This window comes from Aythya fuligula, chromosome 2 (assembly GCF_009819795.1).
Source record: "Aythya fuligula isolate bAytFul2 chromosome 2, bAytFul2.pri, whole genome shotgun sequence".
Classification (NCBI taxonomy): Eukaryota; Metazoa; Chordata; class Aves; order Anseriformes; family Anatidae; genus Aythya; species Aythya fuligula.
In genome coordinates, this window is record NC_045560.1 from 820,184 (window position 1) to 942,079 (window position 121,896).

Consider the following 121,896-nt stretch of genomic DNA (forward strand, 5'->3'; position numbering starts at 1 on the left):
AGCGGTGACGGCCGGTGTCAGCCTGGAGACTGTGCTCATGCCACAAGGGCAGCACCGGCTCCTCCCGCACCAGCCCCCAGCTTGGTTTCGATTCTGTGCAGCCCTGGAGGTTCAGACAGCTCTAACGCTACCTCCTGTACTTCCTCCAGAAACAGTCCGGCCTCAGAGTTATTTAACTCCCGCGATGATCTGTGCTTAGTTTTCAAGCAGTTCCTGCTGCTGGTGGGACTGGAGGCAGAGCCCTGACAGAAGAAGGGGCAGGAGACGAGGCAGCTGCAGCCTGCACCGCGGTCAGGTGCTGGGACGGACCCTGCACGCCTCTTAAGTGTTGCAAAGGTTGCAAGTGGCAAATTTCCCTGCCAGTACCTTGTACTTCTTTCTCCCCACACTCATGGTGCTCCCTGGCTCCGCAGGCACCTGCAGAGCTGGCAGTGAGAGCTCCGACCCCTGCTCCCACCCCCCCGGGGGCTCCCCGCCACGGGTCAGCGATCACAGCAAAGCATGAAACTGCAGAGAAGCGCAGAGCAGCCCGTGTTCCTGAAGGCAGGGAGGTGCGCATGAGAAATGGAGCCTGTGCCTGTGTGCAGCTCCACAGCACGTGAGCCTGGGGTCAGGGCACCTGCAGTGGGACGGCATCTCATCCTGTGTCACGGCACTTCCCTGTCAAAGCTCCTGGTGGTTTCAGATGCTCAGAACTGCTGCCACCAGGGCTATTTCTGCTGTCACGAACGTGTGACCGACCTGTCCCACCTGTCCCTAGGATGCTCTTTGCCCTGGGTCCTACCTCAGTGACGTGGATCCCCGAGAACCTGCGCATGTGGCTTCGATCCCCTGAGAAACAGCAGCAGCACCTGAGGGGCAGCAGGAAGAAGGGCTGGGTCCCTGCCAGTGTCCCTCGGTGTCCCTACTGGCCCATCACCCTGTGCCCCTTGTCCTTCACCCCTCCACCCCCGTGCCAGGCCAAGGTGGCTCCCCAAATCCCATGCCAGCCTGCGGGGACATGAGGTGATCTCAGCCCATGGCAGTGAGGGGAATGTGACCAGTTCTGTCCTCAACCTGCTGCCACCAGAGCTGCTCAGGGATGGGTCCCCTCTGCTGGGTGCTGTTCCCCTCTGCCCGGATGCTCTGCGCTCTCCTGGCAGCACCCAGGACTGCCCCACGGCTCGATGCAGGGGACGAGGGCATTTCCTGGGAGCCACCGCCTGGCTCTGGCCCTGCGTGTCCCCAGGTCCGCAGCCGTCCCTGCAATGCCCTGGGCACATCCCTGGCATCGAGCTGGAGACAAAGCAGAAACCGCTCAGCAGCCGCAAGCTTTGTGCTGCAGTTTTGTGCCGAGAGGCACAGCCCATATGGGGACTGCGGTGCTGTTAGAGGGGGAATCGGCTGCTTGCCATGTTGTTAAGCAACACAATGCAATTACTTGAGAGAAGTAGTACAGCACAGTGTATTCTAGTTCTACTCTTGCTTCTAGCGCAAGAAGCGGTTGTACAGACGGACAACTGCCCCCCAACCACGGAGGAATGCCTGCCGCAGAAAGCGCACAATGCGCGGGTTTGCTGCCACAATGAAGCAGCAGCAGCAGCACAGACACCGCATGTATCGCATGCACCACAGCCCCTGCACACACCGTCTGATCAGCCCCAGGATGCCGTCTCCCTGCAGCTGCTGCTCCACTTGCTTCGCGAGGCACTTGCACTTCTCTTCGAAATCCACGTCGCTGCGGCTGAGGAGCTGCGTGGCCTGGGAGTAGAGCTTGCTCGTGTAATGGGTGCTCTGGTTCTCCTCCAGCACCTGCTGCACCAGCACCATCAGCTCCTCGACCTGGGCTTCGCGCTCGGCGCCGGCCGCCCAGTTGCTGAAGGCGCAGCACCGTCCCCCACAGGCCTGCAGCAGCGCCCGCAGGGAGGCACTGCTGGCGTGCGCCACATAGCGCTGCAGGGAGCCGTCCCCCAGGTCCTCCTTGCGGGTGAAGAGGACGATGGTGTGCCTTGCAGCCTCGCGCCCCAGCACCCGCCACACTTGCCGGGCGGCCTCCTCGTCCTCCTGCGTGAAGCGGCCCAGCTGGGTCACCAGCACCAGCACGTGCGGCCCCGGCGCCGACAGCAGCAGGCAGCGGGCAAGCTCGTAGCAGGACCGGGCGCTGTGCTCCGGTGAGTCAAACATGTTGGGGGTGTCGGTGACCACCACCCTGCAGCCCTGCCAGAGCCGGCTCTCCTGGGCACACGTCCGTGTTATCGCCTGTGGCGCCAGGCACGACTCGAAGGCCGCCCGCCCCAGGATGGTGTTCCCCGTTGCGCTTTTCCCTGCACCGGTCTTCCCGACGAGTACCAGGCGCAGCTCCATGTGCTCCTGGGTCCCCTGGCCTGCTGGCATCAGTGAGGGGAAAGGCTCAGTGAGAGAGCAGCAGTGTGTAAAGCACTGCCTGGGGTGGGTCATGCATGGAAACAGCCCGGCACAGGGGCACAGAGCTGCTTATGCCACCCCGGGGATGCTCTTACCTCCCCAGGGATACCCGTGACACCCCAGGGATACCCGCACCATCCCAGGGATGCCTGTCCCCTCTCCACGTGCACGGCACTGCTTGGCACATGCCTGCTCTGTCCCCAAACCCACCCCCTCCCAGCAGGGAGATTGCCAGGAGAGCCCGGTCCCTGCGGTGCCTGCGGTGGCACGAGGACACCGATCCCCCCTGCGAGGGGGCTCTGGGGCAGGGCAGTGCCCGGCCCTTGCACCCTTACCATGATCCTCCCAGGAGCCGCTCGCCATCGTGCTCTGCCGCAGTGTCAGTGCAGGAAGGGTGATGCCAGAGCTGGGTCACAGGCTGCAGGGGGACAGAGAGCAAACACACGTGCAGGGTGAAGGCTTTCCCGCCGGGCCTGGGGGATAAGGGCGCTGGCAGGCTGTGACAAAGCCCTTGAGAAGGCCGAGCCTGCAGCGCCAGCCCAGCCAGCAGCAGGCTTAGCCATGCACCGTTCGCCTGTAGGAGAGCAACGCCGGCTGCTCCCGATCCCTGCGTTCAGAAGCAGCCCCCCAGGGACCTGCTGCACGGTTTCTGCGCTGCTGAGCTGTGACTCTGGAGCCACGCAGCGCACTGGGGAGCAAACCCGGTGAGCACCAAGCCCCTGCAACCTACCCACGGCTCCGGGTGCAGCAGTGTCCCTGGGCAGGAGGTGCCCGTGCTCGGCTCCAGCTCTTAGTTTTTGGCTGCGGGGGCGGGAGCTGAGTGCAGCAGGGCCAGGCACAAGGTTCACGGGGCGGGGGCTCTGCAAGGACAGCCCAGAAACACTGGTGGGAGGCACGGAGCTGTGGGGGGCGGTTTGCTGCATGCTCTGAGGGGCACACCCAGCCCCAGCTGCAAACACCGAGGGTCCGGCTCTGCTCCTGGGCTGCCTCCCCTCAGCCCCACGGTGACCTCTCCAAAAGCACTGGGAAAGCTCGGTCTGTGCAAATGAGGGAACGCATGGCCTGGAAATAAACCTCAGCGGTCATGAGGTTGACGAGACGATGAGGTGCAGCCTCCTACCAGAGTTTTGGTCTGATGCTCTTGCAAATACAGCCGGAGGCTCCCTTTTCCACCCAGGCTGTGGTGTGTGAGGCCGCACTCTCCTGAGTTGGGGACGTTTTGTGGCACAGCTCAAACCGGTGTTCAACCCCTGCCCGGCCCCTCTGCTAAGCCCAGGTCCCTCGCAGGAGGCAGGGAGCCCCCTCCTCCAGCCCCTGCGTACCACAGCCCCAGCACGCTGCTCGTGCTTTGGACCGAGACACTCGAGCGCCACTTTGTGCTCGGGGCCCTCCATACAGGGCGGCAAGTCCGGACCCCTGTGGGTGCCCGGGCACCCACCGCCCATGGCTCTGCGGTTCCCTGTGGCTGTGCAGTCCCCGTGGCACCGCGGTGTGCCTGTCTGCTCACCATCACCCGTGGGCACGCTGCCCCTCAGCTCCCCTGGATCTGCTGCTGGCGTTGGGCTGCGCGCCTCCTTCACGTCCCCTTCCTGCTCCCCAGCCCCCTCCTGGGACGCTTTTACTTTCGCTCTGTCCGCGAACCTCCCGTGCTCCTGCTTCAGGCACCTCCTCGCCCCCCTCCTCATCCCCGCAGGGGGCTTGGGCACTCTTCCACTCTTCCTCCCCATCCTCTTCCTCTCGGCCTCACGTCTCCAGCCCGGCCAGCTCGGGATGCCCGCGGGGCTGCCCCTGGCTGCTGGGGGGTCAACACGGTGTCTGCTGGGTGAGGCTGGGTTTGCGTCCTCGACAAGGCAGAGCTGGCTCAGGCACACAGCGAGGTTTTGGGGCAGGACTTTGCACCCTGTGCTGTGCCTCAGGCTGTAACCAACGGCTGCTGCCCTGTCTGCCCTGGGCCTGGCACAGCACAGCCTAAGGAGTGGGAAGAGGAGAGGCAGCTTCGGGAAATCCTCGAGCCTGTGGCCTCCTCAGAGGGCCCACGCACCGCGTGCACAAGCGTGCGTGAGGCTGCACGAGGACGCAAACCCAGCCTCACCCTCAGCAGCACTGCACCCAGCTGACTGAATGAGGAGGCTGCTAAAGGAGAAGGCTGTGGGGAGACCTCACAGCTGACTCATGGAAATCTGACTCCACAGTCACTAAGATTGTACAGTAGGTATGTTTATTCAGCGCTGGGCAGCACGGGGGGTAGTCCCAAAAAAGTCGTGCACCCCTAACATGGCAATTTGCCATGGTTATATGCAGTAAAGAGTTACATATGCATGAAGTTTCCCAATACGCCTATACATATGCATAACCTGTCCCCACTTAGTATTATAATTAGCTACAAGAAGTCATTTCCATACATTCCTCTTGTCTGTGCTTGCTCAGTGCCTTGTGGTGGTGGGCGTTGAGGGTCGTGGGGATGAAGTAAGATGTCTTCATCAGGGTTGAACTTTTCACCTCATCTCTTTGCGCGTGCTCTCTGAGGCCTTGGTCACAATCTGGGCCATAAGGTTGTTTTGATCTGCTTCTTGGGGTCCAAAGGGCTCCTGTTATCTGGAGGCCTAAGCGCAGCACAGGCGCAGTACATCGCAAATATAGCACCTATTCATTCTTAATCGATCACTCTCTAATTTCTAATCCCAATGATTCAGTCCTCCCTTTTCCGGAAAATCTAGTAAATTCTTTTAGTTAATACAAAAATTCTTCTTCTCAGTCTCTATGTTATGTACCCCTCAATGCCTTGCCATGCACTTTTGTCAAGGAAGCTAATACAGACATTCGTTGTAACGATTTCCAATTCCAAACAAATATTACAAAGACAATATCAAACTTATACCAACTAATATCTATAAACCAATAATTGGGTGACACAATGTGTTCAAAATCCCAGTTGCAGTTGGCGACCATCCAAAGAGTGTATCCCACCAGCTGTGATTTGTGTCCTGTTTTGCTCTTTGCCTTTGTATCATGATGGACAGTGATTAGAGTGTACATTGTGTTGTTAGACTTGATCAACTGGTGGGATACCACTGGTGCCAAATATAGAAAATGACACCCGACGATTCTAACAAAGTTACAAATACAAATGTTAGAATGATTTTTCTAGGGAGAGTTATGTTCTCCTTATCTACTTCTACAAAATCACAAGCAGTTCTTAAACACACACAGCCTTGACTGATATATACAAGCACAGTCTTTTGACTAGTATTTGGATGAATTTCAAAGTGGCAGACACCTTGCTCCGTGTCAAGACATACATCCTGAGCATCAATTGTATTGCTTTCACAAATAAATCCTTGCTGTTCCCGGGTAACACATGATTCTAGATTTACAGACTGCCATCTCCCATTCTCCATCCGTGCCCATGTTCTGTGCTCTGAAGGACAGAGCACTGTCTCCTCATGGTTTAATCCTAGTGCAATGATGGGGTGGATAACATAAACTGTGCCATTACGTATAGTAAGCACAAAGGCAGTAGCCATGTTAACAATGGGGTCATAGGTAAAATTTACCAGAGTCCACCAAGATTGGAACTTCTTCTCAAAATCATTGGCATTGTCCCAAACAGTCTTTTAGACTTCATCCGGAAAAATGCCTTCACTTCCTTCCCTAATGATCAAGGCAGCCGTTGCCTGAATCCATAACTGTGCTTGTAAACAACTAAGAGCTAAAGATGCATTATCTTGAACCATACTAAGTGCATCTATTATTAGTTTGTGGTCTTGGTTTTCAGCCTTTTCCCATCTCGGTAACACCTTTGAAACTTGCCATTGGCTAGTTCCCAATGCCATAAGGATGATTGTAGGGGCTGTTTTAGTTTTGTCTCACTGTTGTAGGAAGTACAGCCAAAAACAAACAGCTAATTACTACAGTCTGTGTTAATATAAAATTATACCAGCAATCTGATTTACCTGGGCAGATGCAACCTTCTCGTTGGTCACTTTTGGAAATCGGTTTTACTAAAATCCCCGTTACTTTCTCGTGGGTCGTTCCATGAATCATTCAGCACCCTATTTTAATTTTGTCCCCTACGGTTCTTTGGTGTGTCCATTCTTTCCCTATTTTTTGCCATTCTTATAATGTATATAAAAGGTCACCATTTGTTCGTCAAATAACCACAACTGCTAACTTTCCATTAATGCTCTATCCTCTGTTGTTACAGCTTTGGACCAAGGCCGCTAACCATTCTCTATTATCCTAGAGGCACCTTCTTGAATCACAATTACAATTTATAACCCATAGAAATAAAACAATTCTGTTAACTAGACTCCTGCTGACTATATTACTAAATATTCCTGACCATAATGTCCTCATTTTACTCGACTGAGCTTTACTTTCAGTTCACCGTTACCTGGCGTTACTGTCCAGGGGGTTCTGGAGCTTTCTTCACTTGAGAATGGTGAATCCAGGCACTCCGTTCCTTGGTTTAATTGTGGTGAAGGCTGTAAGGAGCACCTGGTATAGTCCTTGCCACTGTGGCTTCAAAGTTTTCTCTACAAGAGACTTAGTTACCTCTCAGGCTTTGGCAGTCCTAGTGGGGAAAGCCTCTGGCCATCCTGAAAAGGTATCTGTTATCACCAGTAAATATCGACACCCCCCTTTTGTTGGAAGTTCAGAGAGGTCAATTTGTCACTGTTGCCCGGGCCCATGGCCTTTTCCAATTTGACACAGTTTTGGTTTGGGGGCATTTTGGGGGTTAGTCTGGAGACAAAGTTCACATTGTTAAGTTATTTTAGTGACGGTAGCATATAAGGTTCTGGCAATATTTTTTTTGTCAATTAGATAGTTATACAAAGCATCTATTCGTCAATGTGTTTTCCGGTGTTCTTTCTTTACCAGTGACCACAATAAATTGGAGGGGATGACTAGCTTCCCCTTCCCTTCTTTGGTAATAACCCATCCCTCTTGGTTATATTTTCCCTTCTGACTTTCAATTAATTTTCTATCCTTTTTGTTATATACAATTTTACCCTCGAGGAGAATTTGCCTGTCTGGAATCAGGGTCCCTCAGTTGCCACCTCACCTTCTGCTGCTTCTTTTGCCTCTCTGTCCTCCAGATTATTTCCTTCCTCCAATTCTGAGCTCACCTTCTGGTGTGCCTCAGTGTGCATGATTGCTACCTTTTCAGGCAGCTGAACTGCTTCCAATAATCTCATTATTTAGTCCCTATAGATGTTTATTTTCCAAATTCTATTACGTCTTTGCAAGTGGTAACTACATACCCAGCATGTCGTTTTCCACTGATGACGTAGCTACTCCCATATTCCCACATCATCAAAAGGAGTGTCCATCAGATCTGGACGGCTGGAGTAGGCAGCTTCAATGGTCTCCAGTCACTCACGGTGTACTGGTTCCCCTTGGTTTCTGCTGATTTCAGGAACCTTTGTGGGGAAAGCCAGTGACCGCCTTCCACTTCCAGCACTGTGGACACTGTGTGAGACACCAGCACAGTTATCTTCTGTCCCAAGGTGAACTTGCGTGCTTCCTGGATATTTAGCACCACTGCTGCAACAGCTCTGAGGCATCCCAGCCATCCCTTGGCGGTAGCATCCAGCTGCTTAGAAAAATAAGCAACTGCCCTTCGATATGGGCCCAAGTCCTGTGCTAGTGTTCCCAGGGCAATCCCCTGTTTCTCATGGGAGAAAAGGAAGAATGGTTTATTTACATCTGGGAGTCACAGAGCTAGAGCTGACATGAGGGCCTTCTTTAGTTGGTCCTAAGCTTGTGTGGCCTCCTTTGTCCATTGGAGTTCCCTGTTCCCATTTGCAATGAGCACATTCAGCGGTTTTACAAGCGATCTGTAATTATAGATCCACAATCTGCACCACCCTGTCATTCCCAAAAAGGTTCGCAGTTCTTTTATTGTCTCAGGTTTTGGGGTTTAACATATCGCTTCTTTACAATCTTGCCTCAAGGTCTGTTGTCTGGCACTAACCTCATAACCCACGTGGATCAACTTAACCAGCTGAGCCTTCTGCTTCGATACCCTGTACCCCTGTAGTCCCAGAAAGTTTAGGAGGCTTACCGTCCAGGCCACACATGCTTCTGTCTGGGTGGCTATTAGGAAGTCATCTACGTACTGCAACAGCTTTCCTTCTCCTGATGGGGCTTCCCAGGTCTCCAAGTCCTTTGCAAGTCCGTCTCCGAACAAGGTGGGAGAGTTCTTAAAGCCCTGAGGCAACCTTGTCCATGTGAGCTGTGTTTTGTGCCCACTCCTAGGGCCTTTCCAATCAAATGCAAAGATTTTCTGACTGGCTTCATGGAGAGGGAGGCAAAAGAAGGCATCCTTCAGGTCTAAAATGGTAAACCAAGTTAGCTCTGGTGTTAAGTTTGTTAATCAATTATCGGGCTAATTCCTTCTCTATCTTCCTTTTTCAAGGGGTACTGTTGAAGTGCATTTTTTGCCTTCCCTGGTACATTAGATCGTACTCTGGAAAACATTTGACTTAGGATTTCCTCACTAATTTCCTCTTTGGTCTCAATAGCTGTCAGTATCAAACTCAACACTTCCACGTATCTTTGATCATTTACCTCCAGAATAATCTCCCCATTTTTAAATGAAATGATCGCTCGCAATCTTTCCAATAAAACTCTCCCTAGGCGTGACTCCATAGAGTTGAGCATGTATAGGAACTTGTGAATGCCCCACTGTTTCCCATACTTATATTTCAATGGTTTGCAGAAATATGCTATTCCAGATTGGCCAGTTGCCCCCTTCACTACAATGTAATCATTCCCCGCTGATACTAATGCTTTATTTAAAACAGTATGTTGCTCGTGCATCTACCATAAGTTCCATCTCTTTTCCCTCCTTCTCCGGCTCCATTTTTATAACCAGTGGATCTGCTGGGGTAGATTTCCCAGTCCTCTTCGGTTGTCTTTTGCATGTGCAACCTTCGGGTCGCTAACGGGCAAGCGCTTAGTCGGGTCACTAACACACCCGGTGTGTGCGTGCTGCCTGCTGTGTGTGCATGCAGGAAGTGGTTGTATAGCCGAGGGTAAACACAAGCACGCACCCTCAAGATGACTGCGCACCCCGTGAGGCAGGGAGCAGCGTTTGGCAGCCCCGCACCCCGTGCCAGGGTCAGGGCACGTTTCTGCCAGCCCCACACAGCCCAGGAGCAGGGGCCACAGGGGCAGGGGAGCGTGGCTGGGCCTCGCTGCACCGTGGTGGCAGATGGGGGCAGCCCAGGCAAGGGCTGCTCCTCCTCAGCTTGGGAGGGGGTCCCGACGCCTTGGGGAACGAGGAGCTGGCAGGGAAACTCAGCTCGGTCACTGGCAACCCTTGCAGTGCTTTGGGAAACCTGCCAAGCCCGCAGAGGACGTGCACGGCCCCCAGCTGGAGCAGGAGCCTCTCCCCAGAATTGCCATCAGTTCAGTGCCCTCGTCCGGCACCTGAACCTCCAGCCCTGAGCCTGAGCAGTGTGCGGGGTCCGTCCCAACCCCAAGCGGTGTGTGGGGTCTGTCCCAGCCCCTGACTGCGATGCAGGCTGCAGCTGCCTCGTCTCCTGCCCCTTCTTCTGTCAGGGCTCTGCCTCCAGTCCCACCAGCAGCAGGAACTGCTTGAAAACTAAACACGTATCATCGTGGGAGTTAAAAAACTCTGAGGCCGGACTGTTTCTGGAGGAATTACAGGAATTACAGGAGGTAGTGTTAGAGTTGCCCGCACCTCCAGGGCTGCACGGAATCGTAACCAAGCTGGGGGCTGGTGCGGGAGGACCCGGTGCAGCCCTTGTGGCATGAGCACAGTTCTCCAGGCTGACACCGGCCATCTCCGCTGTCACTTCCTGGTGGCTGTGAGCGTCCCACGGGGACAAGGCGAACGCCAGCGCAGGACGTGCAGGAAGGTACGGGAGGGAGGCCAGGGGTTGCGAGGCTCCGTGCCGGCGGGGAGGGCTCCGAGGGGGCCTGGGGACCTGGCACAGGGCAGCGGGGCAGGGAAGTGGCTCTTCCCGCTGTCCCCTCCTGTCTCTTTCCCTTCTCCCCACTCCTCGCTCCCCATGCTTGGCACAGCCCCAGCACCAGCCCAGGGGAGCCCCTGGACTCTGTGCTCAGCCCCACGCGGGGCCGCAGCTGCATGGGTGTCACTGCCCCGAGGGTTCCTGCCAACACAGTGCCTTCCCCCCCCATGATCCTGCGCACACTGAGGCTGCCTTGCTGCTCTGTTTCCCCGCAGCACCTCGCAGTTCTGGCTTTTATTTTGTTTTTTACTGTTTTCCGCTGCTGTCCAACCCCATCTGTCCTGGTGCCACCGCAGCCTGACCCAGCTCCAGCCCCCGACCCCTTCCCACAGCTGGGGCACACAGAGCCCCGCAACCTCCAGCATCTGGGTGCCTGCTGACGGAGCCCTGGGTGTCTGCTTTTGTCTCTGCAGCGTGACCGTGGCCATCCGGTGTGTCCACGTGCTGCCCGGGTTCGGCGGGGGCTAGGAGATGAGGCTGATCCTGGCCGGGAAGGCTGGGGAGGGGAAAAGCGCCACAGGGAACACCCTCCTAGGGAAGCGTGTCTTTGAGTCCAAGCTGTCCACCCAGCCAGTGACCGTGAGCTGTGCGAAAGCACAGGGGCACTGGGATGGCGAGGACTTCACGGTGGTTGACACGGCCGACATTTTCAACCCCGGAGGTGCCAGCAGTGAGGCAAGCCAAGAAATTTTCCACTGCCTCAGCCTGCCCTCCCTGATCCCACACGCGCTGCTGCTGGTGACCCAGCTGGGCCGATTCACCCAGGAGGACGAGGAGGCCGCAGAGAGACTGCAGGACATCTTTGGAGCTGATGTTTTCAGGCACACGATTGTCATATTCACCCGCGCGGAAGAGCTGGGGGAGAGATCTCTGCACGACTACGTGTCCTGTACTGACAACAAAGCTCTCCGTGAGCTGATCGAGAGGTGTGGGAACAGGTACTGTGGCTTCAACAACTGGGCAGTTGGAGCCGAACGGGACCACCAGGTCATGGAGCTGATGGGGATGGTCCGCTGCATGGTGCAGGTGGATGGGGACAGGTACTACAGCAATGAGATGTACCTGGAGCCCAATTTAACAGAAGAGAAGGTGGAGTATGACATGCAGAGGTACAGAGCAGGCAGGGTGAAGAAGGAGTGATCCAGCTAAAGGATAGCTGTCCTGGCTTGTGCGCTGATTGTCCTCATCATTATTGTGATTACCCTTGGTTTCCTTATTGCACGGCTGTGATGAATCCCAGCACCACAGAGCCACTGAACGCCTGGGGCTGGAGGCACCTCTGGACACCGCTCCAGCTGCCCAGGACCGTGTCCACTGGGTGTTGGACATCTCCAGGGATGGAGACCCCAGCACTGCTTTGGGCAGCCTGTGCCAGCGCTCAGACACCCGCACAGCAAAAAAAGACTTTCCTGATGTCTCACCAGGCGTCCTTGTGCCTCCAACCCCCCTGAAACAGACAAGGCTGCCTCTCACCGGATTAGGTTGGCCAAGCCCCATTCAGCCCGGCCTTGAACACCTCCAGGGATGGGGCATCCACAGCTTCTCTGGGCAGCCTGTGCCATTGCTTCAGTACACTGACAGTGAAGCGTTTCCTCCTAATGTCTAGCCTAAAGCTATTTTCTTTTAGTTCAAGACCACTCCCCCTTGTCCTCCACCACCACCCCAGGTCCTTCTCCTCAGGGCTGCTCTCAATCCACTCCCCACCCAACCTGTATTTGTGCTTGGTATTTCCTCAGCCCAGATTAAGGACCTTGCACTTTGCCTCGTTGAACCTCATGAGGTCCGTACAGGCTTTTCCTGTAAATGTGCTGAGCTCCGGGCAGTGCAGAGAGTGAAACTCAGAGAAAGGGGAAGCAAAGGTAACCTGAGCTCGGCTCCCCGCTTCCTCTGCCCTGCAGCAGCACTAGGGCTGATTTCCTGAAAAGGGCTGGAGCTGTGCACACATCACACCTCTGTGCACCTGCACAGGCTTTGGGCAGCCCCTCTTCAGGCCGGTTTTGCTGATTACAAAGCTCTTTCTCGCCATCCCTGCCCACCCCGTCCTCACCAGGCTGAATGTCCCTGCCTTCCCCCTGCTCCCAGTTCAAGGTTCCCCTCACCAGCGTTGAGGCTCGTGTGCTACGATGAGGAAGAGGAGCACTTGCAAACGCTTCTTGAGCGCTGGCGGAGCAGGGTCCCCTCCTGCAGGCACAAAGGGGTGCGAGGGTGGGAGTCCCGTGCAATCCCACAGCAAGGGCCGTCTTTGTGGCCCTCCGCTGGACTCTTTCCAGGAGATTCCTGTCTTTCTTCTACCGCGGAGCCCAGAACTGGACACAGTACTCCAGGTGAGGCCTGACCAGGGCAGAATAGAGGGGGAGGATCACCTCCCTTGACCTGCTGGCCACACTCCTTTTAGTACACGCCAGGATCCCGTTGGCCTTCTTAGCCACAAGGGCACACTGCTGGCTCATGGTCAACCTGTCGTCCACTAAGACCCCCAGGTCCTTCTCCTCAGAGCTCCTCTCCAGCAGGTTGTCCCCCAGCCTGTACTGATACATGCAGTTGTTCCTTCCCAGGTGCAGGACTCTACACTTGCTCTTGTTAAACCTCATTTGGTTTCTCCCTGCCCATCTCTCCAGCCTGTCCAGGTCTCGCTGAATGGCAGCACAGCCTTCTGGCATGTCAGCCACTCCTTTCAGCTTTGTGTCATTGGCGTACTTGCTGAGGGCAGACACTATTCCCTCATCAAGGTCGGCGATGAAGATGTTGAACAAGACTGGACCCAGCACCGACCCAGGGGAACACAAAAAGCTTCTTATTATCCATTATCTCTTTTTCAAGCTTCATCTCTAGGTGGGCTTTGGCCTTCCTTGTCGCATCCCTGCAGGCCCTGACAACACTTCTATACTCCTCCCAAGAGGACAGGCCCTTTTTCCACATTTCATAGACCTTCCTCTTCCTTTGGATCTTGTCAACGAGCTCCTTGCTCATCCACGTAGGTTTCCTGCCCCTCTTTCCCAATTTCCTACTCTTAGGGATGCACCGATCCTGAGCCTGGAAGAAGTGATCGCTGGGTTAGAAACTGGCTGGATAGCCGGGCCCAAAGAGTCATGGTAAATGGAGCCAAGTCCAGTTGGAGGCCAGTCACTAGTGGCGTTCCCCAGGGCTCGGTGCTGGGGCCGGTCCTCTTTCATATCTTCATCAATGATCTGGACGAGGGAATCGAGTGCACCCTCTGTAATTTCGCAGATGACACCAAGCTAGGTGCGTGTGTCGATCTGCTCGAGGGTAGGAAGGCTCTGCAGGAGTATCTGGATAGGCTGCACAGATGGGCTGAGGTCAACTGCATGAAGTTCAACAAGGCCAAGTGCCGGGTCCTGCACCTGGGGCGCAATAACCCCAAGCAGAGCTACAGGCTGGGAGATGAGTGCTTGGAAAGCTGCCTGGCGGAGAAGGACCTGGGAGTGATGGTGGATAGTCGGCTGAATATGAGCCAGCAGTGTGCTCAGGTGGCCAAGAAGGCCAACGGCATCCTGGCTTGTATCAGGAACAGTGTGACCAGCAGGGCTAGGGAGGTGATCGTCCCCCTGTACTCAGCTCTGGTGAGGCCGCACCTCGAGTACTGTGTTCAGTTTTGGGCCCCTCGCTACAAGAAGGACATGGAGGTGCTCGAGCGGGTGCAGAGAAGGGCGACGAAGCTGATGAGGGGCCTGGAGAACAAGTCCTACGAGGAGCGGCTGAGGGAGCTGGGCTTGTCCAGCCTGGAGAAAAGGAGGCTCCGGGGTGACCTTATCGCTCTTTATAGGTACCTCAAAGGAGGCTGTAGTGAGGTGGGTGTTGGTCTGTTCTCCCACGTGCCTGGTGACAGGACGAGGGGGAATGGGCTTAAGTTGCGCCAGGGGAGTTTTATGTTAGATGTTAGGAAGAACTTCTTTACTGAAAAGGTTGTGAGACATTGGAACAGGCTGCCCAGGGAAGTGGGGGAGTCACCATCCCTGGAAGTCTTCAAAAGACGTTTAGATGTAGAGCTTAGGGATATGGTTTAGTGGGGACTGTTAGCGTTAGGTCAGAGGTTGGACTTGATGATCTCGAGGTCTCTTCCAACCTAGAAATTCTGTGATTCTGTGATTCTGTGAAATGTTGCCCAGCTTTCACAAGTACCCTTGCCTTCTAGTATTCTAGAAGAACTGCACACACTTCCCTCAACTGGTGAACAATGCCGTGCTTGATGCACCCCAGGGTGCAGTTGGCCCTCCTGGCTGCCAGGGCACACTCTTAACTCACGTTCAACTTGCAGTGCACCAGAACCCCCAGGTCCCTTTCTGTGGGGATGCTCTCCAGCCTCTTGTCCCCCCGTCAGTAAGCATAGCCACATGCTATTTCTTTCTCAGGTCTATTTCTTTCTCAACTAAAGCTTTCCATAGTCAGAATCATTTACTCCATTCTGTGCTGCTAAACTAATAATAAATTAAATGGTCTTTCTAGGTTGCACACATTGCTCTTGATCCTTTTGTCTATTCACACTGTTTATTTCACTAATTCAATGTTTATGTCACTATTCACAAGTTAGACCTGCAGCTGCGGTTCCTGCTGCTGTTCCTGCTTCCCGCACCCTTTTAAGGGGAGTTCCTCTAATTAGACTGGGGTTGGGGTGATGTTCAAACACAACTTGGCAGGGGCCATCCCTTTAAAAGATCGAAACCTGAAATCTTTTTCATGATGATTTGTAATTGCGAAGTGAGTAACTGGTACATGATTCACATCCGTGAGTTGTACATTAACTTGGCCATTTGGTTTCATGCTCAGTACATAACCAGTATGCGTGCATTGTTTACTGATAAGCTTTTGCTCAGCCAGGTCCAACGCCTCCCGGGCACACCTTGTTCTGACTTCAGGACTTGCAATTCCTCCCTGAGGGGGAGGAAGGGGCTGCTTTCCTATCTGCACCTGGCAGACTTTGTTATTTACCATCTTAATACTAGCCTACATTGCAGCTACAGTGAAGTTGTCTGAAATCAATACCATGGCAGCCTGTACCAGGGCTTCGGCACCCACCCAGCACAGACGTGAGACCAGGGAGCTGCCCTTTGAGCGAGAGCTCAGGAGCAGCCCCACAACCACAGAGCATGGCCCTGGGCTCCGGCAGGGTGATGCTGCTGGATGTCCTGTGTTATAAGTTGCCCCCTTAATTAATTTTCAGAGAGCATTGCATTAATAATAGAAAGGAATTTACTGAGTAAGCAACAGCAAGCAAAACAGCGCTGGGCGGCCGGGGAGTCTCGGCTCCGCCAACGGCGCGCACCTCACCCCCGCCAGGGTCCCTTTTTATATCTTGGTAATTCCGGGATTATGCAGCACATCCTGGTATATTCTGCGACTGCGCGCACTGTTGCTAGGGGGTCGTCTCTGTCCCTCTGGTGGTCGTGAAGATGAAGGCCGTAGTCTTCCTCAGCGTTGTGGTTCAACTTCTTTTTTTATTTGGTCATGTTGGCCCAGCGTGAGACAGGAAGGCAGGATGTTGATACACTAGTTTAACAATTTACCAAGAGATGGTTACATGAACTTTGCAGCAGTGGTTTTTTAACAAAAGAGGCTACTGAGATGCAGAAGGAGAGAAGGGGAGGGGGTTCTCTATTTTGTTACATTAAGCAAAAGAATTTTCATAGTGTCTAGCAAAGCATTATACAGCTCCTTACTTCAGCAGGGAGTTTTCACAACTCCCGTTCCTCAAACAGAACTCCTTGTTTTTATAATACAAAAGACAATGAACAAACATGTATTGTGTATTACAAGCATGAGCCTCGCAGTGCTGCTCTGCTTCTAACCCAGCGTGCTTCCCCGGGCCCCCTTGCCTGTGCTCCAGCGTTTGAATGCAAAAATTGGCTGGAAATGAGAAGTGTGGCAGAGGAGGGGAGCAGGCGCAGCCTTGGCTTGTTCTTGTGGCGACCCCCCCTACCCACAGCACTGCTGCTGCTCTTAACACAGCAACGGACACGCCCCGGGTGGAGGTGCTCACAGGGCCTGCATTTTGCCTTAATCCTAAGGTTAAATGCTCATTTTCTTGCCATTCTAAGCAAGCGGTGCAGAATTATTACAGGGCTGCTTGCATTTCAAGCCTTCTTCCAGGTCAGCAGAAGTATTCTGTACACCTAGGAAATGTGTTGGGGCCCTCAGAGTCTCCAGCAGTTTGTGGCACACAGCCCCCAACCCCTCCAACACACTTCTTCTGCCCCTTCCCTTTGAGGAGCGGCTGAGGGAGCTGGGGTTGCTCAGCCTGGAGAAGAGGAGGCTCAGGGGTGACCTTATCGTGCTCTACAGGTACCTTAAAGGAGGCTGTAGCGAGGTGAGGGTTGGTCTGTTCTCCCACGTGCCTGGTGACAGGACGAGGGGGAACGGGCTAAAGTTGTGCCAGGCGAGGTTTAGGTTGGCTATTAGGAAGAATTTCATTACTGAGAGGGTTGTGTGGCATTGGGATGGGCTGCCCAGAGAAGTGGTGGAGTCACCATCCCTGGAGGTCTTTAGCAGACGTTTAGATGTAGAGCTCAGTGATATGGTTTAGTGGAGGACTGGTTAGTGGTAGATCAGAGGATGGACTGGGTGATCCTGGAGGGCTCTTCCAGTCTAGATGGTTCTGGGATTCTGTGATTCCTCTCATCATGCAGAGGGATGGGGGCAGCCAGGAGTCAGCACTGGATGCCTTCAGGACACGCTGGGATGGTTTTAGGATAGCAATGATACTGCTTATGCCACTGGAGGTCACTGGTACATTTACACACACGGATACCCATACAGCGCTACCTACAATGCAGCTATTACACTAACTCTGGTATTTCCTCCAGTTACAATTCAACCTCAGAGTTATTTAATTGCAGAGATGCAGGGTCTGTGTTTAGCTCTGAAGCAGTTTCTCTCGCTGTGATCACTTGAGGAAGAGGTCAGCCTGGCGTTCTGGGATTCCCCCCCCCCCCCAGGCTGCTTTCCGCAGCCTTTCTGGGTGGGAGAAGTGTTGGGAATTGGCATACAGGACATGTGCCCGTGGAACATGCTGTAGCTGAGCAAACCAAGCTGCCAGAGTAACTGTGAGAAGCTCCCACGGCAATGACTCCTACATCGCACAATTAAGGAACTCAGAAAATATTGTTACCAGCAGCTGGCCTCAAGGACTAGGTCTACGTGACCGCTAATCACAAAGGGGGTTGTTTTCCTGACTGCTAATCAAAAAGGGGGTTCTTTTCTTGCAGGTGGGGTTGTTTTCTTATAGTTGTTTGTCTGAGTGCTCTTGACCAATAATCTTGTGTGAAACACTGTCCGCCCCTGTAAAGTTCACTATAAAAGTTGGGCTATTCGGGCAATAAAATGGAGCAGCATGATCTGACTCAACTGGTGTCTGTTGTGCTTTCGGCCATGCTTCGCAACAGAGAAGAACCTGGGGTGAGTCAGGCAGCCCCCCCGAGCACTCCCCCAGCCCCACGCAAAGGACTGGCCACAGAGCTTCCCCTTCCTGCTGCACTCGCCTGGCAAGCAGTGAGACCTCGCGCCCTTGCACAGCTCATGGCCACCACCAAACACCAGCCTGGGGGGAGCTGCAGCTTGGGCCTGATCCTGAATGCACCTGGACCATTCTCCACCCTCCCAAACGGCTGTTTCAGCACTGCGGGTCACAGTGCACTGAAGGGCGCCTCTCCACACAGCAAGGCTCAGTTTTTATGGGCATTTATTGGCATTTATTAGATGAGCTTCTGTAGACCCAGCGATCACATACAATTACTCGCATTGCCCAGCGAAGGCAGGGGCAGCACAGCCAGCGACACCAGCAGCATCCCACTGCAGACGGACCAAGGCTGGCACCACGAACCCTCCCAAAGCCCAGAGAAGTTCCTAGAGCCCTGGCTGCCACAGGGAGGACAAGTGGCTTTGATCTCGGAAGCAGTGCTCCAGGCTGACCTGTGCTCTGAGGGGGCACATCTCACAGCCCTGATGTTCCAGTTGCTTTCAGCTTGCCGTGTCTTCAGACCAGGGAGGAGAGAGTCAGCGCAGTGGTGCTGCAGCAGGGCAGTGCAGCTCTGTGCCACCCAGCCAAGGTCTCCGGCTTCCCAGCACAACGGGTGGTGACAGAGCAATGCATAGACAGAGCAGCAGAAGAGAATTGGAGTCAAGTCCAGTTGGAGGCCAGTCACTAGTGGCGTTCCCCAGGGCTCGGTGCTGGGGCTGGTCCTCTTTAATATCTTCATCGATGATCTGGACGAGGGCATCGAGTGCACCCTCAGTAATTTCGCAGATGACACCAAGCTAGGTGCGTGTGTCGATCTGCTCGAGGGTAGGAAGGCTCTGCAGGAGTATCTGGATAGGCTGCACAGATGGGCTGAGGTCAACTGCATGAAGTTCAACAAGGCCAAGTGCCGGGTCCTGCACCTGGGGCGCAATAACCCCAAGCAGAGCTACAGGCTGGGAGAGGAATGGTTGGAGAGCTGCCAGGCAGAGAAGGACCTGGGAGTGATGGTGGATAGTCGGCTGAATATGAGCCAGCAGTGTGCTCAGGTGGCCAAGAAGGCCAACGGCATCCTGGCTTGTATCAGGAACAGTGTGACCAGCAGGGCTAGGGAGGTGATCGTCCCCCTGTACTCAGCTCTGGTGAGGCCACACCTCGAGTACTGTGTTCAGTTTTGGGCCCCTCGCTACAAGAAGGACATGGAGGTGCTCGAGCGGGTGCAGAGAAGGGCGACGAAGCTGGTGAGGGGTCTGGAGAACAAGTCCTACGAGGAGCGGCTGAGGGAGCTGGGCTTGTTCAGCCTGGAGAAGAGGAGGCTCAGGGGCAACCTTATCGCTCTCTACAGGTACCTTAAAGGAGGCTGTAGCGAGGTGGGGGTTGGTCTGTCCTCCCACGTGCCTGGTGACAGGACGAGGGGGAATGGGCTAAAGTTGCGCGAGGGGAGGTTTAGGTTGGATGTTAGGAAGAACTTCTTTACCGAAAGGGTTGTTAGACATTGGAACAGGCTGCCCAGGGAAGTGGTGGAGTCACCATCCCTGGAAGTCTTTCAAAGACGTTTAGACGTAGAGCTTAGGGATATGGTTTAGTGGGGACTGTTAGCGTTAGGTCAGAGGTTGGACTTCATGATCTTGAGGTCTCTTCCAACCTAGAAATTCTGGGATTCTGTAATTACATGTCGCCAAATACCCATTGCACTCTCACAGCTTGTCAGGAGAGCAATGGCATGGGCCAGGGGAAAAGGTACGTCACTGATGGGACAGGAGGAAACATCAGGAGAGGAAGGAGAGAGTGATCTTCAGAGCGCGGCAGGAAAGGCACAAGAGAGGAAACATCGCCCGTCTGACCAAAGCCTTGTTGGCTAGAGTATAGTACAATACTTTTCAAAAACTGTCCGTGTGTCTTTCTCCAGCATTTCTCGTGTGTAACACGGAGCATCTTTGTTCTTCTTTACCATCTCATCAATCATTTTAATGAGGTCTGCAATCTGCTGTTCCTTTTTCTGTCCTGTTACCTTGTTGCTGAAAGCAATGTACCTATTTCCACATTTTTCTGCAATCCCACTGAGGTCTGTGCTACGTTTCACGAAACTGTGGATCTCATCTGGACTCTTAAGACCTTCTGCTCGGGTGAATAACAGGATCGTGTACTTCTGTGCTTCAGAATGGAAAATCTTTGTCACCCACTCAGCCACTTCCACCTCTTCTTTACTGACGTAGGCCAGTTGCATCACCAGGATGATAGCATGCACCCCTCCATAGAAACGACGAAGAGCATTTTCAATCAGTTCAGCTGTTTCCTTATTGGCTCTCTGGGTGTCAAAAAGGCCAGGAGTGTCGATAACAACAATTTCTCTTCCACGGAATGAGGCAGTGTCTGAACTGTAGCTTTGGGTCACTGAATCTGCTGACAACATAGATTCAAATGCTTTCTTCCCAAGGATGGTGTTCCCTGTCGCACTCTTCCCACTTCCAGTTTTGCCCACGAGCAGGATGTTCAGCTTGGGTCCTGGGGGAACAACCAGAGACATGTGTCTGAATGCCACGGCCTTGTGGTGCCAGAACACCCCCTGCATGCCACGCTCCCAGGGGTGAGAAGGAAAGGGTTTTTACTGCAAAAACATGGGAATTAGGGTTAGTGGCCCCAGCAGCGGTCCACAGGGACCATCAGGAGCAACACGAGGGAACCCAGGGGAGTATGGATAAGGCTGCCTCAGAGGGCCAGCACCCAGACCTCTTCCAAAGGCAGAAAAAGAAAGCAGAAGTGCATGCCGCAGCTCTCCAGCAGCCCAGGAATGCACAGAGTGCTCAAACGGCCGGGCTGAAGCACTCCCTTTACAAGAAGTCATGTGCTGAGCAAAAAATACCCACTGGATTCTGTGGTGGATCACCCCAGGCCCTCGGCCTGCCCTGCACGGCCCCAACAGGGCCAGAGCTGGCTCAGGCACACAGATAGCGAGGTTTTGGGGCAGGACTTTGCACCCTGCGCTGTGCCTCCAGCTGTAACCAACGGCTGCTGCCCCATCTGCCCTGAGCCTGGCACAGCACAGCCTAAGGAGTGGGAAGAGGAGAGGCAGCCTCGGGAAATCCTCGAGCCCGTGGCCTCCCGAGAGGGCCCGTGCACTGCGTGCACAAGCGTGCGTGAGGCTGCACAAGGACGCAAACCCAGCCTCACCCTCAGCAGCACTGCACCCAGCTGACTGAATGAGGAGGCTGCTAAAGGAGAAGGCTGTTTGCACCAGGGCAGTTTTAGGTTGGATGTTAGGAAGAACTTCTTTACTGAAAGGGTTCTTCAACATTGGAACAGGCTGCCCAGGGAAGTGATGGAGTCACCATCCCCATCTTTCAAAGACGTTTAGATGTAGAGCTTAGGGATATGGTTTAGTGGGGACCGTTCGTGTTAGGTCAGAGGTTGGACTTGATGATCTTGAGGTCTCTTCCAAGCTAGAAATTCTGCGAAATTCTGCTGTGGGGAGACCTCACAGCGGCCCTCAGTGCCTGCAAGGGCTGCAGTAGGGCTGCAGGAGGGACTCTTGGGCAGGGGGTGTAGGGATAGGACACGGGGTGATGGCTCCAAGGTAGAAGAGGGTGGGTTTGGGTTAGATCCGAGGCAGAAATTCTTTACTATGAGGGTGGTGAGGCCTGGTGCAGGCTGCCCCCAGGAGCTGTGGGTGCCCCATCCCTGGCAGTGCCCAAGGCCAGCCTGGATGGGGCTGGGGGCTGCCACTCTGTGGCTCTGTGACCATGGGACTCTAAGCTCGGCCAGGCTCTGGCTGCCTGCACGCAGTGGGTAAGGCGCTCACCTTCCATCTTAGCGTCTGCCATTTTGAGCCCACTCCAAGGGAAAGCCTGAAACAAGAATAAGGGATATTGAGCGAGGTTTGCCAAAGTCTCCCGTGCTCCCCCCACGACAGTAACAAGGCCGATGATGGTCACCAGGCCGTCGGGTCGCTAACACACCCGGTGTGTGCGTGCTGCCTGCTGTGTGTGCATGCAGGAAGTGGTTGTATAGCCGAGGGTAAACGCACACACGCATGCACCCACAAGATGGCTGCGCACCCCGTGAGGCAGGGAGCAGCGTTTGGCAGCCCCGCACCCCATGCCAAGGGCAGGGCACGTTTCTGCCAGCCCCGCACAGCCCAGGAGCAGGGGCCGCAGGGGCAGGGGAGCGTGGTTGGGCCTCGCTGCACCGTGGTGGCAGATCGGGACAGCCCGGGCAAGGGCTGCTCCTCCTCAGCTTGGGAGGGGATCCCGATGCTTTGGGGAACGAGGAGCTGGCAGGGGAACTCAGCTCGGTCACTGGCAACCCTTGCAGTGCTTTGGGAAACCTGCCGAGCTCACAGAGGATGTGCACAGCTACCAACTGGAGCAGGGGCCTCCCCCCAGAATCGCCGTCAGTTCAGTGCCCTCATCTGCCCCTGTTTCAGCTCTGGACTCTGCCTCGAGTGATTTCAGCAAGATAAACTGCTCCAAAACTAAGCACAGACTATACACTACTCAAAGTAAACGCAAATCACGTCACTAAATAATTCAGTCATTACTGGAGGAATTACTCCATCCACAGCAAAGCCACACCAATTCTCAGCTGTCTTTTCTCTGCCTCCCTGCCAGCTAGCTCAGGCTTAGCAGTTCCTAAAGTACCCCCAAATGCCGAGACCCTTCAGAGCCACCCCGTGCACAGACCGCTCACTTCGCATGGCTCCAGCAGCGGCTGCTGTGCTTGCCTCTTACCTCCTCAGGTCGCAGTGCTTGGGCCAGGTGCAATACAGTTCACGTCTTGCCCCTGACCGTGTCCTCAGCTCTCTGCTTTCTGTTTCTTGCCAGCACGAGAACGATGCTTTATCACCTAACCACACGTGGCAGCCCCAGCCCAGGCAGACAATCCACCCAGACCCATGGGTACCCACGCCCTTCATTTGAGCTGAGAGATGCTCGTGCCCTGACGAGCCCTGGGTTGCACCAACCAGCCTCCGTTTGAGCCTCCAGGGCTCGGCATCACGGTAAGAAACAGATGTGCAATGAAACAACTAGAACCCGTGTCAGCTGGGAAATCCCACAACAGAACCAGCATGAAGAACAAACCACAGCTAAAACAAAAAGCTGGGACAGGTACTACATTTTAACACCCCCAAGAAGACTGTTCTGTCCACAAAACAAGCAAAAAATTAAGAATGGCTTCAGTAATCAGAAGGTATGTGAAAAGTTCATATGGCACGCTTAGGGGGAAATATATTTAAAAGCTTGATTGTAACTTAAATGAGTCAATTTCTTCCTAGAAACTTTAAGGCAGGTCAGAGAACTTTTTCACCCTTTTGATATTCCTATGGTGCAGACACCCTTGTGAAGTCAACGCTCCTGTGAGGACCCAGCGAGTGCTACCAGAACAGACACTCCTGAAGACAAGGAGTTTGTTAAATCACCCTTACAGAAATGCAATCAGGATTTCCATTCTCCAGGGACTTTCTGTTCTCACTTGGAAACAAATACTGGCTGAACTTTACTTAAGGAAGTAATAACCCCCTCCCTGAAAGCAGGCATTACAATCTTTTTTTATTTTTTTCTCCCTGGAATGACAGTAGCAGCATTTCAGACAACTCACCAGAGGCACCTGTGCGCTTTTGTCCCCAAGTCTGAACTTTGCAGCTTCTGACGGTGACAGGTCTTCTTCTGTAGGTGCAGTGGCTGAAGTGTGGCAGCTGCCTGTGAAGTTTGGCAGCATTTAGCGGGAGCGGGAGTAGGAGGGGATTTCGGTGACGTGCAAACCAGCTCTGTTGAACAAATGACCGTGTACGAGCCGGTTAGGAGCTAGATCATGTGCAAAGTCATTGGTCGCCAAGAACAGAAACAGAAAGTTTCTGAACTGAGCAAGTAAGGCAAAAAAAGCTCCTCCCAATGAAGGGCGTTTTAGTTTGTATACTTCTTGCCACTGCTTCTTTCTCACAAACAAACCGTCTGCGCTGTCTTCCTCCCCCAGACAAGAGCAGGGCTCATCAGGCTCAGGAGGCTTTTCCTGGAGCCAGGCTGGGTGTTATAAATGAAGTCTCAACTCTGAATTTAGTAACGTAAAAGAATATTTATAAAAGGCAAGTAAACAGCGCTGGGTGCGCGGGGAGTCTATGCTCTACCAACACGCACACACGAACATCAAACATTCTAAATACATGTATACAGAACATTGCTTTACATAATAACCCGAGTATGCCTATACATACATACAATCAGGATAGGTAACCAAGTAAACGATCCTTTAAGTTCAATAACTTAACAGTCTCCATTTTCCGTTCCTTCTGAACAATGTCTTGCTTTAAGTTGTCTCCTTTTCAAGGCAATAGGCCTGGGTCAAAAGGCACATCCAGGTCAACAGGGGGTGTAACAGCAAAGGCCTTCGATGGCTGTAGCAGCAGAGGGGCCCATGGTAATGGCGTAGCAGTCAGATCACTAAAGGAGCCCGCAGCTCCCTCAGTATCTGGCAAGCCACATGCTTCTGACTGTGGTCCCACAGGGCTCTTTAAGGCCTCAGAGATTGCTCGCCAGGTGCCGAGCAATCCCACTGCAACCTTGTCGTTTTTAGTTGCAGAGTCCCACACCTTCACCTCAGTTTGGTCCCATATTTCAGGCTCATAAACTGTCCGATTGTTAATAAGGAGAATAAGCTGTAAGGTTACCAGGAGAGTCTTTGTTCCTAAGGACAGATTCTCCATAATGCACAACTGCTGACCAGCAAGAGGCAGTTGTGTGCACAGGTCCGCTTCTCTCAGCTCGAGCTTCTCTCCAGCTCCAGTGTGCCTGTTTCCAGCAACTTTCTGTACGAGCTTCTCTGAGCGGTTCGCTGAGTCTGGCTGAACCTATCTTCATGAGGCAATCAATGTGCCTGCTCCCATCCTGGTCTCCATTCTGCCAGTTTTTAAATGTATGGGGTGGCTGCGCCTCCAGCACCAAGGGTGCTGGAAAACGCTCCTGTTGCCCACGAGAGCACATGGTGAATCCCGAGGTCCATCTAGTGGCTGCTCCTCGGAGGCAGAGCTGTGGCAATCACGATGTTGGGGACCCCTGGAAGGTGGGCATGGGGCAAGATGGGAAGAAGAACGAGCACCCATTAAACGCCTTCCCCCCTGGGGCCGGGGCTGGAGCTCTGCACTGCTGGGACGCTCCCGTCCCCTGCCACCCCCACGCAGTCGCAGTCCCGCTGCAGCAGGAACAACGAGCAGCCACACAGCAGGGACTGCAGGCAGACGGGGCTAGAGGTGTAAGCAGGAAACCTCTGGCCCAATTCCTGCAGCTGACGGAGGGGGAGGATGACCGGAACATTTCCACCACCTCCATCGTAACCGGACGATGCTGCAAAAACATCCCCAGGTGGGGAGATCACCACAATCCGTGTAAGCCCTACCAGAAAAGAAGTAACCAGAAAACTTGGTGGAGGAGGTAGAGGGCTCTGTGTTCATGTATGTACCGCCATCCTGACCCAAAACAGAACACCAGTGTCCAGGCATGAGACACAGAATGCACCTGGCAGCATGGCACTTCTGGCCAGATGAATCACGGAATGAATCCTACAATGGTTTGGGTTGGAAGGGACCTCAAAATTTAGGTTTCAGTGTTTAATTTTGAACCAGTTTCTCTTGGTGCAATTGCTCCAGGGAGCGCCCAGAGCTGGAGCAGGGGCAGGAGATGAGGCAGCTGCCACTTGCCTGTAGGGTCCTATTCCTACACCCCCTGCCCAAGAGTCCCTCCCCAGCTGGTTTCTGGCCCACCAGCATCCCAAGTCCTTCCCTCAGGGCTGCTCTCAATCCACTCCCCACCCAACCTGTATTTGTGCTTGGGATTGCCCCAGCCCAGCTGCAGGACATTGCCCTTGGCCTTGTTGAACCCCCTGAGGCTGGCACAGACCCACCTCTCAGCCTGCCCAGGTCCCTCTGGACGGCATCCCATCCCTGCAGGGTGGCAGCTGCACCACCCAGCTCAGTGTCGTCAGCAAACTTGCCGGGGGTGCCTCAATTTCACTGTCCGTGTCACTGATAAAGATGTTTAAATAGTACCGGTCCCACTACTGACCCACTCGTTACCAGTATCCACCAGGACATTGGGCCGTTGAGCACAACTCTCTGAGTACCACCACCCAGCCAATTCCTCACCCACGCAGTGCTGCACCCATCACATCCGTGTCTCTCCAGTTTAGAGACAAGGATCCCAAGGGGGACAGGGCCAAATGCTTTGCACAAGCCCAGGTGGAAGCTGTCAGTTGCTCTTCCTCTACCCACCAGTGCTGTAACCCTGCTGTAGAAGGCCACCAGATTTGTCAGGCATGATTTCCCCCTGGTGAAGCCATGCTGGCTGTCACCAGTCACCTCCTTGTTTGCCATGTGCCTTAGCAGAGTTTCCAGGAGGATTTGCTCCATGATCTCACCGGGCACAGTGTTGAGACTGACTGGCTTGAGCCTCCAATGTACCCTCACTTTGTAGCCTTGCTTCAGACTGCTGTGTGAATGAGCTTGGAGCTGAAGAAAGAAAAAAATTAGACAACGCAGCAGCACTGCTGAGATGGGATCTTTGAGAAAGCAAGGACTCAGGAAAGGAAGTACCACCGTGTGAATATACAAAATCCTACAGAAAGACAAGCAGGCAAGGAAGGTGGCCATGCGGATAAGGAGGTAGTCAGGAACCTCTGGGCCAAGATGTCGGCAGTGCTGACAGCCGGGGCAGGCAGCAGCTCAGCAGCTCCGAGAGTTTAATCCAGGGAGATGCAGACACCAATTTAGGAGAATTTAGGGCAGAGCAAACACCAACAACCACCTTGTGGCGAGACCTAAAGGGTCACCCAGCCTGCAGGTATGTGGAGTTTGCAGGAGTGAGTTCATAGGATTCCATAATACACAAGCACAGAGACTTTATTTTCTACAACTTCTGTTTATTACGGATAACCACAAACCACCACTAGCAAGCAGTGATTAATCAGAGTGAACCACTGTGGCTGAAAAGGCAAGTAGATATAGACGGATGGATAATAAACATTACAGATCTTACAGGAAAGCAATGGTATATGCAGCATTGAGGAATCACACCACTTAATAATGGGGGTCAGACCGACCTCAAAAAGGGTCCAATTTTAAAAAGCAGCCTCAGCAGAGACAAGCCCCCAGGAACGGGGCCCATAAAAGGGCCAGCGTTAGGTAACAGTCACTATAGTAGTCGCTGATTCCCACTGTCTCTGGCTGTCTCCTTTTTTCAGACTGTTCTTTTCTGTCTCAGATGGGAAGCTCTTCCCCGTTCTCCTGTTTTCGATGACATCTCAGCATGTTTCCAGTGCTCAGGATGCCAGAGGTGATGCACCCCTCAAGGCTACCTCTGGTAGTCAGATTACCTCTGTAACTGTCCCTGTCACCTTCACAAAAAACTGGTGCAGTGAGGAAGGGACAGAGGGGACAAATCAGGTGGCAGTGTTTGCTCTCACAGGACCACAGAATCATTTAGGTTCGAGCACCACAATGTCCTTCTTGTAGCGAGGGGCCCAAAACTGAACACAGTACTCGAGGTGCGGCCTCACCAGAGCTGAGTACAGGGGGACGATCACCTCCCTAGCCCTGCTGGTCACACTGTTCCTGATACAAGCCAGGATGCCGTTGGCCTTCTTGGCCACCTGAGCACACTGCTGGCTCATATTCAGCCGACTATCCACCATCACTCCCAGGTCCTTCTCTGCCTGGCAGCTCTCCAACCACTCCTCTCCCAGCCTGTAGCTCTGCTTGGGGTTATTGCGCCCCAGGTGCAGGACCCGGCACTTGGCCTTGTTGAACTTCATGCAGTTAATAAAGAAGTTAAAGCTTTATTGTGTTATGGCAAGTAATGGTGTTAAGGTAACAAAGCTTTGTTTTTGGGTTAGATCCGAGGCAGAAATTCTTTACTATGAGGGCGGTGAGGCCTGGCGCAGGCTGCCCCCAGGAGCTGTGGGTGCCCCACCCCTGGCAGTGCCCAAGGCCAGGCTGGATGGGGCTGGGTGGGGCTGGGGGCAGGGGGCAGCCATGGGGGGGCTTTAGGGCCCGTTCCCCCCCTGCCCCGGCCGTGAGCCAATGGCAGGCTCCCCTGCGGTCACGTGGGCCGCGGCAGGGCTCAAAATGGCGGCACCGGCCCCGCCTCCATGTCCCCGGGGTTCCACGTGACGTCCCAGCCACACTTCCGCTGGGGGGCGGGGCTCCGGCCGGAAGCACGCGAAGGAGGGGAAGAGAGGAGGTGCCGGCGGGACAGGATGTGGGTGCGCACGGCCTACTTCCGGCGCGGAGCCCAACTTCCGGCGAGCGCACCGGAAGTGGCCGGAACACCGGAAGCGGCGCACCGGGACCCCGCGTGGCGCCCCGCAGGGCCATGGCCGGGCGGCCGCAGGTAGGAACCGGGCCCAGCCCCCGCCCCTCGACGCCCCGGGCCCACCCCAACGCCCCTGTGGGGCCGGGGACCCCGGGCTGAGCCCCGCGCGCTGCTTCCCGCAGGAGCTGCCGGCGTTCGAGGACGTGGCCGTGTTCCTGAGCCGCGCCGAGTGGGAGCTGGCGGCGGAGGAGCAGCGGGAGCTGTACCGCGCCGTCATGTTGGACAACTTCGCGCTCCTCGCCTCGTTGGGTGAGGCGGGACGCGCGGCACCGGGGCTGGGTGCCTCCCGGGGGGGCTGTCACAAGGCACCGGGGGTGCTCCGGGGTGGGGAGGCTGGGGTAGATTCACCCCGGTGGCTCCGCTGCCTCTTCCCGTGTTCTGGTCTGGTTCTGCCTGGGTTTGTTTGACAAAAAAAGGACAAAAGGCGTTGAGTTTGCCACGCTAACCCTTTATTCTTGCAGCCAGTGTTTTGTAACAGAACGCCGCTCTTGTCTCTGCCCTGCAGGGTACGCAGGGCCCAAACCCGACCTCTTGTATCGGCTGGAGCACGGGGAAGAGCCGTGGGTCTGCACGCCGCAGGGCTCGGAGACGTGGGACGGACCCGACAGCCCCTCCCTGGGTGAGAGCCGCAGCCCAGCCCTCGGTGCCGTGCACCAGGCCCTTCCTCCTGCCCAGCATTGGGCAGCACGACCCCGTGCTCCCTCTTGTCCCCTGTCCTGCTCCTTCCCCTGCTTGCTGCCTGCACCCAGAGCGTCCCCCAAGACCCTCCGTGAAGGGCACAGCTCAGCCCAAGGGGAATCTCCCCCAGCTGGTGCCTGTGTGCGGGGCGATCGCTGCCCCATGGAGTGCCCTCATGGTACATCTCCTGTACACAGCAACTTTACGGGCTAAAGTTGTACCAGGGGTGGTTTAGGTTGGATGTTAGGAAGAACTTCTTTACTGAAAGGGTTGTGAGGCATTGGAACAGGCTGCCCAGGGAAGTGGTGGAGTCACCATCCCTGGAGGTCTTTAAAAGACGTTTAGATGTAGAGCTTAGGGATATGGGTTAGTGGGGACTGCTAGCGTTAGGTCAGAGGTTGGACTCGATGATCTTGAGGTCTCTTCCAACCTAGAAATTCTGTGATTCTGTGATTATTTCCAGCAGCCGCTGGGCACCAGCTCTGGAGCAGGGCTGGGGCTCTGTGGGGCCTCCTCCTCCTCCTCTGGGGGGCTGCAGAGTGCAGGGGATCCCCTCCCGGGAAGGTGACGTCCCTCCGGTGTCCCCGCAGGATGCAACGGGGACAGGAGGTGCCCAGAGGAGCCCGGCTTCACCTGGTGGCCGAGCCCTGGCAGGCAGCAGGCGCTGGAGGAGAGCACGGAGCCCCCTGACCACGCTGAGCGCTGCAACAGCCCCAGCCCTGGGCTCTGCGGCGCGGGGCCCGAGGGACAGGGGCGGGCTGGCCCTGCCATGCTGTCGGCAGGAGGACGGAGCGAGCCGTGGCAGCTGCGCTGCAGCAGGCTGCTGAAGAAATTCAGCGATCCCGGGGGCGAGGAGCACACAGAGGCGGCCAGCGGCCAAACCCCACCTGCAGGAAGCCCCGAGCGGGCAGAGGCCGGCTCCCAGAGCGGGAAAGACGAAGTGGAGGATGAAGAAGGGGCGAGGCCGGGCCTCGACGGAGGCACGGAGCTCCCGCTTGACCCAGAGCCACAGCCACAGCCCCGATCAGAGGATCCCTGCGAGCCCCTGGGGGCTGAGAGCCAGGAGACACCCCAGGGCAGCGTGCAGGAATTGCAGCACACCGAGGAGGACGGGAGCCTTCCTCCGGCAGCGGGGGACGTGGACTTTACCCCACTGGGAGACCACTGCTACTACACGAGGCAGGGGGCGGCGCTGCAGCCTGCCCTGAGGGAACACGACTATTGCGGGGACAGCGGGAGCGGGGCCCTGGTACTGAGGGAACACGACTACTGCCAGGAGCAAACATCGCCCCGGCAGGGCTGCGGCCACAAAGGTTCCTGCCCCGTGTGCCGGGCTCACGCTGCGCTGCGCAAGAGGAAGCTGCGGAAGGGGGGAGCCAACGGGAAGGGCACGCGGGTGAAGCAGCGTCTGGGGCCTTTCTTCAAGAGCTTGCGGATCTCCCGGGGGTATTTCTGTGCAGACTGCCTCTTCGCGCCCACCGTGCCAGCGGTTGTCCAGCCCGCTGAGGCAGAGCACACCACGAAGGACAATTCTGGGGTATTTAATTTGCCTGCGGAGTGGCAGACTGTGATCCTGCAGCCTCAAGAGGAGGGGAACTCCCTGGGGGGGACGCCGGAGGCGCCCCGTGGCCCTGCAGCCCCTCCCGAGCCGTCAGCAGGGGAGGCGTGGGGCAGAACGGCACAACCCAAGGTGTGGGTGCGCTACAGGGCGCGGGGCTGGCGGCCCCCCAGGCTTTGGTGGGACCTCGCCAGACAGGAACTCGTTGCCCCAAGCCAGGCATCGCTGTGCAACGCCTGCGACGGGGCCCTGCGCACCAGGAACTGGGCGCTGTGCACCGCCTGTCTGTGCTCGGTCGTGTGTGGGGTGCAGAGGCACCACCCCCACGTGTCCCAACCAGCGCCTGAACACCGCAGCCCCGTCAGCTCTGCCCCGAGGGGGCTGCACAGGAGGTTCTCGGAGAGTTGCAGCGAGGGAAGCGGTGCCTGAGGGGGGGCAGGCGGTGGAGGGGAGGTGGAGTGGGCAGGGAAGGGCCGGAGGGGTGCAGAGCAGAGGAAGAGGAAGGGGAGAACAGAAATGGGAGAGCGAGGGCGGCTGCGTGTCGCCGGGTTCGCTCTGTGCTCCTGGGCATTGTGGTGTTCCCGTGGAACGGCTGCCACTGCTGTGCTGAGCACCCCGTGAGCAGCTTCCCCCTCGGCTCGTTTAGGCAGTACAAACGGGGAGATGTTTTGGGGGGGGTTGATAATCTCATTTCTTATAACGAGCCCCTGTGTTTAGCACTTTTAAAGGTGCTGGGGGCTGTGCAGAGCCCTGCAGCACCGCTGGAGGAGGGGGGTGGAGCAGCACCACTGCCGGGTGGGCTGCGGGGGCACCCTGAGGAGAGGCTGGGGCACAACAACCCGGGGGTGGGGGGCACCTCAGGGAGACGTTTCAGCAGAAATACAGAACTGCAGAGACCGCAGAGAGCAGGGGGAGGAGAAAACAAGGCAGGGGGAGAGGCAGCACCGGGGTTAGAGGCGCGGAGGAGGTGCTGTGGGGGCGGGGTCCCCCAGGACCATCCGGAGCTCACCCTGGGGCAGGGGGGGCAGCGAGAGGAGCCCCGGGGGGGTGCCCGCGACCCCCGTGCGGCACCGGGAGGGGTTCAGAGGGGGGCGGAAAGGGGCTGTGGGGAGGGGCCGGGTGCACGTCCCCCCCCCCCCCCCCCGTGTATTTTACCTGCCAATAAAGCCGTTTTCCCTTCAGCCCGAGTCCGTTTTGCCTTGGGAACGGGGCCGGGGGGGGGTGGCGGAACCCCCGGGAGCCCCGCGGCCTCCCCTCCCCCCCTGCAGCCCGTCCCGTGAAGGGAGGCCCCGGGGGGGCTCCCGGTGCGGCCCGGCCCGGCCCCGGCTGCCACTGACCTGCCTGAGGCGGCCCCGGGAGCGCGGCCGCGGCCTCGGGGGGGCCCCGAGGGGGCTCTGAGGGCTCCAGGCCCGGCCCCGCGCTCCCCCCGTTCCCCTCCCGTCGTCCCCGGTAATGGCGGCGGCGGCGGGGCCAATGGCTGAGCGGCTCCGCGGTCACGTGGGGCGCCGCGGGCCAATGGCGGCAGCCTCCGGTCGGCCGCGCCGCGAGCGGCCGCCGCAAAATGGCGCCGCCGGGCGGAGCAGCCAATCGCGCGGCCGGTAGCCCGTCACGTGGCCGGGCGGTGCTCACCATCTTGCCGGCGCGTGGGGTTGTGGGTTGTAGCGTCACTTCCGGGTTGCGGGGCGGGGCTTGCGGCGAGGAGCGGGAGGCGGGGTTGAAGCCGGAAGTGTACGAACGGAAGTGACGCTCCGCGTGCCTGTTGCCATGGCAACGCGGGAGGGTGGGGCCTAGCGCTCCAGGAACGGCGCTGAAGCCGGGGATGGGGGAACGGGGGATGCGTAATCGCGTTAATTATGTCGAAATAAAGCAATTGTAATTATTAAAGCCAAGAATGGAAGCTCCCTTATTCACAGTAAAACTGATATTGCTGAGTGTCTTTGCTTACTGCTCTGCAAATTAACCCAAAAAAAGGGGTCTCAGGGTCTCTCACGGAGGGTATTTCCTTACAAAATCGGGGATCCTTCCCCAAAAACCAGCTGAGAGCGACCAAGGGTTGGGCATGTTATAAGTGAATTCTCAACTCCCTCTGAATTTAGTAACATAAAAGAATATTTATAAAAGGCGCTGGGTGCGCGGGGAGTTTATGCTCTACCACCACACACACCCAACCGTTGAATTTCCCAAATACATATAGGACATTGCTGTTACATATTTACATGTTACATATTTACAAGAAACCCAAGTACGCCTATACATACGGATATCCTATCCCTGCTTCATGTTATAATTCTCTTTGTGGTGGTCGCTGTGGGTGAAAGGCTCACGGTTTCCCCATCACCATTAGCAACCTTTTGTTCCAGACTGCAGGAGGCTTCAGCTGTCTCCCTCTTCTTCTGCGCATGCTCTGCCCACCGCAAGGTTCCCGAAAGCAACAAAATGTGATTGTTTTTCCCGCGTTTCATTCACCCTTGAAACCACACTAATGATATTATTATCACATAACATTAAACAATAAATGTTAACAGTTCTAACCAGCAACCCCCCCAGCAACTTCGGTGCCTTAACAGAGGGGAAAACAAGCAATCCCAGATGGCAGGGCATCGCCTCAATCCCCCTTCTTTATTTCCTCTAAACTTTTTACATTCCTGATGACCTCATCGTTAAGAGTCTGATGTTATCACCAACCAGGAGGCTTTCTGACCCCCATTGCCACATTTCCAAATCTCCCCCTTCTTTATTAATATCAACCATTTTTCTGACACGAATTACCACTCCATATATAACAGGCAAGAGCCAACTGGTCAGGAGCTGCCTCAGCAAGAGGCAACCAGCCGTGATGAAGAGGAGTCCCTGGCCTTCATCCCCACAGCCCCCAGCAACCACCAGCGGGAGGAGTTTGTGGAAACGGCTTCTGGGGCTAATTTTAATACAAAGCGGGGACAGGTTCTGTGTATGTGCAGGCGTATTGGGGAACTTCATGCATATATAACATTTTACTGCACATAACCAGGGCCAGTTGCCACATTGGGGCACGCATGCCTCTGGGAGCTATCCCACATGCACCCAGCGCCGAAATAAACCACATTTATAAACCTACCTTATAACTCGTTTGATTTGAGTTGCAGAGTTCTTCACAAATCATAGAGGGAAGGAATGTCATATTGGGATATGCTTGCTGTGATAACAACACCTAACAGATGCCTTGTAAAATGCAGACAACCAGAATCCTGGGAGCAATGAGGTGGAATTCATGGTGTAAGAAACATTACCACCTCAAAGAGTCAAAAAGTCAAAAGAAATTTGATTTATAACAGGTTGGCAACTGAAAGCCGTGCTTTGTCTGTGAAGCACCGGATAGATTGTGAACCTGGATTACCCAGTCATGGGGAAACAGTCAAGAAAATCTCAGTCAAGAAAAAAAAAAAAAAAAGTATATATATATAAAAAAAAAAGTATATAAATTTTTATATATACTTTTATATATACTTTTATATATACTTTTTATATATACTTTTTTAAAAAAGTATATAAACTGTGTTTTGCACCGCAAGGTGGATTGTGGTGTGAATCTTCTCACCTCCCGCTGAAATAAACCACATCCCTATTTTATAACTCATTTGCTTTGAGTTGTAGAGTCCTTCCATGAATCACCATGTCCAGCAGTGACTGCGCAGCACAGCACCGGGGAGGGCATTAGGCAGGTACGGGGAAGGCCCCAAAATAAGGAGGATAGCTCAGAAAAACAGGATGAGTGGTGCAAAATCAGTAATTATGTTTAACTTTTAACCCAGGCTCCCTTTGATCAGGGACAAAATGCTCCTTCTGGGAGAAACAAAGGAAAGTTACCAATAGCAAGTAGCCTTAGGTTGTGGCCATTTTGAGAAACAAAGTTGTATTTTAGGAATAGAAGTTGTTTTTGCAGTGGAATATCCATTAACCTTGCATCATGTAGGCATGACAGCAGCATAGCACTAGTTAAGCAGATAAGGGGAAGGTCCCACTGTCCCAACATAAGGAGAATAGCTAAAAAAAAAAACAAACCAAACCAAAAACAAACAAACAAACAAAAAAAAAAAAAAAAAAAAAAAAAAAAAAACAGAATGAGCAACATGAAATCAGTAAAAACAAGAACCATGGGCCCTCTAGTCACACAAGAAGGAAAAAAAAAAAAAAAAAAAAAAAAAAAAAGGAGAAATCAATGGCTGGTCAAATAAAATTGTACCTATATGGTATAGAAGTGCGTTGAGTAGGCTGTGAAGCTGTAGTACTCAGCCAGTGAGGAAACACGGAGAAATCAGGTGTTGGGTAATAGGGGATTCAGGGTTATGGTGAACTTGTACCATGTGCTCCTGCTTGCAGGACGCCCGCCTTTGCTATTGCGAATAAAATAGCTTCACAGAAGACCTTGTTTGAGCAAATTATTGATTTTTTTCTCACAACAGGATGGCTGGAAGAGGAGGTGGGGATGTGAACAACCCTGTAGCATCTCCTTCCTAAACCCGCTGCACGAAGCTGCGCCACGCAGCACATCCCAGCACCAGGGGCCTGGCACTGCACAGGGCTGGGGGGCGATGCTGCCGTGGAACCACCAGAGGTGCCACGAGGAGAGGAAAGGGGGAAGAAAAAAAAGGGGGGAGAGGAAAGGGGGGAAAGGGGGAGAAAATTGTATGGAAAGGGCTCAGGGGTTGGGATAGGGACAGGGAGATCACTCAATAATTATTGTCACAGGCAAAACAGAGTCAGCATAAGGAGATTAATAATTTTTTTCGCCTATTACTAACAAACTAGAGCAGTGAGAAACTAAAAGCAAATTACAAACACCTTCCTCCCAACACCTGCTCCAGCACGGGTCCCCCACGGGTCCCTAGACCCCCTGCTCCTGCGGGGGCTCTCCATGGGCCGCAGCCTCCTCCAGGCCACATCCACCTGCTCCACCGGGGGCTCCTCCACCCATGGGGGGGCTGCAGCGTGGAGATCTGCTCCGTGTGGCACCCATGGGTGTAGGGGGACAGCCTGCTCCACCAGGAGCCTCTCCACAGCCCGCAGGGGAATTGCAGACCCGGGAGGTGGAGGGGCCAGCAGACCCCCGTTTTGGGGAGCCAGCACCCCCTGCGCATCCAGCCTCTTCCTGGGGGGCTGGCTCAGAGAGGAACGTCCCCCCCAGCCCCCCCAGCCCCTCAGCCCCTCGCTGGTGCCCTCCTGGCAGTGGGTGGCCGCTCCTGAGCTGGCCAGCAGCAGGGGCCAAGGTCCAGGAGGGGAGCAGCGGGCAGCCGAGCCGTGCCCCGCTCAGCGCCATGAGGCTGCGGCTGCTCTGTGCCCTCGCCGTGGCCCTCCTGGCCGTGGCCGGGGCCAACCCACGGGACTCCAAGAAGGGGAAAACGCTCACACGGGACCGGGAGGTTGGTGGGGGGCAGAGGGAGGAGGCCAGAGCTGGGCAGCAGCAGCCAGGAGGGGAGGGAGGCTGCAGGGAAGCGCTGTGGGGAGGGGGAAGGCGCACGGCACAGCGCGGTGGCTTTGGCACCGTGGGGGGAGCGATTCCCCAAAATATTGTCCCCCCAGGGACACCGGTGCTGTCACCAACACCGTGCTCCGGGCAGGGCAGAGCCCCGGAGAGGTCCTGGTCGGGGGCTGCCCTGGGCAGGGGTGGCCCCAAGGATGGGCTGGGGGCAGTGGGATCTGCCTGAGCCCCTCATCCCGGGGGGGCTGCACTGTGGGGGCAGCGCTGGGGCGTCCCCGGAGCCTTCGCTGTGCCAAAACGCTGCTGCTGCTTGCACAACCAGCAAACATTTCATCAGGGCTGGCGAGGGGCTGAGCGGGGGCAGGAGGAGCACGGCCTTGGTGCCAGCGAATCCTCGTCCCCTTTTGCCTTCCTCCTCGTCCTCCTCCACCGTCCCCCCCACATCCCCCGGCTCTATCCCTGCTCTCGGCCCCGTCCCGCTGCGGGGGGAGCCAGGACTCAGCAGCACTGACTGATGCCTTCCCCCCACAGGCGGGGACGCGTGGCGGGGGCCGGCGCCAGCCGTGCTCGGGGTGCTTCTCTGTGCTGAGCGAGGTGAGGGGGGACCAGGGGTGCTGGGGGGACGGGATGGGATGGGACGGGATGGGATGGGGATGGGGATGGGGATGGGGATGGGATGGGATGGGATGGGATGGGATGGGGATGGGATGGGGATGGGATGGGATGGGGCACCCAGGATACGCACCCCTCGCACTGCTCCGTACCCCCCACCTGCAGGAATCCATGTCCTGGAGCACCGGGGATGTGGATGAAGACCCCGCAGGCCGGCGGGTGAGTGCAGGGCGGCACTGCCCACCCGTAGACCTCCCCCGCTACGGCTCCAGCAGGGCCGGGGACCACAGCCCCCCTTCCCCATCACCCCGTGCCTGGCTCTGACATCCCACTTGTTCCCACAGGGCGGCCAGGAGCGCACCAGGAGGGAAAGCGAGAGACCTGCCCAGGTCCTGCCCCTCAGCCAGGTACCGGCCCCGTGGGACGGGCACCACGGGCGGCCACGGAGACCCCCGAGGTGACCCCGCTGTGTCCTGCAGGAGGCACCGGGCGGCCCCATGGCGTGGACAGGAGAGGCACGGGTGACCCTGCGCAAACCAAAGCGAGGACGGAGCCGGGCATCCCGCCGCCCCCTGACAGCACCATGGGACCCCGCCGCCCCCCACCAGCCCTGAGGGGAGCTGGGGGGGGGGACTCTGCTGTGCCCCCCGCTCAGTGGGGCCGCCCCACACGCTGCTGTCCCTGCACCCCGAAGCGCTCTGCAGGGGTGTCCCCACGCGCTGTGCGGAGCCACAGAATAAAGGCACTGAGACAGCCGGAGTGGGTGCTTCTGGGGGTCCCACACCCACACCCCCAGCGCAGCCGGGTGGTCCCCAGCGTCCCTCACACCCCCCACACCCCCCACGCCCCCCATCCCACCACCGCTCTTCCCCAGCCCCCCACCACATTCCCAGTGCCCCCCTGCCCCCCGAGTGCCCCGCAGCACCCGGAGCACCCGCACTGCACGGGGCCACCTGCACCCACACCCCCCCCCTCCAAAACACCCCCTGGGGGGGTCCCCACAGCGGGGGGCTGCGTGGATCGGCGCCCCCACCCCAGCCCCAACCCCGGGGTGGCCCCGGTGGGAGGGCACGGAGCGGCCACCGGAGCCGGTGCCGGTGCCTGGGGGTCGGCCCGGGACAGGAGGGGCCGGGAGGGGCCGGGAAGGGCCGGTTCCGGGGCTCGGGGTGGGGTCGGAGCACGGCGGGACCCGGCGCGGATCGGGGACCCCGGGGCCAGCACGGGGGCTCCGCGTTCCCGCCACGAGTTCCCGCCACGGCGCGGCCACGCCCCCTCGGAGCCACGCCACGCCCCCTCCAGGGCTAAGCCACACCCCCACACCCAGCGCACCGCACCGAGACACGCCCCCGTTTGGCAAAGCCACGCCCTTAGCAACAAGCCGCGCCCTTGGTAACAAGCCACGCCCCTTAGCAACAAGCCCCGCCCCTTCCGCAGCGCCCCCTGCAGGCCCGGTGGCGGCGGCGGGCGCAGGCCGCGCGGTGCCGGTGGCGGCGGCCATGTCCCGCCGGGGCCCCGCTGAGGTGAGGGCCGGGACCGGCACCGGCACCGGCACCGGGACCGGGAGCGGCACCGGGAGCTCCGGGGACAGCCGGGGGTGCGGGGCTGAGAGGAACGGGGGGGCTGCGGGGGTCCCGGGGGGGCGGTGGGGGCCTCCTGGGGGGCTGGGCCCGGGGGGGGGGGCCCGGGGGAACGGGCCCGGGGGTACCGGGACCGGGGGTGCAGGGCCCGGGGGTGCCAGGACCGGGGGTGTGGGGACCGAAGGGATCTCCCCGGAGCACCCGGGGTCCCAGCAGCCCCCCCCGGCCGCCCCTCACCTCTTGCCCCCTCCTCCAGGCCTCGCCGTGGGGCCCGGGCACCGGCCGGTTGAGGCGCTTGCAGGCGGCGGGGCCGGAGCAGGCGCAGGCCCAGCAGCTGCAGGAGCTGCGGAGCAGGACGGAGAAGGCGGAGCGGAGGCTGCTGGCCTGCGAGAACCTGGTGGGCGAGCTGGGCAGCAACCTGGCGGCGCTGGGCAGCCTGCTGCAGGACTACGGGCAGCTGCAGCAGCGCCTGGACAACGTGGAGAACCTGCTGAGGAACAGGAACTTCTGGATCCTGCGCCTGCCCCCCGGCAGGAAGGGGGAAATCCCCAAGGTAACGGGTGCCCGGGAGCCCCTAACCCAGGTGGCAAAGCCCCAGCTCCGTTGTGGTTTGGGTGAGGAGCCCTGGGGTTGGGCTGGTTCAAGCCCTGAGCCCCAGAAACACACCAGCCAGCCCCGCAGAGCTCCTCAGGTAGCAGTGTCACCGTGCTGCTATTGTGGTGGCTTCCCCGTGCCCATTCCCACCCCTGAGCCCTGGAGGGGCAGCAGCCCGCAGGAGCATTTCAGCGAGTGCCCCCTCAGCAGCTGTGGAGGGGCGTGGGAAGTGCCGCAGCCTTCTCAGCAACGGGCTGGCATCGCTCAGTGCCTGTGAACCCAGGGCTTGCAAGCCCCGATGTGTCCAGGCACCCCGTGCTCTGTCCAGGCACACCCTCTGCCTGGAGGTCCCGAGCGCTCCCTGCCCCTGTGCAGTTCCCTTTAGCTGTGAAAAACATCACCAAGTGTGCAGTGTTTGTGATTCCAGGTGCCGCTCACGTTCGATGACATTTCCGTGTACTTCAACGAGCAGGAATGGGAGACGCTGGACAGCTGGCAGAAGGATCTCTACAAAGCTGTGATGAGGGGGAACTACGAGACTCTGATCTCCCTGGGTAAGGCACGGGGCCCGTTCCTCCGGGTGAATTTCTCTTCTAGGCAGGCTGGGCGGGCTCCCTCCAGTCCCACCAGCGGTCTGGTGTGCTGGGGCTGGACACCCGTAGCTCGCAGAACCTCTCCTGGGCAGCCAGACCCAGTCCTTTTCCTTCCTTCCTGCTTGTAAGAGCTTTCTGTAGGAAATACCAGTAACAGAAATAACACAAACAGTGTCTATTATACCCTATATCCAGATGAGATGCTATTCATAAGGACTGTGCAAGGGGATTCGAGGGCCAGGGAACCATCACGACCTTCCAGCACAGTTCAGGAGTTACCTGGGTGAAGTTTGATAATTGCATCTTGAACCAATTCTTGTCTTCTGGCTATTTAGCCGTGATTTGAAGTGACAGGGGCATTTCCACGTGCCTTCGTAAAGAACCAATTTAATCTCGTTCAGTTCTGAGCACATCTGACACGTTCTTGGATGATTTTGGGCGATAAGATTGCCCATCAAAAACTCCTTCTGTGGGCACGACTGGTAACGTGCTGGTTGGTGCAGTCCCTGAAGCTGCAGCTTCACTTTTCTAGATAATTCTCTGTGGAAGGCACAAACCTGGTCCTCACGTGGTCCATCTGATGTGGGCATTTTTACACGGCAGGAATCCTTCTGTCCCTACTCCAGAACTAAAGCAATCTGCTAACAGCAGCTCAGAAGATTTACTCTTCAAATCACCGCTAACGTGGAGATGGGAGGGAAAGGTTAAAGACAAAGCTTCTCAAATCTTTTGAGATTTTATTTCCCTTTCTATTAATTAAATCTTCTCTGTGCTTGAGCCACGGCCGTGCTTATGGGTGAATCCCAACACGGGGCTAAGAAATCAACACCACCATCTTCCCTTGTTTCAGCGCGGGTAGTTTTTGAGGTGTTTGAGAGTTTAACAGAGCAATGGTGTAGCCAGTTCTAACAAAATGTGATGACATGTGGTGACAGGACGAGGGGGAATGGGTTTAAGTTGAGCCAGGGGAATTTTAGGCTAGATGTTAGGAAGAACTTCTTCACTGAAAGGGTTGTGAGGCATTGGAACAGGCTGCCCAGGGAAGTGGTGGAGTCACCATCCTTGGAAGTCTTCAAAAGACGTTTAGATGTAGAGCTTAGGGATATGGTTTAGTGGAGGGCTGTTAGCGTTAGGTTGGAGGTTGGACTCGATGACCTTGAGGTCTCTTCCAACCTAGAAAATTCTGTGAAATTCTGTGAAATTCTGTGAAAATATCCTCTGCTGCCCTGTCCCTGAGCAGACTATGCCGTGGCCAAGCCTGACATCCTGTCCCGGCTCGAGAGGGATGAAGAGCTCTGCACCAGAGGCTGTCGCGAGGCCCCGCAGACGGACACCCAGGATGGGCAGGAGCCCCCACAAATGCATCTCAGAGATGGGCAGGAGTCCCTGGAGACCGAGACGTGCATCCAGGACAGTCAGGAGCCCCCGGAGAGGTGTAGCAGAGAGAGTCAGGAGCCCCCACAGCCATGCATCCAGGACATTCAGGAGCCCCCACAGAAGTGTGTCAGAGACAGTCAGGAGCCCCCCCAGCCGTGCACCCAGGAGAGTCAGGAGCCCCCACAGACATCCATCACAGATATCCAGGAACCCCCGCAGGCACCAGCAGGTGTGGAGCAGGTGGAAGAGGACTTGGGAGACGACGTAGAAGTGGAAGATGCGGAAGATGACATGGGTAAGTTAAAGGGTGCCAGCAGGACGTGGCCGTTCCTGGCCCTTGCTTTCTCCCGTCGCTGTCTGTGTTAGAAAGGAGCTGCGCTGAGGTTCTGCTGGCTGCATTGGCTAACTGTCCATGGGATGCCTTGAGTCTTATCTCTGAGAGGAACATTTATGCTTGGCCACATGAATCGTGGGGAGACAACAGACAAAACCTGCCAGAAGGGGCTGGGATGGAGCCGGGAGCGGTGGGACAGACCCCTTGGGATCTCTTCCAGCTCCTGAGTATGAAGGCCAAGCAAAAAAAAAAAACAGGAGACACTGGAAAGGTGCAGGCAGGCCCAGAGAGAGCCGAAGGCAGAGCTGTGTTTGAGAGCTCTGTCCTGCTGGAATTAGGAGCTGGGGGGCTGCAGGAGCTTCGTGAGGGGCTGAGTGAGCACTGGCAGGGGTCAGGGGCCGGCTCTGTCCTTTGAGGAGGGTTACCCAGAAACAGTGCAGGCCCCAAATGTGTCTTTGGGGGTTGTTTTGTCAAGTGCTCCTGGGAAGAGAGGAAAAAGGTGTTACACGGACACAGCCTCTCCCTCTCCTTTGAGATTTTAAGTCACCTTCTGTTAGGTTTTCGCTGTGCTTGAGTTAGAGCATGGGCAACGTGTCCGTGCCCGTCCTTACTGCCTGCCAGCCCTGGGGCTAAGGGAGAAGGGTCACTCTGAAGGGTCTGAGAGGTCAGCAGAGGAATTCTGTAGCCAGTTCCTACCAAAACTGAAAAAACTGTCCTCTGCTGCCCTGTCCCTGAGCAGACTGCGCTGCGTCCGATCCTGATGTCCTGTCCCGGATCGAGAGGGATGAAGAGCTCTGCACCAGAGGCTGCCAGGAGAGCCCACAGCCCTGCGTCCGAGCTGGGCAGGAGCCCCCACACACACCAGAAGAGACGGGCAGGAAGGAAGAGGCTTTGGGAGAACAGAAAGTCCCCTCGGAAGCTGGCACAGGTGAGTTACCCGAGAGACACCGAGCTTGGAGGAGCATCGCCAGGGCAAGCAGAAGTCCTGGGGTGCGCTGTCAGAGTGCTGCAAGGGCAAATGGAAGAGGTTTGAGGACCTGAACATTAGGCACAGTGGGAATGCCACCCGTGGCGTTAATGGGGAGAGCTTGGGATGGATGAGGCTGCTCTGTGGAGGTTCCTTGTGGCTCCTTGGGGTCTCTTCCCGGACCTCTCTCTGCTTTTGGTCCCTGTGTGCTTCTTGAGCTGGCCCTGGCTCCTCTGCACAGTCCCAACACATCTCCAGTTAGCATCTGAAGGTGTCTGCAGTTAGCCAGAAGATGTGAGCTGTCTGCCGGTGCTGAAAGCTGCTTTCCTCTTCCCTGCCAGCAGGGCTGCCCATCCTGGTGATGAATGTCACGTCCCTGAGTGCGCGGGGAGAGGGGCTGAGCAGGGACGTGAAGCAGGAGACAGAGGAGGAAGAGGACCCGGCCAAGCACGGCTCCGGTGAGTTACCCCATGCATGGCAGGCACGGCGCTCTGCGGGCAAGAAGCAGCTCCCAGCTCACTCACCGGCTTGAAATAGGAAGGTTTAGAACATTCCAGATCCTTTTGTCACACAGCAAGGGAGGGATCTGGTGCCGGGTGGGGTGTGCAGCCCTGTCATCTGCAGAGAGAATGAGCCCAGATGGGGATCCTGCTAGCAGTGAGGGGAGGCGTGCTGGGTTGCCTGCAGCATTTGGCATTCGGCAACAGTTCCCAGCTTGCCAAAAGCCAAGAGCCTGAGGTACTGCTCATTACAGCTTGCTAAGGATTTTTTTTTTTTCCTGCTGCATCTTGTGGCCATCGCTGGTGTGGTGGTTTTAGAGGCGGAGCCCTCTGCCCTGTGGCACTGCAGCAGATCTGCCCCCGAGGGCACGCCGAGCTGCTGAGTTGCTCAGGCCAGGACCCTGCAGTGGCACCGGCGCCTCCCCACGCTGCGTTCTCAGATTTTTTGGGAGCTCCTTGCTCGCAGAAAGCCTGCTGGGTGCTTTGGGACTGAAACCACACCGTGGAATTGTCCCCGCAGTGTGAGTGGTGAACGCCTGTGTTGTTTCATTTCAGAGGAAGGCTCTTTGGCAGAGGAGAAGGCCTGTGAAGGGACCTCTCCCCCTGACAGCCTGGAGGTGAAGGAGGTGAGGCCCAACGCCTTGCCAAAAGTTTCTGCACCTTCTCCTGACGCAGCGATCCAGAACGGCCCGGGAGAGCAGGCCAAGCCCAGGAGCAAGAAGAAACCCAGCAGGTGCTCGAGCAGCAGCCTGCTGATGGGCGACTGCCGGCGCGGCTACGTGCGCGAGTGGTCGCACCCCTGCACCGAGTGCGGGAAGCGCTTCCGCCTGAAGATCAACCTCATCATCCACCAGCGGAGCCACGCCAAAGAAGGGCCCTACGAGTGCACGGTGTGCGAGATCAGCTTCGCAGACAAAAACCGCCTGGTCCTGCACCAGGCCATCCACACCCAAGACAGGGCTTTCGCGGCCAAGGTCTGGGGGAACACGCACCCGGAACTGAGGATAGGGCCGAGGAAGAAGCTGTGCAGGGCTCCCGGCAGCTCTGCCCACAGCCCGGGTAACAGGACGTACGCGGGGGGAGCCTGGCTGGGCCCGACCAAGGAGGAGCAGGACACGGGCAGCCTGTCGGGGTGTTTCTCCCCGCAGCCGACGCTTCGCAATTACGCGAGACGCCCCCTGAAGTGCGATCTTTGCGGCAAGTTTCTGTCTTGCTCCTCCACCCTCCAGCGGCACCTGCAGACCCACGCGGAGAAGAGGCCGTTCCGCTGCGCCACCTGCAAGAAGGGCTTCACCCGCCACACTCACCTGGTGCGCCACGAGCAGATTCACGAGCGGCAGAAGGCCCTGGAGGGCCGGCAGCACAAGGCAGCCTAGGGCTCGACCGCGGCCAGGAGGCCCCAGCCGAAAGCAGCCCCCAGGGGTGCCTGGCGAGGCGCCATCCTCGCTGCTGCCAAAGCTGCTCCGCTGAAAACCTCCTGCTGGCTGCTGTGGAGCTCAGGCTTGCAGTTACCAGACTGATAAAACAGCCCGGGTTGGGAGAGGCCCACAAAGATCCTCGAGGCCAACTCGAGAACTGCTGCTGTGACGGTGGAGAGTAGGAAGTAGGGAAGCAGCCTGGGGGCAAGTGGCAACAGGAGGGATCCAAACCGCTCGTGTCCCTGGGCAGGAACTGTGAGCGTTCAGATTCTGTCCGTGGTGGGGCACCAGGGCTGTGAACCATCATCCATCAACTGGATTTTGGGAGCTTTCCCAAGTCACAGAATAAATCAAAGCTTGGACACCGTTACATGGAACAAATTCCAGAAGCCTCCGGCGATTAAAAATCTCCTCGGGAACCTCCTCGGGAACAGCTCTGGGAGATAAGGAGAGTGAAACAAACGCCACCTTAGAGTGAAACAAACCCCACCTTCTGTCCGTGTGATGCTGCGGCTGCTCCTGAGGTCCCAGCACCATTCCACTGACAAGGCCAGCCTCCAAAACCCTGCGTGAGAGGGCTGGTGCCCCAAAACCAGCCTGCACCCATGGTCACTTTCACAAATACTCGCTGGGTAGGATTCCTGCTGCACCACGGCCTGTGCGAGGACCCTTCCTCGGGCTCGGACGCGTTGTTCTGACACCACCCCAGCTGCTCTGTGCGGGACCATCCCCTCTGCTCAGCCCCACTGCGCCGTGCTCGCTCCCTCTGTCTCTAATCACATGGAAGCCTACCTCAACGCGCCGTGGAGAGGCACCCCGGTGGGTGATGCCAGCCGAGGCTCTGGTGGCCCCAGGCATCACTGGAAGCTCGTGGCCCCATCCCGGCCCCGTGTGCAGCGGGCACGCCGCTGGGAAGCACGAGGCACGTGTACAGAGCGAAGGAATCGGTCCAGGCCAAGCGGAGGGGCTGATAGGACTCCCGAGCTGTTTTATTTTTTATTTTTTTGCTTTTGTGTCCATTGAATTATTTGATGTTCTAGTTTGAAATCACTACGTCTCTGCCCCTCCCCGGGCAGGGAGTGTTGGGAACCAGTTTCCTTAGGAGATTTTTCATTCCTGGCCGCCTGCAGGGTCCGAGGGGCTGCGAAGCCCTGCGGGACGTGGGTGGTTGGTGCCAGGAGGTGACAGGACCGGCAGCCAGCCCCTTACCCCTGCCCGGTTTGCCATCCCAGTGCACCCAATTGATCCCAGTTGACCCCAGTACCACAGGGTACGAGTCGAGCCAGCGCAGCAGGCAGCCGGGAGGTGGCTTCAAGCTGTGACTGGGACCAACTTTTTTTTGTAGGAACGCTCCGATCCCTTTCTCAGGCCGTGGAATCCATAAAGTATTTGTCTGTACGGCCTGGTGGTGTTTGTTTTATACGCGGCGCCACGCAACGAAGGCGGGCACGGGGTGCGAGGGGCTGTGCCAGGCTGGGGCCACCAGCCCTGGGGGAGCCTGGGTGGCACCAGGGGAGCTGTGGGGTGCCAAGGGGATGGGGACGGCGCCGCCGTGGTCATGGCCGCCCGTGGGTGTCATGGCCGCCCGTGGGTGTCATGGCCGCCCTCCCCTGTCATGGCCGCCCCGCCATCTTGGTGGCCATCTTGTGTGTGGGCAGAGCTGCCCAGTGGGCGGGGCCATGTGGAGGGGGTGTGGCCAAGGGAGGGGGTGTGGTCACTGGTGGGTGGGGTTATTTGGGGTGGGTGGGGCTTGTAGTAGAGGCCACGCCCACAGCATCACCATGGCTACCTCCTGGCCTGGGCGATGTCCCCAGGGTGTCCTCGGGGTGTCCCTGGCGTGTCAGTGTCCCCTCCATCCCCAAGGTGTCCCTAGGGTGTCCCCAGGAAGCCATGGCCCCCTCCTTCATCCTCAGGGTGCCCCCAGGGTGTCCCCAGGGTGTCCGCGTCCCCTTCTTCATCCCCGAGGTGTCCCTAGGGTGTCCCCAGTAAACCATGGTCCCCTTCTTCACACCTGGGGTGTCCCCAATTTGTCAGTGTCCCCTCCTTCATCCCCGAGGTGTCCCCTGAATGTCCCCAGCACGCCGTGGCCCCCTCCCTCATCCCTGGGAAGGAGCCTTCATCTCCTGCACCCCCTGAAGGCCGCTGTGAGGTCTCCCCGGGGCCTTCTCCTCTCCAGGCTGAGCAACCCCAACCCCTCGGCCTCTCCTCCCAGCAGAGCTGCTCCAGCCTCCGAGCATCCCCGTGGCCTCCCCTGGACTCCAGCAGCTCCACGTCCCGGTGCTGGGGGCCCCACAGCGAAGGCAGTGCCCGGGGGGGTCTCACGAGAGCAGGGCCCAGGGGGACGATCCCCTCCCTCGCCCTGCTGCTGCAGCCCAGGGCACGGCTGGTTTTTGGCCCACATGGTGCTGGGACAGGACTGAAATCACAAAACCTGGGCCAGGGGAGGAGGAGGAGGAGGAGGAGAAGAGGCTGGGCAGGCCTGGGGGGCAGAGCAGGAGGGCAGATAAGGCTTTGTGGTGCTAATCCCCTCCCAGAGCCACAATTCCTGGCTGAATGGGGCTGTGAGTGGGGGCTCTGCATGGCCACGGGGCAGCTCCTGCATTTCCCTGGCGCAGCTCCTGCATTCTCCGGGGCTGGGCGAGAGCACCCGTGCAGGGTGGGCACGCCAAGTGCCGGGGGTGTCGCTGCACCTTGAGGTGCTGCTGCTGGCGAGAAGGCGCCCGGGGGCTGCCCTGCTGCTGGCACGAGGACTCATGCTCATCCCTCAGCTCGCAGGAGGCACGTGGGGAGCAGGAGGTGTCCTGGCGAAGCCACCAGCGAGGACCCGGTCACAATTCACGTGGCATCACCCCCACAACTCGCTCAGCAGGAGCTGTTGAAGGCGGCGTGGCACCAGCTGACACACGAAGCCCATCATCAGACCACATCATCTTTTATCCACAGCTCTCCCCGGCCGTGCGGTGACCCCGGCTGTCCCAGCAGCCTCTCCCCGGGCCACCCAACTCCCCCCAAAACTGGGCAGGATTTAAGGAACCCTGAGTTCAAGCGCTCCGCTCCCCGTCCCACGGCGCCAGACACGCAGCAGCCACTTCTCAGCCGAGCCCCCTTCCACGGCACAGCCCCTGCTGCCGGACCTCCTCCGCTTGCTCTCGGCCCCGCAGCGTGTCAGCCGGCCCCGTCCTCGTCCCCGGGGACGTGGTGGGGGGCTGCGGGGAGCCCCACAGTGCCGCGATGCCCCCTGCCCACCGTGTGCCACCCTCACGGGCCGCTGCACCTCTCCGCCTGCAGAAACGCTGCCCCTTCCTGGCTGCAGCCCTCATATTATGGATTGTCCTGCGTCGACGGCTTGCAGGGCACAGTCCCCGGCTCCTGGCCGCGGCCGGGCAAGCCGGCAGCAGGAGGGCTGGCGGCGGCGTGGACCTTCTGGTGGTGGTTCAGAGACTGCCGGTGGCGGAAGCTCTTGCTGCAGCCGCTGCACTGGAAGGGCCGCTGCTGGGTGTGCCGGCGCTGGTGCTCCTCCAGCGACGCTTGCAGGGGGAAGCTCTCGGCGCACTCGATGCAGCGGTACAGCCGCTCCCCGGCCCCGCCGCCCCGCGCCGGCCGGCCCGCCCAGCCCGCCCGCAGCTGCACCCCGTGGATGCGCTGGTGCTTCTGCAGGTGGTGCTTCTGGATGAAGCCCTTGCCGCAGGCCGGGCAGCTGTAGGGCCGCTCGCCGGTGTGGATGCGGTAGTGCTTGTTGAGGTTGGACTTCTCGTTGAAGCTCTTGCCGCAGGCCGGGCACTGGAAGGGGCGCTCGCCCGTGTGCAGGCGCTGGTGCCGCAGCAGCGCGGCGTGGTGGGCCAGGCTCTTCCCGCAGGCGGTGCAGATGAAGGAGCCGTTGCTCTTCCTCGCCTGGCTCTGCTGCCGCGCCAGGAGGCTGCGCTTCAGCCGCACGCTCTTCCAGCCCAAGGGCAGGCCGTGGGGCTCGTCCCCGGCGCCACACGGGCCGTGCTCCTCGGCGCCGGGCTGTGCCGAGGCAGCCTCCGCGGCAGTGTCCTCTCCCAGCGGCAGCCCCTGGGGCAGGGTGAAGGGCTGCTCGGTCCCCGCGCCGTGCCCGTGTTCTGCCGGGAAAGTCAAAGCCCCCGGGGCAGGGCGAGCTTCCAGCGGGACGACCACGGGCTTGAATTCAGGCTGGGCGGCCCCGTGCTTGCAGAGCTCCCCCAAGCCCTCTCCAGCTCCCTTCTGTTCGTCCAAGCTGCTGTGGCTCTCCCAGGGCACCGGCAGCTCCTGGCTCAGGGGAACCTCCTCTTCCAGCCTCATCGAGGGAGCCTGCGGCAGGGCCAGGCTTTCTGGTCCTTCCTCCTGCGGCTGCTGCTCTTCTGTCTTGATCACGATCTTCTCACCTGCTGGGAGACAGCAATTATTCACCTCCAGCCAAGGAAAGCTCTCCCGTGCCTCTGGCCCCAGCGTAGGAGCAGGAGCTGAGCTGCCCCTGCAGCACGTTGGTGAGACCAAGCAGCAAACGTGCCACTAGAGAGGGAGCAGGAGGGTTTTACCATGAGCAAAGGGGAGAAGAACAAGAGGTGGAAGGATGCTGGCGTCTGCTGGGGGTTATCTGGTCACCTTGGGGGGCATTCAAGGGCCTGACAATGCAATAGTCGTAAAGAAGCCAAAGGAGAGGAAAACACGAGGGCTTTTGTAATTGTTCCACAAAAAGTTGTGGCTGCGGAGTCCTCTGTCCTGGAAGGAACTTTGTCAGGAATTTACAGCAGGGTTTCACTGGGTAAATCCGGGGCAAAGGACCAAAGCTACCTTCCAGGAGCAGGACCGAGCTTGTCTGCAGGCAAGCAGGCGCAGAGCCACGCTCACGCTAAGCCCTGCCCGGGCTTTTTCCACTCTCTCGCTATTTGGCTCTTCTGGGCTTGGACATTTGGCGTGGCTCCTTTCGGATTTCTTTCCCCCCTGCGGCACTGCTTTTCCTCCTCAGCCCTCAATTCCCATCCCCTCGCCCAGCCAAGCTACGTGCAGCCCTTCCCCACCCCCAGGCCCTCTCCGTGGTGGTGTTCACGCCATCGTGGCTGCCGCAACTCACCGCCACCGACGTGCCCTGACACCGCTCCCTTCTCCAGCAGCCCGTGGGTCCTGGTCCCCAAATCCTCCCCGTCCTCGGCCGGCAACAGCAGAGAGGGTTTGGAGCTGGCGTCCCCGGGCCCTAGGGGAGGAAGCGGCCGTGCCAACGGCTGATGCTGGGCGCTGGCACCACAGCCCCTGGGCAAAAGCTGCTCCAGCACAGCCGGGGCGTCCTGGGCTGCTGGAACAGAGGTTTGTTTTTTCCCAGGACAGTCAGAGCAAGCTGGTGTCAGCCCCACTGGACGACTGATTGTAGTTATCTCAGCAAGAAGTACGCATCGGGCACTTGTCCTTTATGATAACTCATTATTCTCAGCCAAAAATAATTAGTGCTAGAACTTAGGGCTGCCTGCAACCAACTCCTCCAGGGTGGTGCACGTACAGCCACGTCCTGGGGCACACTTCCAGGGAAGCAGGACACGGCAGGAGCAGTGCCACGTGCTGCCGGGGGGCTCTGCGCCCTGCCCAGCGGGCACGGTGTGGTGGATGGAAGGTGACAAAGAGTCTGAGACGTGCACAGGGACTGATCCTTACCAAGAGAGACCACGGCCTCGTAGCTCCCCTTCACCGCCATCCTGTACAGCTCCTGCTGCCGGCTGTCCAAGCCGCCCCACTCCTGCTCTGGCAAACAGGCGGCATCATCCTCACCCGCCGTGGGCACCTGAAACGGCAGGAGGCACCCCCTTAGCACCCCCTTAGCACCTCCCTGCCTTCTCTGCCCCCACAAGGTGCCCTGATCCCCCCCCGTGTGCTGTGGGCTGGCACAGTGTGGATGCGGAGCTCCTGCATGTCCCAGCCTGAGCTCAGGGAACAATCCCAAAGCAGCAGAACGATGCCTCCCTGCTCAGACACCTCTCCCCTAGCAGCCAGGAGGTTTGCACGGGGCTTGTCCTCGTTACCTGGGGCACATCCCCCATTCCCCAAGGGCTTGTCCCTTTTACCTGGGGCACGTCCCCCATTACCTGGGGCATGTCCCCCATTCCCTGGTGTTTGTCCCCAATACCTGGGGTTTGTCCCCCATTCCCCAGGGCTTGTCCCCATTACCTGGGACACATCCCCCATTCCCCAGGGCTCATCCCCATTCTGTGGGGCTTGTCCCCGTTACCTGGGGCACGTCCCCAATGTCCTTTCCTCATTACCTGGGGCACATCCCCCGTTCCCCGGGGCTCATCCCTGTTACCTGGGGCACATCCCTCATTCCTTGGTGTTTGTCCCCAATACCTGGGGCTTGTCCCCCATTCCCCAGGGTTTGTCCCCGTTACCTGGGGCACATCCCCCATTCCCCAGGGCTCATCCCCATTCCGTGGGGCTCATCCCCATTCCATGGGGCTTGTCCCCATTACCTGGGGCACGTCCCCCTTTCCCCGGGGGCTTGTCCCCCGTTACCTGGGGCACGTCCCCGCCGGGCCCCATGCCAGGCCGGGGTGCCCAGCATCCGCGATGCCTCAGCTGGCGCTCGACGTGCTCGAGGCGCCTGGTGCTCTCCTGCAGGAGGGCGGCCAGGGCGGCCCACTTGCGCTCCAGCTGCCCCCCGAAATCCAGCACCGCCTTCTCCAGCTCCGACAGCTTCTTCTCCGCCGTCTCCGCTCGCCCTTCCAGGCTCAGCAGCCGCAGGGCCTGCGTCTCCACCTTCCTCTCCACCGCCTGCACCGCCGCCACCACCGTCCACAGCGAGATCTCGGCCACCCCCGGCTGCTTCTCGCCCTCGACGGCCACCGGCACCGCCACCGGCACCGCGACGTGGCCGGGGGGCTGCGGCGGGACCGGCTGCCAGGGCTCGGGCCCCCACTCGGGCTCCTGTTAGCGGGGAGAGAAAGGAGCTGAGGGTCCAAAGGGGGGGTTGCTCCGAGGGTGGGCAGCACCCTAGGGACCCCCCCCGTCCCCCTCCTCCCCGCACCCGCACCCCCCAGGCCTCCCACCCCCACCCCGGGGTGCGGCGGGCACCGGGCTGCGGGCAGAGCCGGTCCCCGCCGCCCTCCTGCGGAGGAAGGGACCGGGGGGAAAGGGGGAGGTTGGGGGGGGTTTGGGGAGCGATGGAGCCGCCTCCGCCCGGTGCCCGGTGCCCCCCGTACCTGAGCCGGGCCCCACCGGGCCATGGCCGCCCCTCGCCGCCGCCGCTGCTGCACCACGGCGCCGCCTGGCGGCCCGCCCGCAGCACGGCCCCGGGCCTGGTTCCCCTCACAGACCCCCCCTCAAGGCCCGGGACCCCCGTCCCCTCCTTCTCACAGCCCCCCACTTGCAGCCCTGCTATCCCCAAAGTGCTCCGGGGGTGGGGTGTTCCTGACCCGGGTCCCCCCAGCCCAGTTCTCCCAGTCTCAGTCAGCCCCGTTCCCAGTTCCGCCCCCTCCCAGTTCCCAGACCCCACACACACACAGCCCAAGGACCCCTCCAGCCCCAAACCACCCCGGTCCCAGAACTCCCCACACGTTCCTGGAGCCTCTCCACACATTTTAAGGTCCCCCCCGGTCCCAAACCCTCCCTGTCCTCAGCCCCCCAAGTCCCTGATCCCTCCTCATACCCCCCATTATCCCATCCCTCCCCAACCCCCCAACCCCTGATCCCTCCCTGACACCCCGTCCCTGATCCCTCCCCACATCCCCCAACCCCTAATCCCTCATACCTCCCAGCCCCATATCCCTCCCTGACCCCCCCAGCCCCTGATCCCTCCCCATATCCCCCAAGCCCCTAATCCCTCCCCAACACCCCGTTCCTGATCTCTCTGACCCCCCCAGCCCGATCCCTCCCTGATACCCCATCCCTGATCCCTCCCTGACCCCCCCCAGCCTCTGATTCCTCCCCATAACCCCCAACCCCAATCCCTCTCCATATCCCCCAGCCCCTAATCCCTCATACCTCCAGCCCCTGATCCCTCCCTGACCCCCCAACCCCTGATCCCTCCCCGACACCCCAACCCTGATCCCTCCCTGACCCCACAGCCCCTAATCCCTCATACCTCCCACCCCCTAATCCCTCCCCATAACCCCCCCCCAGACCCCGATCCCTCACCGTACCCCCCATACCCTGATCCCCCCCCAGATTTGAGGCCGAGCACAGCCCAGCCGTGGCCGTCCCTTCGCCCCCCAGCACACACCACGGGGCCGAGTTGCTCCTGCTCTTTATTCCAGCCCCACCACTGCCCCACGCCGTGGGGGGTGAGGAACCGTGGGCCACGGCCCGCAGGATGAAGGCACACAGGGAAAGTCACGGTGGCGACCCCGCTGGCACTGCGGGAGCCCCCTCTGCACATTTCATCCGCCAGAACCCGACCTGGCCGCTCCCGCTGCTTTCACACTTTTTCCCCCCAAATTATTTTCCCATCGGCATCCTACCCAGCTCTTCGGCTCCAAAATCACAGAACTGTAGGGATTGGAAGGGACCTCGAAAGATCATCGGGTCCAATGTCCTCTTACACCCCTCGGTGACTTCCAGAAATGGGGGAAAGACCCCACACCAGCTTTTATCAGTGCTTGCAGCCCCCCCCCGGCTGCCCACCAGTGCTGGGACCTGACCCCAGCCTGGCAGAGCAGCACCACGGGGATGCTGCGGTCCCACGGGGACACGGCTGGAGGCTGATAGCAGCACGACAGAGCCACGTTCAGCTGTCACAGCAGACATTTCCACGTTTGCCATCTATCCACACCTCGAGCCAGAGGAGTCCTTCACCTAAACCAGGTCCTCGCCCCGTGGCAGAGGCTCCTCCAGCACAAAGAGCCGCCGGGCACAGGCGTGCTGGGCAGGGCGAGCTGCAGCCAGGCTGCCCAGGGCTCGTGGCCAAGGAGGGGGAGAGAGGGGACAGCAGCAGCCCTCCACCCTTGGAAACAACCCCCGTGCTCTCACAGAATAACCCGAGTTGGAAGGGACCCACGAGGCTCATCGAGTCCAGCTCTGACCCTTCTCTCCCGCTACGTCTCCTACTTCACACCCCCGCGCTTAAATAGGTGCCACTGGCAGAGGCAGCTTGTTCCTGCACTCGTAGGGGCTCTCCCTCCTGGAGTGGGTTTTTTGGTGCCCGGCCAGGTGCTCGTGCTGCTTGAAGGCTTTCTGGCACTCCCCGCACCAGTAGGGCCGCTCGGCCTGGGGGAGCAGCTCGGAGGCCCAGACAAAGCTCCTGTTGCAGCAGGCGCAGAGGGTGAAGTGGTGCAGGTCGGCGTGCATCCCCTGGTGCAGCATCAGGAAGTTCTGGCTGGAGAAGTTCTCCATGCACTCGCTGCACGTGTACATGATTTTCTGGGGCGACAGCGGGCACCGGTTGGGGTTGGGCTTCTCCCACTGCGCCGCCGCGGCGCCGCTGCCCTGGGCACGGGGCTGGGCGGCCGGGCAGGGGGGCTTGCTGGCACGCTCCTTGGCATCGGATGGGGGGCAGAACCCCGTGGCCGCCCGGATCCGCAGGTGCCGCCTGATTTTCTTCTTGGACATGAAGGCCTGGTTGCAGTCGACGCAGACGTACGGCACCCAGTTGCTGTGGCTCCGCTGGTGGATGATGAGGTTGATTTTGAGCAGGAAGTTCTTCCCGCACACGACGCACCGGTAGAACTTCTCCCGAGAGGAGCTGCGCTGGCAGCTCGCCGTCCTGCCCATGCAGGCGCTCTCCACCGGCTTTCCGGGCAAGGCGACCGGGTGGCTGCGATCTGTGCACGCTGCTGCTCGGCAGAGGCCCGGGATCGGCTCCCTGTCCAGCTCCTTGGGCACGGCTGCCACCAGGCCCTGGCCACCGCTCGCCGCATCCTTCAGGTCCTCCTTCTGCAGCCCCTCCAGCGGCCGTTCGGGCACCGCCAGCTCCTCCGCAGCAACCTCCTCCCGCGGGACCTCTGTCGGGATCCCCACATCAGCACCTGCTGGAAATGTTTGCAGAATCACAGAATCACAGAATTTCTGGGTTGGAAGAGACCTCTAGATCATCGAGTCCAACCTCTGACCTAACACTAACAGTCCCCACTAAACCATATCCCTAAGCTCTACATCTAAACGTCTTTTAAAGACTTCCAGGGATGGTGACTCCACCACTTCCCTGGGCAGCCTGTTCCAATGTCTAACAACCCTTTTGGTAAAGAAGTTCTTCCTAAGAACTCAGCTAAGAAGCTGAGCATCATTCTTCCGCTCGGTTTTGAGGACAAAGCACAAAGATTCAGGGGCTTTTCCCATGCCTGCCCACCCGGGAGCTGCTACAAATGGAAGCACCAAACCCCCCTTCATGCTGGGACCATGGTGTGGGTACACGCAGGGCATGGGTACAGCTCGCCACCAGAGACACCCCTGGGTGGCCTGGCATGATGAAATACTGCTGAGGATGGGAAGAACCTAACAGATTCATCAGGGATTCACCCTTCAGCGCAAACCAGCTACCTGGCAACAGGATTTACTGTCAGAGCCCCATCTCGGCCATCAGGATTCATAGAATCACGGAATATCCCGAACTGGAAGGGACCCACAGGGAAAATCGAGTCAAACTCCTGGCGCCACACAGACCTACCCAAAATTCAGACCTATGACTGAGGGCACAGACTAAACACATCTTAAACTCTGACAGGCTCGGTGCCATGACTGCTTCCCCGGGGAGCCTGTTCCAGTGCGCGACCACCCTCTTGGTGAAGAACCTCTTCCTGATGTCCAGCCTAAGCCCCCTCTTTCCCAGGCTGAACATCCCAAATGACCTCAGCTGCTCCTCATACGTCTTCCCCTCTAGGCCCTTCACCCCTCTTTGTAGCCCTAATTGGGTAAAATCCCATCCCAAAAGCCCCTCAAAGCCCCCCCAAAGCCCCCGCGTGCCGTGCTCCTTGAGACCCCAGCCCCGGCTGGGATCCGGGGGGGCTCTGCCCAGTACCTGCCGCAGGGGGGGGAGATGGAGGCGGCCTCAGGTTCACCACATCACGGCAGCACGTGGAGACGGGGCAGGGCGGAGAGGGGCCCGGCGGGCTGAGCTCCGCTGGGGTGCCAACAGCTCCCTGAAGGACACGAGCTGCAAGGGCAGAAGCAGGGATTAGGGCAGCGGGTGGGACACGGGCAGGGCCCGGGGTCCCTCATACAGTGGTCTCGCCGGGCACTCACATGTGCTGCGGTCCGGGGTGGCCTCGTGGGACTCCTCTGCCTCCTCCTGCACAGCTCCATCGCTCATGGAGCCAGGAGAGCTGGGCTCTGGGGGAAGAAGGGGACTTGGTGTCAGCAGCAGCTGCTGGGGTCCCCCCCAGGGCATCAGCTCTGCAGCACGTGCATTAACACCGCAGCCACTGCACCAGGGGAGGTCCTGGCAAGCGGCAGGAGCCGGGATCCCAGCACAGAAGGAGCCCCCCCAGTGTCACCCACCTGCAGCTGGCTCTGGGGGCACTGCCTCCCCCTCCCGGCGCGGCTCCGCTGGCACGCACGGCTCTTCTTCCTTCTCAATCCGCGATAAGAGCTCAGGCTTGGCGAGGTCACAGTCTGCTCAAGGGCAAAACAGGGCTCAGGGGCGAGGCGCGACGCTGCCTTTGGGCACCCCACAGCCTCTCGCCTGCACAGGCTCCAGTCCCTGCCCAGCAAAAGCTCATCCCCACGCAAAGCAGCAGCGGTGCTGCGTAGTTAGGGACGCACAGGAACCAGCAGGGAGATTTATGGGGGCACCCTCTGGGTTATCTGACACCCCCCCAGGAACAGCCACCCGTGGTGGGAGCAGGTTTGTGCCTCACGTCGTGTTTTAGCCCAGGCTCCGCAGGCTGCCCTCGGAGCAGAGCCCATGGGGTGGTGACAGGCGGCTTTGGTGCCCTCATTGGGAAATCCAGCCCCAGCTCCCCAATCTCAGCGTGGGAGAGAATTAACGGGGGGCGTGTGGGGTTTGTGGGGTGTGTGGGGTGTGTGGGGTGTGCCGTGCAGCAGGCAGGGTGCAGAGCACTCACATCCATGCGCATGCCCCGAGGGGAACAGCGTTACCTGCTCTCCACGAGGAGAAGACACCGAGCCCCTTACTACCCCTTCCTGCGCCCCCTAAATTCTGCCCGCTGCTGGGGGGGGGACAAGAGATGGAGCAGATGTTTGGTTTTTGTTTTTTTGTTTTTTTTTTGGGAAATGGGGGCGGAGATCCCAGCGAAAGGGAAAGGAAAGGAGAGAGCAGCCGGGCTGCCTACAGAGGGACACCAGCATCTCGTAGCTGCCCCGCATCACGCTCCGGTACAGCTCCTTCTGCCCATCGTCCAGGAGGGCCCACTCCTGCCTGCTGAACTGCACCGCCACGTCCTCGAAGGTCACCGGCACCTACGGGCGCAGCGGCCCCATAAGGCTGAGCCCCCAGCCCCTCGAACACCCGCTCAGCCCCCAAAGCCAGCCAAAGACCCCATAAGCAGCCCCCAAGCTGCTCCCCCAGTCCCACAGACGCCGCCTCGGGATCCCAGCAGCCCCACAGTTGAACCCCGCACTGAGCCCCGGCTCCGCAAACACCCTCCTCAGATGAGAATCAGACCCCAAAGCAGCCCCCAGCACCCCAAATGATCCCCAGACTGATCCCTGGACCCTCAAACACCCTCCCCCCTCCCAAATCGCCTCGTAAGCAACCCCCAGCCCCACAAACACCCCCCCCCCCAGCTCACAAAGACTCCACAAAGCAACCCCCAGCCCCACAAAGTCCTATAAGCAGCCTCCATGCTCACCCTGTCCCTACAAAGGCCCCATAAGCAGCCCCCAGGCTGCCCCCTATCCCCACAAAGACCCCAGATCACAACCCCTGCTCCCACCCATCCCCACAAAGACCCCATGAGCAGACCCCTGGCTCCTCCCCATCCCCACAAAGACCCCAAATAACCCCCCCAGCTCACCCCTATGCCCACAAAGACCCCATAACCGGCCCCAGGCTCCCCCCCCATCCCCACAAAGACCCCATAAGCAGACCCCTGGCTCCTCCCCATCCCCACAAAGACACAAAATAACCCCCCCAGCCTCACCCCCATTCCCACAAAGACCCCATAAGCAGCCCCTGGCTCCCTTCCAACCCCACAAAGACCCCATAAACCAGCCCCTGGCTCCCCCCCATCTGCACAAAGACCCCATCAGCAGCCCCTGGCTTTCCCCCATCCCCACAAAGACCCCATAACCATCCCCCAGCCTCCCCCCCAACCCCACAAAGACCCCGTAACCACTCCCCCGGCTACTCCCCCATCCCCACAAAGACCCCATAACCATCCCCCCGACCCCAAAAAGACCCCATAACCACTCCCCCGGCTACTCCCCCATCCCCACAAAGACACCATAACCACCCCCCCAACCCCATAAAGACCCCATAACCAACCCCCCCCGACCCCAACAAAGACCCCTAACCACCCCCCCGACCCCAAAAAGACCCCATAACCACTCCCCCGGCTACTCCACCATCCCCACAAAGACCCCATAACCACTCCCCCGCCCCCACAAAGACCCCATAACCCCCCCCTGCCTCCCCCCTAACCCCACAAAGACCCCATAACCACTTCCCCGGCTACTCCCCCGACCCCATAACCACTCCCCCGACCCCCCCCGCCCCCACAAAGACCCCATAACCACCCCCCCGCTTGCCCCCCACCCCAACAAAGACCCCATAACCACCCCCCGACCCCACAACGACCCCACAAAGACCCCATAACCACTCCCCCGCCCCCACAAAGACCCCATAACCCCCCCTGCCTCCCCCCTACCCCATACAAAGACCCCATAACCAACCCTCCCGACCCCACAAAGACCCCATAACCAACCCCCCCGGCTACTCCCCGACCCCATAACCACCCCCCCCGGCCGAGCCATACCGAGGGCAGCCGCAGCCCCCCGGCTCCCCCATCCCTCAGCGCCTCCTCGGCCCGCTCCAGCCGCCGCTCCAGGGCCTGGATGCGGGCGTGCAGCCCCTCCATCACCCCCCCCCCCCCGGGAACCGGGAACGGCACCGACGGGACGGGACCCGACGGGACCCCCACGGGACGGGACGGGACGGGACGGGGCGGCCCCGGGGGGCGGCCCCCGCCACCTCCCCCCCGGTCCCCGCCGGCCGCATCCCCACAGCGGCCCCCGCCGGACGGGCGGCGCCGAGCAGCGACCCCGGGAGGGGGATGCGAAGGGTGGGGGGCGACCCCTGGAGTTGGGGGGGGGGCGGAGGGTCTCCAGGGTGCTTTTTTGGGCGAAAAAAGGGCAAATTTAGGCGGATTTCGCCCCACCTCCGCGGGGGCCAGCGGGAGGGCTGAGGGAGCAGGAGCCCCCCCTCTGGGGTCCCTCAGCCCCCCAGCTGCCCCCCGGCTGTCTCCTCTTTTTTATCCCGGTGATTGACAGCTGTCAATCACCCTCTGCCTCTCCGCGAGGCCGCCGGCCGGCAGGGGACGCTGTGGGGAACGGCGACAACCCCGGGGGGGGCGACACGGGGGGGGGCCAGGTGCGGCGGAGGCTCCGGGAACGGTGCAGGTAGGGCCCGGTCCCGGTCCCCGTCCCCCTTCCCCGTCCCTATCCCGGTCCCGGTGTCCCCTTGAGGGGCGCTGAGCCCAGTCCCGGTGTCCCCCCGACGGGCAGGGAGAAGCCATTCCCGGTGTCCCCCCCCCCTCCCTTTTTTAGGGTACCCCCCCCGGTCCCGGTGTGTGTCCCCCCCCCCCACTCGGGGATTTAAAGCTTTAAAGCCCCGGTCCCTCCGTGCCGAGCTCCCACCGCTTCCCCTCTCCACCCTCAGCAGCCCAACCACGGGTGGAGGATCCCTACGGTGTGTGTACCCCCCCCTCCCCAAAATATAAATAAAAAAATAAAAAATAAAAAAATTAAAAATAAAAAAATAAAAAATAAAAAAATAAAAAATAAAAAATAATAAAAATTAAAAAATTAAAAAATTAAAAATTAAAAATAAAAAAATAAAAATATAAAAATATAAAAAAATTAAAAAATAAAAAAAAAGATAAAAATAAAAAAATAAAAAAGATAAAAATAAAAAAAATAAAAAAGATAAAAATAAAAAAATAAAATTAAAAAAAAAAAAAAGAAATAAAAAAATAAATAATAATTAAAAAAAAAAAAAACGGGGGCATGGCCTCCCCGCCGCCCCCCGGTCCCCTCTGCCCTCCGGGCCCCCCCGGGAGCGGCTGCATCTCGCTGTGGACGGTGGTGGCCGCGGTGCAGGCGGTGGAGAAGAGCGTGGAGGCGCACGGAGCCCGGCTGCTGGGGCTGGAGAGGAGGACGGGGAGCGCCGAGAAGAAGTCCGTGGACTGCCAGAGGACGGTGGTGGAGTTTGGCAACCGGCTGGAGAGCAAGCTGGCCCTGCTGGGCACCCTCGTCCAGGAGTACGGCCACCTCCAGCAGCGCCTGGAGAGCGTGGAGAACCTGCTGAGGAACGGGAACCTCTGGGTGCTGCGCCTGCCCCCCACACCCCACGGAGAGGTGCCCAAGGTGAGGCTTGTTGTCATCGTCACATCGCGTTATCACGTCTCAGTGGGTCCTTCAGGCCGTCCTACGGGGTGCTGAACGGGTGCTGCAGGACAAGGGGGGGTCCCGGAGCCCCTTAATTTCCCCGAGCGCATCAGGTTGTGCAGGGGGTGCTGCCCCGTGCCACAAACAGGGGTGCTGTCTTGCACCACGAGCAAGGATCTGAGCCGGCTGATTATTCCTGTGCACGTCGGCCTGAGTTGAATCTCACTGGCAAAGGACAGGCTGTTACCTTCCACAATACACAATAACTTTTTTCCCCTGAAAATAACACCAAAGTATAGGAATTAGCTTTATTATGGGGGGTAGAAACATCGAGTATTCACAGAATTAGCACAAATTAACCAAGTTATTCCAACTAAACATCCTCAGCTTTACTCTCATCATATAATGACAATGCCCCCAGACAGGATTTCTTCTCTCTTTTCAGCACCTGATCTATGCTAGCAGTGAAAAATGAAAAAGAAATGTGGAAGTTTTCTTCCCCTGGTGCTGTAAGCACGGCAGAGGGGTCTCCCCGTACCGGAGCGGGTGCTGAGTTTGTGACCTCTACGCTTGCAGGTCCCAGAAGGGTTTGACAGCAGCGCCGCCGGCTTCTCCGAGCCGGAGTGGGAGAACCTGGAGGAATGGCAGAGGGAGCTGTACAGAAACGTGCTGAGGGGGAGCGGCGAGTCTCTGATCTCTCTGGGTAAATAACGCGTCCGCAGTCGGCTGTCGGTGCTGCCAGACGAGCTCTGTTTCGGGGGGCTTCTTCCCACTCCTGGGAGCTGAAGTTGTGGAAACACGGCGAAGGCTGTGCCCGCTGCTGCGGCCACGTCACGTCCAGCCCCGCGGTGGCCAGGACTCCCTGAGGTGGGCACTGGCTGCCGTCACCTCCAGAGGCTGCTCCGTGCCAAGCGCAGCCCGCAGACCCCTTCCCTGAGGTCCCCAGATGTTTTCTGCGATGGGGCTGGCTGCCCGAGCCAGAAGCCACCATATTTTGGTGTGCCCTGCAGTGGGGTCTCACCAAATGGTGTGTTTGGATGATGGAGCCACCTCGGGGCGTGCAGCTGCTGCCAGCAGCGTTTGCAGAGGTCCCTTCCTTGCCAGCAGCATTTGCAGAGGTCCCTTCCTCGCCAGCAGTGTTTGCAGAGGTCCCTTCCTCCCCCTGAACACCGAGGACTTTGCTCACCCCTGTGCTGCTGCAGGCTCGCTCCCTCGCCAGGCACCTACAGCAACAAGGGCGGTTGGAAGCAACAATTCTGAAGGTAATTTCTCTGTCTCTCGACAGATTATGCCATCTCCAAACCCAACCTCCTGTCCCGGCTGCAGAGAGAGGTGCGCTGCGATGAGGTGGATTTGGGAGAGAGGGAGATTCCTGTGGAGCCGAGCGCAGGCAAGGAATGAATTGATTGTGGGTTATTCCTTGGGGATGGTGTTGGGTGGTGATGGATCCTGATTTGCTCTCGCAGGGACTTCTCGGGTCTTAGGAGGAGCAAGTCCCAGGGGAGTAATAGCGTTAGAAAACATATAACGGGTTTGATCTTTCCCGTTAGCAGAGTCTCTGGTGTTTAGACCTGATGCAAGCAGCCAGGACAGCAAAGGAGGCGTGCAGTGCCCGACAGAACAGGAGAACCTGGAGGCAAAAGCAGTGCTGGCAGACCCCACACCCGGTGAGTGCTGTTCTGGAAGAGCGTGCTTGGACACAACAGCAGCGAGGATGCTGTCCTGAAACACGATCAGCTGTGGGGTAGTGGGAAGCCCCCAGCAGTAGGAGCAGGAGGTGCTGGAGAGGGGTTGGAAATGAATGCAGGGTAGCTGAGAGCTCCCCTGGGTGCAGCAAGGGAAAGGTGGAAGGATGCTGTGACACCTGGTGAGGGAATTCCCTCTTTATACCAGCAGAGTACGGCGTCCCAGAGCCGAGCTTCGCAGGCGCTCTGAAGCAAGAGGACGAGGCGTGCTCGGAGGAGCAGGGAGCCACGGAGGACATGGAGTTCACTGAGCTCAGCGTGGGTGAGTTGTGAGCAGCCCCACAACGCGCAGGGAGAGCTGGTGCTGTGGGACAGCGTGTGCTGAGGCCTGGGGAGAGAGCAGGAGCCTTCCTGAGGTCAGCAGAGCCGGCAGGAATCAGTCCTGGTCTCCGTTTCTTCTCCTTGTTGGCAGTGGGGCTTGCTCAGGGTTTGATATTTGCCCCGCTGGGAGTAAATCCTGGATGCTCTTTCTCATGCCCCTAGTGTCACCTCGGCGTGTTGTCACCTGCCAGGCACTGCTCAGCACCAGTGAACCGGGACGTGACACTGTCCAGACAGGAGGCTGATCCCTGTTCAGATTCTGCCCTCACGCTGCCCAAAACTTTTTAACTAGAAGCTGCCAGCAGTCGGGTGCTTTCCCACCTACAGGCCATGCTCCTGTCCAGGTCAACCGAAATTAAATGTTCGGGTAGGAAGGAGTCAAGAGAAAGCTCCCGGCAGGTTTAGGGTGAGTAGAGAACCCCAGACACCTAGCTCGGAGGTGAGAAGCAATGAAACCTCAGAGAAAACCTACTTGCACTGCCTCAGGGGGGCTGCGGGGATGCTCCCTGACATCCAAGGCAGCGGTAGGCACATCCTGACTCAAAAGCAGCGAGTGTTTGTGTGTCCCCTTTCACGAAGGAGGCCACACAGGTGGTTCTCCACGTCCTGGGAGTAGAGGGAAGGCAGCTGGGAAGGCAGAAAACACTTTGGAGGAGGATGGTGGCTGCAGACAGCTTTGTGAACTGTCTGGGGAGCACTGGATGCTTGTCTTGAAAGGCTGCACTCCCCTCTGCCCTCTGCCTGGTGGCTTTTCAGAGTCACTGCTAAGCCAGCTGAAAAGGAAGCACTCCCGTGCTTCTCAGTCACATTCCCTCTTCTTTTAGTCTCTCTTCCCTGCGTGAGAGGGGCCTGTTTGATTTTGGGGGCGGCAGGGGAACGAGTGAGGGGGTTTCAGAAGCGTCCCGTGTCACTCACCAGTGAATGCCCCTTTGTTTTTCTCCTCAGTCCCAGCAGACGAGGTGATAGCGTTCAAAATAGAGCAGCTGGACTCCGACGATTGCCTGCAGAGCTCCGAGTCCCCCACAGCTTTATCTAGGGATGCGGAGGAGGTGGTTTTCCAGGGCCCCAGCGAGGTGCTGCCCTTCGATGGTCAGTACGGCTCTCCCGCGCCCCTGGGAAACCTGAGCACGAGCAGGCTGGTGCCGTCCGCGCACGGGGAAGGTGGCCTGGGCGAAATCAGCACCGTCACGTTCTACAGGCAAGACCGCCCCGAGGAGAGACCCCACTCCTGCGCCGCCTGTAGGAAGGGCTTGTGCCTGAAGAAGATGCTGATGATGCAGCAGCAGGGTCACGGCACGCCGTGCGGTGCCGAGTACCCGGAGGACGGGGAGGTTTTCCTCCAGCAGCAGCACCAGGTGGAGGACAGGCCCCGCGTGGGCAGGGGGAGCTTCAGGCAGAACCAGAACACAAAAGGCAGGGACAAGGCGCGCGGCACCGACAAGCCGAGCCAGAAGAGCCACGCTCTGGGAAGGGCTTACAGGTGCAACAAGTGCCAGGAGCTCTTCCCCCAGAAGAAAACCCTCATCATCCACCGGCGCGTGCACTCGGGACGCAGCCCAGGCGTCCTCTGGTGCTCCTACTGCGGCAAGACCTTCAGCCACCCCTCCAACCTCACCCGGCACCAGAGGATCCACACCGGGGAGAGGCCGTACCAGTGCGGCGAGTGCTCCAAGCGCTTCACCCAGAAGCAGCACCTCCTCCAGCACGAGAAGATCCACCTGCGTGAGAGGAACTGCGTGGCTGGCGGTCGCACGAGGGAGGCTCCACTGCACAGCTTCTAGGTCGTGCGGGGCTCCCGTGGCCCTACAGCCCCGGGGTGGAAGAGGTAAGGGAGGAGAGAACCTCTGAAGTCCCTCCAGCAATTTATCCCAAAGGTCCGAGCAAAGTAGGATTAGGATCCAACTTGGCACTGCTGCCCTCTTCTTCGTGGTGGCGACGGCACGCCGTAATACCTCATAGAGAACCCAGGATCTCTTAAGGATAAAAGTGTCTGGGGCCTCTCCAGGTTTGAATCAGTTACTTGAGCTGGCTACAAACAGCAAAGTAAGGTTTTTGGAAGGAGCTGCTCTTTGCCTGGAGTTTCCCCGGCTGCTCTCCTGGATGAACTTCTGCTGTGCTCAGTTTCATGGGCAGGTTTGAGTCACACGTTTGCAAAAGACTCCAAGCAACTGAACACGTGCACGAGGTGGGGGCTGGCTCATGGCTTGCACGGATGCCCCGTGTGCCAAAGAGGGACGGCTGCTCAGTTCCTAGCTCTCCATGCACAGGCCAAGTGACATTTTTCTTGCTGCTGCTGCTCGGGAAGCTCACTCGAAATACAGGTTCATCTCCTGGAGCGGCTGAGGTTGGGGGCACCTCTGTGTCCATCCAGTCCAACCCCTGCTCCTGCAGGGCCACCCAGAGCTGCTGCCACACATCCAGGTGGCTTCTGAAGATCTCCAAGGAGGAGAATCCCCAGCCTCTCGCAGTTCCTTCTTTAAAATCAGATTTATTTTTCTGGAAACTGCAGCGGTAGGGCCACCGCATGCCCTGATGCGTGAGGTTGTTCTGACGTGCACTGGGTCCTGCTCCGCTGGAGGCTGGGTTTGTAGTGCAGGAACTGCGGGGAATTCGCTTCATTGCCTCCTCCTGAGCACACCTAAGGGAGGTGGCATTGCTCAGACTCCTCCTGAGACCTGCAGGACTCCCAGTGGAACTGAAAGGGGAAAGCACTTGTAAGCCAGAGGCAGGGCACAGCTGTACTCAGGCTGAAGTGAGCGTTGGGATAACTTTCTGCTAACTGCCTGCACGTTAACACTTTCCTTTGTATGTCACTATCGTCTTCATCTCCCTTTCCTCCTGTTAGCTTGAGGTTGATATCATATTTTTTTTTTTGCATTATATCCCCAAATGAAATGTGTTTAACAAATGGCCCAAGTACATCGTGCAACTTCAGGGCTTGTGCTGCTGCCTGACCTGCTTGAAAGCTGCTGCGGGTTCTCCCCATCACTCACCAGGCTTTAGAAACCTCTCTGTCACTGCCCAGTCCCTGCTTTTGGCCAAGAAGTGAGGTCCCTCTCCAGGTCCTCACTGTTCATTGCCGCCTGCTCTCGTCCGTTTAAGCTAACCCGATGCTTGCAGAATCCAGAGCACGTCAGGGTGAACGTGCTGTGAGCCTGTGCTGCGGGACAGAGCTGGCACAAAGCCCCTGGCAGGAGTGTCAGCTGCTGCAGGTGTTTGCCTGCTGACATCTGCCTGCAGCCTCTTCTCGCCTTGGTGCCGCTGAGATCTTTGATCTCTCAGCCTCTGACGTGTCTGAGTGGGTCTGTGTGCGGTGAGCCTCTCTGCCTGTAGCCGTTTGGATTTTTTTTTTAACAAATATGAGATCTGTGGGGACAGAGGGTTCCGTATTTCATCACGTCTCGGGGTTCAGTGGCCTCTTGCTGCTATAAATCTGGTCCACGTGCATTCTTTCTCTCCGCTATTTGACGTGCTGAAGGAAAATCTCTCGGCAGTTAGCAGTGCAGGGCATTCGATACCCAGACAGCTCGTTTGGGTCTTGTTCAATAGGCAGGTGAGCTAATCAGTCCTCCAGTGGTTTCCTGCTGACTGGTGAAGCTGCTTGTCTCCCTTTCACCTTTTTTGTTAACAGCCTGTGAGCCTTCAGGGCAGGGAACACGTTTCTATCTGTGTGTGAAACGCCAGTTACATCTACGGCAGTAGATACTTGATTTTTTGATAATAATGACATGAAACTTGAACGGATTAAAGTGTGAAGTCCTCGGTGCTTCTTTTTTTTTTTGGTCTTTTTCTAATGTCACTGTACCTGCTTCTCCTTGCCCTGGGTGTGAGTGCACAGGGAAGGATCCCAGGGACCTTCCCATCTGTGCTGGAGCTGGGGAGGTCTGTCACATCTACCTCTCGTTCCCTGCTCAAAGCAACTGGCAGTTTGTTGTATTTCTTCTTACTGATTGGAAGACAAAAGCCTCCCTTGCAGAACAGAGTGGGTTTTCATTGTTTTTTTTTTTCTTATTTTTTTTTAATACTGCAGCAGAACCTGAGCAGGAGCGTTGTTTTCCACGCGCGCATGAGATCCAAAGAGGGCTGGAATGGTAACAGCACCTAAAAATAGCATGTAAGTGAGCTCACTGTGCAGTCCTCGTCCTGCGGGCAGATCACATCGATCCTGCTGCAGGCAAAAAGTTTTCAGCAGCCACAGCGCTGCAGTCGCCATCAGCTCAGCCCACTCCTTTGAGTCCGGGAGGAGCAGGATTATTCTGGGGTAAAGGTGCAGAGGTGCTCCGATTGCCCTCTGACCTGAACAGCCGAAAATTTGGGAACATTTCAGCAGCATTTGTGGGTTATTCTACAGGAGCTACAGGAGACTATTGTGGGCTGCTATGGTATGTTACAAAAGGATGGTAAAAAACACTGGGGTCCTTACCACAACTGTAAAAATCAGCAAAAAGTCAGGCATTTTAGCACTGGGCTGAGAAGGGTTATGCTATCTTAACAGCACTCTCCTATTTTTGTCTGAGACCTCACGTTTTAACTGCTACAAAGCATCAGAGGCAATTGATGTGCTCCATATTTCAGCACGTCCTGATGCTAGCTGTGATAATACAGGCAGAGCAGTATTTTGCACAGTGAGTCACAGTTTCCCTGCTCGAGCCCAGCTCTCTTGTATTTCAGAGATCAATATGTATATTTCAAACGAATCTCGGAGCTATTTTGAGGTTCGTGCAGCTTAAATTTCAGAAATGCAGCCCTGAATTCGAGAACAAACATTGCCAAGTGACACAGAAATGTGCTGCTCTCCAAGGAGAGAAGAAAAATCCTCACCCAGATGCCGTGATGCTTATGGGACAGAGCAGAAGCTGCAGGGAGAAGCCAGGGAAGATGCAGGAGGGGAGGGAGAATTTCAGGAGCACAAGGTGATGCTCGTGGAGTCCTCACACCTCCCGTGAACAAGTGCTGTGCTTTTGCCCTCGTTGGGTAGCTCCTCTCAGTGTAACTTTTCTGATCTTCCATTGCATGGTTTGATACAGCTTAGGCTGGAATATGACTGCAACCGCAAAGCCAGATGTCTAGGCTGAGGTATTCTTTACAAAAGAAGGCAAAAGCATGCTCAGAGAAACAGAGAAGACACAGCTGATGCAGGACAGCAACGACCCATTGGATTCTCGAGCTCTGGAGTGGCAGGCAGAGTTCTGCTCCCTGGGGACAGCGCCAGGACCCAAGGGGACGGCATGGAGCTGGGACAGGGGAGGGTCAGGCTGGGGGTTAGGGAAAGGGTCTGCACCCAGAGGTGGTTGGGCACTGGGACAGGCTGCCCAGGGGTGTGGGCACGGCCCCGAGCTGCCGGAGCATTTGGACACCGCTGTCACACACACAGGATGATTTTGGGATGACCCTGCATGGAGCCAGGATTGGTTCTTGGTGATCCTGGTGGGTCCCTTCCGACTCAGGATACTCGGTGATTCTATGACTCCATTTTGTTTAAGAGCAGCTCAAGTGTTTGTTCATTTTGCAAGTACCTTCCGCTGCTAGAGCAACTGCACATCTTTTATTGCTTTACGACTTCAGATTTTTGTTTATAAAAGCCTCTCTGCGCGTCCTACCCCACAGAGGCAGGAATTCTTCACATACCACGGGAACACGGCCACTTCTGCATTTCGGATCAGCGGGCCAGCTCTCCTGCACCCAGCTCCTTACACAGCAATTAAATGCAGGATGTGAGGGCACAGGTAGGTGCAGAGCAGCTGTGCTCTTCCAGTCCCTCCAACAGGCTTCAAACAATGACAGCCCATAGCTGTCACCTAGCGCCGTGTCCAGGTTCTGGAGCCTCTTTCTGTCCCTTCCTAGGATGGGCCAAGCTGGATGGGGCTGGCCTGGGCTGGGGGCAGGGGGCCCTGGGCATGGCAGGGGGTGGCCATGAGGGGCTTTGGGGTCCCTTCCCACCCAGACCCTGCTGTGGGTATGAGCAGTTTATTGTAGTACAGGTCAAACACCAGATTCCGACTATTGGAGGAGGCTGCAGAGCTCGTGGAATCATAAAATATCCCGAGTTGGAATGGACCCACAAGGATCATCAGGTCCAACTCCAGCTGATTGGGATCACTGAGTCACAACTCAGCACCATCCTGACACCTCTCTGCAGCAAGAACGAGCACATCAGTGACATCAGTAATGTCAGCAAACACTTATCTTTGCAGTTTTGATCACTTCAGAGGTGAAGGAGGTCCTGTAGGTCCTGTTTCGTGTAGCTGGTGGCCAGGCAGCTTAGCAAATGTCCTGGATTAGGATGAGTTGAGGTCGTGCTGCCCAGCATCCTGCGGGTCACACAGCAGCTATATGGCACAGAGGGTGGCCTGGAGGTGTTACCTGACCTGGTGAAGGCTGCCCTATAGGGACACCCACAGAGGAGCCCCTGGGTGCTTCTGGTCAGGCTGGAGTCTGAAAAACACATGGAGGCATCACTCTGTGAGGCTGGTGACACCACAGATGGGGTGGTAGCAGGGCCAGGCAAACCACAGCCGTGGCTAGGACGCACCGCATGGCCACCATGCCCCTGTCCTGGGGCCGTGGCAGTTCCCAAAATGAACCTCAGGTGCCCCACACCATGGGTCAGCACAGGCCTCGTGCACAGAGGGGATCCCACACCCTCACAGGCCCCAGCCGTGCACCCAACATTTTTTTGTCACATTTTTTTGTCACATTTTTTTCAGATTTACAAATTCAGCAGATGTTGGCTGCAGCTCTTGGGGTCACAAGCGCGAGGAACGTCACTGCCGTCCCCCGACGTGGCACTGGTGAGACCGCAGCTCCCGCCAGCACCCCGAAAGGAGGATGCGGGGAGGGAGGTGTCGGCATTTCTCGGTGACAGGACGTGAGGGAACAGGCTCGAGTTGCTGCAGGGCATGGCTACGTTGGGTTTGGGGCAGGATTTCTTCATGGAGAGGGTGGCCAACGGGAGCGTGGGTTGGTGCACCCAGCATGCTGGGCTCTGGTTCTGCTTCTTGTCACAGAATCCCAGTCCAGCTGGGGCTGGAGGCCCCCTCAGGGTCCCTCTGTTCCCAGGGGTGCTCCAGCAGCCCCCATATCTGCCCTTGTTCCTACTGTTTAGGAGAAATTCAGAGAGTTTAAAACGAAAAATGATTTATTCGTGAGCGTGTTTCTGTCACTGCTACTCCTGACGAGGTGCTAGGTGTAACTTAGTGTGGCAAGCTTTACATTTTCAGGCTGAATTTTAACAAATAAATAGATAAATAAAGCATCCCAGCGTGCCAGGCTCTGGTTCAGCTTCTTGTCACAGAATCCCAGCCCGGTTGGTCTGAAGGCCCCCTCAGGATCCCTCTGGTCCCAGATGTGCTCCAGCAGCCCCCGGATCTGACCTTGTTCCTACTGTTTAGAAGAAATTAAGAGGGTTTAAAACGAAAAATGATTTATTTGTGAGTGTGTTTCTGTCACTGCTACTCCTGACAAGGCGCTGGGTGTTACTTAGCGTGGCAACCTTTACATTTTCAGGCTGTCTTTTAACGAATAAATCGATAAATAAAGCGTCCCAGCGCCTCAGCCTCTCGGTCAGCCGGGCCCCCCGGGCCCCGCGGGCGGCTGCAGGGGGCGCTGCGGGGCCGGGCGCGGAGCTCGGGGCCGCGGAGCTCGGCGGCGGCCATGGCCGGGGGCCGGGAGCCGGGGCGGGCGGCGGCGATACCGGGCTCGGTGTCGGTATCGGCGAGGCTGCTCTGCCTGGAGGCCCGCTTAGCACGGGCGGAGCGGCAGCTCCGGGCCGCCCTGGCCCTGCGCGGCCGGCTGCAGGCGCTGGAGCGGCGGCTGGAGCGCGGAGGCCGTCGAGGGGCTGCGGGGCCGAGGGGCCCGGCCCGGTTGCGGGCACCGTGGGCCCCCTTCGGGGAACGGGAGCGGCGGGCGCTGCCGGGCTGGCGCCGGGCCCTGCGCCGGGCCCCTCGCAGGAGCCCCCGCGGAGCGCTGCTCCCCCGCGGTAAGGGCCCGGGGAGGGGGGAATGGGAGAGGGGTGGTCGTGGGGAAGGGGGTCGGGGGATCCCGGCTGCATATGGAGGCACAAGGAGGACCCCAGAGCCATCAAGGAGCCCCCACAGCTCGCCCCGTGTCCTCCTTATACTGGGGAGCCCCCCGGTGCTCACAGCCCCAGGGTACCCCCAGCCTGCATCCTCGTCTCCCCTTCCAGCTGCCCTGCTTCGGTGTAAAGCCCCTAACCCTGTCAGCCACCCTTTTTCCCCAGGGCTGGCTGTTAAAGCATCTTCTGAGCCCCTCACACAAATATCCATGCTGGGGCTCACACCCCTGAAGGGCTACATCGATCCCTGCCTTGTGGTACCCGAGCGTAAAGGTAGAGCAAGGCGTGGAGCATCAGCCTGTCCGCCTTCCCCTTTGTATTTCTTGGAGGCGTTTTTCATTTTCAATAGCTTTTATTCATGATTTTCTCTTAGTGATGTTCTTTCTAAGCTCTGTTCTTGCTCTGTATGAAGCAGTGAATTTCGGCATCCAGCAACGCTTTCCTGATGGGCTAGAAGTGCTGTGGGTGTGACTGAGGGGCACCGAGCAGAGACTGCCAGAGCCAAAGCAGCAGCGGGACTCAAAAACAAGAATTCAGTGGCACCTTCCTCCCCCCGGGACACCTAGAATAAGATTTTGTTTCCTGACATTGGCTGCAGCAAACCAGGCATTGCAGCTGCAGAAACGTGTGTGTGTCCCTGAAGCTCGCCGAGGGCTTTGTGGCAGATACCTGAGCTCTGCTGAAGGGGTCTTGGGCAGCAGGAGCTAGGTCTGAAGCGAGGTTTTTGCTGGTACCAGAGCTAGAACAGAGCTGCTGAGCCTGGGATGGGATGAGAATGTTAATTAATGTTGTACACAGAATTAAAATACCCTTGCTTCCTCTGAACAGAAGACAGCATAATCCATGTTAAACAAGAAGAAGAGTTGTGTGCAGCGGATCAGGAAGAGGTGGAGGCTATGGGAGCTCTGGAAGAGCCCTGCCCAGGTGAGTAACTGCATACCTCGGAGGGAAGAAGGCAGAGGGATTAGATTCTAAGCTTTTTTTTTTTTTCCTCACGTATTCCAAATATTTTATAAAACGCTCACGTTTCTGAGCAGACTTGCCACCAGTTCTGACAGGTAAGCAGGTGGTATTTCATCTTTTCCCTTCTCGCAGCTGCCCTGGAGTTCTTGGCTGGTTTTCATCCGAACAGTGGAAGGAGAAATGTTTCACTCCCCTTAAATTCCTTACTCTGCACCCCTCGAGCTGACAGCTGGAAGCTGCTTACTCACTTTTTTGGGCCAAAGAGTTAGCTCGGAGGAGGCAAAATCAGTGTCAGGACCAGACATGGGGCACATTATCCTTTGCGAAGGGTGGCAGCTCTGTTTGTTGGCTGCGCTAATTTTATTTGGCCTGTAGCTTGTAAAGCAAACTGGGATTTTTAGCCCTTTCTGTCAGATTTCATTTAGAAAGCGGGCTCATGTAAAATCTAGGGTTGCCATGGGGAAAAACAAAACAAGGACAAGTCTCAGCCTTGTAAAATCTTGAACTTAAGCACATCTGATAAGCTTGTCTTGAATTTTGTCCTTTATCAGAGCCAGCGTTTTATGAGCCCGAGACTTCAGGTCGGATCAAGAGAGGCACGGAGGCGTATGCCAGAGAGCTGCCGGGCGCAGAGGGCGAAGATGTCCCAGGAGACCCTGACACGGGTGAGGATTCCCTGGAAAAACCTCCTGGTGTAGGAGTGACCACTTGGGTGGCTCCTGAGGCTTTGCCAGCACTTTTCCTACCTTTGTGAGCTCCTCAGTGTTCTGTGCTTTGCAGCTTTCTGCAGTGTTTCTCAACTGTGTACGTTTTCCCCAATGAACAGAATTTCAGACTTGTGCAACCGACGTTATGTCATGGATTAAACAAGAGGAGGAGCCACGCTGCCCTGAACGCCAAGACTCCAAGAAAGAAGAAATCTGTACGTACCCAAGAACAGGTCAGTAGTGAATTTTATCTGAGATTTCCTGGGATAGCAGATCCAATTTGGAGCATTTTTTATGTTACATTAAATGTCATGGCCGTACGACGTAAGCCATGAAAGAACTGATGCAAACCTCAGTCTGCCAGGTAATGTTTGTTCGCAAAATTGTATTTTGTCAGCTGAAGAGTCTCTTCCCTCCCTCAGCTGCCCTAAAACTGTCATAAACACCTCCTTGGTTTTCAGTTCAGGCAGGCAGGGTGGTGTGCTCAGGTTGGTAGTTTCAGCTGGCTTGGTGTCTCCAAACCTGGTACCAAGGACCGTGGAGCCTTGGCTTTGTGTTCCCAAGCAGGAGAGCTGTCCTGCAGCAAAAATTGAGGAGGAGTAGGCAGAAGAATATTTTGTGTAGAAATCAGTTGGTAGCCCAGAATGCCTCCAGTTCCTGTAAATAATTTGGGCATTCATGGACATTGACAGGCACGTGGTGAAGCTGCTATAAATTAATGGATAAATTAATTTATTGCCAGTGACAGTGGGGACTGCCTACACAAATGGTTTCACCCCACAGAAAAAAAGGTCCTTTAGGATATTGCCCTGGTGCAGGGCTGGCTCAGCTCCACCAAACTCCTTCCTGAGACACCAGTTCAGGCTGCTGGTAGAGGCCTCGGGGCACGGGCTCCCAGCTGACTCTGTTCCAGGCCCTCCAGCCTGTCCTGCCACGTACCCTGTGGCTACCGAGGCGAGAGGACGTGCTGGGATGGTTACGCTGGTGCCTTTTGCAAGAAATGCTTTAGCTTGGTGTGTGGCAACTGTTTGTGTGCTGATGTCCTAGTGTGCAGCAGGAGGAATGAGAGCTTAGGATGTTTCTGCAGTGTGGATAATGTTGGTCTCAGCTGGCTGATCTGTGGTTTTTGGAAGCAATGTGCTACGATGGAAGGGTCACAGGGGACAGAGAAATGTCTCTGGACATGGAAAAATGGAAAAAAAAAAAAAAAAAAGGGGACGTGGAAAATGAGGAGCCCGAGCTGAAGTCCACTGATGGAAAATAATCATGAAAACGAAACACTGGGTTATTGTCACAGGGAGCTGTAATTACAGAACAAGGGAATTTGCAGGCAGCAGAGCTCCAGGCAGGGCCGAGTGGGGCGTCCTTTGCCCAGTGATAAATCTAGAGCTGTGCCGAAGCAGCTAAGGTGCCAGGTACCTCAGGTTGGATTGGTGGGGGTCAGAGGAGGGTAGGAGAGGAACATGGACCTTAGTGATTTTTCACAGAGATTTCAAAATAATAATTGCTAGCAGACCATTTATTTTCCTGGGGGTTTTATTTCAGTGGAACGCTGGTACTCGCCCTTCCCCTCACTACTGAAGCCTCCCATCTTAGGCACTTTGCCCATTGGTGCAAGAATATTGAGGAATGTATTTTTGTGATACTCTCAGGAGGCTTCTTTAACTGAAAGCCTGTGAAATCTGTCTGTTTCAGTGCATGATGAGAACATGAAGAAGGATTCTCCGGCAGATAGCTTTGGAAGCACGGTCTGTGACTCTGGCGTACTGGGGAGACCCGGAGAGAAGTTTTGCAAGGATCCTACCCCTGGAGTGACGTGGGACAGTCAGTGGAATTCGGAAATGATGGGAACGAACACCACCAGGAACGGCTTTGGGGATGACGCTCGGTACAACCAAGCATTTGGTGAACACTTAGACTTCTTCAGTGCTCAGGAAAATGTTGGAAAGAGGCCGTGTGCCTACAGCAAATGCGAGAGAGACTCCAGCCAGCAGGAACCTCTTCCAGCTCTCCGGGGAGACCGAGAAGAGGCATTTCCAGGCCCCATGTGCGAGAAGAGGCTCGGCGAGAGGATGCTCCAGCAGCAGCCCGGTGCTCCGGGGGAGAAACGTGCGGGGCAGAGGGCTCCTGTCATGGGGGCACCACTGACAGCCCACGGACAGAAGGCTGCAGGTGGAAGCAATATTTGTGCAGAGGATCATCCAGCTGTGGGACACAGGGAGAAGCTCCCCACAGAAAAACCCATTCCCAGCCCCTGTGGGGATGACCCGCGGGACGTGTCGGAGGCACCCAAGGGCGGCTTGGCGGGCCAGCAGCAGAGCCAGGGCAGGGGGAAGTCCTACATCTGCAATGACTGTGGGAAAAGCTTTGTGTGCCACTCCTGGCTCGTTCGCCACCAGATGACTCACACGGGAGAGAGGCCCTACAAGTGCTCGGAGTGTGACAAAAGCTACCGGAGGAAAGATTATCTTTTAAACCACCTGCGCCGCCACTCGGGAGAGGGGCTGTTCCAGTGTCACCTCTGCAGGAAGAGATTTGTGCTCAGGAGGAGTTTAGTTAAGCACCAGGAGAGCCACGTGCAAGAAACACAACGGACTGTGGGCGCTTGGCCCTGCGCAGAGATCCGGGAATCTGTTGTGCACTCCAGATAGAAAATCCGATGGGTTTCCCAGCCCGTTTAGGGGCAGCAGGGTCTCCCAGCAGGCAGGAGGAGGCTGTTGAGCGGCCGCCCTGTGCCCCCTGCCTGGGAAGGGGATATTTTGGGGGTTGTTTTCTGCTGGGCATGTTGGGGTGGTTTGTGGAGCTGCCTCGCAGCTCTCCGCGGTGCCTGCCTGAGGGTGTTGGGGATGTGTAGGAAATGTGCAGCGCTCCGTTACTGCACACAGAACGACACCAGCACACAGAAAAACTCGTGGTGCTTCGGGCAGAACATCCAAAGTGTCATCCCGAGACGTCTTAGACCCCAGAGACTGGTCTAAAAACAAATTCAAGTTACTGCTGGCTCACTAAGCACATGAAATCGTGTGAGGGAACACCCAACGCGTGTGAAAACCTTCGAGAAAGGAAGCGGTGACCCCGCGGCTGCCTCTCCAGCAAGTGGTAGCTGGATGGCGTGGCCTGGGGGCAGCGTGAGCCCTCCTGGGAGCACATTTTGGGGGCTCCAAGCTGCTGGGGCTGGGGCTGGCCTGGATGAGGCGATGCAGAGCAGCAAAGGGGCCTGGAGCGCGGTTGCCATTTTGTGTAGCCTTAAAGTTCTTTTCCGCCTCCCTTCGCCATGTCGTTACAGGCCTGCTGGGGCCGTTTGTACAATTTTCTGCGTCCCGTGAAAACAGAGAAGCTCAAGACTAGCCGTTTGCTCAATTTTTACCTTCAGTAATTGTATTTTTGGTCAATGTTGGTGTTTCTCGGGGGCAGTGCTGTTAGGGAGGTGTGCCCTGAGGTGCCAGGAGGCCTGGGGTATAGCTTGGTGGCATCAGGGTGGGACGAAGGCAGCCGCAGCCTGTGGTGCTGCAGGGCTCGCTCGCCATGTCATTACAGGCTGCGTCAGATTGAGGCAAAAACGTGTGGATTTGGCTTATTTTGCCTGGAAATGTGTATTTTTGTAAAATTTACATTATTGTGAGAGCCCTGTGCCTCATTCTCCAGGGAAAGGAGAAGAGCTGGGGCGGGATGGGGCCGATGCCGGTGTCACGGTCACTGCCCCGGGACCCCCGGGTCCCCCCTGGTTCCCCCCGGTCCTGTCACGCCGCCCCCCCCCTCCCACCCCGCTCCCCTCAGGTTCCCGCCACCCCGCGCCGTTGCTATGGCAACCGCTTAGCGCGTTCCCGCCACGCCCGCTCCCTGCCCCTAAAGCCACGCCCTCCTCCTCCAATCAGAGCCCTCTCCTCGCTTCGCCGGCCAATCGCAGGCGGGCCGCGCCGCACGTGCCCGCGCCCATTGGCTGTGCCCAGCCCGCGCGCGCTCGGCGGGAGGGCGGGGGCAAAGAGGCGGACGGCCAATGGCGAGGGGGGGCTCTGCGCGCCTGAGGCCGGATTGGCTGCGGCCGCGGGGGCGGGGCGGGGCGGGCCAAGATGGCGGCCTCGGCCCGCTGTGTGGTGGAGGGGTCAGCGGCCGCTGTGTGTTCGCTTTGGGGCCCGTCCCAGCGGGGGGCAAAGTGTCACAGAAACACAGGGTCCCCGAGGTTGGAGGTGCTATAAATGAAATCTCAGCTCAATCTGAACGTAGTGATGTTTATATAATATAAAATATAATAAAATAATAAATGTATTATAAAAATAAACAGCGCTGGGTACACGGGGAGCCTACACTCTACCATAAATATATAAAACATAACTTTTACATACGCCTATAAATATATACAATCAGATAAGGCAACAAACGGTCCTTTAAGTCTACCACTATTAATGTCCGCAACTGGGGAGCATAATTGGAGTTGGTAATCTTGGTTGAAGTGCTCCCATATCTTCCAAAACTTCATTAATTTCTCTCAGATCAGACAACAGTCCCCATTTTCCATTTTTTTTCTTGATTACAAACACTGGAGAATTCCAGGGCTAATCGTGGGAACAATATGTCTTGCTTTAAGTTGTTCAGCAACTCAGCCTTCGAGCCTTATGTATCCTATTCTTCCTGGATCAAAGAAAAACATACCCATCTCCTTTTCAAGGCCAATAGCAGAAGGATCAGTAAAGGAGCCCACAGCTCCCTCACTGTCTGGCAAACCACACGTGTCTGACTGTGGCCCCACAGGGCTCTGTAAGGCCTCAGAGACTGCTTGCCAGGTGCTGAGCAATCCCACTGCAACCTTGTCGTTTTTTGTAGCAGAGTCCCACACTTTGACATCAGTTTGGTCCCCTGTTTCAGAATCATAAACTGTCTGATTGTTAATACAGAGAATAAGCTGTAAGGGTACCAGGACAGTCTTTGTTCCTAAGGACAGATTCCCCATAATGTGCAGCTGCTTACCAGCGAGGGGCAGTTGTGTGCGCAGCTCCGCTTCTCTCAGCTTGAGCTTCTTCCCAGCTCTGGTGCCCATTTCCAGCGACTTTCAGTACGAGCTTCTTTGCGCAGTTTGCTGAGTTTGGCTGAACCTATCTTCATGAGGCAACCAATGTACCTGTTCCTGTCCCAGTCTCCATTCTGCTAGCCTGTTCCTTTTCATTCCTTCTTTCTACTTCCTTATTGATTACATAACTTCATTGTATCATGTTGCCTTTTTTCATCTTGAGGACAAGCTCCCCTCTTATACCCTTCTCTCCACATCAGTCCTTTTCCAACAACTTCTCATTGCTCAAACAACTTTGCCTGGCAACAGCAAACCCCCAGCAACTTCCATGTCTTAACGGCTGGAGAACAAGCAACCCAAGATGGCATGGCGTCTCCTGAATCACCCTTCTTTGCTCCCTCTAAACTCTTTTGCATTCCTGATGACCTCATCGTTAAGAGTCTAATATTATCATCAACCATGGGGCTTGCCGACCCCCATGGCCACACTCCCACATCTCCCCTTTCTTTATTAATATCAACCATTTCCTTGACACGAATTATTACTCCATATATCACAGAAGGGACCTCCAGGATCACCCAGTCCAACCTCTGACCTACCACTAACCAGTCCTCCACTAAACCATATCTCTGAGCTCTACATCTAAACGTCTTTTAAAGACCTCCAGGGATGGTGACTCCACCACTTCCCTGGGCAGCCCATCCCAATGCCTCACAACCCTCTTAGTAAATAAGTTCTTCCTAATATCCAACCTAAAACACCCCTGGTGCAACATTAGCCCGCTCCCCCTTTTCCTGTCACCAGGCATGTGGGAGAACAGACCAACCCCATCTCGCTACAGCCTCCTTTAAGGTACCTGTAGAGAGCAATAAGGTCGCCCCTGAGCCTCCTCTTCTCCAGGCTGGACAAGCCCAGCTCCCTCAGCCGCTCCTCACAGGACTTGTTCTCCAGGCCCCTCATCAGCTTCGTCGCCCTTCTCTGGACCCGCTCAAGCACCTCCATGTCCTTCTTGTGGCGAGGGGCCCAAAGCTGAGCACAGTACCCGAGGCACCCCTCACCACTGAAACGTGAGTGGCCCAACGATTCCTCCTGGCAGCAGTGAGCAGCTGGGTGTAAACGCGGAGCACGCTGCAGATGTCAAAAGCAATGAGACGTGCGTCACGTCAAAAGGCAAAATAAAATATTTAAAGACAAGCATTCACAAACGTGGTGCTCTATGGGTACCACGTTTAGATAAAGTACACACACAGCCCACGTGTGTATACGTATGCAGACACGTATGCAACACGTATGAAGGCAAGGTGTGAGCTCCTTCTCACTATGACTGCACAGATCCCGTGTTTGGGTCCTGCCCATAGCGATAGGAACTGCGTGCAGCACCGTTCACCTCAAAGAAAGAGATATCTGGCTAAGTTGAAAGAAATTAATGGAAAAAAAAAAAAAACATATTTTTAGCATTTCACCTTCAATATATTTTTGCAAACACTGCAGTAATCATCTTTCAGTATTCACAGGGCTGAATTTTTTGTCCGCATTACCTTTTCAGTTTTATTAGCAGGGGAAAAACTCCTAGAGCTGGATCTGATGGACTGTGGCATTGCCTCAGTTAAAATGCATTCCGAAATATTTTATTTTATTTTATTTTATTTTATTTTACTTTATTTTATTTTATTTTATTTTATTTTATTCATTCAGTGACTGGAGTTTCAAGTTCACTGACCACGTTTTTTTTTTTTTTTGTGATTAATTTTTGACCCAGTTGTTTTACAAAATCACTGAGTCATGTTATTTTTAAATCATTTTACTGCTCTGAGCTATGTGTAGAGATAACACTAGAAAATTCACATGTAAACTCCTGAGGTAAGATGCTGGTTATACGTAACATGAGCATTGCTAGAAACTGTTGGCTGATGAGCAAAGAGGCTCTTGAGGGTGTATGGTGTACTGCTGGCACCGAGTGCTGAACACTTTCTGTTTTAGGTCCCTGGGACACTTGATAATGCGGCAGCACATGAGGGGAAGAACCTGGAAGACTGGCAGAAAGAGCTTCACAAGAAAGTGATGCAGGAGAATTACAAATCCTCAACCACTTCGGGTCAGGTTTAGTTTCCCGTTTCTCACAGAAGGCAGAGGGGTCCGCGCTGTATCTGCCCGTCCCTTCCCTACCAGTCACTCCTCAAATCCTTCGATTTATTTATTTATTTATTTATTGTGGATTAATCCTTAGATGCTCCTGAAGCTGTGAAGATAAGCTCCACAGTCCTTGCAGACTGAAGGACAGCCGCTTTTCTAATGCCTCCGTGTCTGTTGATGTTAGATACTCGGCCTGTGCGTGCAGGTGATGTCTGTGACACGGATCAAGAGACAGGGTAGGGTGATGGGGTCTTCCCTGGCAGAGGAACTTGGGCTCTGGCAGCGTCCCGGTTGATTTATGTGCTACCTGTCAAAGAGCAAAGGTTTAGAAAGGGTTTAAACTCACGAGCTGAGGAGCTGGAACGACGCACGGCAGCGTGAGTCCTGTGGACTTCCCAATCGTAGTCAAGTTGTGAGTTTTTCCATCATCTCCAAACCCCCATGTATGTTGTTTGTTGTGGTTCACTGAAGAATATTGAACTATTCTGATGCAGCAGTACTTGAATAACATGAATGATGCCCCAGAAAATGAAGAGGGGTCTTACCAGTCAGTGTTAAGCGCCCAACTACATCAGTTTGGAATCGTTGCTTTCTGAATCTGAAGGTGTGAACCCCCTCTGGTTCCTCAGCTTTCACCCAATTCCTCGGATTAATAGCAGAATGAGCCTGGCTGTAGTTACGGGCTAGATGTGCTTTTTCTTGTCCTCCAGGCTGCAGAAACAGACCTGCTGCGAACCCGAGAAGCCTCAGCTGTTGCTTACTCTACTTTCCTCTTTGTGACAGCTCTGGTGGAGAAGTGCTGATTTAGCCTAACCTCATTCTGCTGCTATTTCTGCACTTTCACATTTGAACATCCATGAAATAATGAGATGGTGCAATTCCACTTTTTCATTCTTTACATGTCTTCTATTTTTTACAGTAGAAGAGCTGGAGCGCAGACAGCAGCCTCTATTTTTTGTACAGCTCTGCTCTGTTAAGGAAGCGTGTGCCTTGCTCTGCATGAAAAAGAATTACCTGGGGGAAAACAGTGACATGAATCATTTTTATTCGTATTAACTATGAATTACACTTGCACAACTGTATCAATTCAAGACCTTCCACTTCTGAACGCTTGACTTTTCAACTTTTTAGCTACCGTTTCTGGAATATTTTAAGAATTGGAAGACAAATACTGCTGCCTACTCATCCTGTATGCCCGAGCAGCTGTGGCAGTGATTTGCAGTTACCTGCTCTTTGGTTTTGTCTCCAGAGCAGAAGAGAGAGGTGTGTTTGGACAGAGGGTTATGCAGGCTTTTGCTAGAAAACAGTATCACGGAGTGTTTGCTTCTAGCTCTAGGGCCCAAAATGTTGCTCTTTGAGAAAGAAAAAGGCACTATTTTTCGTGTAAATTAATGAAAATGAGTCATGCTACAAAAAAGGGCAGAGAGAAAGTACAGGGCTTGGAGACTGGAAACGAATAGCCTGACACGAAGCCATCCTCAGCACTGGTCTTCCTGCGACTTACCGTTCCTACGTTGGGAATTAAAGTAGGTTAGGCAATACCTTTGTAACTGGGGATTTGGGGGAGGTGTCAGAACGTGGAAATGGTGGTTATTGTTTCCCCGTGTTCCCTGTGCAGACTGTCCTGTTCCCAACATCTATATCCGGCCGAGGGAAGTGCCACGTGTCAAGGAGCAGCGGGATTCTGAGGAAAAGAGAAATTCCTGCAGGTCTCAGCACAGGTGTGTGATGGCCTCAGACAAGCCAAAAATTAAACCAGCAGCATACTAAGCACGGGCTCCTAGGATCAGAGGGAGGGGGGTTCTAATGCGTCCCTGCTTTTTGTTCCCAAACTTGTTCTGTTTGTACAGACTACTCACAATAAATAAGGTTTTGTTCTTTGGAAGTTTATATTAGATCACATCAGGTAAAGTTTGAAATCTTTTTGTTCCAGGCTGTGGTGCTGCTGGGATCAGGCTCAGAGCTCAGGAAATACGGAGCTGTTTGGATCGTGTTCAGGAGGATCCCAGGACTCCACGTCCAAGTTTCAGTCAAGGGGGTAACATCTGAGAGCCATCGCAATTCGGGAGCAGGTCAGGCAAATCGAACAACAGGAAGCAGAAGAGGTAACAGCCCTCCTGGGAGAGGAGAGCCTGACGAATTCCAAGAGATCCTTCTTTACCAGGAAACCCAGACGGGAGAGAGGCTGTGTGTGTGCGCAGCATGTCAGAAAACCTCTAAACTGAAAACAGGGCTGTTAAAACAAAAGCAGATTCACACCAGAAGGAATCAGGTATGGTCATACGTACGCACAGACTGCAGGAAAAGCTTTGGTCGCCTCGCAGATCTGATCTGACACCAGGAAACTCAGACAGGAGAGAGGCCTTACAAGTGGACAGCGAGTAAAAAAAGTTTTACAGAGAAACCCAGGCACACAAATCACTTGCAAACTCACAACATGGACCTGTAACTACTGTGCCCAAAGCTTCCCTGGGATGGATTTTCCATCGTTAGCAAATAACCCACCAGAGGTGATGGTTCTAGTCATGAATCGATTACAGGGGAAGGTTTAGGATGGGGCAGTTTTGTTAAACCGAATCAAACCCAAGCATGGCAGGGTTGGTGCCAGCCAAAGAGGCATTGATTAGGAGCTGGTTTTAATTGGTGGCTAGATGATTCATGTCTGGGAGGGGGAGTTCCACACAGCAGCATTGACTGTACCAAAAGCATTATTAAAGGAACATTCGGATGCACAAAGCAGCCTGTGCTAGAAAATGGCTGTGCTTAAGCAGAACATTTAGGCAGAACAATTTAAGCAGAAAATTTAAGCAGAAAATTGCTGGGGGTTTTCATGTTCGAGAAGACCAAGATACGATCTGAACAGGATTGTCTGCAGAGTTGTGAGCAGAAAATGGAGCTTCTGGGAGCTTGGGAGCTCAGGCTGAAGTGAAGGGTTGGGTTTGGTGTAACACACACAGAAAAAAAAAAAATAAAAATAAAAACAAAAACACTGATGGGACAGTAATGGTGACAGTGAAGGCGCTGTTGCATGGAAATAACCAGAATCAGTTGTTTCAAAAATTTATTCACAGTGCAGGAGATGCCAGTTTTGGAGATTCTGGCAAGGCACACAGGTATGTTCTTCATGTAAGTGTGAAGCACAGGTGAAAAACTCTTCCCTGGAAGCCAAAAAGAGGCAGTGGCTTCAGCTGGAGAGAGGATTAGCAGACGGGAAAGGAGTCCTGTGGAGACGGGGTTTGCACATCACACATCTCCCTGCAGGCTGGTGATGCTCAGCGTTTTTCCTTATTCCAGCTGAGGGCAAGGATCAAAAAGGTAGAGCTGCCTCCTGTGCAAAGCTCGTGTTCTGCACTGAGGCCGTGAATGAAGTTCTGTCCTTGGTTTCCCTCGAGGAACAGCAGACCAGGAAACAACTGGGGCTGGGATGGAGCTTGGTAAATCCTGAAGGAGATTAAGGGAGTACTCATGGCCCCGAGGGATCCCTGCCCATCCCCAAAGCAGGAGCAGCTTCCAGAAAACTCTTTTATCACTCACTTCTCCTTATTTTCTTCTTAAAATTTACCCTGGGGACAGCATTTCTTTTATCCTTCTCCCACGCAACGTGATGCCTTAGTAGCTGCCGGCGTGCTGGATGCTCCTGAATGGGGATTCTTTGCAGCGAGGCAGCTCCTGTGAAGCACCATTTTAGCAGAACTCCTTCCTTCTGCGAAACAAAGAGCACCTGGAACAGCAGGGCTGAATTTGGCACGTCACACTCCTACGGCTGCTTGTTCAGGAGCTGCTGAACGTAAATCCTCCGTGTTAAGACCTTCCTAGCCCTGTGCTGCAAGCGTGGGGCTGAGGAGCAGCCGTCCCAGGGGAAGACCAGGCACAGATGGTCGCTTACATTGGAGATTTTTGTGTGTTGGAGTAAAAATAATCACCTTGTTTCGAGGTTTAAGTGGAGACATTAAAAGGAGTTAGAGGTGGAAAGCCACGCAGCCAGTGGGGTGATCCGAAATAGTGACGGTGTGTAAAATCTCGCTTGCCCAAAATGCTGAGTTTTACAACATTCCCAAACACGTTCATCTTTGCTTAATAAAACTGGATGTCTCCCACGTGAGAAGCATCAGAAAATTAGCTCCCTGGGTTAGCAGTGGGCACAGTGAGGGTGAACACGAGTAGCTGGAGGAGTTAATTGCTGCAAAAAGTCTTCATGGCCTTACCTGAAGAACAAAAGTTTAGAACCAGGGGAAATTCAGAGCCAGGTGGACGTCGTGTTGGAATGACTTGATTGTGTCCTGATAAAGGAGAGGCAGAAGCAGCAGGAAGTGGGAGTCTTTGTGTCTCTGGTTTTGTGAAAACCTTTGTGGAAGCTTTCTTTCCTCTGCAAGCAGAAGGGCTTCGAGGCGGGTGGATTATACCTAACGTCCCTTCCTCCCACCTGAAATTTGGAGCACGTGCAAGGAGAAACAGCTTCTTCCAGGTGCCTTCTGAGTGTCACTGCAATGCTGTGGTGAGGTGCTCTCTGCTTAGGGTATAAAAAGTGCAGAGATGTTAATGCAAGGACTCAGCTTTAAAAAAAATATAACTTCTATTGGGTTTGTTCCCAGTGTTTCCAGTGCTGCTGGCTCCACTGATGCTGGTAAGAATCTTGCCTTGATTGAGACCAGGCTTATGCCTGTAATGATTAAGTTGTGTGCTAGAATTGCTCAACATGTTGCTGTTAACTATTTTTGAAGTTTATAATAATTTCTGATATTATTTCTGATATCATTTCTGACGATGTATTTAAGCATTGTGGTTTCAATCTCTGTAGACAAAAGACACTGAAAACATTAAAGATTTTTGCCCAATGCAAAAGGACTCGAAACGTTTTTAATTAAGTTCACGGTAGAGCAAAGCAGGACCCTGTTTTCAAGATGTTTGGCACCGGTGTGCTGTGATGCCCTTCTGCAGGTGCACTTTTACTGGACTGTGCATCTCTTCGGGTGTCTTGTGTGACCATGCAGCAACGTCTCGCTTAGCACCATAGATAAATAATTTGCATAATGAATGTGCTCCTTAAATTAAAAGGAAACAAAAAGCAGCATAAGGTAAGCATCAAAAGGCAGTGACATAAGCAAGAATTCCAGTCCAAAACTTAGACTAAAGAAGAGTGGAACAAACTTGAATGAAGTGGGGTGGAAATATGGGAATCCTCTAGTGTGGTAACTGCTAGGAGCACGGGAAGGTGATGGTGGGAAGCCAGCAGAGGGGACGCAGAAACTGTAAAAAGACTCAGGTAAGAAATGGCCAAAAACGTGAATGGGAATCATGAGATTCTCTGAATTCCTCTCCGGGAGGTTTTGTTTTAATTCTCCAGTTGTGGAGTTTGACCTGCTGCGGAACAAACTGCCCCGATTCTCATAGCAGGGAGAGCAGGAGTGCTTCATAGACAGTGTTACTGGATAGGAAACCTCAGCTGAGAATCTGTGCTCGCCTTGAGAAATAAGGTTCGTGGGGAAATAGAAGTGACTGGGTAAACTGTCGGGTTTGTGCAGCCAGAAGGAAAAAAAAAAAAAAAAACAGGTCTTTAACAAGTTGGGTATTCTTTAAGGAGAATTTCCAACTCATTCTCATTATTATTATTATTATTTATTTATTTATTTATTTATTAAAAGTCAGCCTGAAAATGTAAAGCTTGCCACGCTAAGTAACACCCAGCGCCTTGTCAGGAGTAGCGGTGACAGAAACACACTCACAAATAAATCATTTTTCGTTTTAAACTCTCTGAATTTCTCCTGAACAGTAGGAACAAGGGCAGCTCTGGGGGCTGCTGGAGCACATCTGGGACCAGAGGGACCCTGAGGGGGCCTCCAGCCCCAATTGGGCTGGGATTCTGTGACAAGAAGCTGAACCAGAGCCCGGCACGCTGGGTGCACCAACCCACGCTCCCGTTGGCCACCCTCTCCATGAAGAAATCCCCTCTGGTCCCCCTAGTCCCCCTCCTTGTCCCCTCCTGTTCCCCTTGTCCCTCCTTGTCCCCTCTGGTCCCCCTTGCTCCCCTCCTTGTCCCTCTCCTTGTCCCCCTTGTCCTCCTGGTCCCCCTTGTCCCTCCCTTGTCCCACTTGTCCCTTCTGATCCCGAGTGTCCCCTCTGGTCCCCCTTGTCCCTCCCTTGTCCCACTTGTCCCTTCTGATCCCGAGTGTCCCCTCCTGTCCCCCTTGTCCCCCTCCTTGTCCCCTCCAATTCCCTTGTCCCTCCTTGTCCCCTCTGGTCCCCATAGTCTCTCTCCTTGTCCCCCTTGTCCTCCTTATCCCCCTTGTCCCCCCCTTGTCCCACTTGTCCCTTCTGATCCCCAGTGTCCCCTTCATCCCCCTCCTTGTCCCCCTTGTCCCCCCCCTTGTCCCCCTTGTCCCCTGCCCCCCTTCCACCCCCATCCCGCACAGGGAAGCCCCACGGAGCGCCCCGGGCCAGCCGCGTCCCATGGGGGGGGGGGCGAAAGAAGGAGCCTCTCCCGGTCCCGCTCCCGGTCCCACTCCTCCCGGTGCCTCTCCCGGTGCCTCTCCCGGTGCCATTCCCGTTCCCGGTGCCGGTGCCGGGCCGGTAGGCGGCAGTGCTCCTCGCTCCTCGCTCGCTCTCCCCCCGCCCGCGCCCGCCAAGCACCGGCGAGGCGGATGCAATTCCCCGGCTGCCCCTGGCTCCTCGGCGGGGCGGCGGGGCCCGGCCCGCAGCGCTCAGCCACCGACAGCGGCCCCGGCACCGGCCCCGGGAACTGCCCCGGGAACGGCCCCGGGAACGGCCCCGGGAACGGCTCCGGGAACGGCTCCGGGAACGGCCCCGGGCCCGGCGGCAGCCAGCTCTCCCCGCCGCGGCCCGGCCCCAGCCAACGGGGCCCGGCCCAGCTCCGCGGGGCCATGGCCGAGTGGGCGCCCGCCCAGGTAAGAACGGGCCCGGTTCGGCCCTGCCCGGCTCGGTTCGGGGCTCCCCCGATCAGCCCGGCCCCGGTCCCGAGCCCCGGCCCCGGCCCGGAGGCGGAGCCGCCCCGCCCGCGCTGCTGGGGCGCTCCCCGACGGGGCCCCGCTCCGGTCCCGCTCCGGTCCCGCTCCGGTTCCGCTCCGGTCCCGCTCCGGTCCCGCTTCTCCGGCTCGGGGGTCCCTGGAAAAGGCGCTGGGGACAAGGAGCGGAGCCCCCAGACCCCCCCCAAATGGACCCGAGTGGCCCCGTGGCCCCCCCTGGATGTCCCCGTGTCCCCCCTGGGTGTCCCCGTGTCCCCCCTGGGTGTCCCCGTGTCCCCCTGGGTGTCCCCATCTCCCCCCCGGGATGCCCCCGTGCCCCCGGGATGTCCCCATCTCCCTCCTGGATGTCCCCATCTTCCCCCCCAGGATGTCCCCCTGCAGCCCTGTCCGGGATGCCCACGTTCCTCTCGGATGCCCCCATGTCCCCACGATGTCCCCATGTCCCCACGATGCCCCCGTTGTCCCCACGATGCCCCCATGTCCCCAGGATGCTCCACCAGGGGCTCCAGCCCTGGGATGTCCCCGTGCCCTGCTGACCCCCGATGCTCTGGTGGCCCCACTGCTCCCTGCCCACCCTGCTCCTTCCTCCACCCAGACACGACCAGAAAATCCCCCAAAAAAAAGGACCAGGGGGCAGGAGGGACCCTGCGCCCTCCCGATGGCACAGCTGGGGATGACGGACGGGGACCTGGGCACGGCACGGGGGTACCCGCGGGGTCCGGGAGGTGGTGGTGGGGGCAGCACCCGGCGTGCCCCCTCCCCAGCCTCCCCCTTCGCCGTGCAGGTGCAGGAGTGGAACGTGGAGCCCCCCCACCTGATGCCGCTGCAGCCGCCGCTGCTGCCCGAGCGGGCGCACGTGCGGGAGGCGCAGCTGCACTCCGCCGAGGCCTCGCTCTGGACCGTGGTGGCCACGGTGCAGGCGATGGAGAGGAAGATCGACCTGCTGGCCACCCGCCTGCTCAGCCTGGAGGGCCGCTCCGGCACGGCCGAGAAAAAGCTCCTGGACTGCGAGAAAACCGCCATGGAGTTCGGCAACCAGCTGGAGAGCAAGTGGGCCGTGCTGGGCACCCTCATCCAGGAGTACGGGCTGCTGCAGCGGCGCCTGGAGAACGTGGAGAACCTGCTGAAGAACAGGAACTTCTGGGTGCTGCGCCTGCCCCCCGGCCCCCGGGGAGAGGTGCCCAAGGTGGGCAGGGCCGGGGTGGGCATGAAGGGGGCTCGGGAGCCCTTTGGGGGCTGTCTGTGGGGGTTGCACGAGTCCCCGTGGCCGGGATGTCGGAGGGATGGGGACAGGCGCCGCTGAGCTGCCCGCGGACCTGTCCCTGCAGGTGCCGGTGACGTTTGTTGACATTGCCGTCTACTTCTCGGCGGAGGAGTGGAAGAATTTGGAGGAGTGGCAGAAGGAGCTGTACAATAACCTGGTGAAGGAGAACTACGAGTCTTTGATCTCCCTGGGTAAACAGCCCTTTTTGCCCTTTTTGCCCTTTTTGCCCTTTTCCCGGCGGCCGGGGGCGTTCGGCGCCGCCTCTCCCCGGCCCCACGACGGGGAGATCTCGGCCGCCGCTGCGACCCCGCGCTGTCTCCCCCTCTTGAGCAGACGCAGCCCTGGCCAGGAGCGACCCACAGCCCCGGCTGGAGCGCGGGGAGGTGCCCTGCGTCCCCGAGCAGAGGGACCTGGAGCCCCGGGAGCTGCCGGCGGACGCCTGCGCGGGTGAGGCATCGGCTCGGGCAGCTCCTCCTGACGGGCTCTGCTCCGGCCCCGCTCCCTCCCTCTTGCATTTAGGGCGCACGTCCCCAGCGTCCCGTCCCTAAGGGCTGTGTGACTGTCACCTGTCCATATAGGCTGTGCCATGGTCACCCATCCCTGTGGGATATCCCATAGCCACCCATCCCCAGGGAACATCCCATGGCCACCCATCCCCATAGGATGTCCCGTGGCCACCCGTCCCCAGGGAATGTCCTATGGCCACCCATCCTACAGCTCCTATAGGGGTGTTTGAGGCCCTGTCACCGCTATGGGACCCCCACCCCATGGCCATTCCCAGCGCCCCGGCAAGGAACGGGGCTGCACGGGGTGGCTGCAGCCCGGCACCAGCCAAGTCTCTCCTTGCGAACAGAGCCGCTGATCTCCACCTCCGACATCCTGTCCCGGATCAAGCAGGAGGTGGCGTTCGTGGGGGAGCAGCAGTTCGGGGAGGACCGGGGGATGCCCGCGGACCCCTGTGCAGGTGAGGCCGGCAGCACCCATGGGATGCGCCAGCCGGGCGCTCAGTGCCGGCTTTTTGGAGCGTTTTCCTCCCTGTCCCACCCTGAGGCCCCCTCCCCTCTCTTCCCCGCAGGTGCGGACGCCCTGATCACGGCGCACGACTTCTTGTCGTGGATCAAGCAGGAGGAAGAGCCGTGCGTCAGGGAGCCCTGGGAGCTGCCGGAGAGGGAAATCCTGACCGGTCCCGGCCCCGGTGAGCGATGCCTGAGCCTGAACTGGGGGGGGAGAGTTCTCAGCCCAGCAGGAGCTGTGCGGGTCCTGCTCTTCCCCACGGCTGCTGCAGGTCCTGTCCATGCTGGTGCAGCTCAGGAACAGCCCTGGGGGAGACCCCAACCGGGTGCCAGGGGTGGCAGAGCCCCTGCTCCCACTGATTTCAGTCGTTGCAGCCATTCCTATGCCCTGGCCATGCTTAAAAAATGCGTTAGGGTCGGGCAGGGAGGCACCAGGGACATCATCCCCACAGCTTTGGGCTGGTTGTGGGTGCTGCCCCCCAACTCGGGGCCATCCCCAGTCCCCGGCAGCTGCTGACCATGGCCTTTTTCCCCCTTTAGCCAGCGAGGGGCTGATGGTGAAGACGGAGGAGCGGTGTCCCCGCGCCGAGCCCCCAGAGGAGGTGCTGCCGGGTGCCTCGACGGAGCTGCTCTTCCCAGGCTCGGGCTTCGGGAGCCCCGAGGGACAGGCAGCGGTGGCCGGGGGGGCCCTGCCCGCACAGCACAGACTGGGCAAAACCCTGGGTGCGGAACCGGGGCCGGGGGCTGAGCCGGGGGGGGTCCCGGCAGCGGCGGCACCCTCGGAGGAGCGTCCTCACGGCTGCGCCGAGTGCGGGAAGAGCTTCAGCGGCAAGAAGAGCCTGCGGATCCACCAGCGGAGCCACGCGGCCGAGCGCCCCTACCCCTGCGCCGAGTGCGGCAAGAGCTTCAACTGCCACTCGGGGCTGGTGCGGCACCAGATGATCCACCGCGGCGAGCGGCCCTACAAGTGCGCCGAGTGCGGCAAGTGCTACAGCCGCAAGGAGCACCTGCAGAACCACCAGCGGCTGCACACGGGCGAGCGGCCCTTCGTCTGCGCCGCCTGCGGCAAGAGCTTCATCCGCAAGCAGAACCTGCTCAAGCACCAGCGCATCCACACGGGCGAGCGGCCCTACCAGTGCCCGGCTTGCGGCCGCAGCTTCCGCTACAAGGAGTCCCTCAAGGACCACCAGCGCGTGCACGGGGCCGAAGCCGGACCCCCGCCGCTGCCCCCCCCCGGGTTGCCCCCCGGGGATTAGGGGACGCCCCGCTGCGGACTGATGCCCCCTTCCCCAGGACGTTTTTTTTTTTTTTGGGGGGGGGAGAGGGGCCACGCGCCGGCCACGGAGCTTTGTACCAAATCCGGGCGCCCGGCCGGGGGGGCGCAGGCAGTGGTGCCACCTGCCCCGCATGTGGGGAGGGGGGTCTCTGCCCCCCACCCCCCACCCAGCCCCACCACGGAGGGACGCTCGTCACCCCCCTGCCGCTCGCCCCCGCCAGACAATCTGGGGATGATGGACGGGAGCTGCTGCCTGCCATGCCCCCCCCACGCTGCCCCCCGCCGCCGTCCTCGCCTGCTGCTCTGCCCCCCCCCTCCCCTCCAAGCCCCCGCTGCTTATTTTTACTCCCCGCGCCGTCCCGCTCTGTACAGTGCTTGGGGTGTCGTTTTTTTTGTATGGACGATGCAACGCGGAATAAAGTCGTGCTGGGCTGCAGCGCCTTCGCCACAGCCCCGCGGGGTCCCCCCCAAAGTCCCTGTCCCCCACGGAGCCCCCCCCAGGAGGGTGGCAGCATCACCTCCGGAGCCAGAGGCAGGGCCAGGCTGCTCCTGTGGCCATTTGGGTCCCCCAGGGCCAGCAGCAGCCCCAGCCCAGCAGGGACTCCCTGCCTTGTAAAGCTGTTTCTAGCAATTCTCACCAAATTCCAGCATTTATCGTTTTTCTTGCGTTCTCACCGCGCTCCTGGGCACCAGTTCGCAGCGAAGCCTCCCCTGGGAATCGAGCCCTGGGCTTCACACAGAGACCGGAGCCCACCTCTCCCCGCATCACCCCCACCCCCCCAGCCATGTATTTCTGAATCGTGTTGCTGCAAATAAAATGCTCCCGGCCTGCAGTGTCCAGCACCCATCTCACGCCTCCAGCTGCTTCTTGTCCCCCTCCCCAAAAGGGACCTGGCCACCCGGGGGGGGCCCAGTTGGACCTGGGTCACCCAGTAGGGCTGAAGCTGGGGAGGACCCTAACCCCACAGTGGGCTCGCAGCCCCCGCAGCAAACGGGCACATCCAGACCCCCCCAGGCCACGGCAGCACCGTGCTGGCACCGGGGGGGATTAGAGCCAGAAGGCACCACGGGCAGGACGAATTACCAGCATGACACAGCAGCACCCGTGGCATCGGCACGAGCGAGTGGCATCCAGCAGCCTCCCAGCACCGTGCAGCTGAGATTTGGGGTGGGGATGGGGGTCACGGCCACCCCAGCACTGAGTCCACACACACACACACAGAGATGGCTTTTCTGTTTTTTGGGGGATTTTTTTTTTTTAGTTTTTTGTTTTTTTAACAGAGGTTTACGGTTATATGCAAATTAGGTCATTAAATGATTTGCATAAAATGCTCGCACATCCGCGACTAAGTGTTCCTAACTCCCCACCCCCCAAGGTAGTAATCCTACTCGACTAGCGCCGCCGCACGCCCCGCTGGCACCCGCGCATGCACGCCTCTCCCCGCTCACTCCGGGCTGCCCGCGGCAGCAGAGGCTCAGCCACGGCCGCGGGCACCTCCCGGGGGTGCGTGCACACCTCGCACACGAGCGTGCATCGCCGCCTCCTGACCCGGGGCTTGCCGGCGTGCTCCAAACTTGCCGAGCGCACGCCAGCTGCCCGCGTTGTCTGTCCCCTTGCACCTTCCCCGTGCTCACGGGGTCCGGGCACGGTGGCACAATCGGTGCTAATAACCTCGCTCACGGCCGCACGCCTCCGTGACACACACACGCGTGCGGCCCCGTGAGCACACCCGTCGGTCCGTGGCCAGGCACCCACACCGCACGCCCGGAGCCCTGCGTGGGGAGGGAGGGAGGGCCGTCCACACACCACGTCCTTCGCGGGACAGCGTCCCCGCCTGCCCTAGCTGTTGGTGAGGAAGAGCCGTCTGTGTCTGGAGGCAGAGCCACGCGGCCGCCCCCTGCGCCGCCCCCGGCCCCGGTTGCCGAAAGGGCTTCGGCTGGGCACAGCGGGCTCTGCCCAGCTGGCGTTCCCGGCCTGCGGCTCGGGGAAGCTGGGCTCGGCTTTGGGCTGCTCGAGGAGCGGGCTGGGGTCCGGCCGGGGCTCGGGCGGGGGCGCCTGGCTCTGCCGGGCGCTGGCCCTCTCCTGGCGCAGGTAGCGCAGCTCGTCGCGGATGTCCGTCAGGACGCCCAGCAGGCGGAACTGGAGCTCGCGGTCGCGGGCCCTCTCCTCGCGCTGCGTGGCCCGTTCCTCCTGCCACATGGCCAGCTCCTGGTGGTACAGCTGGTCCCACTGCTCCTCCAGGTCCAGCAGGTGGTGGATGTTAGTCCTCCAGCTCTCCCGGCGCTCCTCCCGTAGGCGAGAGCAGCCCACGCCGCGGGCAGGGCCGGGGGCGGCGGGGGCGTCCCCCGGGGGGGAGGCGGAGGAGGGCAGCGATTCCTCCGTCAGGGCGCCGCCGTGCAGCGGGGAGCGAGCCGGGGGCTCCTCCTCGGTCGCCTTCTCCCAGGTGGGGCCCATCAGTACCCTGGGCAAAGCGCCCATCTCCGGGCCCGGGCCCCCCGCCTGCTCCTCGGGGTGCGAGGAGGAGTCGAGCGAGCGGGCCAGGGGGGGCAGGTCGGACACCCCCTCGTGTCCCCAGTCCGAGTGAGCGTCCACGGGGTTGAGGGGGTCCTCGGGCAGGGAGGTGACGGAGCCCTGGGAGCTGCAGCGGCGGATCAGCATGGCCTGGCGGGACAGCTTCATGTCCTCCTCCGCGGACATCGGGGCCTCGGGCCCAGGCTGCAGCCCCATGGCCCCGCCGTGGCCCCTCTCCCCCTCCCGGCCTTCCCGTTCCTCCTCCTCCGACATGGAGGCGTAGGAGACGAGGGACTCGTTCCGCAGCGACGGGGAAATGGCTGTCATGTCCGGAGTCCGCAGCTCTGGTCCCGACTCGGCTGAAAGAGAAGAGAAGAGAAGAGAAACCTTCCTGTGAGCGCAGCTCGCTGCCACGTCTGCTCTGTGCTGCCCCTTTACCCCTCCCTGACACACGGACGCACTCTGTCCGTCCAGCCCTCAGCCCAGCCCTCCTCGCATGGTTCCTGCACCCCCATATCCTGCAGCAGGGAGTTCTCCAGGCCCACCACATGCTGCAGGAGAAGCCACAGCCTTTGCCTCCTCTTGGATCTGCCTCCTCCTCGCGCCACCAAACAGCCCTGGGCAGTTTGGGTTCACAGCCACGCACCCGCAGCCCTTTGGGAGGCAAACAAGCAGCACCCACGGGACCCCAGCACCGTGCCGAGAGCCCCCCCCGTGCCGGGACCAGGCTGTCCGTGCAGACCACCACCACCACATCTCCCACCACCAGGCCTCCAGCGCTTCCCCATCCACACTCCGCACCCTCCCTCCCCTCCACAAAGCCCCGGAGCAGCCTTACCCGAACTGCTCTGCCCTTCCCCTCGGCTGTACTCGCAGATGACCGAGGGGTCCGGGCTCTGCACCGCCAGGCGGGGCACGGCGGAGCCCTCCACGTCGGGCAGGGATGAGGGCTGCCCGTTGGTGTCGATGTAGATGCTGGGGTGGCTGACACCGGGCTGCAGGTGCATGAAGGACTGCTTGGTGGCGCCGGGGAAGAAGAGATCTGCGGGACAGACAACATCCAGCATCAGCTGCTGCGACAACGGCACTGCCAGCTCGCGTGGCCTGGCTTTAAGGGCAGCCGGGGGTCCCCCAGAGAAGGGTCCCCGAGTACTGTGCAGGGGGGTGACACAGCACAGGGGACATGGTCACACCGAGCCCCATATGTGCTTCCCTCAGGGATACCTGCACGACTGCTCACCATCACCTCCTCACAGCCCCACGGGGGTTGGCACCCCATAAACAGCCCCCAGGGCTTCTGCCCTGAGCCCAGAGCTTTTTTGCTCTGCAATAATCGTGTTTGGTTCAGAGAGAGCCCGAGCCTGCTCCAGAAGTGAAACGGGACCCACGCTGCCCGCCCGTCCCCGCTGGCACCTGACGGGCTGAGCTGAAAGGTGAAAAGCAGGGGAAGGAGCAGGAGCAATGACCTGGGGTGTCCTTTGAGGTATAAAGAAGCCCGACACGTCCCTTTCAGGAAATGAAAGGGCAGGGGGGTTGTTTGCCTCCTGGACAGCAACAAAACCTCGCTGGCAATACCTGCAGGCCCAGCTCAACAGCACTGCAAAGCACAACGGTGTCGGGTAGTCAGCTCCCAACACCCTCCCTCAAGCACTGCCTGGTCATAAGAGCGAGCCAGGCGTTACCCCAAAGCAGAACCAAGCCACAGGTGTGCTCTGCAGAAACAGCACGGTTCAAGGACTCAGCCCCATCGAGAAAGCTCCTCCCGACCACACGCAGCACCGCGGTGCGGCCGCGAGATGCAGCGGGAGGACGGCGCGGTTCGGTGCCGCAGCAGCTGCTCCTGCTCCCTCTGACCTCTGCTAAGCATGAGGGACACCATCCCTGACAAGATCAGGGGCAATAAAATCCCATCCCGTCTTCTACCGGCTGCCTTGAGGTGGCACCCAGCATCGAATTTTAAACCAAGACCCACTCCCACAACGTTTGAGGCGCTCCTGTCGCTCCCAGCTTATTTCCAGGGTGGGTTTTTGACCCCAGCGCACGCAGCTTTCAGGTATTACAGGACCACAGCCCTGCTGCGTGCTGTGATCCCGACACAAACCTCAAATGAGAGCAAAACCCACAAATCTTCCACAATCCACGCTGCACCGGCAGGCACAGAGCACAAACGCTCAGCAGAGCCCGGAGCTGGGGGGACGGCAGCCTGGTGGGGTTCCCAGGCCGGGCGTCACTCGAAGAGCTCCGGCGGGGCTGCAGCACAGGACTCTGCCTCTCCAACTCTCCTGTCCCCAGAGAACCACCACGACTGACCTGGGTCCAGGATGATTTCGGGCTCCGAGTCGTGGCTGGCCTGCAGGAAGGTGGAAGCCACCATCTTCTCCAGGGGCGTGAGGCGCGGCTTGTGCAGCGGCCCGCCAGCGCGGTTCATGGGCAGGTGCTTCTTGGAGGTGATCTTTTTCTTGACGTCCAGCCGCAGGTCGCGCCACTTGTGCTTGAGGTCGTCGATGGAGCGCTCGGTGTAGCCCAGGAAGTTGACGCGGCTTTGGATTTGGGTCCAGAGCTGCTTCCGCCGCACGGGGTGAGCCCGCAGGGCTTCAGACCCATACAGGGCGCTGAAGTGCCGGACCACATTCCAGACCAGTGTCTCGGTCTCGTCATTGGAGAAGTTGGCCTTCCTCTTCCGGCCAGATGCTGGCATCGCCTGCGAGGCTGCGGCAGAGGTGGAAGGGGCACAATTGAACCTCGGTCCCCACTCCTCTCTGTCAGCTCCTGGGGGAAACATGGGGCTGCGGGAGCCCGAGGGAGCCGCGGAGGAGGGAGCCGAAGCAAGAGCCCCCGAGGCATCCATGGCAGGGGAGGCTTGGGCCGGGGAGGATCTAAAGAGCCGCTTCGGCACACCACGCGGCAGGGGGGCACCTCATCCCCTCGCCCCGGCTCGAGAGCACCTGGGAGGGGAGAAAAGGAAAGGGCAGCGGTGGGTGGTGGCAGTGCGGCACCCCACAGGGTCCCTACGGCAGGGGGGTGTGACAGCGGGGACCCCCAGCCCTCTCCAACCACAGGAACCCGGGGCCCCCAGCCAGCTACCACGGGGGCCGCGGAGAGGGTCGTGGTCATGGTGTGTGCATTGGGACCATGGCACAGGCCAGCACCCCGGGGCCACAGCATGGCTTCAGGGCCACAGCGAGTGCCTCAGGGCTACGCTGAGGGGAGCCAGCAGCCCCTCGGGGCGATGGGGAGTGCCTCAAGGCCACGGGGAGAGCCTCAGCACCGCGTTGAGGGCGATGGGGAGCACGGCGAGGCTGTGGCGAGCATCTCTGGCTGCACGGCGAGTGCATCCAGGATGTGGCCTTGGCGAGCATCCCGGGGCTGTGGCAGGAGCCACAGCAACAACTTCAGCACCACAGCAACTGCTTCGGGGCCACGGTGAGGGCCTTGGCCACGGGCAGCACCTCAGGTCCACAACGGGGACCGTGGTGATGGCAAGCACCTCAGCGCTGTGGCGAGGTGGTTTTGGCAAAAGCACCAGGGACACAGGACAGGGCTTCAGGGACACAGTGAAGACCCTGGCCAAAAAGCAGGTGTTGGGGTCGTGGCGAAGGCTGTGGCCATGGTGAGAGCATCTCAAGGCCACGGTGAGGACCTTGGCCGTGCTGCAGGCCTCGGCACTGATCATGTCTGTGGTGGTGAAAACCTTAGGGCCTCAGCGAGCACCGTGGGGCTGTGGCGAAGGCCTTGGCCATGGTGAACCTCTCAGGTCCATCAAGGGAGCCTTGGAGCTACGGCAAAGTCCTTCACCACGTCAAGCACCTCAAGGCCACGGCAAAGACAACAGTGAAGGCCATGGTGAGCACCTCAGGGCCCCGAAAAGCGCCTGGTGACAGCCCTGGGGTGATGACCACGGCCATGGCGAGCACCTCAAGGCCATGGTCAACACCTTGGCCACGGCCAACATCTGAGGCTTGCAGCACAGGCTACAGGGCAACCCCGAAAAACCTTGGCCACGGTGAATGCCCTAAGGTGACGGAGAAAACCTGCACACCGTGGTGAGGCCCCTGGCCGTGGGGCAGGTCTCGTGTCCTCACGGCAAAGACCTTGGGCACCGCGAGCGCCCGCAGCCCACGGCGCGGTCCCCACCAAACGCCCTGCCCTCCGAGCATCCCGTGGCCGGGCTGAAGACCTCAGGACAGCCCCCGACGGGGTTGGGGGGGGCAGAAAAATCAACCCAGAAAAAAAAAAAAACAACCCAGCAATCATCCCCTACAAACACCTCGGGGATCCCCGCTACGGACTCGGGCGCCCACCCCAAGCCCTTGGGTGCCCCCCGGGGGTCCCCTCCAACCCCTCGCACCCCCTGCAAAGGCCTCACCCCGGGGGCTGGGGGTGGTGAGGACGACCCGGGGGGGGGTTGGTTCATTGCATCGGGGGGGCTGCAGCACCCGGGGCCGGAGGGGTTTTTTGGGGGGGGGGCTACCGGGCACAGCCGGCGCCCTGCCCTCCACCGGGCGCCTTTTGTTCGCGCTTCCGACGGGCACCGGGGACAAAGGGGTTGGGGCCGGTGCCTGCCCCCGGGCCCCCCCCCACCCCAAAAGGTGCAAACAGCACGAGGGGGGGTGCGACCTGAAGCTTTTTCCCCCCACCCCCCTTTAAGGGTTTCTCCCCGCAGGGCATGCACGGCGGAGCCTACCTGTACCGAGCCGGGCTTGCAATGGGGAAGGGGGGGGGAGACGGGGAAAGGGGAAGGGGGAAAGGGGTAGGGGGGGGGGGAAAGCGGCGTGGGGGCCGGTTTGGGGAAAGGTTCAGGTCCGGTGGCGGCGGGTAATGGCTCCCTCCTCAGCGGAACTCGCCTTCATTTCCTCCGCCTCCGAGCGGCGCCGCGCGGGGGCCCGGGGAGCCGCGGCTCGGCCGCCCCCTGTCGGATGAAGCCTCCCCGACCTTACCCTGGGGGGGGTTGGGGGGGTTACCGGGGGTGGGGGGGACACCGGTGAGCAAGGGGGTTCACGTCGAAAGTGGTCCCCCCCCCCCCCCTGCGCCATCCGCACCGTGCGCCCCGGTAGCGGGGTCCCGGTACCCGTCTGCCCCCAACCGCCCCCCCCCCCCTTGATCCCCCCGGTACTGGGGACCCCCCCACAACCCCCCCGATGTCTCCCGGTATCCCCCCCACCCCCCCACACACACATTTGTACCCCCCCCGGTGCTGGTCCCGCACCCCCCGGGGTGCCCAATGCGCCCCAGTCCTTGGGCATCCATATGTGACCCCCCCCCGGGATCCCGGGACCCCCCCCAGGCACCGTTTGCACCCCCCCCCGGTGCTGTTTGCGCCCCCCTCGTGCTGTTTGCACCCCAAAGACCCTCTCCGTGCACCCCCTTGTGCCACTTGCCCCCCCCCCGTGTGCCGTGCACCCCGATGGATGCCCCCCAGCACACGCTGCTCCTGCACCCTTGGGGGGCCCGGGCACCCCCCCCAGCCCCCAAATGGGCACCTCCCCGTCCTTCCTAACCATTGCACCACATCCCAAGCCCCCCATTGCTGCTCGCAACCCCATGTCCCCCCCTTCACCCTGTGCCCCCCCCACAGGTACCCCTGGGTGAACCAACCGAGCACCCCAATGGGCACCCTGCACCCACCCCATGCAATGCAGAGGGTGCCCCTTACACCCCCCCACCCTATGCACCCCAAAATCACCCAGGTGCATCCTGCCCAGTGCACCCCCAGGGGTACCCCCATAACCCAGGGGACCCCCCCGGTGCACCCCAATGAATTCTGCCTGGGCCAGCTGCCCCCACACCCCCAAATCCCATTGCCCCCACCCTGCTCGCTGCACCCCGATGGGCACCTCGAGCCCCCCGCTCCGGGAACCCCAGTGGGCACCTCGTGTGTCCTGCCCCATTTGTGTCCCAAGGGGCTCCCCCTGCCCAAAACACCCCGTGACCCCCCCCCATATCCCTCTGCAGACTCTGCCCCACGCTGAGCTCTCCCCGTGCTGCCTGGCTCCCATCCGTGTCCCCACCAGCATCACTTTTTGGGGAAATAACCCAGCAGGACCCAGTTTGTACTGGGATCAAGGTGCCCTTTACCAGTTTGACCTCTTAACACGGGGGCTGACCCTTTCCCTGGGCCCCAGTGGGGACCCCCACCAGGGTGCTGGCAGGGTGGGGGGCATGAGGTTCCCCGGGGTGCCCCAGAGCTGTGGGGACAGCCCCGTCCCATCCCAATTCCTGGATCCTGGTGCAGCAGGGAATGGCAGCGGCCCTGTGCTGGGGACAGGGTCCTGGGGGTCCTGCACACATGATGGGGACCCCCAGGGCACCCATGGGTGCCATCTGCGGGGTTTGGGGAGCAGCCGCAGTGCCGCTGGGACGGGCAGCCCACGTCCCCAGCCCAGGGTGACAGGACAAAGGGAGGCTGGGGGGTGGCACCGCTGCTGTCAGCAGCAAAACCCCAGCCCGGAGGCGCTCGGTGGGGAGCGCGGCGGCTCTGCTAATTGCTGCGCTGGAAGTTATGCTAAATTACCACAAACGCCACCCGCTCTGCGGTTTGCTGACGCTCCGGTTTAATGCACCCGTTGCAGATCTCCGGGCTCCGCGCGGGGGGGAGCAGCCCCCAGCCCCCTGGGATCGCCTGTGCCAGCCCTTCATGGGGCCACACGGGATGGATCCTCCGGGCATGGGGACACCACCAACACAGCAGCATCACCCTTGTTCCACTCCATCCAAAACAACGTCCCCCCCCTGGGGCGAAGCCCACCCAGGGCAGCTCCACGGTGGCACCGGGTGCTGCTGCCGCTGCCCCAGCTCACAAAACCGTGGCTGAGAACGTGCCCAGCTCACGGCTTGGTGCAAGCGTCCCCATGCAGGGCTCGCCCAGAGCTGGTGGACAAGGCGTGCACGGCGTCCTCCAGCGCGTAGAAGGCCTGGAAGAGGTCCGGGGAGGTGGCCCGGCACTCCAGGTACCGCCGCAGCGTGGCCAGGCTGTCCCACACCTCGGGCTGCGAGGGGCAGGGCTGCGCCGCCACCGGCTCCTCGGCATCCTCGCCCTCCACCGTCCCCCCGTCCCAGTCCGCCACCTCGGCCATTTCGGCGTCTGCCGGCTCCCCGAGGCGCTCCAGCCCCTCGTCCATCAGCACGAAGCGCTCGATCTGCTCCTGGCCGAAGCGGACGGGTGCCAGCAGCGTGTCGGGGCTGGCGTCGGGGCTGAAGCCGGCGGCGCGGAAGCAGCTGGCGATGAGCCCCGGGCGCACGTCACCCCAGGCTTGCACCAGCATGTGCAGGGCATCCAAGAGGCTCGGCTGCTCCGAGCCACGCGCCGCCGGGAGCCGCGTCAGCAGCCGGCGCCGGTAGTGGCCCTTCAGGTCCCTGGCGATGCCGCGGTCCAGGGGCTGTGCCAGCGCGGCGGCGGGGGGCACGAAGACCATCCTGACGTTGGAGAGCTCGAGGTAGGGGTGCGCCTCGCGCCGGTCGAGGAGCAGCAGGACGCTCTTCCCCTTGCGCCGCATCTCCTCGTTGAAGTCCTGCAGCCACTCGGCGAAGAGCGGGGCGGTCAGGCGGGCCTGGCCGCTGGCGCGGTAGCTCCAGGGCATGTGCTGCAGGTTAACGCCGCGCAGGCAGCGGGGCCGGGGGCTCTGCCCCACCACCCGCAGCGCCGCCTTCTCCGTGCCGTCGGCGTTGGCGCAGAGCAGCAGCGTCAGCCGCCCGCCGGGGCCGGCTGCCTCGTCCTCCTCGGCCAGCGGGGTCTGCAGGAGGACCCCCGTCTCCCCGCAGCTGTACACCTCGGAGGGCGCGTAGCTGCGCAGCAGCTCGGGCAGCACCGCGCTGGCCCAGCGCTCGGCCCCCGGCTGCTCCGCGTCCCCCCTCTCCCGGGGCGGCTTCTCCAGGGCGATGTTGTGGCGCAGCCTGAAGCGGGCCAGCCAGTTGCCGCTGGGCTCGAAGCCCGGCTTGCCCAGCGCCTCGGCCAGGTTTTTGGCCTTGACCTGCAGGAGCGGGGCGCTGACGGGGAGCTCGGCCGCGCGGGCGCTCTCCACCCAGCGCAGCAGCGCGGCCTCCACGGCCACGTCCTTGCCCTCCCGCTTGCGCTTGCGCTCGGGGTTGCTGTTGTGGTGCCACTCGCTCAGGATCCGCTCCTTGTTCTTGATGATGCGGCAGATCTGGGGCTGCGACACCCCGAAGCGCTTGGCCAGCTCGCTCTGCGACACCTTGGGGCCGTCCAGCATCTCCAGCACCCGCACCTTCTCCGTCAGCGACAGCTCCTTGCGCTCTTTGCGGGGTGCCCCCGCCTCGGCGCACCCGCTGGCACCGGGGGGGGCTCCGGCCAGCCGTGCCGCGGGACCACCGCGCTGGCCGAAGCCCCGGCCGCAGGCGCCGCAGACATAGGAGCAGGCGGTGGCACGTGCCAGCGGGTGCCGCACCAGCTCCGGCTTCTGCTCGGTGCCGAAGCCGCACTCGGTGCACTCGTGCTGCGGCCGCCCCCGCTGCGTGCCGGGGCTCTCGGCGAACACCGGCGGGGGGACGAAGCCCCCGTCACCCGCCCCGGGGCTCGGTTCAGCGACGCCGCCGTGGCCGCAGCCTTGCTCCTGCGGTGGCACCGTGCCGGGCTCCGAGTCGCCTTCCTCGCTCCTCGCCTTCGTCCCCAGCCATTCCCCTGCGGAGACACGGGTGCGTTTGGGGCAAAATCGTGCGAATCCTGCAGGATTTGGCCGGACACCTTACCGTGCTGCCTGTTTTCCTAGGGGCAGCCTGTCCCTGAGCTCCCTTCCCTGTCCCCGGTGCCACCCCGTCCCCGCACACCCTGGGAAGGGATGGCCGGGGGGCTACGAGCCGGGGGGCTACGTGCCGGGGGGCTACGAGCCGGGGGGCTATGAGCCGGGGGGCTACGTGTCGGGGGGCTACGTACCAGGGGGGGTCGTGTGCCTGCTCCCGGTGCTCCAGCCGGGTGCCACCGTACCCCACGGGCACCGAGCCCCCGTCCGGTGGCAGCACGGTGGCAGCAGCCCCCCGGGAGCCCCCCGGTGCCTTACCCAGAGCAACGAGGCGCTCGCGGCCCTCCTTCATGGCGCCGGCCCGGTGCCCGCGGGGCCTCCTCCGCTCGGGGGGCGACACGGCCGCCGTGATGCCGGGCCCTGCGGGGGGGGGGCTGCCGGTAACGGCTGCGCACGGGGGCGCACGGGGATGGACGGCGGCGGGGAGCGGCTCGCCAGGTCCCGCTGCCGGTCCCGGTGCTGGTCCCGGTCCCGGTGCTGGTCCCGGTGCCGGTCCCGGTCCCGGTGGCGATGCCGGTGCCGTCCCCGGCCCCTCCCGCCCCGCTCCGCGCCGCCGCCGCCGCCCCGCGCGGCCCCGCTGCCCGCGCCGGGAGCGCGCGCCCCGCCCCGCCCCGCCCCGCCCCGTTCGTCCCGCCCATTGGGCCGAAGAGCGCCGCGCTGATTGGCTGCGCCGCCTGCCAATCGAGGAGGGGACGGGAGGGGCGGGGCCGTCCCCCGGGACCCGGCTCTGGGGGCGGGGCGGGAGCAGCGCGTGCTTGGGGGGGGGGCGGGGCCAAAGTGGAGGGGAGGGGAGGGGCCTGGGAGGTGATGTCAGGGAGTTGGGTGACGTCACAGGGTGGGGGTGACGTCAGAGGGCTGGGTGTGACAGCGGCAGCATCACAGGGGTGTGAGGTGACGTCAGAGCGGCATGGGTGACATCACGGCACTCTGAGATGATGTCAGAGAGGTGTGGGTGATGTCACAGGGGTGTGAGGTGACATCAGAGTGGTGTGGGGTGACGTCAGCGGTGCGGGTGACATCACGACACTCTGGGATGACGTCAGAGCGGTGTGGGTGACGTCACAGGGGTGCGTGGTGACATCAGAGCGGGGTGTGAGATGGCACCAGAGCACCGCGGGGTGACGTCAGAGCGGTGTGGATGACATCACGGTGCTCTGGGATGACGTCAGAGCTGTCCAGGTGACACCACAGGGATGTGGGATGACGTCAGAACGCTCAGAGTGACGACCGGGTGACCTTCAGAGGTCCCTTCCAACCTCGGCCGTTTTGGGGTTCTGCGGCATCACGGTGACGTTGTGTGACATCAGCAGCGGGGGGTGACATCAGATCTGTGCGGGGTGACATCAGCAGTCAGATGTCATGTGTGAGATGACATCAGCAAGGTGCTATGACATCAGAGCAGGGTCTGTGGGTGCCAACCATGAGGGCTCCGTGGTGGGGGAGCCGCTGGTGAAGGTGCCAGCGGTGACAAACCGATGGGGGGAGACTGGAGCAGGGCGGTGCTGAGTGTAGTGATGCAGCACTGGATGCAGTGTTGGGTGCTGTAGTGCTGGGAGCAGTGCATGCAGTGCTGGGCATCGCAGTGGGTGCTGCAGTGCTGGGTGCTGCAGTGCTGGGCGCAGTGCACGCAGTGCTGGGCATTGCAGTGGGCGCTGCACTGGGTGGTGCAGTGCTGGGTGTTCCAGTGGGTGCAGTGCTGCATGCAGTGTCACTGTACTGGGTGCAGTAGGTGCAGTGTTGGATGTTGCAGCTGTGGGTGCAGCGTGCACCATAGGTGCAGTGCTGGGTACTGCAGTGCTGGGTGTTGCAGTGGTTGCGCTGCTGGGTGCAGCACATGCAATGGTTTGAGCACTGGGTGTTGCAGTGTGGGGTGTTGCAGTGCTGGGTGTCACAGTGTTTGTTGTCACGGCATTTGCTGTTGCAGTGCCAGGTGTTGCAGTGCTTACAGTTGCAGCATTTGCAGCTGCAGTGCTGGGTGTTGCCGTCCTTGCAGTTGCTGTGTTTGTAGTTGCAGTGCCGGGTGTTGCAGCACCAAGTGTGGCAGTGCTGGGTATTGCAGTGTTCAGTGTTGCAGTGCGAGGTGTTATAGTGCTGGCTGTTTGCAGTTGCAGTGTCGTGTGTCGCAGCACCAACTTTTGCAGTTGCAGCGCTGGGTTTTGAAGTGTTGGCTGTTGCAGCGCCGGGTGTCACACCACTTGCAATTGCAGTGCTTGCAATTTGCACAGTGTGCAGCCACACTGTTTGCAGTTGCATTGCTGGCTGTTGCAGCGTTTGCAGTTGCAGCGCTGGGTGTTGCAGTGTTTGCTGTTGCTGTGTAAGGTGCTGCAGTGCTTGCTGATGTGGTGCTGGGTGCTGCGGTGCTGGGTGTCACAGTATTTGCAGTCACAGTGTTTGCTGTTGCAGTGCTGGGTGTTGCACTGTTTGGTGTTGCAGTGTGAGGTGTTACAGCAGTGGGTGTTTGCAGTTGCAGCATGGGGTTTTGCAGTGTTGGCTGTGGCAGTGCTGGGTGTTGCCCCGCTTGCAGCCGCACCGTTTGCAGTTGATGTGTTGGCTGTTGCAGTGCTCGCAGTTGCAGCACTGGGTGTTGCACCGTTTGCAATTCACACTGCTTGCAGCTGTACCATTTGCAATTGCAGTGTAGGCTGTTGCAGTGTTCACAGCTGCAACATTGGGTGTTGCAGTGCTGGGTGTCACAGTGTTTTCAGCTGCACCATTTGCAGTTGCAGCGCCAGGTGTCGCAGTGCTGGGTGTTGCACCGTTTGCAGTTGCAGCACTGGGTGTTGCAGCACCAGGTGTTGCACTGTTTGCAATTTTCACTGCTTGCAACTGCACTGTTTGCAGTTGCAGTGTTGGCTGTTGCAATGTTGGGTGTTGCGGTGTTGCCTGTTGCAGTGTTTGCAGTTGCAGCACTGGGAGTTGCAGTGCTGGGTGTCACAGTGTTTGCAGTTGCAGCACTGGGTTTTGCAGTGTCAGCTGTTGCAGTGCTGGGTGTCACACAGCTTGCAATTGCAGTGCTTGCATTTCACACCGCTTTTGTAGCCACACTGTTTGCAGTTGCAGTGTTGGCAGTTTGCGATGTTTGTTGTTGACGTGTCAGGCATTGCCGTGCGCAGTGTTGCAGCACTGGGTGTTGCAGTGTTTGCAGTTGCAGCGCGGGGTTTTGCAGTGTTGGCTGTTGCAGTGCCGGGTGTCACCCCGCTTGCAGCCAAACCATTTTCAGTTGCAGTGCTGGCTGTTGCAGTGTTTGCAGTTGCAGCATTGGGTGTTGCAGTGCCAGGTGTTGCACTGTTTGCAATTTTCACTGCTTGCAGCTGCACTGCTTGCAGTTGTAGTGATAGCTGTTGCGGTGTCGGGTGTCACAGTGTTTGCAGTTGCAGCATTTGCTGTTGCACTACCAGATGTTGCAGTGCTGGGTGTTGCAGTGCTGGTGTTGCGGCACCAGCTGTCATTCCATTTGCAATTTGCAGCACTGGGTGTTACAGTGCTGGGTGTCACAGTGTTTACAATCACAGCATTTGCTGTTGCAGTGCTGGGTGTTGCAGTGCTGGGTGTTTCAGTACCGGCTGTCACACTGTTTGCTGTTGCAGTGCTGGCTGTTGCAGTGTTCACACTTGCAGTGCCGGGTGTTGCAGCACCATCTGTCACTCCATTCACAGTTACAGCACCGGGTGTCATAGTGCCGGGTGTCGCACCGTTTGCAGTTGCAGCACTGGGTTGTGCAGTGTCAGCTGTTGCAGTGCTGAGTGCCACACATCTTGCAATTGCAGCGCTTGCAATTCACACCACTCACAGCCGCACCGTTTGCAGTTGCAGTGTCGGGTGTTGCAGCACTGGGTGTTGCAGTGCTTGCAGTTGCAGCGCTGGGTTTTGCAGTGTTGGCTGTTGCAGCGTTTGGCGTTGCAGTGTGAGGTGTTAGTGAGGTGTCACAGCACAGGGTGCTTGCAGTCGCAGCGCTGGGTGTTGCATTGCCGTGCTTGCAATTCACACCGCTTGCAGCTACACCATTTGCAGTTGCAGTGCTGGCTGTTGCAGCGTTTGCGGTCGCAGCGTTTGCAGTCGCAGCGTTTGTAGTTGCAGTGTTTGCAGTTGCAGCGTTTGCTGTTTTAGCGTCAGGTGCCGCAGCACCTCCTGCCGCACCGTTTTGCAGTCGCACCACCGTCTGCCACACCGTCCCCACTCCCCCCCCAACCGCCCGGCGCAGCACCCCCCCCACCTCCCCCCATCCCCACCAGGGGTCGCTGCTCCTCCTCCTCCTCTTCCTCCTCCTCCTCCTCCTCCTCCTCCTCGCCTCCCAGCGTGCGCCGCGCTCTCGGCATGGCCGCGCTGCCCGCCCTGCCCGCCCCAAGCCGCCGCCGCCGCTGCTGCCGCTGCTGCCGCTGCTGAGACGGTGCCGCCCCCCCCCCGACGCCCCCCGACTCCCCCCGGACGCCCTTCTCCCCCCTTCGCCCCCCGCGCTCCTTCGCCCCTCCGCCGCCCCCCGACGGGCCATGGCCGATTGGGCCCCCGCGCAGGTAAGCGCACGGTTCCCACCCCCCAAAACCCCCCCCCCCCCCTTCGGGGGTGCCTGCAGCGGTGCAAAGCTCGGCCTCGTCCCCTCCTTTCCCCGCAGGACCTGGAGTGGGCCATGGAGCCCCAGGAGCTGGCCCTGGAGCAGCCCCTGGCAGCCCCCGAGGAGGGCCCCGGCGGCGAGGCCGAGCTGCCGGCCACCGCCGAGCTGTCCCTGACGCTGGTGACCGAGGTGCAGGCGGTGGACAGGAAGGTGGACGCGCAGGCGGCGCAGCTGATGAACCTGGAGGGCCGGATGCGGATGGCCGAGACCAAGCTGATCGGCTGCGAGAAGACGGCCGTGGAGTTCGGCAACCAGCTGGAGAGCAAGTGGACGGCGCTGGGCACCCTCATCCAGGAGTACGGGCAGCTGCAGAAGCGCCTGGAGAACATGGAGAACCTGCTGAGGAACAGGAACTTCTGGATCCTGCGCCTGCCCCCCGGTGCCAAGGGGGAGGTCCCCAAGGTAACGGTGCCCGCTGCCCCCCGAGCCGCTGCCCCGACCCCTATACGGGGCACGGAAGCCCACAGCGGCAGCCCCGTTGAAGGACAGCAGTGGTGCGGCTTGGCCCAGCACCACAGGGCTTGCCTGCTCGCTGAGCACCAGCACAGGTCCTTTTGGGTCCTTTTGGGTCTTTTTGTGGGGTTACGTGCCCCTCAGCACCCGTCCGTGGTGCTCAAACCCAGTGTGGGGCCGTGGATTCCCGGCTCTGGATGGTGCTGGAATCACGCCGAGCGTGGCACGGCGTGGCTCAGCCCCACGTGCCTGCCCAGTGCGCCCAGTTCCTCTTTGGAGGTGGTTTCTGCAGAATTGCAGCAAAAAAAAAATGAGAAATGAGCCTGTGCCCAGCGAGAGGCACTGCCTGCAGCACGGGGAGGGTGAATGGGGCGCGAGGGGTGGGCAGGTGAGGGGGGAAAACCCCACCACGTCCCTTCACCGGGCTGCCTGCGCTGAGGCACGGGGCAGGAACGAGACGTGTAGGAGTCTGAATGAGGAAACATCCCCAGATGTTTTCTTCAGCAAGAGGCAAAACAGCCGAGCATACGTTGCTTCTAATTGCAGGTCCCCGTGGCGTTCAGTGACGCTTCATTTAGCTTCTCGGAGGAGGAGTGGAAGAACTTGAACGAGTGGCAGAAAGAGCTCTACAGGCACATCATGAAAGGCAACTACGAGGCCGTGATCTCCATGGGTAAAGTCTGGCTGGGGTTTGCCCCGCGCTTGCTGCTGTCCCAGGTCTTCCAGGGCCAGGCTGTGCCTGGCGGATCGGGGAGGGAGGGTGCTGAGCGGGTCCGGTCAGGGCTTGTGCTGGCTTCTGACGGCTCCTCATGGTGCTAGGTGCACGAGGGACGGATGGTGTGAGCATCACCGCAGTGACCCCGTCTCGCTGACGGTCTCCGTGGCCGATAGGAGCTGGGCGAGGACCTGGGTAGTGAGGAGGGGGAAGCGAGAGACCCTCAAGCCCAGCGACGATGGGGAGAACGGGGAGTTTCCTGGTCCCGCAAAGGTCCACAGATCCACTGCGCTGGGGGCATCGGCGCGCTGCCGCTTCGTGCGAGTGCAAGCAGCAGGGGGGTGCCCTGCCTCGGGTTCCTTCCAGCCCCGTCTGTAGGGGATCACCCATCCCTTCCAGCCCAGGGGAAGCAGGGCGAGGTTTGTCCACCTGAGCGCTCTGCCCAGCCCCAGCCTCGTGCCGGGGAACGTCTCTGTCCCCAAATGTTTTCATGTCTGCTTCTCCGGGAGAGCCGGAGGGCTCGGGGCAGTGCGTTCGAGGCTGCAGGATCGTGCCCTGCGGGCGCCTTCCAGTGCTGGCTGTGGGCCATGCCTGTGCTGCACCTCTGGAGGCGTGCTGCCCTCACGAGGGTTTCGGAGCACCTGCCTGTTTTGCGAAATGGTCTTGCCTTGGCTGAGCATCCTCCTGCAGCACTTGGGAGCACTGACATCCCTGGTAGACACCCATCCCGCCCTCCAGGCAATCCAGGGCCTTTCATCCTTTTTTTTTTTCCTGTTTTTCTTCCTTTTTTTTTTTTTCATTCTTTTTTAATCATGTAGACAGTTCTTGTGCGCAAAGGAAAAAGGTAAAGGATAAATACTGCCCCCGTTCTCCCGTTTAAAAAACAATCCTGCATCCGCCTCTGGGTGCACAGGAACGTAACGGTCCTGCTGGAAGGGATCTGTGGGTCTGAGCCTGGAGCTTAGAAAAATGTATCTGTGCTTAATCTGAAGGTTTCCTTGGTTTGAGTAACTGGGTTTGGAGGCGAGGTCCTCGCATAAGGCTAACGGATCCAGTAGAGCAGTGGTGGAAATGAATGCCCAGAGACAAACGCTTGTTGTTTCGAAATTAAGTTTTCCGCTCTCCCTGCTAGGAGAGATTGTGATTTTCCCCTTTCCCGCACCAAAATCCACAAGCAGCCTGTGCCTCGGACGAGTAGGAAGGAACGGTTCTGGCTGTGGCAATCCGGGGCCGGAGGGAACCGTGTGGGGAGGGCACCTCCGCTGCTGCCGCTGGCTGACAGCTCTGGTTCTGTCCCCAAGCTGAAGCTCCCATTGCAATGGATCCGCGGACCTTAGCACAGAGGAGAAGAGAGGAAGCCTGGAGGTAAGCACAGATGCATTTTCTTATTCTCCTCCTCACGCTGCAGGCTGGGAGGTGCTCCTCACCTGAGCAGAGTGTGCTCCTGCAGTCCGCTCATGTCCCCAGGGCCCAGACAAGGTGAGCGGTGCAGGTGTGGGAGAGCATCTTCCCAAGCCTCTGCTTCCATTACCCGTCCTCCCCAGCAGCGAAGGAAGGTTGGTGGGCAAAGGTCGAGGAGTCTCTGTCCCGCCAGGCGAAGGAACCGTTCTGATCCCTTTTTTACACGCAGACACTGCCATTTCCAAACCCGACCTCCTGTCGCGGATCGAGCAAGGAGAGGATCCCAACACCGAGGACCAGGATGACTCTGAGGGAGGAGAAACTCCCACGGACCCCAGCACTGGTGAGCCATAAAGTTCCCGGGACCCGGTGGGGTGATGGAAAGCAGCTACAGCTGCCGCAGCCTCTCTGTGCTCTTCTCCTGGCTTCTGCCGACGCGTTTTGCCGGCGCCATCCTCCAGGTCAGGGTGGCTTTGCCCTCCTCGTCGGCTCCTACCCGCTGCTGCCGTCATTCCTGAAATCCCCTGGAAAGCAGCTGCGGGGTGTGAGCGTAAACTCACGCTGTCCTTCTTCCTTCTGTGCGCAGAATTTTCCTTTCCTGGTCCCGACGACAGCTCGTGGGGTAAATACGAAGAGACTCTGGCTGAAAGTCACGACGGCTCCGAGGGAGAAGAGAGCATGGAGGCGCCCAGTACATGTGAGTTGGAAGCTTCACCGAGGTAGAGGGGCAGAGAGAGAGGTGGGCTCGGGCTCCTGGCTCTGGCCGGGGACATTCCCCGCGTGAGACCCTGCCGTCACCGCGGTCTCTGCCAGCCTCGCCTCGGGCTCAGCGTGGAGCTGGACCTCAGCCCTTGCAGACGGATGGGCACGCATGCAGGAGGAGCTCCGGTACACAAGCAGCAGGCTGCAAAAGCAGCTGAGGGCTCCCGAGGGGGCGCGGGCCACCCGCACGGGGTCGGATGGCTCAGCGAGGTGGAGATGGGCTGGAGCAGGCGTAGCGCAGGCACGCTTCGGTGGCGTTAGCTGCAGCGTTCTTACAAGGCTTCCACGCGTATGTAAAGTGATGTTTTTCACAGCTTCCTGTGTCAGCCAAATGTCAGGCTTTGTGGCGCAGCAGAAGACACGTCCTTGTCGCTGCCTGTCACCCCAGGTCCCTGCTTTGAAGCCTGGGAACACGTAAGCCGCTTGGGGAAGCTGTGTCCTGCTTGGACGTGTCTGGTTTCCTGGCCTCGTCCTCGCAAGCAGCCGAACTGCTCTGGCTGGTGCTTTTCCAGAGTTTCAGCCCGATCCATACCGATCGGCCCGTTTTCAAACTGCACCTTGACAGATTTGGCAAAGGGACAAGCAAGCGGCGAGACAGGGAGCGATGAGCGGTCTGCTCTGTGCACGCAGGCGCTGGGCATGCCTCCACCTTCGCGCGCTCTGCAGAAACCTGTGGCTTTTTCAGGCCTTTCCTCTGTACCCCCAGATCCTCCGTGCTCTTTTCATCCTCTGTTTGCCAGGGTCCTTGGCAGGAGCTTTGAGTTCCCGTTTATATCACAGGAGATCATTCAGCCCCAGGCCTAGGCAACATACAAGCGCAGAAGAAAAAGAGGTTTTATCCCCCTTCTTTCTCTCTCTCCCTCTCTCTTTTATTTTATTTTTATTTTTTTTTGCCTTTATCCTGTACCACACGCCCTCAGTGACATGTTCTGGCTCACCTCTTGCTGAGAAACCTGCTTTTTCTCTTTGCCAAGCTAAATAGAGAGGTCTCACCATCACAGCATCTGAGCTTTCCCCAGCAGTCGTCACATTTGGGCTTTATTTGTAGCGCAGTGCTGCTCAGACAGCTCCTGGTCAGGGCTTGCAGCCCTGTAGTGCCAGGAACCCTCCTGGGTGCACAAAGCAGCCGCCACCTTTGCCCCCCCAAAAACAAAGAATCGCAGTCTAAATAACGCGGCCGTTCTTATCCCAAAGCAATGACATGCATGTCTCTGCCCCGTCAGATGCGCAGCAGTGTGAGGAGGAAGGTCCTGACAGCCTTGAGCTTCCGAGCTCGTTGGCAGGGAAGTGGGAGGACGTTTTCTCAAACCCGGAGGAAGAGGTGATGAAGCCAAGCGGCAAGAGCCGGGGCGGCTCGACCCCGCAGCAGAGAGCCCCGACGGGCAACGGGCTGAGGCGCTCCGCTCGCCGCGGGAGAGACTTGGCCAAGAAGGACGCTCCCGAGGAAGCGGCCGCCGTGGAGGGGCCGTACATCTGCTGCGAGTGCGGGCAGAGCTTCCTGGACAAGCAGCTCTTCGCTGCCCATCAGCGAGCGCACGCGGGGGAGGAAGCCTGCACGTCCCTGGAGCCCGGGGAGAGCTTCAGGCAGAAATCCAAAACCTCCCCGAAAGGCCAGGGCCCGTCCCGCTCCAAGGCGTCCAAGCGCGCCGACGCGGAGAAGAGCTCCGCTTTCAAGTACGGCTTCGTCAGGCACCAGGCCAACAACATGGTGGAGAGGCCGTACACCTGCTCGCAGTGCAAGGAGAGCTTCAGCCTGGAGGTCAGCCTCATCTTGCACCAGAAGCTCCACACGGGGAAGGGCGACGGGCCGCTCACCTGCACCTACTGCGGGAAGGACTTCCGAGACCTCTCCAAAGCCATCCGGCACCAGCGCATCCACACGGGGGAGCGGCCCTACCAGTGCACCGAGTGCGGGAAGAGCTTCATCCGACGGGACCACCTGCTCAAGCACTGGCGGGTGCACACCGGGGAGACGCCGTACCAGTGCCCCGTCTGCGGCAAGCACTTTCGCTACAAGGAGTCCCTGAATTGCCACCAGAAAATCCACTCCCGCAACCCCCGGCCCATGGAGGAGTCGCAGCACAACCTGGAGTCGGCCACGCAGACGGGCCACTTCTGCCTGAAAAAAGAGACGAAGCAGTAGCGCCGCGCGGGGTGGCCGGGCGGAAGGGCTCGCGGTGACGATACGGTCCAGCCGGTGGACGTGCGGCGTGATGGGAGGTGAACTTGTATCGCAGCTCATCCATGTGGTCGTGCTACCAAGCCCGCTTTGTCGAAGCATCATAGGAATTCCTCTTAAAAAAAAAACAAACAAACTTCAAAACACGAAGGCCTGGGCACCTCTTGAGCCCCGCGGGGTGACGTGGGACTTCCACGGCGGTGCAGGCCTCGCGCTAGTTGTCCCCCCGCGCAGGTTCGGATTATTGCCCGTAGGGAACGCTCCCGAGAGCTTCTCTGGGGTCTGTATTTAGCAGGTGTTTCCCCACCTATCGTTGTGCATATTCAGGAGTGACGAGCTTTCGCTTTTCGTTCTTTTCCACTCGTTTCACCGCAGGGCTGGAGGGCGGGGAGCCGCCGCTCCGGCTGCGCTGACGCACCTCCAACAGCGGTCCCGGGGGCTGGGGTCCAGGGAAGAGAGGCAAAGCAGGGAGGTGGTTAGGGGCACGGCTCAGAACTCGTCGGAGGCAGAAAAGCAGAGAGGGGAGAGCGGCCAAGAGCAAGGTGAGAAAAAAGAAGGTGTAGGAGGGAAGGACGCGAAGGAGGAAGGGCTGAGGACATTGGAGCAGGAGGAGCCGGGAGGGCAGCGTGTGGGCGCACGGAGGCACGGTCGGGTACCTGACCCGGAGAAGGGATGTCTCTGTTCTTTTGAAGGACGTTGCTTGCACCGGTCAGGCTGCAGTTTCCTGACGGTGCCGCTGGTCTGTTGTAGGAACTCTTGTCCATGAAGGTGATTTTACTCTTTATTTTTTAACTGGGTTTGGTCTCACACTCAGGTAAGTCAGGCAAATGAAAGGAACTTCTCCTAACCCCTGTAAAGAGCTGTTTGGTTTTTAGTTAATCTAGAAGTAGGATAATTATTATTATTATTATAATTATTATTATTATTATAATACAAGGAAACGTGTGGCACTATACTTCACTGTTGAACTAAAACACTTAAATGTATGAGGTAACTTACCGCAGTTTTTCAGACGTCTCTGTAAATATCGGTTGAATTCTCTCGGAGCTCAGTGGTGTTGTTCCCAAGGTGACTGTAAGTAGTGTCTCTTCCGCTGTGTATCGTCGGCTGCTGGTTTGTGACTGTGTTTTGTAAGAACTTTTGTAAAGTCTGTCAATACAGTGTTTCCATTCTGAAGCCCGTGTCGGGTGAGTGATCGCGTTCCCCTCGCCCAGCCTCTGTGTTTCTCTCTGTGATGACTGCACACACTTGCCCTGCTGCACCTGGCTGCTATTTATCAGCATTTTTCCAGGTGCCTTGCACAACTGGAGAACTGCACCGAGCCCAGCAAGGGCTGCTCCCATCCCTTAGTGTCCGTGCCCAACATCCGAGGAGCCACGTCCTGGAGGAGCGCTGCTCAGCGCGGCTCTGGGGCTGCTGCGTGTGCTGGTGCTCAGCCTTTGGGGGTCGTGTTTTTAAGCTTTTTCTCCCCTGACATCTGGGAGCAGACCTTGGTTTCACACAAAATTATCCCTGCACCTCCAGGAGCTGGCCCGTACCGTGCACAAATGCTGCGGAGGTGGAGCAGGGACGCTGCCGCCTGCTCGCCCACTGGCCCTGCAGCACCCACCGGTGTCTGTGGTGGGTGTGGAGACCCCCCCCGTGTCCTCTACAGATCCCTCCTTCCTACCTCACCCAGCTGGGGTGCCCCCGTGGCAGCCTGGCGAGGAGGGACCGGGGTGCACGGGGCTGCAGGAGGGCAGCTGCTGAGCAGGGCAGCGCTGTGGGCACACTGGGTTTTGCATCACGGCTTCCTCGCTTGCTCCTACCCACGCTTTTTGTACCGGGGCTGCCAATAAACTGTTCCTGCCAGGCCTGGCCCCGCAGGGCAGTGTGAGCTTTTTGTCTCAGGGGGATGCAGCTCCTGGGGCTGAGCTCGGCCCCACGGTGCTGGCCGTGCCAGAGTGCCTGGACAGTGCTTTTTTTTTCCAGCCCTGTGTCCCCTGGGCTCCTCTGCTGGGCTGATAGAGCCTGGCTCATTGTGACCGTCCCCTCTCCCAGTCCTGCCTGCAGTGGGATGACCAACGGAGCCCTGATGAGGCCAAAGGGACTGGGACATGAGCAGGGTGGCTGTGGGTCACAGCCGGCAGGGGACAAACGGGGAGGTGGCGTTTGGCTGGAGAGGGGACACCCAGCCAGCTCCCCCCGTGCTCTGCAGCATCCAGTGGGGATGGGATGGGGATGGGATGGGATTGGGGATAGGGATGGGATGGGATGGGGATGGGACAGGCTTGTGGCATGGTGCTGAACGTGGCAGCTCCCAGCTCCTGGGGGCAGTGAGCACGTGCTGGGCAATGCACGCGTGGCTCATGAGCCCACTGCACATGGTCATGGGTTTATATCCGCGGTGCATGCGTGTGCTGCCTGCATGTGCATTATACGTCCGTGTAATATATACGCATGGCCAGCAGCTCATCCAGATTCTTCTCTGGCTGCTCACGATGCGGGTTAGCCAGAGGGACCTGGATGCATATTAAAACTCAATCTATATAATAAATAAATGGCTCCATCCCTCTCCATACGCACACGGTGGGACGGGGTGGATCTCCCCTCTGTCCCTGCCCAGTGCCTGCCCCCAAGGTGCTGGGGCTCCATGCGGAGGGGACAGGCTGGGATCAGGGACACGCCGTCCCCGCCACCCCTCACCAGTCCCTGGCTGTCCTCAAAGCGCCCCAGCCCTGCCTTGATTCCTCCCCAAAACCTCCCTGAGACCAGGTGTTGCCCCGTTTCAGCACTGCAGCGGTGCCGGGATGCTGCCTCGTCCCGTCCCCCCCGTCCCCTCCCTTTTTCCGCAGACCAAATGGTTTCCTGCCCGTCCCCATGCTCGGTGTCACCGACTTCCCCCCATTGTCACCCTGGGCCAGGGGGCCCTGGGGTTGGGAACAGGAACGGGGCCACGTGGCGGGGGCTGCTGCTGCATATGGGGCCTGGATGGGATGGGGATGGGGATGGGATGGGGATGGGGATGGGGATGGGGATGGGGATGGGATGGGATGGGGATGGGGATGGGATGGGGATGGGATGGGATGGGGATGGGGATGGGGATGGGATGGGGATGGGATGGGGATGGGATGGGGATGGGGATGGGATGGGGATGGGATGGGGATGGGGATGGGATGGGGATGGGATGGGGATGGGATGGGATGGGATGGGATGGGATGGGATGGGATGGGATGGGATGGGACATAACAGCATGGTTTGGGACACGCTGGGATGGGATGGGATGACACAGGAGACGTAAGGGGACGGGGCAGGACGGATGGGACCGGACCCGAGGGGGCAGCAGGGGCTGACCCAGCCCGGTACCGGTGCCCGGGGCGGTGCCTCCCGTCGGTGCCGCTCCTCGGGGACCGATCTGGGAAGGGGAGGGGGGGGTCAGATCGGTGATGGGGGGGGGGGGGGGAGGGACGGAGGGCGGTCTCCATGGCAACGCTGCCCTCCGGCCGCCATTTCGCGACACCACCGGGGGGGGGGGGGGTGAGGGGACAACGAGGGGGCGCCCGGAGCCCCCCGCATCCATACCGGGACCCGGGGGGGGGGGCCCCGATCGCGGCGGGGGCGCTGCCGTCGAGGGGGGGGCTCCGGGGCCGCTCCAGCGGGGGGGGGGCTGCCGGTTCCTGCAGCGCCCCCCAGTCCCTCCCAGTCCCCCCCAGTCCCTCCCAGTGCCCCCCAGTCCCCCCCCACATTCCCAAGAGGCCCGGGGGCCGCTCTGCGGATCCCTCCCCGCATCTCCCGTCGGTGGCGTCGGTGGAACCGGACTTTTAGGGGCGGGGGTGGTGGGGTGGGTGGGGGGCCACCCGTGAACGGGGATCCCCTCGGGGCCATTCCCTGCTGCTTCTGCGGCCCCGCTGCCGCCGTTTCCCGGTTGGGGGGGGGGGGGGGGCCACCGACGGCGGGGGCGGCGCGGTGATGCCGTCGGTGCGGCAGAGGGCGCTGCGGCCAGCGGGCGGGGCGACCCCCACCGCTCCTCCTCCTCCTCCTCCTCCTCCTCCTCCTCCTCCTCCTCCTCCCCCCTCCAACCCCCCCCCCAAACCCGGTTCGGCCCCCGGCGAGGCCCCGCGCGGCGGCGGCGGCGCCGTCCCCGTCCCGCCCGCCCCCTGCCGGTGCGGCGGGGCAGCGGCGGGGCCGGAGCGCCCAGCGCGGAGCCGGGACCCGGAGCCGTTCAGCTCGGTCTCTCGCCGCCGCCCCGTCGTCTCTCCCCCCCCCCCCCTTTCCTCCTCCTCCGGTGTCCCCCCCCCCCTTCCTCCGTTCCCCTCCCCAGCCCCGTCGATTCGCCGCCTCCCCCCCCCCCCACCCCACGTCGAGCCCCGGCGCTGCCCCATGCCCGGCGGCGGCCACCGGAGGTGAAGCAGCGAGCGGGCGCTGGATCCTCCCGGCCGCGGCCCCCGGGGCTCCGGGCAGGGAACAAAGGGGCCATGGCCGAGGGGGCTCCCGCTCAGGTAAGGGGGCGGCCGCCGCAACCTCGGCCGGGGGGGGGCCGCGGCCCGGCCCCGAGCCGCCCCAGGGCCGCACCGTCGGGGCGGGCCGCGCCGTCGAGGCCGCGGCTCGGTTGGAGGCGGCCGGGCCGGGCCGGGGGCTGTCAGCACCGGGACCGCGGCTGCGCCCCCCCCACCCCGTCCTTTTTTCCTTCCCCCCCCCCCCCGTCCTTTTTTTCTCTCCCACCCCCCCCCGACGGGGCGGCGGCGGCGTGGGGAGCCCCGGGGGAGCGGCGCGGCCGGGCTGGGCCTTCGGGGCCGGTGGAGACGGCGCTGCCGTCGGGGCCGCCGCCGGGGCCGGGGTGCCCTTCCCGGAGCCCCGCCGCCCCCTCGGGGCCGCCCCCCCCCCCCCGGGGCGCTGCAGAGGCCTTGGGGGGGGGGAACCGGCGCCGCCGGGCCCCCCCCCATCCCCGCAGCTCCCCCCCGGTGGCGCCGTGGCGGAGCCGTCTGGGCGCCCCCCCCCTTTGCTGTCACCCCCCCCCCCCTCGGTGACAGGTCCCCCGTGTCACCTCCCCGTCCCCATGGCGACAGGGCGGCCGGCAGGGTGACAGCGCCCGCCTGTCCCCCCGGGGTGTCCCCTCCCCGTCCCCATGGTAACGGGGCTGCGATGTCCCCTCTGTGCGTGTGTGTCCCCCCCCCTCCAAGTGTCACCTCCTGGGTGACACCCATCCCGCAGGACCCGGCCCTAAGCAGCTTAACGGGGTCAGCACCCAGCGGGGACACGAGAACACGAGACGGGACGGGGACATCGCCGCCACCACGGGGTGGCTCAGCCCCGAGGGGGTCCCCAAACACCTCGGGGGGCTGAGGGGGGGTCCCCAGGGTTGTGCCCTTCCCCGGTGACCCCCCCGTCCCTACCCGCAGGCGCCGGAGCTGGTGATGCAGCCACGCTGCCCCTCGCCCTTCCAGCCGCCCGCCGGCCCCGAGCGCACCTCGGAGAGGGAGACGCAGACGGCGGAGCTGTCCCTGACGCTGGTGGCGGCCGTGCAGGCGGTGGAGAGGAAGGTGGACTCGCACGCCACCCGCCTGCTGGACCTGGAGGGCAGGACGGGGGTGGCCGAGAAGAAGCTGATCGACTGCGAGAAGACGGCGGCGGAGCTGGGCAACCAGCTGGAGAGCAAGTGCGCGGCGCTGGGCACCCTCATCCAGGAGTACGGGCTGCTGCAGCGGCGCCTGGAGAACATGGAGAACCTGCTGAAGAACAGGAACTTCTGGATCCTGCGCCTGCCCCCCGGCAGGAAGGGGGAGATCCCCAAGGTAACGGTGTCCGGGGCTGGGGAGAGGGCAGGGAGTGGGCGCAGGGCGGAGGGGTTGCTCCCCAAATTCTTTCTGTGAGCGGGGACGGCCCCGACGCGGGGCAGGTGCTCACCATGGGGACCTGGGGGGAGCTCAGATGGCAAACCTGCCCTCCTGGGCAGCCCGGTGTGCCCCGCGATGGGATGCCCGAGAAGGAGGGAGGTGGAATTGATGGGGGGAGCATCTCCCCATAACCCAGGTGGCATTTAGGGAGGTTTCAGTTCTGGCTCAGCCAGCTGTGCCACAGCAGCTCACCTCTAACCACCAACGGAGGTTGAATCAAGGACCCATGAAGGCTCAGCAGCTCCTCCTCTGCCACTTTTGGATCCCCGAGGATGGGTGGTGGTACCCGAGGAAGGAGCACGCGGGGTCTGCGGTGCCAAGCACGGGGGAACCTCGGGGATCCGCAGGAAGATGAGGAGCGCCCGCCCTTCCAGCCTGGGCTCAGCCGTGTTCAACAAAAGGCTCCCACCATGAATATTCATCCGCTATTTGCATTTCATGACTCTGGCACCAAAAGTTTGCTGATGGGACCCTTCCCCACACGGGGAAATCAACAGCACCGGTCCCCGTGGGTGTTTGCGGGAGGAGGATCGACACCAACCCCGGGGGGGAGGCACGGCTGAGCATCGCGGGGAGCTGGGCACAGCCCCTGCGAGCCGGCCGCATCCTGAATTTATCTGCAGAAATTACTGCTCGGCCAAACAGCCTCGGAAGCTGCCGTCTGCTCCCGGACAATTTGCGAGCAATAACTAATGATAACTCAGGGCCTGGGTCGAGTTTTCCCTGGAGTTCTGGGGTAATTGAATCCGGGGTTTTACGTCAGCTCATCAATAGAGATGAGGTCCAGCCGCGGCACCCGGTTTTTATCTCGTTTGCGCTCCCTCCAGGCGTGCACGAACCCGGGTGTTTGGACGAGCCCTTTGATGTCACAGGATGGAAACTCGGGTCTTGAAGTTGTTTTCCAATAAAAACACAAACCCGGTGGCGGCCACGAAGGAGCTGGCCATGTCCACGGGGTGAAAGGAAGCGAGGGGCGAGGTAAGGTCCCCTGAACCCCTGGTGCTTGTGGTTGCAGGTGCCGGTGACCTTCGACGACGTGTCCGTCTATTTCAACGACAAGGAGTGGGAGAAGCTGGAGGAGTGGCAGAAGGAGCTGTACAAGAACGTGATGAAGGGGAACTACGAGTCGCTGATCTCCCTGGGTAAAACACGGGTGGGGTGCCCCCTTTCTGCCTCCAGGTGGTTTCTTGGGAATCCCTGGCTGCCCACGGCCCCAGGTGTCCTCCATCTCCTCCTCGATTTCACAATTTGACCCTCCTGAGACCCAAAAGTCCCAGTTTAAAAGGAGACTGAAAAAATACAGGAGGAGGTTTCCAGTCCTGCTCTTGCCTCCTGGTGATGCATGATGCACCAGCTCAGGGCGAGGTGGGCTGGAGACCTCTCGAGGCCCCCTGCAGCCAGAGATACTCACTGAAAAAGCTGTTGTAAGGGCTTCCCTTCGCCTTCTGGGTCTGCTGCCCACGTACCTCTCCAGAGAAAACTTTTGCAGGGACCCAGGGGAAAGAAAAATTGCCTAAAGCAGCGTGAGCTGCGATCTGTTGGGGTTTTATCTGTTGAACCTGCAGGAGGAATCCCTGTTCTGCTGGGGCCAGAGGTGAAACACTTTGGGCTTCAGGAGAGAAAGGAATTCGCCTGCGAAATTCGAAAGTCATGCACAAAAAATGTTTGGGTTGGGTTTGTTCTTTAAAGCAGTTGCTTTGTGTGTGGCACCCGCAGCTCCTGCCCCCGTGGCTGTCCGGGGAGCCCACCCGCAGCACCGGGCTGCTCTGCGTGCGGGTCCTTGGTGGCTGTTCCCCAGTCCCTTCGTGTTTTCTCCCTTGCGCCGGGAGAGGTGGAAGCTGAGCCTGAGGATTCCCTCTCCGGTAATCCCTCCCTCTCTCTCCCGACAGACTATGCAATTTCCAAACCCGGCGTTTTGTCCCAGATCGAGCAAGGGGAGGAAACGCGGGTCAGGAACGAGCAGGACTTGGAGGAGAGCGAGATCATCACCGATGCCACCGCAGGTGAGGGCAGCGTGACGAGGGCGAGGGGAGCTGGGACGGGCAGGAGGGAGCAAGGCTAAAAAACTCGGTGCCAAGAGCTGTGGTGGAGGAGACGAGCAGGAGGAGCAAAAACAAACAGGGAAGGGTTCAGCTGATTGATGATTTGATGTCCAGGTGTGGCTCAACACAAAGCAGGGCTGGTGGAGCCCGGAGAGGGCACCAGGAGCTGTCAGCAGGGGAATGATCCATGGTCAGAGCACATCCTCAGGAGCTTGATGTGCTCGTGACCAACCGAGGGAGCTGCAGCCTTCCCCAAAAACTCCCCTCTGTCTGCTCCTACTGCCTGGCTGGGCTCGCCCTTTGCAGTGCCCCCGCAGCCCGTGCGCACCCCGGGGTGCTGAGGGGTCCCTGCACCGGTGGGGCTGGGCTGGGAGCTGGGCTGGCACCACCGAGCTGCCAGCGGGCTTCTTGGGCTCGAGAGAAGGGTGGACAGACAGACAGACAGACAGGGAAGGAAGGAGGGACATCTGCAGGGCTCGCTGAGGTGCTGGGAGCGGAGGAGGTGTCCTGGCAGAGGTGGTGTTGGCTCCGCTGCTGGTCTCCGGCCCCGGGTTGGGTCACTCCGACCTGCCCGGGCTCCTGGTCATGAGGATTTTGAAGTTAAATCAGAGCCAACAGGAGGAAATCCTCTGCTGGCTCAGCCCCACAGCCTGGGGATTTGGGGTGGCCGAGGGGCACCAAGGAGTGGGCGTGGGGTCCACAGACCCTTCGGAGTCCCAGCTCCTGGGGCTGACGCCGGTGGGCACCTCTCTTTGCTCCAGCTGGCATCAGGGTTGTGATCAAAACGGAGGAGCTGCTTCCCGAGGACAGCCCCGAAAACCCAGAGCTGCACGGGATGTCGGGACAGTCGGAGGGGAGTTTCCAGAGCCCGGACGAGGAGGCCGCCTGCGAGAGCCCCTACGGCTCCGTCTCCCCTCCCAGAGACCTGCCGGGCACCAGCCTGGGCGACCCCTCCGAGTACGTGGCTGACTTCAACGAGATCCAGAGGGTCATCGTGCACCACGGCAGCTGCACAGGTGAGAGGTGGGGAGAAGGCTCGGAGGGAAAATTGGGGAGAAATCCCCCCCCCTGGGATCGGTGCTGAGCGTCGTCCAAAGGGGCACCCGACCTGCTGGGATCTCCTTTGGGAAAAGCCTTTCCCGAAAACTCTTGTCGGGGCAGGAAAGGGAGCAAAGCCAGGGGCTGCAGAGGCTGGGCAGGGGTTGGGTTTGGGGTGGGGATATTGGGGTGACAGCCTGGGGAACAAGGATGCTGTTTAACAGGTACAGGGCAGCGCTTCTGCACGTGCATGGAGTGAGCGAGTGCACAACTTTGGGAAGGGGGAGCTGCTGGGGGGCGGATTGCAAGGGGAAGGGACCTGTCCCCGCGTTTGGGGACCTGTCCTCATGTTTGGGGACGTGTCCCCAAAAACACGGAGCTCAGGGAATGTCCAGAGGCCAGGGATGAGGGTGGCTGGATTCATGATGTGTGAGCTTTCGGGTGAGGCCAGGGGGTGGAGAAGAGAAGAGGAGGTCTCAGCGGGCACCTCGGGAATGGTTTTTCCCCTGCTGACCCCTCTGTTGGAGGGGAGAGGGCTGTGCCTTGGAGACAACCCGGTGTGGGCTGCCTCTTTGTGGGAAAACCTGGCAGCTCTTCCTAGAAAGCCTCTGGAAGGTCCATAGCCCGACTCAAAGTCCACCGTGGGGATTCACCATGCGCCCACCCTCACCAAATCCTGCTTTCTCCCCGCAGAGGACGGGATCGTGATCAAGACGGAGGAGGAGGAGGAGGAGGACGACCCGGACACGCTGGAGCCCTGCACCATGTTCTCGGGGAGGACCGAGCCGCCCTCCTTCCCCAACCACGAGGCCGGGCTGGGCTGCGAGGCTCAGTGCAGCTCCAAGGCGCCGCCGCGGAGCCTGGCGGCCGGCCGCGTGGGGAAGCCCCCCGCCTGCGAGAGGGACTCGGGGGAGATGAAGCCGGCCATGGCCCAGCAGCGCAACCGGACGAGGGAGAGGCCCTACATCTGCCCCGAGTGCGGCAAGAGCTTCATGCTGAAGATCAACTTCGTGATCCACCAGCGCAACCACCTCAAGGAGGGGCCCTACGAGTGCCACGACTGCGACCTCAGCTTCCGCAACAAGCAGCAGTTCCTGCTGCACCAGCGCAGCCACACGCGCCGCGGCGTGGGGGTGCCCCGGCGCCCCGAGCACGGCCTCAAGCCCCAGCCGCGGCCCCCGCCCCCGGGGAAGCCCTACAAGTGCTCCGAGTGCGAGAGCAGCTTCAGCCACAAGTCGAGCCTCAGCAAGCACCAGATCACCCACGTCGGGGAGCGGCCCTTCACCTGCGGCGAGTGCCGGCGGAGCTTCCGCCTGCAGATCAGCCTCATCATGCACCAGAGGATCCACGCCGGCAAGAGCGAGATGGCTTTCCTCTGCCCCCAGTGCGGCAAGAACTTCACCCGGCCCTCCCACCTCCTGCGGCACCAGCGGACTCACACCGGCGAGCGGCCCTACCAGTGCAGCCAGTGCGAGAAGACCTTCAGCGAGAAGTCCAAGCTCACCAACCACTACCGCATCCACACGCGGGAGCGCCCGCACGCCTGCGCCGTCTGCGGGAAGGGCTTCATCCGCAAGCATCACCTCCTGGAGCACCAGCGCATCCACACGGGCGAGCGGCCCTACCACTGCACCGAGTGCGGCAAGAACTTCACGCAGAAGCACCACCTCCTGGAGCACCAGCGGGCGCACACCGGCGAGCGGCCCTACCCCTGCACCGAGTGCACCAAGTGCTTCCGCTACAAGCAGTCCCTCAAGTACCACCTGAGGACGCACATGGGAGAGTGAGGGGCTGCCACGGCTTCCTCTCCCTTCCCTCCCTTCCCTCCAGCCCTCCTCCTCCTCCTCATCCTCCTCCTTCGCTCATCTCTCCCCCCCCCCCCCATCCCTCCATCCCCTCCCACCCCCCCGGCTCAGGGCATGGACATCAAGGAAGCTTTGTGTGGTAGCGCCGCTGCTCTGGTGGAGACAGCTAGGCCGATTGGAAATAAATTAATTAATTAAAGCAAGCAACGCGCGGCAAAATTAAGAGATTATATATATATAAAATTAACAGCAGCAGCTGATTTAGGGAAGATCCTCACCATCGACAACGACAGCCAACGACAAAGGAAAACCTGTACAGGGTGTTTTGCCGGAGTAGGACTCGTAACTGCTTTTTAAATCTACTGTTTGGTTTTTTAAATAAATGTGGAGGAACTTTTTATTTGATAAGCAAACTTAGGATGGCCAAGCTATATATATATATATATCTTTTTTTTTTTTTTTTTTTTTTTTTTTTTTTCTCTCCCGAGTGCTCCGCAGGCTGATTGTGGCACAGTCACTTTTTGCCCGGGAGCTCTGCAGAGGTGCTGCTGCCCCGGCGCCAGGCGCTGCCACCTCTCGGGGGTGGTGGCCGCGGTGGCCGCGTGGCGGCGGGGAGCTCCGGCAGATGCAGGGGGCAAGGAGGGTTCTCTGTGTATCGAAACTGGAAGCGCTGACAGGTGCCTGCCCGGCTCTCGGGGCTGTGACGCACTCATGGATTATACAATAGAATAAAATGCTAGTTCCAGTCCAAGGACATCTTTCTGGTAGGGCCCCGCCACCGAGGCTCCTCCAAACGCTCGTTTCTGGCAGCGGTGACCCCGGGCACCCGGCCCTGCTGCTGCCACGAGAGCTGTGCCCAAGGGGTCACAGGCGCGAGGCGCGGTGCATGGAGGCAGGAGGA

General features: G+C 59.1%; 9 protein-coding genes across 11 annotated transcripts; 5 read left to right on the forward strand and 4 right to left on the reverse strand.

Annotated features, from left to right (window-relative positions):
- Window positions 1–1,467: 1,467 nt before the first annotated feature.
- Window positions 1,468–2,357, reverse strand: LOC116486779 (GTPase IMAP family member 2-like). The gene has a single exon (XM_032183254.1). It carries the CDS (start codon window positions 2,341–2,343, stop codon window positions 1,468–1,470), a length of 876 nt encoding a protein of 291 aa, XP_032039145.1. The 5' UTR covers window positions 2,344–2,357.
- A 7,914-nt stretch (window positions 2,358–10,271) lies between these two features.
- On the forward strand, window positions 10,272–11,546 carry LOC116486782 (GTPase IMAP family member 1-like). Its single transcript, XM_032183256.1, has 2 exons — window positions 10,272–10,292; window positions 10,878–11,546. The coding sequence occupies exon 2, from the start codon at window positions 10,878–10,880 to the stop codon at window positions 11,544–11,546; it is 669 nt and encodes a 222-aa protein (XP_032039147.1). The 5' UTR covers window positions 10,272–10,292.
- An 8,186-nt stretch (window positions 11,547–19,732) lies between these two features.
- On the reverse strand, window positions 19,733–23,617 carry LOC116486620 (GTPase IMAP family member 4-like). The gene is made up of 3 exons (XM_032183011.1): window positions 23,470–23,617; window positions 21,674–21,719; window positions 19,733–20,379 (listed from the first exon to the last, which is right to left on the reverse strand). The coding sequence occupies exons 1-3, from the start codon at window positions 23,587–23,589 to the stop codon at window positions 19,733–19,735; spliced, it is 813 nt and encodes a 270-aa protein (XP_032038902.1). The 5' UTR covers window positions 23,590–23,617.
- A 4,612-nt stretch (window positions 23,618–28,229) lies between these two features.
- Window positions 28,230–30,894, forward strand: LOC116486783. The gene is made up of 4 exons (XM_032183257.1): window positions 28,230–28,247; window positions 28,352–28,478; window positions 28,735–28,848; window positions 29,498–30,894. The coding sequence occupies exons 1-4, from the start codon at window positions 28,230–28,232 to the stop codon at window positions 30,892–30,894; spliced, it is 1,656 nt and encodes a 551-aa protein (XP_032039148.1).
- Window positions 30,895–38,030: 7,136 nt separating this feature from the next.
- LOC116486616 (zinc finger protein 777-like) lies at window positions 38,031–45,293 on the forward strand. 2 transcript variants are annotated; one of them, XM_032183004.1, is made up of 7 exons: window positions 38,031–38,055; window positions 38,369–38,665; window positions 39,134–39,260; window positions 40,540–40,971; window positions 41,750–41,938; window positions 42,319–42,435; window positions 43,033–45,293. In XM_032183004.1, the coding sequence occupies exons 1-7, from the start codon at window positions 38,032–38,034 to the stop codon at window positions 43,851–43,853; spliced, it is 2,007 nt and encodes a 668-aa protein (XP_032038895.1). In that variant the 5' UTR covers window position 38,031; the 3' UTR covers window positions 43,854–45,293. The 2 variants fall into 2 exon arrangements, with proteins under 2 accessions (XP_032038895.1, XP_032038896.1); XM_032183005.1 differs by having other exon boundaries at window positions 42,322–42,435.
- A 1,530-nt stretch (window positions 45,294–46,823) lies between these two features.
- LOC116486617 (zinc finger protein 282-like) lies at window positions 46,824–51,102 on the reverse strand. Of its 2 annotated transcripts, XM_032183007.1 has the most exons (5): window positions 51,077–51,102; window positions 50,391–50,801; window positions 49,539–49,665; window positions 48,967–49,086; window positions 46,824–48,277 (listed from the first exon to the last, which is right to left on the reverse strand). In XM_032183007.1, the coding sequence occupies exons 1-5, from the start codon at window positions 51,098–51,100 to the stop codon at window positions 47,217–47,219; spliced, it is 1,743 nt and encodes a 580-aa protein (XP_032038898.1). In that variant the 5' UTR covers window positions 51,101–51,102; the 3' UTR covers window positions 46,824–47,216. The 2 variants fall into 2 exon arrangements, with proteins under 2 accessions (XP_032038898.1, XP_032038899.1); XM_032183008.1 differs by lacking the exon at window positions 48,967–49,086 and having other exon boundaries at window positions 46,824–48,280.
- A 7,889-nt stretch (window positions 51,103–58,991) lies between these two features.
- On the forward strand, window positions 58,992–74,558 carry LOC116486787 (zinc finger protein 282-like). Its single transcript, XM_032183263.1, has 9 exons — window positions 58,992–59,351; window positions 59,949–60,075; window positions 60,658–60,762; window positions 60,923–61,039; window positions 61,266–61,379; window positions 70,341–70,436; window positions 71,027–71,140; window positions 71,302–71,415; window positions 72,878–74,558. Exons 1-9 carry the CDS (start codon window positions 58,992–58,994, stop codon window positions 73,831–73,833), a joined length of 2,103 nt encoding a protein of 700 aa, XP_032039154.1. The 3' UTR covers window positions 73,834–74,558.
- An 11,400-nt stretch (window positions 74,559–85,958) lies between these two features.
- LOC116486791 lies at window positions 85,959–121,029 on the forward strand. The gene is made up of 19 exons (XM_032183270.1): window positions 85,959–86,486; window positions 86,629–86,755; window positions 86,898–87,011; window positions 87,418–87,528; window positions 87,640–87,759; window positions 88,118–88,827; window positions 90,946–91,113; window positions 104,465–104,629; window positions 104,728–105,129; window positions 105,727–105,853; window positions 107,526–107,639; window positions 107,883–107,993; window positions 109,282–110,200; window positions 114,538–114,715; window positions 115,616–116,008; window positions 117,126–117,252; window positions 118,000–118,113; window positions 118,914–119,168; window positions 119,884–121,029. Exons 1-19 carry the CDS (start codon window positions 85,959–85,961, stop codon window positions 120,975–120,977), a joined length of 5,877 nt encoding a protein of 1,958 aa, XP_032039161.1. The 3' UTR covers window positions 120,978–121,029.
- LOC116486618 lies at window positions 90,103–94,160 on the reverse strand. Its single transcript, XM_032183009.1, has 3 exons — window positions 93,676–94,160; window positions 92,204–92,407; window positions 90,103–91,724 (listed from the first exon to the last, which is right to left on the reverse strand). Exons 1-3 carry the CDS (start codon window positions 94,145–94,147, stop codon window positions 90,694–90,696), a joined length of 1,707 nt encoding a protein of 568 aa, XP_032038900.1. The 5' UTR covers window positions 94,148–94,160; the 3' UTR covers window positions 90,103–90,693.
- Window positions 121,030–121,896: the final 867 nt, after the last annotated feature.

What these genes read in the sequence shown, in the direction of transcription:
- LOC116486779 (XM_032183254.1), bottom strand. Translation starts at nt 2,343, where the DNA reads ATGGAGCTGCGCCTGGTACTCGTCGGGAAGACCGGTGCAGGGAAAAGC.
- LOC116486782 (XM_032183256.1), top strand. Translation starts at nt 10,878, where the DNA reads ATGAGGCTGATCCTGGCCGGGAAGGCTGGGGAGGGGAAAAGCGCCACA.
- LOC116486620 (XM_032183011.1), bottom strand. Translation starts at nt 23,589, where the DNA reads ATGCTGCCAAACTTCACAGGCAGCTGCCACACTTCAGCCACTGCACCT. An exon ending in AAAGCGCACAGGTGCCTCTG is followed by an intron (nt 21,720 to 23,469) that starts GTGAGTTGTCTG and finishes TTCTTGTTTCAG; the next exon opens with GCTTTCCCTTGGAGTGGGCT. An exon ending in GGCAGACGCTAAGATGGAAG is followed by an intron (nt 20,380 to 21,673) that starts GTGAGCGCCTTA and finishes TTGTTCCCCCAG; the next exon opens with GACCCAAGCTGAACATCCTG.
- LOC116486783 (XM_032183257.1), top strand. An exon ending in CGCGCTCCTCGCCTCGTTGG is followed by an intron (nt 28,479 to 28,734) that starts GTGAGGCGGGAC and finishes TCTGCCCTGCAG; the next exon opens with GGTACGCAGGGCCCAAACCC. An exon ending in ACCCGACAGCCCCTCCCTGG is followed by an intron (nt 28,849 to 29,497) that starts GTGAGAGCCGCA and finishes GTGTCCCCGCAG; the next exon opens with GATGCAACGGGGACAGGAGG.
- LOC116486616 (XM_032183004.1), top strand. Translation starts at nt 38,032, where the DNA reads ATGTCCCGCCGGGGCCCCGCTGAG. An exon ending in CCCGCCGGGGCCCCGCTGAG is followed by an intron (nt 38,056 to 38,368) that starts GTGAGGGCCGGG and finishes CCCCTCCTCCAG; the next exon opens with GCCTCGCCGTGGGGCCCGGG. An exon ending in GGAAGGGGGAAATCCCCAAG is followed by an intron (nt 38,666 to 39,133) that starts GTAACGGGTGCC and finishes TTGTGATTCCAG; the next exon opens with GTGCCGCTCACGTTCGATGA.
- LOC116486617 (XM_032183007.1), bottom strand. Translation starts at nt 51,100, where the DNA reads ATGGCCCGGTGGGGCCCGGCTCAG. An exon ending in CCCGGTGGGGCCCGGCTCAG is followed by an intron (nt 50,802 to 51,076) that starts GTACGGGGGGCA and finishes CCCCGCTAACAG; the next exon opens with GAGCCCGAGTGGGGGCCCGA. An exon ending in GTCAGGGCACGTCGGTGGCG is followed by an intron (nt 48,278 to 48,966) that starts GTGAGTTGCGGC and finishes GTCTCCCAGCAG; the next exon opens with GTGAGAAGATCGTGATCAAG.
- LOC116486787 (XM_032183263.1), top strand. Translation starts at nt 58,992, where the DNA reads ATGGCCTCCCCGCCGCCCCCCGGTCCCCTCTGCCCTCCGGGCCCCCCC. An exon ending in TCCTGTGGAGCCGAGCGCAG is followed by an intron (nt 60,763 to 60,922) that starts GCAAGGAATGAA and finishes CTTTCCCGTTAG; the next exon opens with CAGAGTCTCTGGTGTTTAGA. An exon ending in TCTGGAAGAGCCCTGCCCAG is followed by an intron (nt 70,437 to 71,026) that starts GTGAGTAACTGC and finishes GTCCTTTATCAG; the next exon opens with AGCCAGCGTTTTATGAGCCC.
- LOC116486791 (XM_032183270.1), top strand. Translation starts at nt 85,959, where the DNA reads ATGGCACAGCTGGGGATGACGGACGGGGACCTGGGCACGGCACGGGGG. An exon ending in AGGTCCAGCAGGTGGTGGAT is followed by an intron (nt 91,114 to 104,464) that starts GTTAGTCCTCCA and finishes GCCCGCCCCAAG; the next exon opens with CCGCCGCCGCCGCTGCTGCC. An exon ending in CATGGAGGCGCCCAGTACAT is followed by an intron (nt 107,994 to 109,281) that starts GTGAGTTGGAAG and finishes CTGCCCCGTCAG; the next exon opens with ATGCGCAGCAGTGTGAGGAG.
- LOC116486618 (XM_032183009.1), bottom strand. Translation starts at nt 94,147, where the DNA reads ATGTTTCCCCCAGGAGCTGACAGAGAGGAGTGGGGACCGAGGTTCAAT. An exon ending in CGAAATCATCCTGGACCCAG is followed by an intron (nt 92,408 to 93,675) that starts GTCAGTCGTGGT and finishes TCTGTCCCGCAG; the next exon opens with ATCTCTTCTTCCCCGGCGCC. An exon ending in GGAAGGGCAGAGCAGTTCGG is followed by an intron (nt 91,725 to 92,203) that starts GTAAGGCTGCTC and finishes CTTCTCTTTCAG; the next exon opens with CCGAGTCGGGACCAGAGCTG.